Source organism: Heterodontus francisci, chromosome 20, assembly GCF_036365525.1.
Source record: "Heterodontus francisci isolate sHetFra1 chromosome 20, sHetFra1.hap1, whole genome shotgun sequence".
Lineage (NCBI taxonomy): Eukaryota > Metazoa > Chordata > Chondrichthyes > Heterodontiformes > Heterodontidae > Heterodontus > Heterodontus francisci.
In genome coordinates, this window is record NC_090390.1 from 14,039,271 (window position 1) to 14,183,449 (window position 144,179).

The following is a 144,179-nucleotide window of genomic DNA, read 5'->3' on the forward strand; positions in this document are numbered from 1 at the left end:
CCCCCAATATCCCCCTCAAACAGCACACCGACCCCCAATATCCCCCTCAAACAGCACACCGAACCCCAATATCCCCTTCACACTGCACACCGACCCCCCAATATCCCCCTCAAACAGCACACCGAACCCCAATATCCCCTTCACACTGCACACCGACCCCCCAATATCCCCTCAAACAGCACACCGAACCCCAATATCCCCTTCACACTGCACACCGAACCCCCCAATATCCCCTCAACAGCACACCGACCCCCCAATATCCCCTCACACTGCACACCGAACCCCCCAATATCCCCCTCAAACAGCACACCGACCCCCCAATATCCCCCTCAAACAGCACACCGACCCCCAATATCCCCCTCAAACAGCACACCGACCCCCAATATCCCCCTCAAACAGCACACCGACCCCCCAATATCCCCCGCACACTGCACACCGACCACCCCCCAATATCCCCCTCAAACAGCACACCGACCCCCCAATATCCCCCTCAAACAGCACACCGACCCCCCAATATCCCCCTCAAACAGCACACCCGAACCCCCAATATCCCCCTCAAACAGCACACCGACCCCCCCAATATCCCCCGCACACAGCACACCGACCCCCCAATATCCCCCTCAAACAGCACACCGACCCCCCCAATATCCCCCGCACACTGCACACCGACCACCCCCCAATATCCCCCTCAAACAGCACACCGACCCCCAATATCACCCTCACACTGCACACCGAACCCCACCAATATCCCCCTCAAACAGCAGACCGACCCCCAATAATCCCCTCACACTGCACACCTAACCCCCCAATATCCCCCTCAAACAGCACACCGACCCCCCAATATCCCCCTCACACTGCACACCGAACCCCCCAATATCCCCCTCAAACAGCACACCGACCCCCAATATCCCCCGCACACTGCACACCTAACCCCCAATATTCCCCTCACACCTGCACTCCGACCCCCCAACAGCCCCCTCACACAGCACACCGACCCCCCAACAGCCCCCTCACACAGCACACCGACCCCCAAAATCCCCCTCACACTGCACACTGACACCCCAATATTCCCCTCACACAGCACACCGACCGCCCAAATTTCCCTCACACAGCACACCGACCACCCAATATCCCCCTCACACAGCACACCGAACCCCCCATATTCCCCTCACACAGCACACCGACCCCCCAAAATCCCCTCACACTGTACACTGACACCCCAATATTCCCCTCACACAGCACACCGACCGCCCAAATTTCCCTCACACAGCACACCGACCCCGCTATATCCCCCTCACACAGCACACCGACCCCCCCAATATCCCCCTCACACTGCATACCGACCCCCCAATACCCCCTCACACAGCACACCGACCCCCCAATATCCCCCTCACACTGCAGACCGACCCCCCAATATTCCCCTCACAGCAGCACACCGACCCCCCCAATATCCCCCTCACACTGCATACCGACCCCCCAATATCCCCCTCAAACAGCACACCGAACCCAATATCCCCTTCACACTGCACACCGAACCCCACCAATATCCCCCTCAAACAGCAGACTGACCGCCCAAATGTCCCTCACACAGCACACCGACCCCCAATATCCCCCTCACACAGCACACCGACCCCCAATATCCCCCTCACACAGCACACCGAACCCCCCCATATTCCCCTCACACAGCACACCGACCCCCCCCAATATCCCCCTCACACTGCATACCGACCCCCCAATATCCCCCTCACACAGCACACCGACCCCCCCCAATATCCCCCTCACACTGCATACCGACCCCCCAATACCCCCTCACACAGCACACCGACCCCCCATATCCCCCTCACACTGCAGACCGACCCCCAATATTCCCCTCACGCAGCACACCGACCCCCCCAATATCCCCCTCACACAGCACACCGACCCCCCAATATCCCCCTCACACTGCACACCGACCCCCCACCATTATCCCCCTCACACTGCACACAGACCCCCCAATATACCCCTCACACTGCACATCGACCCCCCAATATCCCCCTCACACTGCACACCCGACCACCCCCCCAATATCCCCTCAAACAGCACACCGACCCCCCAATATCCCCCTCAAACAGCACACCGAACCCCAAAATCCCCTTCACACTGCACACCGACCCCCCAATATCCCCTCAAACAGCACACCAACCCCCCAATATCCCCCTCAAACAGCACACCGAACCCAATATCCCTTCACACTGCACACCGACCCCCCAATATCCCCCTCAAACAGCACACCGACCCCCAATATCCCCTCACACTGCACACCGAACCCCCCAATATCCCCCTCAAACAGCACACCGAACCCCCAATATCCCTCCTCAAACAGCACACCGACCCCACAATATCCCCCTCAAACAGCACACCGACCCCCAATATCCCCCTCAAACAGCACACCGACCCCCCAATATCCCCCGCACACTGCACACCGACCACCCCCCCAATATCCCCCTCAAACAGCACACCGACCCCCAATATCCCCCTCAAACAGCACACCGACCCCCCAATATCCCCCTCAAACAGCACACCGAACCCCAATATCCCCCTCAAACAGCACACCGACCCCCCAATATCCCCCGCACACAGCACAACCGACCCCCCAATATCCCCCTCAAACAGCACACCGGACCCCCCAATATCCTCCGCACACTGCACACCGACCACCCCCCAATATCCCCCTCAACAGCACACCGACCCCCCCAATATCCCCCTCACACTGCACACCGAACCCCACCAATATCCCCCTCAAACAGCAGACCGACCCCCAATAATCCCCTCACACTGCACACCGAACCCCCCAATATCCCCCTCAAACAGCACACCGACCCCCCAATATCCCCTCACACTGCACACCGAACCCCCCAATATCCCCCTCAAACAGCACACCGACCCCCCAATATCCCCGCACACTGCACACCTAACCCCCAATATTCCCCTCACACTGCACTCCGACCCCCCAACAGCCCCTCACACAGCACACCGACCCCCCAACAGCCCCCTCACACAGCACACCGACCCCCCAAAATCCCCCTCACACTGCACACTGACACCCCAATATTCCCCTCACACAGCACACCGACCGCCCAAATTTCCCTCACACAGCACACCGACCACCCAATATCCCCCTCACACAGCACACCGAACCCCCCCATATTCCCCTCACACAGCACACCGACCCCCCAAAATCCCCCTCACACTGTACACTGACACCCCAATATTCCCCTCACACAGCACACCGACCGCCCAAATTTCCCTCACACAGCACACCGACCCCCCAATATCCCCTCAAACAGCACACCAACCCCCATATTCCCCTCACACAGCACCACCGACCCCGCAATATCCCCCTCACACAGCACACCGAACCCCCCCAATATCCCCCCCACACAGCACACCGACCCCCGAATATTCCCCTCACACAGCATACCGACCCCCCCCAATATCCCCCTCAAACAGCACACCAAACCCCAATATCCCCCTCACACAGCACACCGAACCCCCCCAATATCCCCTTCACACTGCACACCAACCGCCCAATATCCCCTCACACTGCACACCGATCACCCCCCAATATCCCCCTCAAACAGCACACCAAACCCCAATATCCCCCCTCACACAGCACACCGAACCCCCCCAATATCCTCCTCACACTGCACACCGACCCCCCCCAATATCCCCCTCACACTGCAGAGCGACCCCCCAATATGCCCCTCACACTGCACACCGAACCCCCCGCAATAACCCCCTCACACTGCACACCGACCCCCCCCCCCCAATATCCTTTTCACACTGCACACCGACCCAATATCCCCCTCACACTGCACACCGAACCCCCCAATATCTCCCTCAAATGGCACACTGACCCCCCAAATCCCCCGCACACAGCACATCGACCCCCGCAATATTACCCTCAAACAGCACACCGAACACCCCCAATATCCCCCCCACACAGCACACCGACCCCCCGCAATATCCCCTCAAACAGCACAGCGACCCCCCGAATATTCCCCTCACACAGCAATACCGACCCCCCCAATATCCCCTCAAACAGCACACCAAACCCAATATCCCCCTCACACTGCACACCGACCCCCCCCCAATATCCCCCTCACACTGCAGACCAACCCCCCAATATCCCCCTCACACTGCAGACCGACCCCCCAATATCCCCCTCACACAGCACACTGAACCCCCGCAATAACCCCCTCACACTGCACACCGACCCCCCCCCCCAATATCCCCCTCACTGCACACCGACCTCCCCCAATATCCCCCTCACACTGCACACCGAATCCCCCAATAATCCCCTCACACAGCACACCGACCCCCCAATATCCCCTCACACTGCACACCGACCCCCAATATTCCCCTCACGCAGCACACCGACCCCCCCCAATATCCCCCTCAAATGCACACTGACCCCCCAAATCCCCCGCACACAGCACATCGACCCCCGCAATATTACCCTCAAACAGCAACACCGAACAACCCCCAATATCCCCCTCACACAGCACACCGACCCCCCAATATCCCCCTCACACAGCACACCGACCCCCCAATATCCCCCTCACACTGCACACCGACCCCCAATATTCCCCTCACGCAGCACACCGAACCCCCCAATATCCCCCTCAAATGGCACACTGACCCCCAAATCCCCCGCACACAGCACATCGACCCCCGCAATATTACCCTCAAACAGCACACCGAACAACCCCCAATATCCCCCCACACAGCACACCGAACCCCCCCAATATCCCCCTCACACTGCACACCGACCCCCAATATCCCTTCACGCAGCACACCGAACCCCCCCAATATCCCCTCAAATGGCACACTGACCCCCAAATCCCCGCACACAGCACATCGACCCCCGCAATATTACCCTCAAACAGCACACCGAACAACCCCCAATATCCCCCCCACACAGCACACCGACCCCACCGCAATATCCCCCTCAAACAGCACAGCGACCCCCCGAATATTCCCCTCACACAGCATACGACCCCCCCCAATTATCCCCCTCAAACAGCACACCAAACCCCAATATCCCCCTCACACAGCACACCGAACCCCCCAATATCCCCCTCACACTGCACACTGACCCCCCCCCCCCCCCAATATCCCCCTCACACTGCAGGCCGACCCCCCAATATCCCCCTCACACAGCACACCGAACCCCCGCAATAACCCCCTCACACTGCACACCGACCCCCCCCCCAAATATCCCCCTCACACTGCACACCGACCCCCCCCCCCCAATATCCCCCTCACACTGCACACCGACCCCCCCCCCCCAATATCCCCCTCACACTGCACACCGACCCCCCCCCCCCAATATCCCCCTCACACTGCAGACCGACCCCCCAATATCCCCCTCACACTGCACACCGAATCCCCAATATCCCCACCGAATCCCCTAATATCCCCCTCACACTGCACACCGACCCCCAATATTCCCCTCACGCAGCACACCACCCCCCATTATCCCCCTCACACTGCAGACCAACCCCCCCAATATCCCCCTCACACAGCACTACCGACCCCCCAATATCCCCCTCACACTGCACACTGACCCCCTCCAATAGCCCCTTCACACTGCACAGCGAACCCCCCAATGTCGCCCTCACATTGCACACTGATCCCCCCCCAATATCCCCCTCACACTGCACACCGAAACTCCCCAATATTCCCCTCACATTGCACACCGACCCCACCCCCCAATATCCCCTCACACTACACACCGACCACCCCAATATCCCGCTCACACAGCACATCGACCCCCCAATATCCCCCTCACGCAGCACACCGACCCCCCCCCAATATCCCCCTCACACTGCACACCGACCCCCCCCAATATCCCCCTCACACTGCACCACCGACCCCAATTCCCCTCACACTGCACACCGACCCCCCAATATCCCCCTCACACTGCACACCGACCCCCCCAATATCCCCCTCACACTGCACACTGACCCCCCCCCAATATCTCCCTCACACTGCACACCGAACTCCCAATATTCCCCTCCCATTGCCCACGACCCCCCCCAATATCCCCCTCACACTACACGACCACCCAGCAATATCCCCCTCACACTGCACACCGACCACCCCCCAATATCCCCCTCACACTACACACCAACCCCCCCAATATCCCCCTCAAACAGCACACCAACCCCCATATTCCCCCTCACACTGCACACCAACCCCCCAATATCCCCCTCACACTGCACACCAACCCCCCAATATCCCCCTCACACTACACACCAACCCCCCCAATATCCCCCTCAAACAGCACACCAACCCCCAATATCCCCCTCACACTACACACCAACCCCCCCAATATCCCCCTCAAACAGCACACCAACCCCCAATATCCCCCTCAAACAGCACACCAACCCCCAATATCCCCCTCACACTACACACCAACCCCCCCAATATCCCCCTCAAACAGCACACCAACCCCCAATATCCCCCTCACACTGCACACCGACCCCCCAATATCCCCCTCACACTACACACCAACCCCCCCAATATCCCCCTCAAACAGCACACCAACCCCCAATATCCCCCTCACACAGCACACCGACCCCGCAATATCCCCCTCACACAGCACACCGAACCCCCCCAATATCCCCCCCACACAGCACACCGAACCCCCAATATCCCCCCCACACAGCACACCGACCCCCCGAATATTCCCCTCACACAGCATACCGACCCCCCCAATATCCCCTCAAACAGCACACCAAACCCCAATATCCCCCTCACACAGCACACCGAACCCCCCAATATCCCCCTCACACAGCACACCGAACCCCCCCAATATCCCCTTCACACTGCACACCAACCGCCCAATATCCCCCTCACACTGCACACCGATCACCCCCAATAACCCCTCAAACAGCACACCAAACCCCAATATCCCCCTCACACAGCACACCGAACCCCCCCAATATCCTCCTCACACTGCACACCGACCCCCCCCCAATATCCCCCTCACACTGCAGAGCGACCCCCCAATATGCCCCTCACACTGCACACCGAACCCCCGCAATAACCCCCTCACACTGCACACGACCCCCCCCCCCCAATATCCTTTTCACACTGCACACCGAATCCCCCAAAATTCCCCTCACGCAGCACACCGACCCCCCAATATTCCCCTCACGCAGCACACCGACCCCCCCCAATATCCCCCTCACGCAGTACACAGACCTCCCCAATATCCCCCTCACACTGCACAGCGAACCCCCCAATATCCCCCTCACATTGCACACTGACCCCCTCCAATAATCCCCTCAACACTGCACAGCGAACCCCCCAATGTCCCACTCACATTGCACACTGACCCCCCCCCCATATCCCCCTCACAAAGCACACTGACCCCCCCCCTAAATCCCCCTCACATTGCACACCGACTCCCCCAATATCCCCCTCACACTGCACACTGACCCCCCCAATAGCCCCCTCACACTGACCCCACCCAATATCCCCTCACACTGACCCCACCCAATATCCCTCACACTGCACACCGAACCCCCCATATCCCCCTCACACTGCACACCAAACCCCCAATATCCCCCTCACACTGCACACCGAGCCCCTTCCTGTCCTGGATGAGGGAGAGGAGCATCTTCTGAACTGAAAATTTTTCTGGGATTTAAGGAACATAATGCACGAGTGAACGCTGGCTGGAGGTTCTTTGAATCTGTTTGGCCTCCCTCCTCCAATTTCTTCCCTCTGTCCAAGGTGTTACCTCACATTGGACTAATGCTCTTTGGGTACTGTACCTGTGTAAGTGAAGGGATATCTGCAAAGCCCAATCCCATAACTTGGCTGATTTTCCCTCCTCCAATGGAACTTGCAAAGTTAATTATAGAACTAACCCTCCATTTCAGCAATGAACAGAAATCAACATCCTTTCCAGTGTCCCCGAGCTGAGGGAGGGGGTCAGTCTGACAGAACTGCCAGGACCTTCCTTTCGTTACACCACCTCCAACATCTCACGTAGCAGTCAGTGTTGGAAATGGGATTTTTTTGGGGACTGTGGCAGATTGGTTCAAATGTTCTGTCACTCCAACACTGGACAAAGGCGTCAATTCACTGTAACCAAGGAGAAAATCAGCCAAGGCTTCCTGCTCCTGATTGTTATCCTGTGACTTCTGAAACTGACATGAATGTTAGGAAAATAATTCATCAGCAATTCCCTCCAAGGTCAAGTATTCTGTTGAGACTCACCATCTGGGCTGACGTAGAGTAAGCACTGGTGTCTGCTGGTACCCGTGTGTTCCAACACAGAGTCAGTGACTCCAATTATAGGATACATTTGTAGAGATGTAAACAGTCTGAATTCAAGTGTAATTGAATACACTGGCAGAGATTTTATTGAATATAGAGGGGATACATTTTTCAGGATGATATAATACATCTGATAACTGTACTTAAAATATTTCCATTTATTCTTGATATAGACAAAGACATGCAGGAAAATATTTGGCATTAACTGGCTTTAAACTGTTTTTCAGGCACTTACAGGAAAACATTGGGAGACAGGAAACTTTATTCACAGGGTACCTGTACTGACAGGAACTGCATCTCAGGCACAGGTCAGAATACAAGCTCCAGGACAGGGCTTACCTCTTGGTGAACGAGGTTGGGGTGCTGGGGGTCGGTGGGGGGGGGGGGGTGGGGGGGGGGGGGGGGAGGGGAGGGACGCAGGGAGATAAAGACTGGTGCCTGGGGCACTGTTTGACCCTCAGTGCTGTATCTGCAATGCAGAGAGGTTATAGAACCTGCGTAGCACTGTGCTGGGAGTTGAAACGTGCCATGAGTTTACACCAAGCAAAAACAAATATCATATATTAGTGGAAACAGGACCAATCACCAAAACTGCAATAGGTAACAGGCTGGGAAATATACAAACAATAACAGCATTCTTAACATCCTTTCTTACTAAAACAGTAACCTGTATGTTGAAACGGTAGGAGCGGAATCTGATCGGAGCTGGTTAAGCATCTGTACAACACTAATTCCCAGGCCCATGAAGCATAAATAATCCACCTACATGCACAAGTACAGAACCATCAAACCAACATCCTGCTCAGTGTAGATTTTTAGTGCTCAAGTTCAAACAAAAATTGCAAAAATGTGCAGTATAAAATGCTAGCTTTAGAGTTCCAGTGTTTTGAGAAACCGTTAGTGATCTGCAGAAAGTTTAATATCACAAAGAAACCATGGGGTCGCAGTCAACAGTGTCTGTGGGTCTCGGCAATTCTTAGGGACCGTCACCTTGCTAACTCTTTCCTCATATTTCAGGTTGCTGAGCAGAGGCCTGAGGCTCTGGTGATTCAGACGCTGATGGAAATTGGTCCGTTTCCTCAACTTCTCGGGAGCTTTTCTCCACAGTACAATCTCCTGTCAAGGAAATAAAACAGGCAGTTGAACAGGCCCCATCCTGGTTTCTTGCTGCTAATTTTCTCTTGCTGGATTATAGCCAGCTTGTGGCATGCACAATCATCTATCCATCCACTGTGAACCCAGGCACGACGACAGACTATTTGATCATGGGAGCATCACAGCCAGTCCTCTAGAGGATTTCACATGCATACTTTCAGCAGCTTTATGTTCCCTCTCTGACCCAGGACGTTGCTGCCAGTTGGAGCACTTCAACTAGCTGAGATCAGCTAACAGTACAATGTAGGAATTAAACCAGGAACCTTCCCATCTTTTAATCAACAGTTTCTTACAGTTCCAAGGCCATCCTGGAGGCTATAACTAGGGTTGGTTTTTGCTGTGGTACAAACCACAGTTGAATAACCAGGTTACAGGCACTGCAAGAAGCTCATGGGCATTTCACCGAAAGAGAATATTTATCTCCTTTCATCAATCCTACAAAGGCGTAGCTTTTACCCAACACAAGATTCCCCATTTCTCTCCAGGGTGCAGCATAGTCTCCTTTGATCCACTCCCTCACCAGTCAGATTCCCTTCACTCATTGCTGACAATTCTAAATGGGGTTCAGCAGCAGAGGAATCTGGGCGTATAGATATGTGCATAAATCACTGAAAGTGGTAGGACAGGTTGAGAGCAGTTAATACAGCATACAGCATCCTCGGCTTCATTCATAGGGGCATAGAGTACAAAAGCAAGGAAATTATGCTAAACTTGTATAAAACACTAGTTCAGCCTCAACCGGAGTATTGTGTCCAGTTCTAGGTACCACACTTTAGGAAAGGAACATGAGACACAGGAACATAGGAGCAGCGGTAGGCCATTCAGCCCATCAAGCCTGCTCTGCCATTCAATTACACCATGGCTGATCATCTACCTCAATGCCATTTCCCCGTGCTATCCCCACATCCCTTAATATTATTAGTATCCAGATATCCATCAATTTCTGTCTTGAACTTGCTCAATGATTGAGCTTTCACTGCACTCTGAGGTAGAGAATTCCAAAGATCCACCACCCTTAGTGAAGAAATTCCTCATCTCAGTCTTAAATGGCCTGCCCCTTATTCTGAGACTATGTCCCCTGGTTCTAGACTCACCAGCCAGGGGAACATCCTACCTACATCTACCCTGTCACGCCCTGTAAGAATTTTATAAGTTTCATGAGATCACCTCTCATTCTTTGAAAGATGTAGAGGCATTAGAGTGAGTGCAGAAAAGATTCATGAGAACGGTTCCAGGGATGAGGAACTTCAGTACATGGATAGATTGGAGAAGTTGGGACTATTTTCCTTGAAGAGAAAGTTGAGAGGAGATTTGCTCGAAGTATACAAAATCATGAGGGGTATGGACAGGGTAGATAGGCAAAAATTGCTCCCATTGATGGGAAGATCGAGCAGAGGACACAGATTTAAGGTAATTGGTAAAAGAAGCAATGGTGACATGAGGAAAGCTTTTTCATGCAGCGAGTGGTTAGGGTCTGGAATGCACTGAGAGTGTGGTAGAGGCAGATTCAATAGAGACCTTCAAGAGGGAATTGGATTGTTATCTGAAAAGGAAGAATGTGCAGGGCCACGGGGAGAAGGCAGGGGTGTGACACTCGGTAAATTGCTCTTTCGGAAAGCCAGCACAGACACGACAGGCTGAATGGCCTCATTCTGTGCTGTAACAATTCTGTGATTCTGTGACTAACAGTAAATACCATCCCTTTCCTCAGACACCCCTTACTTCCTATCACACACATCCCTTCTTCAAAAGCCAACTCTCATACCACTATCCCCAGCCTCATATAAGCTCCCCACCTTGAACCCCCTTCCTCCAAATTCAAATCCTTGCACCCAAGCTTCTCACTGTCTGAAGATGTGACAAATACTGAATTGCAGTTACAGCTGTGTCCTCTGATCAGAAGGTTGTGGGTTCATGTCCACTCCAGTGCAGTACTGAGGGAGTGCTGCACTGTTGGAGGTGCTGGCTTTCAAATGAGACACTAAACTGAGCTCTCAGGTGGACTTACAGGATTCCACGGCACTATTACGAAGAGGTGCAGGGGAATTATCCCCAGTGTCCTGACCAATATTTATCCCTTAATCAACATTACAAAAGCAGATTACCATATTGCTGTTTGTGGGAGCTTGCTGTGTGCAAGTTGGCTGTTACGTTTCCTACATTAGAACAGTGACTACACTTCAAAAGTACTTCATTGGCTGTGAAGCACTTTGAGACATCCTGAGGTTATAAAAGACGCTATATAAATGCAAGTCTTTTTTCCTAATTATGTTGCCTCAAATTTCAGAGGACTCTTGTGTGGAGGGTTTGGTAAGGTAAGGTTTTCCTTTTTATTTTAAATCTCTGTTGTCAATTTAGTGCAGAGGGGATGGAAGCTAGGGCAGTTGCATGCTCCTCTTCCAGGATGTGGGAGGTAAGGGTCACCACTTGTGTCCCTGCTGACTTCACCTGTGAGAAGTGCACCAAACTCCAGCTCCTCGCAGACCGCGTTCGGGAACTGGAGCTGGATGAATTTCGGATCATTGAGGATGCTGAGGGGGTGCTAGAGAGCAGTTATAGGGAAGTAGTGACACCTAAGTTACAGAATAAAGGTAGCTGGGTGACCGTCAGGAGAGGGAAAGGGAATAGGCGCACAGTGCAGGGATCCCCTGTGGCCGTTCCCCTCAATAATACGTATACCGTTTTGGATATGGTTGGGGGTGGCGGGGAGGGGGACCTACCAGAGGAAAGCCACAGTGGCCAGGGCTCTGGCACTGAGCCTGGCCCAGTGGCTCAGAAGGGAAGGGGGAAGAATAGGAGAGCGATAGTGATAGGAGATTCAATGGTTAAAGGAACAGACAGGAGATTCTGTGGTCGCGAACGAGACTCCCGGATGGTATGTTGCCTCCCGGGTGCCAGGGTCAGGGATGTCTCGGATTGAGTCTATAGGATTCTTAAGGGGGAGGGGGAGCAGCCAGAGGTCGTGGTACATATCGGTACCAATGACATAGCTAGGAAAAGGGATGAGGACCTGAAAAGCGAATATAGGGAATTAGGTTGGAAGCTGAAAGGCAGGACGAGCAGAGTAGTAATCTCAGGATTGATACCGGTGCCACGTGCTAGTGAGGATAGAAACAGGGAGCGAGTGCAGCAGAACATGTGGCGACAGAACTGGTGTAGGAGGGAGGGATTCAGATATGTGGATCATTGGGATACCTTCTGGGGAAGGTGGGACCTGTACAAGAAGGACAGGTTGCATCTAAACTGGAGGGGCACCAATATCCTGGACGGGAAGTTTGCTAGAGCTCTTCGGGAGGGTTTAAACTAGTTTGGCAGGGGGATGGGAACCGGAGCCACGGATCAGTGGATGGGGTAGCTGTTGAACAGGCAGATACAGAGTGCAGAGAGTCTGTGAGGAAGGTTAGACAGTTGACAGGGCAAAGTTGCAGCCAGTATGATGGGTTGAAGTGTGTCTATTTTAATGCAAGAAGTTTCAGGAATAAGGGTGATGAACTTAGAGCATGGATCAGTACTTGGAGCTACGATGTTGTGGCCATGACGGAGACTTGGATATCACAGGGGCAGGAATGGATGTTGGATGTTCCAGGGTTTAGATGTTTCAAAAGGAATAGGGAGGGAGGTAAAAGAGGTGGGGGAGTGGCATTGTTAATCAGGGATAGTATCACAGCTGCAGAAAGGGAAGTCGTCGAGGAGGGTTTGTCTACTGAGTCATTATGGGTGGAAGTCAGAAACAGGAAAGGAGCAGTCACTTTATTGGGAGTTTTCTATGGACCCCCAATAGCAACAGAGACATGGAGGAACAGATTGGGAGGCAGATTTTGGAAAGGTGCAGAAGTAACAGGGTTGTTGTCATGGGTGACTTCAACTTCCCTACTATTGATTGGAACCTCTTTAGTGCAAATAGTTTGGATGGAGCAGTTTTTGTCAGGTGTGTCCAGGAAGGTTTCCTGACTCAATATGTGGATAGGCCGACTAGAGGGGAGGCTATGTTGGACTTGGTGCTTGGCAACGAACCAGGCCAGGTGGCAGATCTCTCGATGGGAGAGCATTTCGGTGATAGTGATCACAACTCCCTGACCTTTACTATAGTCATGGAGAGGGACAGGAGCAGACGGGATGGGAAAATATTAAATTGGGGGAGGGGGAATTACAACACTATTAGGCAGGAACTGGGGAGCATAAATTGGGAACAGATGTTCTCAGGGAAATGCACGACAGAAATGTGGAGGTTGTTTAGGGAGCACTTGCTGCGACTGCTGGATAGGTTTGTCCCGATGAGGCAGGGAAGGGATGGTAGGGTGAAGGAACCTTGGATGACAAGAGATGTGGAACAGCTAGTCAAGAGGAAGGAGGAAGCTTACTTAAGGTTGAGGAAGCAAGGATCAGACAGGGCTCTAGAGGGTTACAAGGTAACCAGGAAGGAACTGTAGAATGGACTTAGGAGAGCTAGAAGGGGACATGAAAAAGTCTTGGCGAGTAGGATTAAGGAAAATCCCAAGGCGTTCTACACTTCTGTGAGGAACAAGAGGATGTCTAGAGCCAATCAGGGATAGTGGAGGGAACTTGTGCCTGGAGTCGGAGGAGGTAGGGGAGGTCCTAAATGAATACTTTGCTTCAGTATTCACTCGTGAGAGGAACCTTGTCGTTTGTGAGGACAGCGTGGAACAGGCTGATATGCTTGAACAGGTTGAGGTTAAGAGGGAGGATGTGCAGGAAATTTTGAATGATATGAGGACAGATAAGTCCCCGGGGCCAGACGGGATATACCCAAGGATATTACGGGAAGCAAGGGAAGAGATTGCCGCGCCTTTGGCGATGATCTTTGCGTCTTCACTGTCCACTGGAGTAGTACCAGATGATTGGAGGGTGGCAAATGTTGTTCCCTTGTTCAAGAAAGGGAATAGGGATAACCCTGGGAATTATAGACCAGTCAGTCTTACGTCGGTAGTGGGCAAATTATTGGAGAGGATTCTGAGAGACAGGATTTATGATTACTTGGAAAAGCATGGTTTGATTAGAGACAGTCAGCATGGCTTTGTGAGGGGCAGGTCATGCCTCACAAGCCTTATTGAATTCTTTGAAGATGTGACAAAACACATTGATGAAGGAAGAGCAGTGGATGTGGTGTATATAGATTTTAGCAAGGCGTTTGATAAGGTTCCCCATGGTAGGCTCATTCAGAAAGTAAGGAGGCATGGGATTCAGGGAAAGTTGGCTGTTTGGATACAAAATTGGCTGGCCCATAGAAGTCAGAGGGTGGTAGTAGATGGAAAGTATTCAGCATGGAGCTCGGTGACCAGTGGTGTTCCACAAGGATCTGTTCTGGGACCTCTGCTCTTTGTGATTTTTATAAATGACTTGGATGAGGAAGCGGAAGGTTGGGTTAGCAAGTTTGCCGATGACAGGAAGGTTGCTGGAGTTGTGGATAGTGTGGAAGGCTGTTGTAGGTTGCAACGGGACATTGACAGGATGCAGAGCTGGGCTGAGAAGTGGCAGATGGAGTTCAACCTGGAAAAGTGTGAAGTGATTCATTTTGGAAGGTCGAATTTGAATGCAGAATACAGGCTTAAAGACAGGATTCTTGGCAGTGTGGAGGAACAGAGGGATCTTGGGGTCCATGTCCATCGATCGCTCAAAGTTGCCACCCAAGTTGATAGGGTTGTTAAGGCGGCGTATGGTGTGTTGGCTTTCATTAACAGGGGGATTGAGTTTAAGAGCCGCGAGGTTATGTTGCAGCTCTATAAGGCCCTGGTTCGACCACACTTGGAATATTGTGTTCAGTTCTGATCGCCTGATTATAGGAAGGATGTGGAAGCTTTAGAGAGGGTGCAGAGGAGATTTACCAGGATGCTGCCTGGACTGGAGGGCATGTCCTACAAAGAAAGATTGAGGGAGCTAGGACTTTTCTCATTGGAGCGAAGAAGGATGAGAGGTGACTTGATAGAGGGGTACAAGATGATGAGAGGCATAGAGTGGATAGCCAGAGACTTTTTCCCAGGGTGGAAAGGACTATCACAAGGGGGCATAATTTTAAGGTGATTGGAGGAAGGTTTCGGGGAAATGTCAGAGGTAGGTTCTTTACACAGAGAGTGGTGGGTGCGTGGAATGCGCTGCCAGCGGTGGTAGTAGAAGCAGATACATTAGGGACATTTAAGCGACTCTTGGATAGGTACATGGATGATAGTAGAATGAAGGGTAGGTAGTTACTTAGATCTTAGAGTAGGTTAAAGGTTCGGCACAACATCGTGGGCCGAAGGGCCTGTACTGTTCTATGTTCTATGTGGATATTGACAGTATGGGTGCGAATGACTATTGGAGGGTGTTCACATACAAACAACACTCGTTCCTCAAATAAATGAACGGGGTCCTGACTCTTTATTTCAGAGGATCCTGAGGGAGGCTGGACAAGCAGCAGAGGAGGCTCGAAATATAATTTCCCAAAATTCAGCAGAAAGCCAAATTGTGCCAGAGGATTGGAGAAACAGATAGTCAAGGTCAGTCAGCACAGATTTCTATTCGGCAAGTCATCTCTCCAAAGAATTCTGTTTACATGAATTTTCAAAAAGCAAATCACTAAGTGCAAACAATTCATGGCTGCAGTGTGTACCATCTAAAACATACGCTGCAGCAAGTTAACAAGGCTACTTCAGCAGCAACTCTCAAAACCTGTAACCTCCACCATATAGGACAAGGGAACACTATCGGAAGACTCCCAAGTCTCACCATCCTGACTTGGAACTATACTGCCGTTCCTTCACTGCCACTGGATCAAAATCTTGGAACTCCTTCCCGAACAGCACTGTGGGTGGACCTACACCACACAGGACCGCAGTTGTTCTAGAAGGTCACCGCCTTCTCAAAGGCAATTAAAGATTGTCAATAAATACTAGCCTTGCCAGCGACACATCCCAAAAATAAATTTAAAAAAAGGAAATGTGGCCACTTAGAGCAGAAATTGAAGGATGGGAAAAAGAGGTGCAGTGAGTGGTGTGAGAGTGTTGGGGTGGATTTTGTACATAAGAGATTGGAACTTGAGGATTGAGAAGCTAAGGAAACAATGGCAAAGATTTTACTGATAAAGGTGTGGTAAGCCATATGATAAGACTATAGATGTGGGGATGGAGGATGAGAGATATACTAGTGGGTGGGCAGACGGGAGTTTAATGCAGAAAAATGTGAAGAACTTCATTTTGGAGTAGGGAAAGGAAAAGACAAGATTTTAAATGGAGTGGCAGGACCTTGTTGTGCAGGATACAGTAATGAAGTGGGACCTGAGATAAGAATTCAAAACCAGACATGACCAATTATGAAATTTAGTTTATTACAATGTGGAGAGAACCAGATTAAGTGTCCAAGAAAATCTCACCTCGTTAACTAATGTTTTCAAGGAAGACAGCCTGCCACCTCCCCTCACCCCAACCACCAAACAGGGCCGAGTCCACATGTGCGACTCTGCCTGTTCAATTCACTAGGTATTTGACCATCCCATACTCACCCAACATGTACAACAGATACACATAACTGGACTGGGGATTGAACTGGATCAGTGCATATGGGCTCCCCAAACATCGGACAGTGCATTACCAGTGCACTGATGAGGGGGCTGGCCTATTCCCTGCCCCAGCCTCCCCAGCTCCCCTTCTCTTCCCCCACCACCCCTGTAGCATGACATACCTGCTGTTTGAAGTACCGTCTGTCTTCTTCATCAACTAGAACCAGGTTTAAGAAGTAGCGCACAGAGAATTTCTTGTTAACATCCCTCATTGTTGGTGTTAGATCATATCCTGCCAGGAAGAGTCTGATTGGAATGGATTCACCTTTATATACAAACAAAAAGAAGTTTACCTTGGAATGAACAAGCCAGCTTTATACAGTACTGGTGATGATCTTTGTACCTCTCCCAAAGGCATTGCTTTTTGAAGTACAATTCCACATAAAACAGCCCTGTGGTTCCTCTTCATACACAAGCCCACACAGACGTGTGCTACTTCACGGGTAATCAGAGTGGCTGGGTTCTGATCAGAAGAGTCTAAATGCTTTGCATCACGAAAACTACTTGTGGATTCAGTAGCCATTGATTGAACAGTGCTATCAATCATTCCAGAGCTAATAAAAAGGCTGCCACTTCCACTTTTCACTAGTTAGTAAATAGCAGATCATGGATCCAGAAACAAGGCAGTTCAGTTGTGAGAATTTGCAAATCAAGTCTACAGGTTTATTAAATCTGCAACATGAGTTTGCTTTAAATAAATTCTGGTGAGCAAAAAGAATCCACAACAAAGCACAGCCTGACTGGGGCGCCACACACTTTCAGCACAGCTCGCATGGGATCGGAGCTCTGATTCAGAATACAACCCAGTATCCCATTCACAACTTATTCCACCCCACATTGTTTGTGCATGGAGACAGATGAATCAACTAACAGCTTTGGGTCCTTCACCAGTCTTACTTTATCTACGTAGTTTTGACTTCCAACATGGAACACTGTTCTAATTGAACTTAATTTGGCATGGATTGGCTGGGTGCAATAGCCCCAGTGAGAATTCTTTGCAAGACATTGCCGCCTCTGGCTTGGCATCATCTACAAGTGTAATCACTTTGTACTGAACCCATAATCCAGGTCACTTACAGACACTAGGCATAGAGGGGATCTGGTTCAGATCCTTGGTCAGCCCGATTCAATACTTCCCACTTCAGTCTCGCGACTCTTATGACTAATATCTGTTGCCAGTTAACACCCAGGTCCTACTCTCAATACTGAATGTGGTGCAACTTTATCAAAGGATTCTGAAAGATGTAATAGACTACATTATATCATTTCAACTTCTCTCCAACCAATCTGAGCCATCACTTTCGAAAAAGCCAGGTGAGTCTTCCCCCTTATCAAGCCTGGTTGACTTGCACTCTTCCCATTATGGAAGTCAGGTTAATGGATCTCAATGGCTGAGTCTCCATTTAACATGGGAAATTCATCTGTCCCTTTCAGGCAGTCAGAAACTCCCTCAATGATCAAAATCTCACTAAACCTCCCCCCGCACCAAACCCCCCCCCCCCCCCCAAACCAATACTGTGTGGGTCTGAACAGGTCAATCTGTCTTGAGTTCAGTAATTTTTCTGAAGTCTTCTTTGGGATATAAATGAGGTAGAGATCTTACTCCCCACTGAGTATTCATTTCACCAATGCAAAGATCGGCCACTTGCAATTAAATTCCGTTTTTTCTAAGCAGTAACTGAAAGGCTGCATGTTGAAGTTCTCAGGATGAACCAGTTATTCCCTTGAAAGGTCCAATGGCAGTATTCAAAGCCTGGTATCCCAGTCTGCTAGCAACAGACCTCCAACTACCACCCCACACCAAAATAAAAACTGGCCATTTAATTTACTTTCTGGGGACTCACCATATGCAAAATGGTTGCCACATTTACCCATTCAATTCATAAAATTTCTAAATAATTCATATGTGAACTGTTTCAGATGTTTGCCAGTCTTACTGCATGTGGGCTATTGCTACCCAAGTTATTGCATGAGGCAATGTGAGAGGCTAAGGTACTATATAAAAGCAGTTACTAAGTTAGTCCCCCTTTGGTGTCTCATTTTAAACAAGCCCAGTGACATCTAGAAAGAAAAGTTATCTATGTACTGAGATATACAGCTGCTCCCAGGGGTGGGACATTCCTTTAAAACTTTTAAATTGTGTGGGGTTAAGTTTAAAAAAAAAATTGATGGTGTGAGCTAGAAGTCTGCCATTTAAATCAGTCTAGTCAGTCACTTCCTCCCTCACTGCTGCCATAAGTGTCGAAGCTCAGCTATGGATGGCAGTAACTAAACCTTATGACCAGACTATCAAGACACTTTTAGCAGAAAGATCACACCCATCACCTCACGCCACCATCTTAACCAGTGACAGGCATGTACCCACCAATAACTTCACCCTGCTGAAATACAGCTCTAAAAAAGCTTTCCAGACACAGTCTGAGACTACCCTGCTGTGTGGTTCCACAGTTTACAAGGACAGAGTTCCATAGCTACTGTTACACTTCTCTGAATTCCTGAGACATCATGTGGGGAGCAGCAGGAAGTTTACAGGATGGGGATGAGACCAAGAATTATAAACACATCATCTGATCAGGAGAGAAAGCTTCAGTACCAGATAACATCCCTCTCCACAAGTCTACTCCTGCTAGTTATGTTACGTCAACATTCCCCTGAACATCAGCTCACTGCCAGCAACCAGCACATTGACCTTTATCTGTCAGTATTCAGAACTCAAATTATCTACTTGCAGATTATTAAAACTAACTAGTTTGCGAAATAAGTTACATTTATGTATGTCTTTAGGGTGAGACGTTAAATCGAGGCCCCATCCTCCCTACTCTGGTGGATGTAGAAGATCTCAGAGCACTATTCTGAAGAGGAGCAGGGGAGTTATCCCCAGTGTCTTGGCCAATATTAATACATCAATCAACATCACAAAAACAGAATATCTGTTGATCACATTACTGTTTGTGGCAGTTTGCAGTGCGCATACTGGCTGCTAAATTTCCCGGATTACAACAGCAACTACACTTCAAAAAGTACTTCATTGGCTGTAAAGTGCTTTGAGCCATTCAGTGGTTGGGAGAAGCACTATATAAATGCAAGTCTCTCTTTTCTTTATGTATTGACTTTAACATACAAAAACATCCCAAGGCACTTGACAGAGGCAGAAAGGGTATCAAAATGGATGCCAAGCTCAGGAGCAGCAGTTTAATGAGTTCCACCCTTGTGTGCTTTGTCAGTCCTAAAAAATGCCCTGCCTTTCTGAACCACTTCCAAGTATTATTGACCTGCTCTATTTTATTCCCAGATGCTGACCAACCTGGGTGCAGTCCAGCAATTTGTATTTAGGTTTCGAGCATTCTCAGATTTTTTTGGCTGAGATAATTACAGTGTAGTTATACCTTTAACAGGCGCTCCATCCATTATTTCATACTTGGCAATAGTTTCCGTCTCAGTGGTTGTACTGGGACCTAATCAAAAAAAAGGACATATCAGGCAATTGATGTATCCAGGTCTCAAACAGCAGCAGAATTCAGCAGCAGTTCCCCCCAGGTTAGCTTTGCTGTCCTTACCGATACCGGTGATCTCTTTTTTGATCAGCTGAAGTTCCATATGCTGGATTTTGATTCTCACCAACAGGAAGTAGATCTTACCGACAATCACGTCCTTCAAATGGTATCTATTAAAGAATCGAAAGCACAACCAGTGTAGAATGCAAAGCTTATGGCTGGAATGGGCACTTGGATATATACAAATACACACACACACACTTGAACCAGTTATAGCTAAAAGCAATGTAGTATATTGTATTCACTGCTCACAATGTGGTCTTCTCTACATTGGGGAGACCAAATGCATCTGGGTGACCGCTTTGCGGAACACCTCCGCTCAGTCCGCAAGCAGGACCCTGAGCTTCCGGTTGCTGGCCATTTCAACACTCCCCACTGCTCTCATGCTCACATCTGTGTCCTGGGATTGCTGCAGTGTTCCACTGAACATCAATGCAGGCTCGAGGGACAGCATCTCATTTACCAATTAGGCACACTACAGCCTGCTGGACTGAACATTGTGTTCAATAATTGCAGAGCATGACGGGCTCCATTTTACTTTTATTTTTAGTTACTTTTTTCTTTTTCCTTTTTTAAATTTTTTTGTGTTTATTTTATTTCATCTTAGTTTGTTCAGTTTGCTTACCCACTGTTTTTTTTCAATGTTTGTACTTGCAGCTGTTCAATTTTCAGTCTGTTAACACCCTATCTGCACTAATGCTTTGTCTTGCAACACACCATTAACATATTGTTTGCCTTTGCTCCACGACCTTCTGGTCAGCTATTCTGTGACCTTGTCCTATTTACACCTTCTCCTTTGTTATCTCTTGCCCCACCCCCGCTTTACTTGCTTATAACCTTTTACATTTCTAACATTTGCTAGTTCTGAAGAAGGGTCACTGATCTGAAACGTTAACTCTGCTTCTCTCTCCACAGATGCTGCCAGACCTGCTGAGTATTTCCAGCATCCGCAGTATTTTGCTTTTATTATAGCTAAAAGCAATGCTGTTTAGGAAGCATCAATTTCTACTGATCTGCTGTAATCTATTTCTTCTGTGTAATCTCATTCATTGCAAATCAATGCAACTAGCAGTTTTAGCCTGAATGATAGGCTATCATATTTTCTGCCCTTTGAGCTGAACAGGTGACAGGTAGCCTAGACAGTATCTGGTGCACACAGGCAACTGTTAATCAGGCAACATACTACTCCCATTCACAGCAAAGAGGTCACAAATGTTAGATTATAGACAGCTGCCTTTTGCTTTGAACACAAATGAATAGTAGGCAGACCTAGTTACCCGGCAATAACTCACCCAAAAGTTAGGAAATAAAACATAGGCTTCCATCCATAGGAGAATGCCTGCTTACAGAAACGGTGCAGCTGCTCATATGAGTACAGGTGCTGGGAAAGTGCAAACTGTCACTGGTGATATCCACTCTGGAATAAGCTCTGAGAATGGGGAAGTGCTCCCAGAGGAGTGTCCAGGAAGATTTTAGACATTAGTGGACCACAGGATGGACGTGTATAACAGACTTGAAGAAAGGCAGATTGGCAGTGCATTCAGGATGAATTGGCATTTTGTTTTTACTAAAAACGGAGCTGTATTACCATCTGTTGAGAAATGGATGGAGATCACATATACTAACAGAGCTATTGATTCATTATTCCACAAGAACAAGAGGATGAGCTTAGTGCCCCTCAGTGAAAACTGGGAAGGTTTTCTGGGAAGATAAATACAAGGACTTTGGGCTCAAACAGAGCAGGGTCAATGGGCTGAATAAACTAAATCACTTCTGCTTTGTACACAACGCCTTTTATCAGACGCCGGTTTTGCTTCCAAATCTGGTTTGAACACTTCTCGGCCTCCACTGGATAAGGTTTGTCTGTAGGCAGACCTCAAGGTCAAGTTGGCAGGAGTGAAGGCAATCCTGTGTTCTCTTACACCCAAGGGGAGAGAGAGAAAGGAGAGGCTGGAAAAGCTGCACTTTGTGTAAGGAGATTTCCCAGTTAACCAAGGACTGTAAGTCAAGCCATCCTGCCCAAGAAGAAAAAAAAGACTCGCATTTATATAGCACCTTTCACGACTACCAGACATCCCAAAGCGCTTTACAGCCAATGAAGTACTTTTGAAATGCAGTCACTGTTGTAAGAAATGCAGCAGCCAATTTGTACACAGCAAGCTCCCTCAAACAATGCAATGTGATAATGACCAGATAATCTGTTTTTGTGATGTTAATTGGGGGATAATTATTGGCCAGGACACCAAGAATAAATCCCTGATCCTCTTTGAAATAGTGCCATAGGATCTTGTTTCCACCCGTGAGGACAGATGGGGCCTCGGTTTAACATCTCAGTCAAAAGACAGGACCTCCAACAGTGCAGCATTCCTTCAGTACTATACTGCAGCGTCAGCCTTGATTTTTGAGCTCATGTTCTGGAATGAGACTTGATCCCACAACCTTGAGAGACTCAGACGAGAGTGCAACCAACTGAGCCACCGTTCTCACTCCGGACAAGGATAGAGAGAAGTAAAGAATCAAATCAAACAGCTGTCAAGTATAAGTGTCCCAGAGCTGCGATGACTCACTTTGACTTGTTGTATTCAAACTCTATGTGTAAGCAGTCTTCAATGCCCACTTCCATTTTGATGGAGTTGTTGACATCTGGGTATGTGGCGAGCTGGTGCACAATCAGATCATATTCCTTCACCAGGTCACTCAAGCTCCGCACTATTGTCACTTTCAGGAAATATCTGGGAGGGAAAACAATGCAACAAATGAGATCACTGGTTTACAAGAAAAGTAGATTCCCAGAAATCCTGCTTAAAATAAAGCCAAAAGCCCCAGAATCTCTAAAACAGGATGGGACTTTCCATAAACCATAAAATCAACAGCACCAGTTAATATTCAATGAAAAAAAGCAATGTTAACATAATTAACAGCTGGAAACAATCCTGGAATGTCCCAACTACACTTCCCCAAATCCTGCTGGTAAATATATGAAGTCAGTCTCGTATTAGGGGCACTGCCAATGGTCCTGTACATAATCCAGGTACCCATCCTTCACAAGTGAGCCTCAGCATCAAGTGTTGTGAGGTGTTCGATAGAGGAGAGCATTAGGATGAAGCCTTTCTTTAATGCACACATTTTCCAGTAGATGCCCAGTGGACAGTGAGAAGCAGGATCATTGATGGTCATTCGCCAACCATAACCCAGGCAGAGCCAACTGTGGTGTTCAAACTGCTCCACTGGCTAAGGTGAACCAACTAAGCAAGAATCAAGCAAAGACCTCTGCTCTGTATGGCTCATTGTAGACTGCGCAGTCTAACTACTTACTAGGCCACCTAGGAACCAATTTTGAAACCTTTACAATCCTTTAGTAGGGTTTTAAGTGTATTTGCAAAAAAAACCTAGAAAATCAGATTTGGAAGAGGCAGCAGAAGTTACATTGGGGTAAAAAGGACAGACTTGTATTTCTATAGTGGCCTTTTGTGACCCCAGAACAGCCAATGAAGTATTTTTGAAGTACAGCCCCGGTTGTAAATGTAGGAAAGGCAGGAACCAATTTGCACACAGAAATCTCCAACAAACAACAATGAGATAAGTGACCAAATAATATGTTTTAGTGGAATTTGTTGAAGGACATTCACCAGGGAGAACTCGTCTGGATCATCTTAGAATAGTGCCATAGGATCTTTTACACCCGAGAGGACAGGGGGATCCTCAGTTTAATGTCTCACCCAAAAATCAGCACCCCCGACAAGGTAGCACACCCTCAGTACTGAGTTGAAATGTCAGCATAGAGTTTTGTGCTCAAGTCTGCGGAGTGGGACCTGAACCCACAATCTTCTGACTCAGGGAAGAGTGCTACCACTGAGCCACAGCTGACTAGGGAGAGCACAAAATCAAGATATCTTTCATGGTTAATGAGACACTGTCCTGGAATTGCCTGTCCAATAGCATTTTGGGAGCACCATCACCACATGGACTAAAGTGATCAAGGAGAAGCCTCATCACCATCTCTGGGTATCTAAGTCTGGGCAGTAAATTCAGCCTCGCCTGCACTCAGAAATTAAACAAGGGGAGGACTGGCTGCCATGGGCTTGAGCCACAGACCCACACTACTAACTACCTGTTGCATCTGATACTGAATTAATCTCATTCAGAAAAACAAGAATGGCTTGCAAGTCTTTGAACGTGCCACCTTTCCCAGAACTCCATGTTTGAATCCCTCCAATCAAGTTTCCATTTGTCAAATTCATAGCACAGTGGCGTAGTGGTTAGCACTGCAGCCTCACAGCTCCAGCGACCCGGGTTCAATTCTGGGTACTGCCTGTGTGGAGTTTGCAAGTTCTCCCTGTGTCTGCGTGGGCTTCCTCCCACATACCAAAGACTTGCAGGTTGATAGGTAAATTGGCCATTAGCAATTGCCTCTAGTATAGGTAGGCGGTAGGGAAATATAGGGACAGGTGGGGATGTGGTAGGAATATGGAATTAGTGTAGGATTAGTATAAATGGGTGGTTGATGGTCGGCACAGACTCAGTGGGCCGAAGGGCCTGTTTCAGTGCTGTATCTCTAAACTAAACTAAAACTAAAACTAAATACCACAGTCTCATCTCAGTCACAAATGACATCCTATGTGACTGAGACAAAGGCCAATTATCCCTCCTCATCCTTCTCGACCTGCCTGCAGCCTCTGGCACAGCTGAGGACACCATCCTCCTTCAACGTCTGCCAAATGCTGTCCAGATGTGTGGAACTGCTCTCGCCTGGTTCCATTTTTATCCATTTAATTGTAGCCATATTATCACTTGCAATGACTTATCTTCCCATTCCAGCACTGTTACTGCTAATTTCCCTCAAGGATCGATCCTTGGTCTCCTCCTAATACCCGCCTATTCACTGCCCCTCAGCAACACCATCCAAAAACATAGTCAAGTACACTGAATACACCCAGCGTGACCTCATCACCACCTCTCTCAACCCCTCTGTATCTCTAAATTGTGACACAGCTTGTCTGACATACAGTACTGGATGAAGTAGAAATTTCCTCCAACTAAATATTGGGAAGACTGAAGCCATTGTCTTTGGTCCAAGCCACAAACTCAGTCCCTCACCACCAACTTCATCCCTCTCCCTGGCAACTGTCTGAGGCTGAACCAGATTGCTCGCAACCTTGATATCATACATGACCCAGAGATGAGCTTTCAACCACATCAATGGCATCACTAGGACCATCTATTTCCACCTCCGTTATATCGCCTGATTCCTTCCCTGCCTCAACTCATCTGTTACCGAAACAAATGCCTTTGGTTCCCTCTAGCCGTGAATATTCCAACATACTTCTGGATGGCCTCCCAAGTTCTACCCTCCTTAAACTGGAAGGCATCCAAAACTCTGCTACCCACACCCTTGCTTGCACCAAGTCCTGATCATCCATCACCTCTGTGCTCAGTGACCTACAGAGGCTCCCGGTTCAGCAATGCCTCAATCATAGGAATGGTTACAGCACAGGAGGTGGCCTTTCGGTCCATCGTACCTGTGCTAGCTCTCTGCAAGAGCAACTCGAATATAAAATTCTCATTCTTGTTTTCAAATCCCTCCTTGGCCTCACCCCTCCCTATCCCTAATCTCCACTAGCCCTACAACCCTCCAAGATACCTACAATTCTCCCATTCTGTTCTCTTGAGCGTCCCTGATTTTAATCACTCCACCACTGGGAGCCACGCCCTCAGTTGCCAAGGCCCAGGCTCTAGAATTCCGTCCCAAAACCTCTTAGTATCTCTCTCCACCTCCCCCTTTACCCCCCCCACCCTTTAAGACATATCTCTTTGACCAAGCTTTTGGTCATCTCCCCCAGTACCTCCTAATGTGGCTGTGTCAAAATTTATTTTACGACACTCCTGCAAAGTGCCTTTGAACACTGTACTACATTAAAGGGGTTGTGTAAATACAAGTTGTTGTTGCTGACAGAGGCAGGATTAAATTCACCTAGAGAGAGCATTTGTCTGCAGTTGGACCGATGGAGACCGAACAGTGTAGATGCTAAAGATGGCACTGCCCATCACCTCCATGAGGACAAAACATTTACCCAGACGGTTACTGAACAGCCCAACTGTACATTGCAATTCAGACCTTTACACTAACATGAACACTAGGCAGCTTTTACTAATGGATCTCTAAAGCTGCCACATATCTAATTTGTTGAAAAGGGTACAATAGGGCAATGTACAATTGGGCTGTTCAGTAACTGGGTAAATGTTATTTTGTCCTCATTGAGGTGATGGGCAGTGCCATCCAGTATAACCTCAACCAGCTCCAAGCAACACCAGCTCCTGGGAGGGTGAAAAGCAGTCTGGTCTAACAATGAGTCTCATGGGTTCCATTCCTGGTCTGTGGCGTTAGCTGATCTCAACCCTGGCAGCAGCACTGGCACAATGGACATCAGTGAGCAAGGGAGTTGAGGGAAATACAGGGCAGAAGTAGGAAAAACATTTGCCAGTGTTCCTACTGATCACCCAGTGACGCCAATTGGAATTAAGCAAGGGGAGGATGGAGCTTACCTCTGATGTCTCTTCAAAAGATCAGTTAGTCACATCCTGTAAACTCACTGTGCAGACTATTCCTCACAGAATGGTCAATGGAAACCAGGGAATTTGGAATTAGGGGCAGGGCAGGGGGTGTTGCTGGAAAGAGTGTACAAAGGACTCAAATCAAAATTGGTTAAGCTGTACTGAAAATAGTTACCTCAATCTGACATTGGCCCCTATATACGATTCATATGGCTTTTCCACCTGCATGAATTCAAAGTCATAGGTTCTGCTCTGTGTCAGCTCTCCAGGCAAGGCCAGCTCCTTCACCAGGTTCACAAACTCATGTGTGTTACTCTTATCACTAAAAAGCTCTGCAACAGAGAAGGAATAGAGGAAAGTGAAAGGCAGGTGTAGATCTTTGAGTCAACCCCCTCCCCTTCTCCAAGACTGTGGTGGGAGGCATTGCATGCTCAGCAATAAGCGTGTCAATAGGGGGAGAGCCGATCCCATCATCAGTTGGTTCTTAGTCAATTGAAACTTACATTTTTTGTCTAGAGAAAAAAAATTGAGCCCTACCCCAAAAATGGATGGCATGAGCTTGGAAGCAGAAGGGAGTTAAACAGAACACACTGGAACTGAAGAGCGAAGAGGTATATCATTACAATCCAAGGAAAGGATCAATGTTTTAGATTTTGAAATTATACCAAAGCAAATCCCGACTCCCGGCTCCAATATTACACCACATCTACCTAGACATACTCTGTATATAGCCACACTTTATAAGCAGATAAATGTTTCCCACGGGGTTTTCCAATGTTGAGATGTCCAGTCGGTCATCATCATTGCCTGCCATATTTCCAGATGACTGCTTCACTATGTGACTGTCCATTGTTCAGTGAACAGCTCCCTGCCATGCTGGCAGCAGGCAGAAATGGTGAACTTCCACACTGACCAGTGACTTCAGCCTCACCAGTTAATAGGAGAAAAAAAATACATTTTTCTAGCTCTTCAACCCAATGCAAGGCACGTCAGACAAGTTACTCTGAAGTTTATTTGTACCTGTTCACATTAACCCGCTGGCTCTGTTGTTCTTCGCCAAGGGCCTCCTACCTCTCAGCCTGTACTAGTTTTCCCCACTTCCCTTCTTATCCTCTCCAGATGCACCCCCTCCTCTGCCTCATTCCCAACCCTTTTGCCCAGCTCCTCTATACTTTCAATTAATTTGAACACTACTACTCCCAGTCTTCACTGACTCATTGTACATCTGAGTGAGTATAATCAGTCAGTCAGTCTTAGCACCTCTGGGATGGGAGGGGAGAGGACTGTTTAAGAAGCCTGGGATCCTGGCTCTAATTGCTATCCAATGACTCCCACTGTAGGGCAGGCGATAACAGGACCAGGCTCAGCACTTACAGCCTGAGACTCTCACTTCCAGGGCTTGGAGAAGGATTGATACTTAGTTGAGGTTCTAGATGACTGGGTCCAGGAACTGTATCCCAGCACAAGCCAGCGTCTGGTGAGGACGAGTTAAAGAGAGAGATTAAATTGGAAATAATTCTGATCATTGGGTGGTGTGGTTGAAGCCAGGATAGGGAACAGTATATCCATAAAGCTGTTGAGGCTGGTATCTAAATCTCAAATCGCATTCCACAAACATACATGATGCCTAGCAAGTGCCCGAGGTAGTTTGCAGGCCCTTATACATACCTAATGTCTTAGTGAATAGCTACCTTTAATAAAATACAGAAACTTAAGACTGCAGCACCCCCCATCAACTGTGACACAGCCCAACATCTGTATTCAGGACTGAGATGAGGAGAAATTTCTTCACCCAGAGAGTGGTGAGCCTGTGGAATTCGCTACCACAGAAAGCAATTGAGGCCAAAACATTGTATGTTTTCAAAAAGGAGTTAGATATAGCTCTCGAGTCTAAAGGGATCAAAGGGTATGGGGCGAAAGTGGGAACAGGTTACTGAGTTGGATGATCAGCCATGATCATAATGAATGGCGGAGCAGGCTCGAAGGGCCGAATGGCCTACTCCTGCTCTTATTTTCTATGTTTCTATTCTTCAAACAGATTCAGAATACTGAAAATAAACTGGGACCCTGTTAACAGAATACATCAAATACACAAGCAGACAGCCCTCAGCACTTAAAATATACATGCAGACCATTTAGACAGTAGACAAGCACTCCTAAATGCAGTCTCCTTCCTCCACTCTCTCTCTGTACCACCACCCCACCTTCCCCCCCCCCAACCCCAATGAGTATCCCAACTCTTCCTGATGTCCTGTTCTGCCCTGTTGGCAATGGAAGCCGAGCCTTAAGTGGACTTCACCAGATGTCCACTTCCAGCCAGGATCACTGATTAGAGAAAACAGAATGATTTCCCACTCGAGTATTGCTGAAAATAGAGACATGTTGTCGAAGCTTTTCATCTTGCACTCATCAGGACAACCCTCAAGAATACCAATGTTTGAGAAAACAACAACTTTATACTGTATGAGGAGAGTGCTGATTGGTTGGCAAGTGAACTCCGAATGGTAGAGGCGTTGCCATGGAGAATGCACCAGTTTACGGTGATTGGCAATTAACTGCCAAGCTTTACTTGAATTTTAATCCAGGCAGTGGTGTCGAGTGCACAGCTGGGACAAAAAGCAGCGCACAGCAGGAGGAGCAGAGGTCCAAGAACAGTGCAAGGATAAATTGCAAAGTGACATGACAGCCTGAAGTCACACAAGGTGAGCTTACCAGTAAGCCTTTAATTTAAATTAATCAACTATAAAGCAAGACTAGATCAATTAGTATAAAATTAAAGCTCATTTGATAATTTATCATAAAATTATAATCCATGTTCCATTTAATAACCAGGTCTAGGAGGATAAAGCTTAAATTAAATAACAAGGGATAGTAACACTAAAGGGTTCTGGATTTTTCAGCAAGTTAAAATCTGAGGTTTATAGATAATAAAATCTTAAGTAAAAACATTTAAGTTAACTCTCGGTAAAGTAAAATGAGCTCAGCATAAAGGAAGCAGCTGACTGGTGAGTAACTGGCGAGTCTTCATTTAATGACTTAAGTTTATTTCTATTAAGTCAGTTAATAGTGTAATAAATAGAGGCCTGGCAGGGGATCTCAGTCCTGTGGAGCATGCACCCTGTTCCATGTGGGAACTGCAGGGCACTTCTTGTGTCCTGAAGAACCACATGTGCAGGAAGTGTCGTCAGCTGGAGCAGCTCGAGCTCGGGTTTCGGAACTTAAGCAGAAACTGGCGTCACTATAGTGCATCCGCGAGGCTAAGAGGTAGGTGAATAGCATGTTTCCTGGATGCGGGCACCCCGCAACTGGAGAGAGTGCAGGCAGAGAGGGAATGGGTGACCGCCAGGCAGTCAAGGAGGACCAAGCAGATAGTGCAGGAGTCCTCTGAGTGCATCTCACTCTCCAACAAGTATCGAATTCTGAATAATAGTCAGAGTGATGGTTCCTCCGGGGAGTGCAGCCACAGCCAAGTCCAGGGCACTATGGCTGGCTCAGCTGTACAGGGGGGCAGTAATGGAAGAATGGGAAGCAATAGTGATAGGGGATTCCATAGTTTGGGGAACAGACAGGCGCTTCTGCAGCTGCAGACGTGAATCCGGGGTGGTATGTTGCCTGTCTGGTGCCAGGGTCAAGTTTAGGTGGCGGGTGGAGGATGAACTAATAGCAGTCTATAACGGTACCAACAACAAAGGTAGAGAGAGAGATGTGATCCTACAGTCTGATGTTAGGTAGCTAGGAAGGAGACTAGCAAGCAGGACCTTTACGGTTGTAATCTCCAGATTACTCCCAGTGCCACACGCCAAGTATAGAAATAGGAGAATAAAACAGATGAATGAGTGAATGGATAGATGGTGCAGGAGGGAGGGCTATATAGATTCTTGGGATAAAAACAAAAATTGCTGGAATTACTCAGCAGGTCTGAGCATCTGTGGAGAGAGAAGCAAAGTTAACCTTTCATCAGAACTGGCAAAGGTTAGAAAAGAACTAGATTTTAAGCAAGTAAAGGGGAGCGGGTGGGGGAAGAGAACAAAGGGGAAGGTGTTTGATAGGGCAGTGGGAGATTAAATAACAAAGCTGTCCTGGGAGAAAGGCAAAGAGTGTGTTAATGTTTGTGGTGAAAGACTTCCCCCTGCTCTCATGCCAACATTTCTGTCTTTGGTCTGCTCCAGTGTTCAGTGAACATCAATGCAATCTTGAGGAGCAGCACCTGATCTTTCAATTAGGCACTCTACAGCCTTGGGGACTGAACACTGAGTTCAATAACTTCAGAGCATGACTGGCCTTTTCTAAATATTTTATTTTTTAACCATGTGCCTGCTTTTCACGTAGTCAGAGCTGCTCATTATTCTGCAATTAACTCTCTCTTTGGACGAATGCTTTGTCTTTCACCACAAACATCAACACACTCTTTGCCTTTCTCCCAGGACAGCTTTGTTATTTAATCTCCCTCTGCCCCATCAAACACCTTCCCCTTTGTTCTCTTCCCCCACCCGCTCCCCTTTACTTGCTTAAAACTAACTCTTTTCTAACCTTTGCCAGTTCTGATGAAAGGTCACATACCTGAAATGTTAACTTTGCTTCTCTCTCCACAGATGCTGCCAGACCTGCTGAGTAATTCCAGCAATTTGTTTTTATTTCAGATTTCCAGCATCTGAAGTATGTTTGTTTTTATTATAGATTCTTGGGACATTGGGACTGGTTCTAGGGAAGTGGGACCTGTACAGGCCAGACGGGTTGGACCTCAATAGGGCCAAGACCAATGTCCTCGCGGGACCGTTTGCTAGTGCTGTTGATGAGGGTTTAAACTAACTTGGCAGGGGGATGGAAACCAGGATGTAATATTAGAAAGGAAAAACAAGGTGCACAAAGGCCTGGGAGAGAGAGATAGCACTAGAGTAAGAAATAGTAAGGCATTAGTTTGAGTCAGAGTAAGAGGGAATGCAATAATATTTAAATTAGGTTTACAGCGCATGTACGTGATTACGCAAAGCATGGTAAATAAGGTTGTGTGCTACAGGTGAAAATAGCCACATGGGAATATAATGTCATGGCGATAACTAAAACATGGCTCAAAAAAAGGCAAGTACTAAAATATTCCTGGATACAGGGTGTTCAGGAAAGATAGGGAAGGCAAATAAAGGAGGGGTGGTAACAGTATAGATTAAGAAAAATATTAACAGTGCTGGAAAGGATGTCCTAGAGGGGTCAAGGTCAGAATCTCTGATTACAGCTAAGAAAATATAGAGGGGTCATTAGACTACTAAGTACATTCTATAGGCCAACTAGTGGAAAGGAGGAGGCACAAATTTCCAAGGAAATTACGAGAGGTGCAAGAATTAGAGAATAATTATAAAAGGGGACCTGAATCATCCTAATATAGGCTGGGATAATAGTGTAAAGGGCAGAGAGAGGGAAGGGTTTCTGACGTGTTCAGGAAAATTTTCTAGGTCAGTATGGTTCCAGACCAACGAGGTAGGCGGCATTGCTGGGGAATGAGGTGGGTCGTGCATCCAAGTGGCAGTTGGGAAACATTAGTATCATAAGGTTTAGGGGAGATGGTGGCGTAGTGATAATGTCACTGAACTAGTAATCCAGAGGGCCAGGCTTATACCCCAGAGACATGGGTTCAAATGTCACCAGGGCAGCTCGTAGAATTTAAATTCAATTAACTAATAAAAATCTGGAATTGAAAGCTGCCATGAAACTATCACCAATTGTCATAAAATTCCACCTGGTTCACTAATGTCCTTAAGGTCCTTACATGGTCTGGCCTACATGTGACTCCAGACCCACAGCAATGTGGTTGGCTCTTACTGTCCTTTAAAATGGCCTAGCAAGCCACTCAGTTGCCAAGGACAATTAGGGATTGGCAACACATGCTGGCCTTGCCAGCGACACCTACTTTCCATGAAAGAATAAAAAAATTAGCTATGGAAAAGGACAAGGAGCAATCCAGAGTAAAAATAACTAATTGGGGGAGGGCCGATTTCAGTGGGGAGAACAGATCAGGCCCAAGTAAATTGGAAAGCAAAAGAGTCACTCAGGCAAAGGCGGACCAATTACGGAAAACCAGCACAGTTTTGTTAAAGGCAAATCAGGTTCAACTAACTTGATTGACTTTTTTTGCTGAGATAGAGAGGGTTGATGAGGGTAATGCGCTTGATGTTGTGTACGTGGACTTCCAAAAGGCCACATAACAGGCTGAGTGACTAGGACAAGCAGAGTGTAAAAACAACTGCAATCTACCCCAACAGTTGCCAACTTTACACCCAGCTGTTCCAAATAATATTCAAAATTTGATCCCCAGCTATTAGCTCATCTGCACCAGAATGGCGATTAAGGTGCTATAACTGGTCACATTAGCCACTGAGCTAGAGTAGTGGTGAACAGTTGTTTTTCAAACTGGAAGAAGGCATCCAATGGGGTTTCCCAGGTGTTGGTATTAGGACCACGGCTTTTCTTGATGACACAGAATTGAGTGTGCAGGATACAATTTTAAAATTTGGTAATGACACAAAACTTGGAAGTATTGTGAACTGTGAAGAGGTTATTGATGGACTTCAAAAGGACAGACAAGCTGGTGCTACAGGTAGACACATGGCAGATGAAATTTAATGCATAGAAGTGTGGAGTGATGCATTTTGGTGGGAAGAATGAGGAGAGACAATATAAAATAAAGGATACAATTGGAAAGGGGATGCAGCAACTGAGGGACCTGGAGCTATTAGTGCACAAACCGTTAAAGGTGGCAGGGGAGGTTGAGAAAGCAGTTAATAAGGAATACAGGATCCTGGGCTTTCTCAGTCGTGGCATAGAGTACAAAAGCAAGAAAGTTATGGCGAGCATTTATAAAACACTGGTTCGGCCTCAAATGGAGTATTGTGTCCAATTCTAGGCAGCATACTTTCGGAAGGATGTGAAGGCATTAAAGTGGGTGCAAAAAAGATTTACAAGGACGGTTCCAGGGATGAAGGATCTCAGTTGAGGAGAGATTGGAGAAGCTGGGGCTGTTCTCCTTACAGAAGAGAGTTGAGGGGAGATTTGACAGATGTGTTCAAAATCATGAGAGGTCTGAACAGAGTAGCTTTTTATTCATTCATGGGATGAGAGTTTTGCTGGCAAAGCCAGCATTTGTTGCCAATCCCAAATGTCTGTTCAGAAGGTGGTGGCTTTGTTAAATGGTTGCAGTTCATGTGGTTATAGATACACCCGCAGTGCTGTTTGGGAGGGAGTTCCAGGATTTTGACCCAGCAACAATGAAGGAACAGCAATATATTTCCAAGTCAAGATGGTGAGAGATTTGGAGGGGAACTTGCAACTACTGCTCTTGTAGATGGCAGAGGTCATGGGTTTGGAAGATGCTGCCGAAGGAGCCTTAGCGAGTTGCTGCAGTGCATCTTGTGGATGGCACACACTGCTGCCACTGTGCGCCAGTGGTGGAGGGAATGTTTAATGTGGTGGATGGGGTGATCAAGCAGGCTGCTTTGCCCTGGATGGTGTCAAGTTTCTTGAGTGTAGTTGGAGTTGCACTCACCCAGGCAAGTGGACAGTATTCCATCACACTCCTTACTTGTGCCTTTTTGATGGTGGACAGGCATTCGGGAGTCAGGGAAGTGAGTTACTCACCACAGAATTCTCAGCCTCTGACCTGCTCTTGTAGCCACAGTATTTATACGGCTGGTCCAGTTAAGTTTCTGGTCAATGGTAACCCCAGGATGTTGCTGATGGGGGAATTCAGCGATGGTAATGCCATTGATCATCAAGGGAAGATGGTCATTGCCTGGCACTTGTATGCCAGAAACGTTAATTACCACTTAATAGCCCAAGCCTAAATATCGTCCAGGTCTTGCATGGACTGCTCCAGTATGAGGAGTCATGAATGGTACTGAACACAGTGTAATCAGTGAACTTCCCCACTTCTGATCTTATGATGGAGGGAAAGTCGATGAAGCAGCTGAAGATGGTGGGGCCTAGGAACCCCTGCAGCAATGTCTTGGGGCTAAGATGAATGGCCTCCAACAACCACAACCATTTCCCTTTGTGCTAGGTATGACTCCAACCAGTGGAGAGTTCCCCCACTTCTCTTCCCCCAGTTCCCATTGACTTCAATCTTGCTAGGGATCCTTGATGCCAAAAACAGTCAAATGCTACCTTAATATCAAGGGCAGTCACTCACACATCACCTCTGTAATTCAGTTCTTTCGTCCATGTTTTAGCTAAGGCTGCAGTGAGGTCTGGAGCCAACTGGCCCAGCAGAACCCAAACTGAGCATCGCTGACCAGTTTGTTGCTGAGTAAGTGCCACTTAATAGCACTGTCAATGATACCTTCCATCTCTTTGCTGATGATTGAGAGTAGACTGATGGGGCAGCAATTGGCCTGGTTGGATTTGTCCTGCTTTTTGCAGACAGGACAAACCTGGGCTACTTTCCATATTGCTGGGTAGATGCCAGTGTTCTAGTTGTACTGAAACAGTTTGGCTGGGATAGAGAGGAACAATTCTCATTGGTGGAAGGGTCAAGAACTAGAGGACACTGATTTAAGGCAAAAGAACCAACATGAGGAAAAGCTTTTTTTGTTTTATGCAGCGAGAGGTTAGAATCTGAAATGCACTGCCCGAGATTGAGGCAACTTCAGTCACGGCCTTCAAAAGGAAACTGGATAATTAACTGAAGAGAAAAATTTGCAGGGCTCCAGGAAAACGGTGGGGGAGTGGAATTAGTTGAGTTCTCTCACAGAGAGCGGACACTGACACAAAGCGCCAAAAGGCCTCCTTCTGTGCTATAACAATTGTATGAATCTATGACAGGTCCTCATCAGCTCAATCCAAATCCGAACACTTTTCAGGGGAGCAGTGACATGTTACTGTTAATCTGTGATGGTTTGGGGAGGTGTAACATGTTACTCACGGGTCTGTCCTGGTCTGAGGGGAGGAGTGATGAGTCACTCACAGGTCTATCCTGGACCGGGTGTCGGGCGTGCGGCGGGGGAAAACAGGGTGACACATTACTCATGGATCTATCCCGGTTTGGGGGAAATGAGTGACGCATTGTTGATGGGTCTATACTTGTGAAATGCAGCTGAAGGGAGACTAGGTTCCTCTCCCTCCATCTGGGTAAAAACTATCTGGCATGTGGTGTTGAGTGAAGAAATCCTGGACACAGCTACAGAAACTGCGAATAGCGGTCATTCATGTCACATCATATTGTCAGCACACTAACCTCCATGTAATTATGATTCGCCAGCTGAAACCCAAACTCATGCGTAGTTGGAGTAGCTATTAACCACAGGAAAAATAAGCTTGGAATGAGGATAGAGAAAGGTTGGCAACTTACCAATCTGCCCAACAAACTCGATTCGAATTCCCTTGTGCTCCAAACGCTTTCCCAGCTGTTTAAAGGTAAGATTTACCTGGCAAAACATTTTTTAAAAATAGCAAAAAGGTAAAGAAAATAATTCAATTTAAAAAAAAATCTGCTTTACTCCCCTGTACTCTTGCCCCTTTAGTGCACCCCATGCTTTTTCCTCTACTTCTCCACCTCGGTCACTGAGCAGCTACAGAGCATTCTGAGGGAGGATTGTGAACAGTCACAGTTTGTGGCCCATTTTGGTACCAATGGCTGATAGAGAGAGATGAGGCCCTGCAAGCAAATTTTAGGGAGCTGGAAAGTAAATTAAAAAGTAGGACCTCAAAGGTAATGTCTGCCACACTCCCAATGCTACGCACTAGCGAGTACAGAAAGAGGAGGATAGAGCAGATGAATGCAAGGCTGGATGGATAGTGCAAGAGGGAGCGTTTTAGATTCTGGGGACGTTGGATCGGATCTGGGCGAGATGGAGCCTGTACAAGCCGGACAGGTTGTGCCTCAACAGGGCCAGGACCAATATCCCGGCAGGGTTGTTGCTAGTGCTGTCAGGGAGGGTTTAAACTAGTTTGGCAGGGGGATCGGAACCTGAGCACAGTTTCGAGAGAGAGAAGCAAAGCTGGAAATGGAAGGCTGAAAATTATTAAGCAAGTATCAGAGACAGAGAAAACAAAGGCTAGAAAATAGGTAACAAAGCAGTTGTCGAGTGATTAGTGGAATGTACTTAAATGCAAGAAGTCTAGTGAATAAGGCAGATGAGCTGAGGGCACAGATATACATTTGGAGGTATATCATAACTATTACTGAAACATGGCTTAAAGGGAAGAAATGACAGCTCTACATTCCTGGTTACAGGGCTTTGACTGTTGAAGGTATAGTATAGACCCCCCACCAAGGAGTCAGAAGATAGAAGAGCAAATATGTAGACAAATTTCTGAGAATACAGAAATAATAGGACAGTAATAGAGGATTTCAACTATCCAAATATTAACTTGGATAAAATCAGTGTAAAAGGTATAGAGGGCACAGAAGTCTTAAAATGCCTTTAGAACTTACATAGCAAGCCCAATAAGAGAAGGGGCAGTTCTGGACTTTGTTTTAGGAAATGAAGCTGGGCAGGTGGAAGTGGGTATCAGTGCGAGAGCATGTTGGTGGGAGTGATCATAATTCAGTTAGAGTAATTAAGAAAAAGGACAAAAATAGACCAAGAGCAAATGTTTTGAGTTGGGGAAAGCCCAATTTTCCTAAGCTGAGGTGTGATTTGGCAAAAGTGGACTGGAAACAGCTACTTGAAGGTAAACCATTGTCAGAGTAGAGGGAGGCATTCAAGGCAGAGATAGGGTTCCGAACAAATATTCCCACAAAGAAAAAGGATGGGACTCCCAACTCTAGACCTCCCCCACTGCCCCCCAACCCACCCGCATTTCAGAGAATACAGAGTAGGAGGAGACAAAACAGGGAAGCTAATGGTTGATGCTGAGAACTCAATACTGCAGAAAGCTTGGAGTAGAGGAAGTGCATGGTGAAATTAAAAAAGAAATTCGGAAAGCAAAGAGAAGGCATGAAAAAATATTGGCAAGTAAAATCAAGGAAAACCAAAATATATTTTATAAATGCAGAAAGAGCAAGAGGATAACTAAGGAAAGAGTAGGATCAACTAGGGACGAAAAAGTTAAATCTGGCGTGGAGGCAGAAGCCATGGGCACGGTTCCAAATGAATACTTTGCATGTGCTTTCATGGAAGAGGGGGACAAAACAGTCACTGCAGTTAAGGATTTTTTTTTATTCTTTCATAGGATTTGAGCATCGTTGACACACCAGAATTTGTTGCTCATCACTAATTGCCCTTGAACTGAGTGGCTTGCTAGGTAATTTCAGAGGGCAGTTAAGAGTCAACCACATTGCTGTGGGTCTGGAGTCACATGTAGGCCAGACCAGGTAAGGGCGGCAGATTTCCTTCCCAAAAAGGACATTAGTGAACCAGATGGGTTTTTACAACAATGATGGTGCCATGGCACCATTACGGAGACTGGCTTTCAATTCTAGATTAAGTAACTGCATTTATTAATTGAATTTAAATTCCACTAGCTGCCATGGTGGGATTTGAACCCATGTCCCCAGGGCATCTGCCTGGGCCTTGGATTACTAGTCCAGTGACATTATGGCTATGCCACCATCTCCCCACATTGAAATACTGGATAAGATAAACATAGTGAGGGAAGAAATACTAAGGTGTTTAGTATCTTTGAAAGTGGATAAATCAGCAGGCCCGGATGAAATATTTCCCAGGCTGTTAAGGGAAGCAAGGGAAGAAATAGTGGAGCAAAAACAAGAAATGCTGGATTCACTCAGCAGGTCTGGCAGCATCTGTGGAAAGAGAAGCAGAGTTAACGTTTCAGGTCAGTGACCCTTCTTCGGAACTCTCTTTCCACAGATGCTGCCAGACCTGCTGAGTGAATCCAGCATTTCTTGTTTTTGTTTCAGATTTCCAGCATCCGCAGTATTTTGCTTTTATTTTAGTAAGAAATAGTGGAGGTTCTAATCATCATTTTCCAATCCTCTCTGGCTACAGGCGTGGTGCTGGACAACTGATGAAGATACACCGTTGTTTAAAAAGGGAGCAAGTGCTAAACCGAGTAATTACAGGCCAGTCAGACCATCTTCGGTAGTGGGCAAATTATTGGAAAAAATTCTGAGACGCAACATAAATCGTCATTTAGAAAGGCACAAATTAATCAAGGACAAATAGCATGCATCTGTTCAGGAAAGGTATTGTCTGACTAACAATTAAATTTGAGGAGTAAACATTGAGGGTTGATAAGGGTAGTGCATTTGATGCAGTCTACTTGAATTTTAGCAAGGCTTTTTCTTTTGACATGGAAGATTGGTAAGAAAACTAAAAGCCCATGAGATCCAAGGGCAATGGCAAGTTGGGCCCAAAATTGGCTCAGATGCAGGAAGCAAAGGGTAATGGTTGGCAGATGTGTGTGTGACTGGAAGGCTCTTTCCAGTGGGCTTCCACAGAGCTCAGTCCTAGGTCCCTTGCTTTTCATGGTATAGATCAATGATTTAGACTCAAATACAGAGGGCATGATTAAGAAGTCTGCAGATGATAGGAAAATTGGCCATATGTTTGATAGTGAGGAAGAAAGCTGTCGACTTCAGGAAGATAGGTCAGGTAGGCAGAAAAGTGGCAAATGGAGTTCAACCCAGAGAAGGGCAAGGTCATATATTTGGGAAAGACAAACAAGGCAAGGGAATACACAATAAATGGTAGGATACTGAGAAATGTAGAGGAACAGAGGGACCTTGGAGTGCATGTCCACAGATCTCAAGCTATTAGGACAATTAGATAAGATGGTTAAGAAGGCATACAGATATATTCTATGACTTGCCCAGTAAAAGAAAGTAACAGGAGGGAAGTTATGCTAGAACTGTATACACCACTAGTCAGACTGCAGCTAAAACACTCTGCACAGTTTTGGTCACTTTACAGGAAGGATGTGATCGCATGAGAGAGGGTACAGGGGAGATCTACGAGGATGTTGCTGGGACTAGAGAATTTTAGCTATGAGAAAAGATTGGATACGCTGGGAATATTTTCTTTGGAACACAGCAGGCTGAAGTGAGATTTAATTGAGGTATATAAAATTACGAGGGGACTAGATAGAGTGGATAGGAAAGACCTAATTTTCCTTAGCCGAGAGGAGTCAATAACTGGGGTGGGGTGGGGGACATAGATTTAAAGTAATTGGCAAAAGAATTATTTATTTATTTTTATTTATTGATACAGCACTGAAACAGGCCCTTCGGCCTACCGAGTCTGTGCCGACCAACAACCACCCATTTATTCTAACCCTGTAGTAATCCCATAATCCCTACCACCTACCTACACTAGGGGCAATTTACAATGGCCAATTTACCTATCAACCTGCAAGTCTTTGGCTGTGGGAGGAAACTGGAGCACCCGGCGAGGGAGAACTTGCAAACTCCGCACAGGCAGAACCCAGAATCGAACCCGGGTCCCTGGAGCTGTGAGGTTGCAGTGCTAACCACTGCGCCACTGTGATTAGAGGAGAAATTTTTCAGCTGGGGGTGGTGGGAGTCTGGGGCTCACCGAAGGGGTGATAGAGGCAGTAACCGTCACTGCATTTAAGCAGCACTTGGATATGCACGTGAAGTGCCGTAACCTACAGGGCTATAGCCGACAAGTTGCATAGTGGGATTAGGCTGGATAACTCATTTTCGGCTGGTACAGACAGGCGGAGCAAATAGAAAATTTACTGCACAGAAGGAAGCTATGTTTTTCTGCATTCCAGTGCTCCTGGAGTTAGTTCAGACTTTATCCAAGTTGCAATGGAGTAAGAGAGGGACAATACGTGAGCTACAAGCATACAAGAGCTATGTTTCTGCAATAGGGGTACTACTTTAAATTATATTAAAAGGTCAGAATGATCCTGGCAAGGTGGTATAGCTTTAAGAAATTGTGGTCATGAATTGCATCTAAGCAGGAATGACTCCAAGCTGTTAAGAATAGAAGCTAAAGAGATAATTCAGTCAGTCAGGAAGAGGAGTGTAGGGAGGAAGGAACCAGGAAATTAATCCGTTACTGACAGGTTAGTTTCAGCACTTAAAAGATACAACTGCAGTTGGTGAATAAACCTGATTTGTTTGAACCGTTAAGCTGTGGTCTGTGTGTCTACTTAACCATTGGGTCCTAGGCCTGCTTCAATTTGTTACAGGGTCATACTGGGTGGGCAGTTTGTGCTGAGTGAGCATGGAAGAATAGGCCCCAGACTGTCGTGTGTTTCTCCACAACCAGACAGAGGTGAGGCATCACTCTCTGATTTTGCTGTGATCTCATTGTCTCCGCATAGCAAATGGCTTGGGTTGTTCAGTCCAACTTCTGCACTTCCAGGAAAGGGAAGTGGAGCTTCGTCAATGCTCCAGCTGGGACTAGACCAAGGCTGCTAAGAGATGTATTCACACGATGAGTTGTTTGTTTGAAAGTTCTGCTTCCTGAAGTTTAGCTCATGGACATGCTTACAAACTCAAGATGATCAACCAAAACAAGACAATCTCGGGGTGGGGGCGCAGGCAGCCGTGGGAAGTGCTGCACCAACAGATGCTACCTTTCAGATCAGGCATTAAAGTAAACCTGTCGACTCAGTGAACGTAAAGGATCCAATGACATTGTTTTGAGGAAGAGCAGGGAGTACTCCTGGTGTCCTGCCAATATCTATCCCTCAACCAACACCCCTAAAAATAGATTATCTGGTCATTCTAACATTACTGTTTGTAGGAGCTTACTGTGCAAAAATTGACCATCGCTTTTCCTACATTACAACAATGACTACACTTCAAAAGTACTTCACTGGCTGCAAAGTGTTTTGGACATGTTGTGGTTGTGGAGAGTGCTATATAAATGCAAGCCTTTTACTTTTAAGAATTGCAGGAACACAGAGGCTTGGAGGGCTGGAGGAAGTTAGAGATAGGCATCCTGCATAATACTGTAAATCAGAAGCCCTGATCATACATTGTACTTTACACAGCATTACACTCCTATAATAAAACACTGCATTCTCCAATCCACAAAGCCAAGAAAAAGTACAGAATGAGAAAAAGCACTTTTTCAATTGGTTCTCAGAATCTGGACACCACTACCAAGACTGAATTGCCTCCCTCCTCGTTTCCTCGAGAGCGAGCAAGAGCATGAACGACATTACCACATGGACTGCAGTGGCTCAGAACAAGGCTTAGCACCACCATCTCAGGCCATCTAGGGATGGGTAGGAAATGGAGCATCACCCATACACAGAGAACAAATTAAAAACAATGAGGAAAAGATGGCTTTGAAGATCAGTTTCTTCCAGTATTTTTCAATAGCGATTCTGTGCTTTCAATTGCTTGTCACCATCTAATCCCCATGTAGAGTTCGGTGTTTGAATCCCTCAAGTCCTGCATTTCCAAAAGAGCGCTGCTGCAAGAAATGACCAGAGAAAATATACTGAACAGTAAATCCTTACCTTCCCTGTTACAGATTCACCATCATAAAACAGATAATGTTTCTCTATTTTGCCATCTTCACTTTTGATCTCTGCTGTTTTCCTTGTGTCTGCGTCATTGAGGACGATATTGATGTCGCACACTGGAGTAAACAAACCGAGGAAACTCTAGACAGGAGAGGAGAGACAAAACTGTGACCGCAATCCACTAAAGAATCAATAGTCTTAATTGTCAATAGTTGCACAAGGAATCCTTCCACATTCCTCCCCACCCCCCCACAAGGCATCGACATTTTTTATTCATTCACTGAATGCGGACATCACTGGCAAAGCCAGCATTTATTGTCCATCCCTAATTGCACTCAAGGTAGTAGTGATCTGCCTTCTTGAACTGCTGCAGTCCATGTGGTTTACAGTTTTTGTAGTGGTTTGACAACTGAATAGCTTGCTATGCCTTTTCAGAGGGCAGTGAAAAGTCAACCACATTGCTGTGGGTCTGTAGTCACATGTAGACCAAACCAGGTAAGGACAACAGACTTCCTTCCTTAATGAACCAATTGGGTTTTTAGGACAATCCAGTAGTTTCTCGTTCCCACGAAGCAGCTTAGCAGCTTGAAGGGGTACCACGCAGGCATTGATCTTTGATAAATAACGTGTGCCCAGATTTAAAAAGAGACCACGCACAACAACCAAATTTTAAAAGGAACACTGGTCGCCATTACTGATGCTCGCTTTTTATTCCAAATTTAAACAATTTAAATTCCCCAACTGCTGAGGTAGGATTTGAACTTGAGTTTCCATATTAGTCCAGGCCTCTGGATTACTAATTCAGTAACATTACCACTATGCTATTGTACCCACACTGTATCCCACTCTCTGGTGAGATACCATTCCATGGACACTTGAAACCTCCTGTACTTACTTTCAGCTGTTAAATATTACATGTGAGCACAGGCTATTCCATCACAGTGAAGCCCAACCTTCCCTTACACAACATCTACAAAGACCTCCTTTCAGCAGCAGTGAAAGAGCAATCAGGAAACGACACTGGCCAACTTTCTCTCAAAGTTACTCTGAACTGATAGTGAGACAATGTACAATAGCCTGCATTTAAAAAGCAAGACTTCAACAAAAAAAATCTGGCATTTGTGTCATTTTTCAGGACCTCAGAACATCCCAAACTACTTCACAGCCAATAAAGTACTTTTTGAAGTGTAGTTACTGTGGTAATGTAGGAAACACAGTACCTATTTTGCAGATAGCAATGTGATAATGGTCAGATGATGTTTTTGTAATGTTGATTAAGGAATAAATATTGGCCAGGACACTGGGGAGAACTCCCCGCTCTTATTCAAAATAGTACCATGGGATCTCTTATGTCCACCTGAAGGGGCAGGAGGGGCCTTGGTTTAATGTCTCACCCAAAAAATGGCACCCCCAACAGTGCAGCACTCCCTCAATACTGCACTGCAGTGTCAGCTGAGATAGTTGTGTTCCAGTCACAAAGAGCTTTACAGAGTGAAGACTACCAAATGGGCAAGCTACGCTGGAATGGTTAGGAAAAGTGACTGCAAGTTTAAAACGTGAAGTCCAGAGAGAGGTGACTGGAGGATGCAAGGGAAGAGACAAGGCTAGAGGAAATGCAAAGATAGGAGGGTTAACTTGGACAGGGTGAAGGACTAGCTGTCACTCATATCCAGACCTGCATTGAGTTCTGAATGAGGTAGAGATGAGAGACCAGCAAGAATACTCTAGGGGAAAGGGGGGGGGGGGGGGAGAAAGATATCAAACTCAGTTGTGTGCAAGTACAGACACTGGAAGATGACAGGAATGATGTGACCAATTCTAGAGGAAGACGACTTGTTGGTAGATAGAATGTGGAGTTTGAAGCTATTCTGGGTCAAACAGAAAGCCATGCTTTTGCACAATCTGAGCAAGTGAGCAGAGAATAGATGGAATCAGTGACAAGGGAGTGAAGGTTATGGCAGCAGCTGAAAACAAAGGCACTGTCTCCTCAATATCCAGTTGACAGACACTGAATAATCCAAAACTTGCCAGCTAAACAAAACTATTTTATTTTATCTTGGTAGCAGTGCGCACACAAAGTATATCAGAAATTGTTGGAGGCATGTTCTGGGAAAAGTCTCATCAAAATACAGGTTTGCTTTGATTCACATCTTCGATGTATTTAATTAGTTAAAACAAAAACAACTTCTCGAGCCTGGCTGAAGTTGGCCCTTGCAACTTTGTATAAAAACCTGACAGACCTCACAGCCTTTCCTGGGCCTCAACTGCTTGTGTCTTTAAAAAGGAAACAAACCTGTGTTCACAATGAGAGAAGGGCCTATAACAGTCAACTCCTGTTGTGTATCTGGGATCTCAACATAATTAGTTCAAGAGATTTATTGTTGACACAGGCTAACAAATTGATTTACAATCCTTGGGGAAACAACTTGAAACCGAACTCATTAGCATTTTAATGACTGCTCACCTCAGTTTCGAATTTATGTAGATGGATACACTTTCCTTTACAGCATGTCCCTTAAATGCAACTTTGTCCCTCCCCAAATTGTTTGTAGAAAATTGTTGAAAAAATCCCAAAATGTGACAAAGCACCATCTGTATCCACAGGATACCTTTTACAGCCAATTGCTTGGCGCATTGACGCAGTTGTCATGTAGACAACATACAAATAACCAAAACAACTAGATATAAATCAAATTAATGTTTATGATGCATTGGTGAGGGATGAATGTTGGCCAGGACACCAGAACTCCCTGCTCTTCAAATAGTATCATGGGATTTTTTTTTCACATATTCACAGAGCCTTGGTTAATAACCCATCCAAAAGACAGCAACTAACAATACAGCATTCCCTCAGTTCTGTATTAACGGGTCAGTCTAGATAAGATTCATGTGAAATGTGACCTGAACCTAAAACCAACTGACTCAGCTTGGTTCAGTGGTACAGTGGTAACAATCTTGCGTTTGACACAAATCCTTGTATCTTATTTAGCTGTAAACTCACAGTTGCTACTTAAAGAAAACTGGCTGTGAATTAAGCTGGGGTAGGGTTTATCCAAATTCCTTCTGAGCATAGACTCAAATGAGCAAACAACATACAGCTCATTTAATGTAGTAAACATCCCAAGGCACTCTCAGAAGCCTAATCAGACAAAAATTGACACCGAGCCAAGGGTGGAGACATTCGGATAGGTGACCACTTAGTCAAAGAGGTAGGTTTTAAAGGAGCATCTTAAAGGAGCAGCGTAGAAAGGGGGAGAGGTTTAGGGAGGGAAGTTCAGAGCTTGAGCCCCAGACAGCTGAAGGCACCACTGCCAAAGGTGGGGTTAAGAAAATCAGGGATGCTCAAGAGGCCAGAGTTGGTGGAACGTAGAGATCTGAGGATTGTAGGGCTGGAAGAGGGGACATAGATACAGAGGGGCGAGGCCAGCTGTCACGTGGGGAGTTCCAGCAATATTCCCTGTAAACTGTGCAGCTACCTGAAAACCCCCTGCAGGCCATGCACATATTTGCCCCTTTAAGTTACTGCACTTGCATGGTAAAAAAAAATTAAAGGGGCCACGCATAAATAAAATCACCCACACACTCCAAAGGAAATTAGAGGGTACGTTGGTGTCTGGATGGTCATTGTGGAATAGGGAAAACTAATTTTACAGCATGGCATGCTCCTGCTGCTGAGACTAAGCAGAAAAACTTCTGAGTTGCATGTTTAAGCTCCCAGGCCGTTTCAGACCTTGGAGTATTTGCTGGAACAATGTACAAGTATTTATATCACACCTTAAATGTGATAAATCGTCCCAAGGCACTTCATAGAAGCATTATGAAGCAAGGTTTAACACCAAGCCACATAAGGAGATATTAGGTCAGGTGGCCAAAACTTTGGCCAAAGAAGTAGGTTTTAAGGAGTGTCATAAAGGAGGAAAGCGAGGTAGAGAGGCAAAGATATTTAGGGAGGGAATTCCAGAGCTCAGGCCTAGGCCTAGGCGACTGAAGGCACAACCAGTAATGGTGTAACAATTAAAATCAGGGATATTCAAGGGGCCAGAATTAGAGTGTGCGCGCAGCTGGAGGACATTACAGAGACAGGGAGGGGTAGGGCCATGGGGGGATTTGAAAACAAGCATGAGAATTTTAAAATCAAGGCGTTGCTTGATGGAGAGCCAATGTAGGTCAGCAAGCACAGGGGTGATAGGGGAATGGGATTTGGTGCGAGTTCAGAGATAGGCAGTTTGGGATGACATCAAGTATATAGAGGGTAGAATTTGGAAGGCCAGCCAGGAGTACATTTTAACAGTCAAGTCTAGAGGTAGTAAAGGCACAAATGAGGGTTTCAGCAGCAGATGAGCTGAGGCAGTGGGGAAATCTGCTAATGTTGCAAAGGTGAAATAGGCTACCTTAGTCATGGCACGGACAGATGGTCAGAAGCTCATCCAGGGATTAAATACGACACCAAAGCTGCAAACAGTCTGGTTCAGTCTCAGGGATGAAGGGAACAGAATTTGTGGTGAGGCCTGAAAACAAAGTCTTCAGTCTTGCCAATATTTATTGGAGGAAATTTCTGCTCATCCAGTACGAGATGTCATAAGTATCGACAAATTAGACAGTGGAATGGTCAAGAGAGGTAGTGGTGAGGTTGAGCTGGGGGTCATCAGCCGCCACATGAAAACTAATGCTATGATTTCGGTTGATGTCGCCAAGGGGCAGCATGTAGATGAGAAATAGGAGGGGGCCAAGGAAAGATCCTTGGGGGACACCAGAGGTGCAGAAGAAAAGCCATTGTAGGAGAGAGGTGTAGAGGGGGCTTTACTTTGACTCTAACCCATGTTGTTTATGCCTTGGAAGTGTTGGATGGGGCAGTGTAGAGGGAGCTTTACTCGGCATCTAACTCATGCTGTACACGGACAGATGGTGACACTGGGCGCCTGAGACGATACAAACATTTGTCTAGAACTCATTTTGTTCTGAGAAGGCAGTAGAATGCAAGGCTAGTGAGGATTAATGTAGAAACATCATTAACACTCCTGAGCAAGCAGATTCCCAAAATATTAGTGCATTTCTACTGCAGTCATTTTACTAATATTGCTATACACAACTAAATTTCCTCTTCTCTCAATACTAAAACTGTTATCAATTCACACGGTTTCTAAAATGAAGTTATTACATCAATCCAGAAAAAGCAGCAAGACTCAAATTGCTCCAGTTATACAAAAAAAAACCTAGAAGGACACAGTGACAGTTGGGTAGAGGTTGGTCCATGGATTTCAATATAGTGCAGCAGTATTCTTGGAAGGTAGGGGAAAGGTCATCAGACATAAGCTACTAACCTCAAGAAAATTTAGTGCGAAGGTGGCATAGCATATTAGTAGTGAGACAATAAATAGTGCCAGTCAGTACTGTGAATACGCAGTGACAAATCTCAGAGGATGGAGGTGGAAGTAAAAACTTCCGTCTCTATACCTTTTGCCCTTGGGCCTACTGCTGCTGATTAACAGAAATACACAGATCAACAAACAAACTGAGTGGTCCCATGCCTGATTAAATTTACACAGACATAGAAAATAGGAGCAGGAGTAGGCCATTTGGCCCTTCGAGCCTGCTCTGCCATTCATTATGATCATGGCTGATCATCCAACTCAGTAGCGTGTTCTGGCTTCCACCCCATACCCTTTGATCCCTCCAGACCCAAGAGACACATCCAACTCCTTCCTGAAAATACACAACATTCCGGCCCCAACTGCCCTCCATGGCAGCGAATTCCACAGGCTCACCACTCTCCGGGTGAAGAAATGTTTCCTCATCCCAGTCCCGAAAGGTCTACCCCGCATCCCCAGACCATGACCCCTGGCTCTGGACTCCCCCACCATTGGGAACATCCTTCCTGCATCTACCCTGTCAAGTCCTGTTAGAATTTTATAGGTTTCTATGAGATTCCCCCTCACTCTTCTGAACTCCAGCGAATATAATTCTAACTGACTCAATCTCTCCTCACGTCAGTCCTGCCATCCCAGGAATCAGTCTGGTAAACCTTTGCTGCACTCCCTCTATAGAAAGAACATCCTTCCTCAGATAAGGAGACCAAAACTGCACACAATATTCCAGGTGTAGCCTCATCAAGGCCCTGCATAATTGCAGCAAGACATACCTGCTTCGTGTACTCGAATCCTCTCACTATGAAGGCCAACATACCATTTGCCTTTTTTTTTACCGCTTGTTGTACCTGCATGCTTACCTTCACCGACTGGTGTACGAGAACACCCAGGTCTCGCTGCATATTCCCCTCTCTCAGTTTATAGCCGTTCAGATAATAATCTGCCTTCCTGTTTTTGCTACCAAAGTGGATCACCTCACATTTATCCACTTTATACTGCATCTGCCATGCATTAGCCCACTCACTCAACTTGTCCAAATCACCCTGAAGCCTCTCTGCATCCTCCTCACAACTCACCCTCCCACCCAGTTTTGTGTCATCTACAAATTTGGAGATATTACATTTAGTTCCCTCATCTAAATCATTAATGTACATTGCGAATAGCTGAGGTCCTAGCACCAATCCCTGTGGTACCCCACTAGTCACTGCCTGCCATTCGGAAAAAGACCTATTTATCCCTACTCTGTTTCTTGTCTGCCAACCAATTTTCTATCCATCACAATACACTACCCCCAATCCCATGCACTTTAATTTTACATGCTAATCTCTTATGTGGGACTTTGTCGAAAGCCTTCTGAAGGTCCAAATAAACCACATCAACTATACTAGTTAAATCCTCGAAGAATTCTAGTAGGTTTGTCAAGCATGATTTCCCTTTCGTAAATCCATGCTGACTCTGTCCGATTCTACCACTGTTCTCCAAGTGCTCTGCTACAAAATCTTTGATAATGAACTCTAGAATTTTCCTCACTACCGATGTCAGGCGGACTGGTCTATAATTCCCTGCTTTCTCTCTACCTCCCTTTTTAAATAGTGGGGTTACATTAGCTACCCTCCAATCTGTAGGAACTGTTCCAGAGTCTATAGAATCTTGGAACATGACCACCAATGTATCCACTATTTCTAGTGCCACTTCCTTAAACACTCTGGGATGTAGATTATCAGACCCTGGGGATTTATCGGTCTTCAATCCCATCAATTTCCCCAACACCATTTCTCTACTAATACTGATTTCCTTCAGTTCCTCTCTCTCACTAAGCCCTGTGTTCCCCAACATTCCTGGTATGATATTTGTGTCCTCCTTTGTGAAGACAGAACCAAAGTATGCATTTAGTTGGTCAGCCATTTCTTTGTTCCCCATAATAAATTCCCCTGTTTCTGACTGTAAGGGACCTACATTTGTCTTCACCAATCTTTTTCTCTTCACATACCTATAGAAACTTTTACAATCAGTTTTTATGTTCCCCGCAAGCTTACTCTCGTGCTCTATTTTCGCCTTCTCAAATCAATCCCTTGGTCCTCCTTTGCTGAATTCTTAACTGCTCCCAATCCTCAGGTCTGTTTATTTATATGTCTATTCCTTGGATCTAATGCTATCTTAAATTTCCCTTATAAGCCATGTTTTGGCTACCTTTCCCGTTTTACTTTTGTGCCAGACAGGGATAAACAATTGTTGCAGTTCATCCATGCGCTCTTTATTGCCTATCCACCGTCATCCCTTTAAGTAACGTTTCCCAATCCATCATGGCCAACCCGCACCTCATATCTTCGCAGTTTACCAAGATTCAGGACCCTTGTCTCAAGAATCAACGACGTCACTCTCCACCTTGATGAAGAATTCTATCATATTATGGTCACTCGTCCCCAAGGGGTCTCGCACCACTAGATTGTCAATTATTCCTCTCATTACACAATACCCAGTCTAGGATGGCCTATTCTCCAGTTGGTTCCTCAATGTATTGGTCCAGAAAACGATCCCGTATATACTCCAAGAATTCCTCCTCTACGGTATTGTGACTATATTTGATTTGCCCAATTTATATGCAGATTAAAGACACCCATAATTACAGATGTTCCTTGATCGCATGCATCTCTAATTTCCTGTTTAATGCCATTCCAAGCATCACCACCACAGTTTGGGGGTCTATATACAACTCCCACTAACGTTTTTTGCCCCTTAGTGTTTCTCAGCTCTACCCATACAGATTCCACATCGTCAGAGCTAATATCTTTCCTCACTATTGCATTAGTTTCCTCTTTAACCAGCAATGTAACTCCACCGCCTTTTGCTTTTTGTCTGTCCTCCCTAAATACTGAATATCCCTGGATGTTCATTTCCCATCCCTGGTCACCCTGCAGCCATGTCTCCGTAATCCTGACTATATCATACCCGTTTACATCTATTTACGCGATTAATTCATCCACTTTATTGCAAATGCTCCACCGTTAAGGCACAAAGCCTTAAGGCTCGTCTTTTTAACATTACTTGCCCTCTTCCCAATATTTTTCATTGTGTCCCTGTTTGATTCTGGCTCTTGATTTCTCTGCCCATCACTTTTCTTATTCCCCTTACTGTCTTACTACATCTTAAATCTTGCTGTGCAGCTGCCTTTATAGTTAGGCCCTTCAAATGCCTGTTCTATTAACATAATTACTTGATTCACCAAGTGCTCACTTGCATTTACAGTCAAAGTTCCAGTAACCCCATTGAAGTGATCCCTCAGAAACATGTCACATTTACTGTTTGGCCCAGTCTCTCAAACAGGAAGTCGCTTTCAACTTTACTGCCTTAAATAGATCACTTGTTATCACACATTACTCCTTCCAAGAGCGCTCAGTCTCAACTACACGCTCACGGTGACCGTTAACTAGAATCCAGTCTGCAGCAAGAGCCAAGGACGTTTGCAGCACAGGCGGCCATTTATCGTAGCACACTTGCTGCCCCTTTGCTAATACAGCCCAACACTAATCCCACTGTGCATCTCCCTCCTCAAAGTCCTGTATTATTACAAATTCACATCCAATGTTAGCTATCATCTTGGATACACTGGTACTACTTGTCTTATGTTCACCAGCACGCCCACATTGTCCAATATCCAAGTTATCCAACATACAATGGAATAACTCGGGGATCAACAATACAACCCCCTTGGGTGATCTCAAGTGGATGTGCGTGTAGCACAGGCCTCTCCATGTGCCTCTCAATCCTTCTGCTAGCTGATTAAGAAAACGACAGGTAAAATGAAGCCAGATGGGAATTGATACATGCTTTCTTTCATAACTTCTATTAATATAGTACCTTTACCATAGTAAAACAAGCCAACACACTTCACAGGAGCATTATAAAACAAAATATGACACCGAGTTGCATAAGGAGATACTTGATCATAGAGGTAGGTTTTAAGGAGTAAAAGAGGGAAGAGAGGCTTAAGGAGGGAATTTCAGAGCTTAGAGCCTCAGCTGCTGCCAATGATTCAAATCAGGGATGGCTCAAGTGGCCAGAAATGGAGGAGCGTAGATTTCTGAGAGTTGTAGGGCTGGAGAAGATTAGAGCGATGGGAAGGGCGAGGTCATGGACAAGGACGAGAATTTTAATATCGAGGTATTGCTTAACTAGGAACCAACATAGGTAACCATTTCCCCAGTGAGCTGTCTTACTGGAATTGAACAGAACTGCCCTCCTTCATTCTAAGATTCTGAATCTAGTGAACACTTGTCCTCACAGTTTTGTGTTTAAAAATCCTGATTTGTCTGAGAGTGTTCCTGTCCTTATTTTATCTTCAGTACACACAAGGGCAAGACCTACGCCAGACAACCCTTAGGATCAGGAACTTCCCAACACAATGGGTGTGAAGTATCGATTACCAAGGCAGGCTAATGAGTCGCTTACATTTTCAGTCTTGGGAGGGGGGGGGGGGGGGGTGGAAGTATTGCAATATCTGGACAATTAGCATTTAACAACCTCGTCTGTGTCTTTCTTCAAGGTGTGAATAAATTGCTTTTAAAACCCACCCTTCAGCTGCAACTGCTTAAATCCAGTGGAGAAATGGCTAAAATTCCAAAAACATGACATGTTCTCAAATTCAAATGTTTAGCTAATTTTTCCCTTAAAAGGTCTCTGCCTCAACCGCTTTGTGTGGCAAAGCATTCCATGCTCCAACGACCCTCAGTGAAGAGACATTTCTAACATTAGCCATCACTCAAACACCAAAGGAAATCTTTCCCTATACACGATCAGAATTATTCTGAACTTTACAAACCTCAAATTTCCTTTTGGTCTTCTCTATTCCAGTGGAAATAATCCCAATATCGCAATCCCCTCCTTGTAATTATAGTACCCTATTCGTCATCATCCTCGTGAATCTATGCCTTTAATTGCCTATTGCCTATGAGCGAGACCGAGGCAGACCTGCGAGGAGACAGGCACTGGCGAGCAGGAGTTCCATTGACATAAAAGAGGCATACACTCAGACTCAGCGAGTGTGTTTCAGGACTGATGTCACAGTTCAGAAAGCGACGCGTTGCAAGGGGAGGCAGCTAATTGGTAAGTAGGAACAGGTGGATATTTCTACCCTCTTTTTACTACTTTTGATAGCCAAAGTAAAAGTAAAGGTAGGAAATTTAGATTGTAGGAGGTAGTGTTTGGAGTAGAATAAGGTCCCTATCGTAATTGGTACTCTAAATTAAAGGGAGTAACTAAGGAGCTTAATCTAAGGCTAAGTCATGGCAGGAAAGCTCAGCCCTGTGGCATGCTCCTCCTGCGCTATGTGGGAAATCAGTGTCCCTGGTGACCATGTGTGCAGGAAGTGTGTCCAGCTGGATCTACGAGCTGACCGCACTGCGCAGCTGCAGCTGCGGATGAACTCACTGTGGAGCATCCGCAATGCTGAGGACGTTGTGGATAGCACGTTTAGCAAGGATGTCTTGGAGCGACTGCAGGATATTCTGAAGGGAGAGGGTGAACAGTCAGAGGTCGTGGTACACATTGGTACCAATGACATAGGCAGAAAGATGGATGAGGTCCTGCAACAAGAATTTAGGGAGCGAGGTAGCAGATTAAAAAGCAGGACCTCAAAGGTTGCAATCTCTGAATTACTCCCACTGCCACGTGCTAGTGCGTATAGGAATAGGAAGATAGAGCAGATGAATGTGTGGCTGAGGAGATGATGCAGGAGGGAAGGCTTTAGTTTCCTGGATCACTGGGTCTGTTTCTGGCAAAGGTGAGACCTGTACAAGTTGGACGGGTTGCACCTGAATCGGAATGGGACCAACATCCTGGCTGGGAGGTTTGCTAGTGCTGTTGAGGGGGGTTTAAACTAATGTGGCAGGGGGATGGGATACAGAGTGGAGTTACAGTAGGGAGTGAAGAAGAGAAACAGAGTCATTCTTCTAGGCAGAGCAAATATAGACCTGTAAGGCAAAAGTGAAAAATGCAAGGCTGGATTGCATCTATTTTAATGCACAGAGCCTTACTAGTAAGCAGATGAATTGAGGGCATTGATTAGCACATGGCATGATATTATTGCTATCACAGAGACATGGTTGAGGGAAGGGCAGGACTGGCAGCTCAATATTCCAGGGTATAGAATCTTCAGGCATGATAGGGGAGGGGGTAAAAGAGGAGGTGGCATTGCACTATTGATCAAGGAGTCAATTACTGCAGTAAGGAGGGATGATATCTTAGAAGGTTCCTCAAATGAGGCCATATGGGTAGAACTTAAAAACAAAAAGGGGCAATCACCTGGCTGGGAGTGTATTACAGGCCTCCCAACAGTCAGGGAGAGATAGAGGAGCAGATATGTAGGCAAATCTCAGAGAGGTGTAAAAATAATAGGGTAATATTCCACATTTAGGAAGGACAGGCAAAAAGGTAAGGAGGTGGGGTAGCACTGTTAATAAAGGATGAGACCAGTATTAGAGACAGGATCTTAAATCGAAAGATCAAGATGTAGAATCAGTTTGGGTGGAGCTAAGAAACAGAGAGAGGCAGAAAACATTGGTAGGAGTTGTTTATAGGCCAAACAGTAGTGATAATATAGAGCACGGTATAAATCAGGTCATTAGAGGTGCATGTAGCAACAGTAATACAGTAATCATGGGGGAATTCAATCTCCATATAGACTGGGTAAACCTAATTAGCATTAACGCTGTGGAGGACGAATTCTTGGAACACACATGAAATGGTTTTCTAGAACAGTTTGTTGAGGAACCAACTAGCGAATGGGCTATTTTAGATCTGGTATTGTGCAATGAGAAAGGGCGAATTAATAATCTCACTGTAAAGGAGCCTTTAGGGAAAAAGTGACCATAATTATGATAGAATGTTACTTTAAGTTCAAAGGTGATGTAGTTCAACCCGAAACTAGGGTCTTAAATCTAAACAAAGGAAACTACGAATGTATGAGAAGCAAGTTGGCTGTGGTATATTTGGAAATTACACTAGAAAGTATGACAGCAGACAGGCAATGGCTCGCATTTAAAAAATTAATACATGGTTTACAACAAATTTACATTCCTCGGGCACAAAAGTCCAGCAGGAAAAGTGATCCAAGCATGGCTAACAAGAGAAGTTAAAGACTGTATTAGATCAAAGGAAGAGGCTGAAAAAGTTGCCAAAAATGTAGCAAGTCTGAGGATTGGGAGCATTTCAGAATTCAGCAAATGAGGAGCAAGAAATTGATAACAGAAAACAGAATATGAAAGTAAACTAGCAAGAAACAAAAACGGACTGTAAAAGCTTCTATGGTATGTAAAAAGGCAAATGTGGGCCCATTATAGACAGAGACAGGGGAATTTATCATGGCGAGAAAGGAAATGGCAGAGAAACTAAATAAATCCTTTGTGTCTGTCTTCAGAGAAACCTCCAGAAATACTAGAGAACCAAGGAACTAGTGAGAATGAGAAACTGAAAGAAATTAGTATTAGTAAAGCAGTAGTACTGGGGAAATTTATGGAAATGAAAGCTGATAAAACTCTTGGACCTGATGATCTATATCCCAGAGTGTTGAAAGAGGTGGCAGTAGAGATAGTGGATGCATTGATCATCTTCCAAAATTCTATAGATTCTGGAGTGGTTCCTGAAGATTGGAAGGTAGCAAATGTAATCCCACTATTTAAGAAAGGAGGGAGAGAGAAAATGGGGAACTACAGAGCTGTTAGCATGACATCAGTAGTAGGGAAAATGCTAGAATCTATTCTAAAGGATAACTGGACACTTAGAAAATAATGGTAGGATTTGGCAGAGTTAACATGGATTTATGAAAGGGAAATTATGCTTGACAAAGCTGTTGGGAGTTTTTTGAGAATGTAACTAGTAGAATAGATACGGAGGAAACCAGTGGAGATGGTGTATTTAGATTTTCAGAATGTTTTCGATAAGGTCCCACACAGGAGGTTAGGAAGCAAAATTAGAGCACATGGGATTGGGGGTAATATACTGGCATGGATTGAGAACTGGTTAACAGTCAGAAAACAGAGAGTAGGAACAAATGGGTCATCAGGCTGTGACTAGTAGGGTACTGCAAAGATCAGTGCTTGGGCCCCAGCTATTCACAATCAATATCAATGATTTCATGTGGGGACCAAATGTAATATTTCCAACTTTGCTGTTGACACAAAACTAGGTGGGAATTTGAAATAACAAAAAATGCTGGAAATACTCAGCAGGTCTGTGGAGAAAGAAGCAGAGTTAACGGTTCAGGTCAGTGACCCTTCATCAGAACTGGGAAAGGTTAGAAATGTAATAGATTTTAAGCAAATAAGGCAGGGGTGGGGCAAAGGATAACAATAGGGAAGGTGTTGATAGGACAGAGTCACAGAGAATAACTGACAAGGTCATGAAGCAAAGGCAAAGGGTATGTTAATGGTGTGGTGAAAGACAAAGCCTTAGTACAGATAAATGACAGAATAATGAGCAGCCCTGGCCAAAAGCACAAACATGAAAAAAAAAGTGGGCAGGCACAAGGTAAAAAAATTAATGAAACAATACAAAATAAGAAAAAAGAAAACGGAAAATAAAAAAGGGGGCCAGTCATGCTCCGAAATTAGTGATCTCCCCAATGTCGAGGATATCGCATTGTGAGCAGCGAATACAGTATACTAAATTGAAAGTACAAGTTAATCGCTGCTTCACCTGAAAGGAGTGTTTGGGGCCTTGGATAGCCAATTCTGCCAGATGCCTCCAATTCCTACACCACCTACCAGGACCTCTGCTTTCACTCTTAACAGTTCTATATTCACAGTTACTGCCCCATTAGCCTACTCCCAATGATCAGTGTTGGAAGGAGCCATCAACAGTGCTATCAAGCACCTGACTCACCAATGCTCAAGTTTGGGTTCTGCCAAGACCGTGCTGCACCAGATCTCATCACAATCTTGGTCCAAACATGGATAAAATGTGTGAATTCTAGAGGCTGGAGCAATTGCCCTTGACATCAAGGCAGAGCTTGACCGAGTGTGGCACCAAAAAGAGTCCGAGTAAAAGTGAAGTCAATGGGGATTGGGGTAAACTCTCCACTAACCACCTCCCTCTAACATTCAATGGCATTACCATTGCTAAACCTCCCTCCCCCTGGGTTCACCATTCACCAGAAACTGAACTGGACCAGCCACATAAATGCTGTGTTTACGAGAGAAGGTCAGAGGCTGGGAATTCTGTGGTAACTCACCTGACTCCCAAAGCTCTCCACCGTCTACAAGACACAAGTCACTACTGTGATGGAACACATTCCACTTGCCGCGATGAGTGCAGCTGCAGCACAGAAGATGACCATTCAGCTCTTCAAATCTGTGCCAGCCCTTTCAAAGAGCAATTCAGTTAGTCCCACTAAACGCAAGAGGTGAGGTGAGAGTGACTACCCTTGACATCAAGGCAGCATTTGACCGGGTATGGCATCAAGGAGCCCGAGCAAAACTGAGGTCAATGGGAATCAGGGGGAAAACCCTCCGCTGGTTGGAGTCATACCTAGCGCAAAGGAAGATGGTTGTGGTTGTTGGAGGTCAATCATCTGAGCTCCAGGACATCACTGCAGGAGTTCCTCAGGGTAGTGTACTAGGCCCAACCATCTTCAGCTGCTTCATCAATGACCTTCCTTCAATCATCAGGTCAGAAGTGGGGATGTTCGCTGATGATTGCACAATGTTCAGCACCATTCGTAACTCCTCAGATACTGAAGCAGTCCGTGTAGCAATGCAGCAAGACCTGGACAATATCCAGGCTTGGGCTGATAAGTGGCAAGTAACATTCGCCTCACACAAGTGTCAGGCAATGACCATCTCCAACAAGAGAGAATCTAACCAGCCCCCCTTGACATTCAACGGCATTACCATCGCTGAATCCCCCACTATCAACATCCTAGGGGCGACCATTGACCTGAAACTGAACTGAAGTAGCCATATAAATATCGTGGCTACAAGAGCAGGTTAGAGGTTAGGAATCCTGCGGCGAGTAACTCAGCTCCTGACTCCCCACAGCCTGTCCACCATCTACAAGGCACAAGTCAGGAATGTGATGGAATACTCTCCACGTGCCTGGATAGGTGCAGCTCCAACAACACTCAAAAAGCTCGACACCATCCAAGACAAAGCAGCCCGCTTGATTGTTTGTAGATGGGGTGCCATTCACTCCCTCCACCACCGACGCACAGTGGCAGCAGTGTGTACCATCTACAAGATGCACTGCGGCAATGTACCAAGGCTCCTTAGACAGCACCTTCCAAACCCGCAACCTCTACCAACTAGAAGGACAAGGGCAGCAAATACATGGGAACACCATCACCTGCAAGTTCCCCTCCAAGCCACACACCATCCTGACTTGGAATTATATCGCTGTTCCTTCACTGTCGCTGGGTTAAAATCCTGGAACTCCCTTCCTAACAGCACTGTGGGTATACCTACCTCAAATGGACTGCAGTGGTTCAAGAAGGCAGCTCACTGCCACCTTCTCAAGGGCAATTAGGGATGGGCAATAAATGCTGGCCTGACCAGCGTCGCCCACATCCCATGAATGAATTTTTAAAAACACTCTATATCCCTGCATAATCTAATTACTCTCTGGGTAAATTCATTTTGCCTGAATTAACTACTGATTTATTAGTGACCACCTTATATTTATGGCCCCTAGTTCTGTTACCACCCCAAAAATGGAAACATCTCTGCAACTAACCTATCACACCCTTTCATAACCTTAATGATGGCTATCAGGCCACTCCTCAGTCTTTTCTTTTCCACAGAAAAAGAGCCCTATCCTGTTCAGTCTGTCCTGATAGTCATACCCAATAGCAGTATCATCCTAGTAAATCTTTTTTGCAACTTCTCCAGTGCCTTTACATCCTTATATGGAATCCAGAGCTGCACTCAGTTCTCCAAGCGTGGTCTAAGCAATGTTCTATAAAAGTTTAACACTGTACCGGGGCGGTGCAGTGGTTAGCACCGCAGCCTCACAGCTCCAGCGACCCGGGTTCAATTCTGGGTACTGCCTGTGTGGAGTTTGCAAGTTCTCCCTGTGACTACGTGGGTTTCCTCCGGATGCTCCGGTTTCCTCCCACATGCCAAAGACTTGCAGGTTGATAGGTAAATTGGCCATTAGCAATTGCCCCTAGTATAGGTAGGTGGTAGGGAAATATAGGGACAGGTGGGGATGTGGTAGGAATATGGGATTAGTGTAGGATTAGTATAAATGGGTTGTTGATGGTTGGCACAGACTCGGTGGGCAGAAGGGCCTGTTTCAGTGCTGTATCTCTAAACTAAACGTCAGCTTTTCAATTTATCCCTCTAGAAATGAATGCCAGTGTTCGGTTTGCTTTCTTTCACGGCCTTATTAACCTTGTCACTTTGTTTAGCGATTTATGTACCTGAATCCCCCCCAGATCCCTCTTTTCCATTTAGACACTTATTTTTCAAGAAGGATATTGTCTTCTTATTCCTCCTACCGAACACCACCAGTTCCCCTCCAAGTCACATACCATCCTAACTTGGAAATACATCATCTTTCATTCACTGTCGCTGGGTCAAAATCCTGGAACTCCCTCCCTAACAGCACTGTGGGTGCACCTACACCATGTGGACTGCAGCAGTTCAAGAAAGTGGTCACCACCACCTTCCCAAGGACAATTAAGGATCGGCAATAAATGCTGGCTTTGCCAGCGACGCCCACATCCCATGAACGAATAAAGAAAAAGTGCACCACCTCACACTTATCGATACTGGAGTTCATTTGCTAATTACATGCCCATTCTACAAGTTTATTCAAGTTTTCCTGCATTTTGTCACTATCCTCCTATTAACTACACTCCCCAATTTGGTGTCATCCACAAATTTTGCAATTGTACTTCTGATTCCGGTCAAAATTGTTTATGTAGATAGTGAGCAACAGTGTCCCCTGCACTGATCCTTGTGAAACACCAGTTCCTACTTTTTGCCAGTCTGAGGAACTACCTTTAACCCCTACTTCTGTTTTCTGTTTTGTAGGCAGGTTACTCGTCTCCTGGCTCCACATATTCTAACTTTCGTCACAAGTCTATTATGCAATACCTTAAAAGGCCTTTTGAATATCCAAATAAATTACACCTATATTACCTTTGTCTGTCCTGTTATATCTTCAAAGAATTCAGTAAAGTTGGTCAAGCATGACCTTCCCTTTAATAATCCAGGCTGACTATTCATTATATTTGATTTCCAGATGTTGTTCAGATGTTTTGAGTATGGAATCCATTATCTTTCCTACCACTGACATTAAACTAACTGATTCATATAAGCTGTCCAGTCTTCTGGAACTTTTCCCTTTTCTAAATAACTTATTTGTAGTGCCTCCGCGATCTCTTCCCTAACTTCTTAATCTGCATGGATGCAATCCATCAGACCCAGGGTTTTATCATTTCTAAATTTGGCTAGTTTATCAAATATAAGAGAAGAACTAGGAGGAGTAGGCAATTCAGCCCCTCAAGCCTGTTCAATACGATCATGGCTGATCTCATCTCGACCTCAACTCCACTTTCCTGCCCGTTCTCCATAACCCTTCAACCCATTACTAATTAAAAATCTGTCTATCTCCTCCTTAAATTTACTCAATGTCCCAGCATCCACTGCACTCTGGGGTAGTGAATTTCACAGACTCACGACCCTTTGAGAGAAGTAATTTCTCATCTGTTTTAAATCTGCTACCCCTTATCCTAAAATTACAACCTCTTTTTCTAGATTGCCCCACAAGAGGAAACATCTTCTCTATGCCTACTTTGTCAATCCCCTTAATCATCTTGTATACCTCAATTAGATCTCCTCTCATTCTTCTAAACTTTAGAGCGTAAAGACATAAACTGCTCAATCTCTCTTAAGAGAAACCCCTCATCTCTGGAATCAATCTTAAATATACTTACTTTTTTTGATCTTTACTTCTAATCTCATACCCACTTTGTTAGTCTTTCTGGTAAATAGGCAAAGTAATTACTCAATATTTCTGCCATTTTGTGAGCTTATAGTACCACCCTTAGTGGAGTAGTGAAGTCTTGCTTCAATTGTATAGAACCTTGGTTAGACTGCAGTTGGAGTACTGTGTGCAGTTTTGGTCCCTTTACCTTAGGGAGGATATTATTGCCATAGAGGGAATGCAAAAAAGGTTCACCAGACTTGTTCCCCAGATGGCGGGACTGTCCTATGGAGAGAGATTGGGGAAACTAGGCTTGTATTCTCTGGAATTTCGAAAAATGAGAGGTGATCTCATGAAACCTACTAAATACTTAAAGGGATAGACAGGGTAGATGCAGCTAAGATGTTTCCCCTGGTTGGGGAGTCTAGAACCAGGGGACACAATTTCAAAATAAGGGGGAAGCCACTTAGGACAGAGATAGGGAGAAACTTTTTTACTCAGAGGGTTGTGAATCTTTGGAATTCTCTACCCCAGAGGGCCGTGGAAGCTCAGTCATTATGCTTAAAGCAGAGATTGACAAATTCCTAAATACAAATGACAGAAGGCAATATGGGGATAGTGTGGGAAAAAGGCATTGAAGTGGATTATCAGCCATGATGATATTGAATGGCACGGCAGGTTCAATGGGCTGAATGGCCTACTCCTGCTCCTATATTACTATGTTCCTAGTTGGAACAGAGAAGGCGGAGGGGAGATATGATTCAAATGTACAAAATTTTGAGCAGCCTGGATAGAGTGGAGGTGAAGGGTCTATTCACCTTAGCAGAGAGATCAGTGATGAGGGGGCATAGATTTAAAGTGATCAGTAGAAGATTTACAGGGGAGATGAGGAAAAGTTTTTTCACCCAGAGGGTGGAGGGGGTCTGGAACTCACTGCCTGAAAGGGTAGTTGAGGCCGAAACCCTCAACTCATTTAAAAGGAGTCTGAATATGCACCTTAAATGCCGTAATCTGCAGGGCTACGGACCAAATGCTGGAAGGTGGGATTAGAATGGGTGGATCGTTTTTTGGCTGGCACGGACACGATGGGCCAAGTGGCCTCTTTCTGTGCCTTAAACTTTCTATGATTCTATGGCCCTATCCCAATTGTGACATTTCTTTTGTTATTTATGTGTCAGTTGAATACATTTCTGGATAAGTTAACTTTGTTGTTTCTCAGCCTAATTTTTTTTGGCCCAAACTTCTATCCTACCTTTTTCATATTCCCATCTGTCATCTTCTCCTTTGTTGTCTGTGTACGCCTTTATCTTTAGTTTCAATTTTGCCCTTATTTCTTCATTCATCCATGGTGTATCACTACTGGCTAGTTTGCACTTGCTCTTCAGTGGGATATATTTCTCCTTGACACTCTTGTCCAAGTCTGGGAGCTGTCACACACTGCAACATCTGCCCACCACCCCAAGCGACGAAGAGAGGGAATTCAGCTGACACAGTGCAGAAGGAGCATGCCTACACTTTCAGTCTTATGACATGTACAATCAGCCTTAGGTTGACTTATGATTTTGTAAAGGCAGCCCCAGGCCTCAGTTTCCTGCATGCACTAAGTGCTTCTCCAGACCGAAGGACCCCTGCAATTTGTCAAGGAATGGTAGCATTGTTGTAATCTTACTGGATTAGTAATCCAAAGGCTCAGATTACTGCTCCAGAAACATGAGTTCAAATCTCACCATGGCAGCTAGGGAAATTTAAATTCAATTAATAAATCTGTAATAAAAAGCAAGTTTCATTAATAATGGTCATGAAACTACCAAATTGTCATAAAAAACCATCTGGTTCACTAATATTCATCAGAGAAGGAAATCTGCTGTCCTTAGCCAGTCTGGTCTTCATGTGACTCTAGACCCACAACAATGTGGTTGACTCTTAACTGCATCTGAAATGGCCTAGCAAACCACTCAGTTGTATCAAACCATTACAGAAAAGTATAAAAATAAAAGCAGACAGACCACCCGGCATTGATCTAGGCACGGAAACGGCAAATGCACGCCCAGTCGACTCTGCAAAGTCCTGCTCATGAACATCTGGGGACTTGTGCCAAAATTGGGAGAGCTGTCCCACAGGCTAGTCAAGCAACTGCCTGACAGTCATTATTCACCAAATCAGACCTTGCATCCAATGTCCCAGACGCTTCCATCATCATCCCTGGGTATGTCCTGTCCCACCGGCATGGCAGACCCACCAGAGGTAGCGGCACAGTGGTATACAGTTAGGAGGGAATTGCCCTGGGAGTCCTCCACGTTGCCATGCAGTCTGGAGTCATCGTCAAACATGGGCAAGGAAATCTCCTGCTGATTAGCACCTACCACCACCACCCCCCATCCCCACCACCTTGGCGGATGAATCAGTACCTCTCCATTTTGAATACCATTGGAAGAGCATTGAGGATGGCAGAAGTACAGAATATACTCTGGGTGGGGGAGTTCAATGTCCATCACCAAAAGCTGCTCAGCAGCACCACTTCTGACCAGCAGGCCAAGTCCTGAAGGACACAGCTGCAAGACTCAGACAGTAGCAGGTAGTCTGAAAACCAAGAGGGTAGAACCTACTTGACCTCATCTTCACCAATTTACCTGTCGCAGCTGCATCTGTCCATGACCGTATTGGTGAGAGTGACCATGGCACAGTCCTTGTGGAAATAAAGTCCCATCTTCGCACTGAGGACATTCTTCATAGTGCCACACGACACAATCTTTGTGTTAAATGGGTTAGATTCAGAACAGATCTAGCAGCTCAAAATTGCACATCCATGATGCACTGCGGGCCATCAGCAGCAGAACTGTATTCAACCGTAGTTTGATAGATAGATTTTTGGTCTCGCAGGGAATCAAGGGATATAGGGAACGAGCAAGAAAGTGGAATTGAAGCACACGATCAGCCATGATCGTATTGAATGGTGGAGCAGGCTCAATGGGTCATATGGCATACTTCTGCTCCTATTTCTTGCGTTCTTGTGTGCACCAAGTGCCTCTCCAGACCAGAGGTCCCCCTGCCATCTGTCAAGGCCTCATGGCCCGGCATATTCACTCTACCATTACCATCATGCCAGGGGATGAACCCTGCTCAACGAGGAGTGCAGCAGAACATGCCAGGAGCAACACCAGGCATACCTAAAAATAAGGTGCCAATCTGATGAAGCTACAACACAGGACAGTGTAAAACAGTCTAAACAGTGTAAGCAGCATGCAATAGACAGGGCTAAGTGATCCCAAAACCAATGGATCATATCAAAACTCTGCATTCCTGCCACATCCAGTCATGAATGGTGGATAATTAAACAACTAAACAGAAAAGGAGGTTCCAGAAAAACTCCCTCAACGATGGGGGAGCCCAGTACGTCAGTGCAAAAGACAAGGATGAAGCATTTACAGCCACCTTCAGCGCCAAGTGGATGATCCATCTCAGCCTCCTCCATCTCAGCCTCCTCCTAAAGTTCCCATCATCACAGATGCCAGATTCCCTCCACCTGACAAAGAAACTACTGAAGGCACTGGATGCAGCAAAGGCTATGGGCCCCCGACAACATCCCAGCTGTAGTACTGAAGATTCATGCTCCAGAACTAGCTGCCCCCTTAGTCAAACTGTTCCAGTACAACACTGGCATCACAGTCCACAAAAAGCAAGACAAATTCAAACTGGCCAATAACCGCCTCATCAGTCTACTCTCAATCATAAGAATTGTGATAGAAGATATCGTTGACGGTGATATCAAGCAGCGCTTACTCACCAACATCCTGCTCATTAGTGCTCAGTTTGGCTTCAGCCAGGGTCACTCAGCTCCAGACCCAATTACAGCCTTGGTCCAAACATGGGCCGGAATTTTATGCCACCCCAGCGAGCTGGATGGTGGGAGGGAGTGGCTGTGAGCCTTTACATGGGCCAGTGGGGAGCGAGAAACGGGCCGCCCACCTCAGGCCAATCAAGGCCCTTGAGTGGCCACTTAGCTGCCTTCACCCACCTCCACTGGTATTTTACTCATGGCACGCGGGCGTCTGGGAGACGTGAAAGGCTGTCCATTAGCCAATGGCCACCGCACCCGGTGGCGCTGCTGGGACTAAGAGCTCCTGGCCCAATGATTGGCCAGCAGCTCAATGTGGGGGGGACGTCATCCCTCCAGTAGGTGAAAGTCCCGCCTCTCAACAGTTAAAGCCCGGGGACCCGTAAAATGCGGGTCGGACCCCCGGGCTGGGCGGAAGCGTGTTCGCCAACGACCTTTATGTTAGTGGTCAGCTCCTGCCCGCCCAGTGTAAAATCCAGCCCATGGACAAAAGAGCTGAATTCCAGAGTGAGGCGAGCGTGACTGCCCTTAACATCATCGCACCATTTGGCCGAGTGTGACACCAAGGAGCCTGAGCAAAATTGAAATCAATGGGAATAAAGGGGAAAAACTCTCCACTGGCTGGAGTCACACTTAGCACAAAAGAAAATGGCAGTGATTGTAGGAGTTAACGATCTCAGCCCCAGGACATCACTGCAGGAGTTCCTCAGGGTAGTGTCCCAGGCCCAACCATCTTCTGCTACTTCATCAATAACCTTCCCTCCAGCACGTCAGAAGTGAGGATGTTCACTAATGATTTCACAATGTTTAGCACCATTCACAACTCCTCAGATACTGAAGCAGGCCATGTCCGCATGTTGCGGGACCTGGACATTCAGGCTTGGGATAAGTGACAAGCAGCATTGGTGGCACACAAGTTTTTTTTAAAAATTCATTTCATGGCATGAGGGAGTCTCTGGTAAGGCCCATCCCTAATTGCCCTTGAGAAGGTGGTGGTGAGCTGCCTTGAATCGCTGCAGTCCATGGTGTAGGTGCACCAACAGTGCGGTTAGGAAGGGAATTTCAGGATTTTGATCCAGCGACTGAAGGAACGGTGATATAGTTCAAAGTCAGGCTTCTGCATGACTTGGAGGGGAACTTGCAGATTGTGGTGTTCCCATGTATCTGCTGCCCTTTTCCTTCTAGGTGGTAGAGATGGTTAGATTCTCTTAGTGGAGATCATCATTGTCTGGTACTTGTGTGGCGCCAATGTTAGTTACCACTTATCAGCCCCATCCTGAATATTGTCCAGGTCTTGCTGCATATGGACAGACTGCTTCAGTATCTGAGGAGTTGCAAATGGTACTGAACATCGTACTATGAACATACCCACTTCTGATCTTATGATGGAGGGAAGGTCGTTGAAGCAGCAGCAGATGATGGTTGGGCGGAGGACACTACACTGAGGAACCCCTGCAGCAATGGACTGAGGCTGACATGATTGGCCTCCAATAACCACAACCATCTTCCTTTGTGCTAGGTATGACTCCAACCAGTGGAGAGATTTCCTCCCCAATTCCCATTGACTTCAATTTAGCTAAGGGTCCTTGATGCCCCACTTGGTCAAATACCACAGTGATATCAAGGGCAATCATTCTCACCTCACCTATTAAGTTCAGTTCTTTGGTTTACATTTGGACCAAGGCTGTAATGAGGTCAGGAGCCGAGTGACCCTGCTGGAACCTAAACTGAGTAGTGAACAGGTTGTTGCTGTTTAACTGTTCCTGATAGCACTATCCATGACACCTTCCATCACTTTGCTGATGATCGAGAGTAGACTGATGGGGCGGTAATTGGCTGGATTGGATTTGTCCTGCTTTTTGTGGACAGGACATACCTGGGCAATTTTCCACATTGCCGGATTGATGCCAGTGTTGTAGATGAACTGGAACAGCTTGGTTGGGGCGCAGCTAGTACTGCAGCACACGTCTTCAGTACTATTGCTGGAATGTTGTTAGGAGCCATAGCCTTTGCAGTCTCCAGTGCCTTCAACCATTTCTTCATATTGTGTGGAGTGAATCGAATTAGCTGAAAACTGGCATCTGTGATGCTAGGGATCTCAGGAGGAGGCCAAGATGGATCATCCACTCGGCACTCCTGGCTGAAGATGGTCACAAATGCTTCAGCCTCATCATTTGCACAGATGTGTTGGGTTCCTCCATCATTGAAAATGAGGCTATTTGAGGTGCATCCTCCTCCGGTTAGCTGTTTAATTGTCCACCACCATTCACGACTGGATGTGGCAGGACTGCAGAGCTTAGATCTGATGTGTTGGTTGTGGGATCACTTAGCTCAGTCTACTGCATGCTGCTTCCGCTGTTCGGTATGCATGTAGTCCTTCGTTGTAGTTTCACCAGGTTGACAATTCATTTTTAGGTATGGCTGGTGCTGTTCCTGGCATGCTCAACTGCACTCTTTATAGAACCAGGGTTGGTGCCCCAGCATGATGGTAATGGTCGAGTGAGGAATATGCCAGGCCTCGAGGTTACAGATTGCGGCTGTATACGATTCTGCTGAAGAACAGACAGTTTTGAGCTGCCAGATCTGTTCTGAATCTGTCCCATTTCGCACAGTGGTGGTAGCACACAACATGATTGGAAAGTATCCTCAGTGTGAAGGCGGGACTTCGTTTTCACAAGGATTATGTGGTGGTCACTCGTCAATACTGCCATGGACAGATGCATCTGCAACAGGTAGATTGGCGAGTCATAGACATTTACAGCACAGAAGGAGACCATTCGGCCTATCGAGTCCTTGCCAGCTCTCCACTGAGCTGTGCTGTCAGTCCCACTCCCCAGCTTGATCCCCATAGGTCTACAAGTCTATTTCTCTCAGGTGGTCATCCAACTTCCTCTTAGTCACTGATTGGCTCCACCTCCACCACCCTTGTTGGCAGCGCGTTCCAGATCATTACCATCTGCTGCGTTAAAAAAGTGCTTCCTCATATTCTCCCTGCATCTTTTGCCCAAAAGTTTGAATCTGTGTCCCCTAGTCCTTGTACCATTTGTTAATGGGAACTGTTTTTCCTTGTGCAACTTATCTGACCTTGTCATAATCTTGTACACTTCTACTAAATCTCCCCTCAATCTCCTTTGTTCTAAGGAGAACACACCCAGCTTTTCCAACCTAACCTTGCAACTAAAATCCTCCATCCCTGTCACCATTCTGGTAAATCTCCTCTGCACCTTCTCAAGGACCCTCACATCCTTCCTAAAGTCTGATGACCAGAACTGGACACAGTATTCGGTCAAGGTCTAGTATGTTTTTCCCCTCTTGTTGGCTCCCTCACCACCTGTCACAGGCCCAGTCTAGCAGATGTCATTCAGGACTCGGCCAGTAGTGGTGCTATCGAGCCACTCTTGGTGTTGGACACTGAATTCCCCCACCTAGGAGTACATTCTGTGACCTTGGCACCCTCAGTGCTTCTTCCAAATGGTGTTCAAAATGGTGCCAGACAATGACCATCAGTCATGCAGGCCCCCACCTGCCAAGCATGAGGCATATTAATTTCACCACGTGGACATTAAATTTCAAACTGCTGTTGAAGTGAAGAAAGGACCTGCTTTAAAACATCGCCAGATCTTGGCTGGAAAGACATTTGCATATTAACAGACAGTGCTTGGAAAGGACAATGGACCATTCCCTGACACATTCAACCCACAATGGACTTTTGATCACCAGATGCTGAAAGTGGGGAAGCACGCATTCCAGGTTGACTGCTAAGATGGCTGAATACACAAACGGACATGGTCAAATCAGCTAGTCACATGACTAACCTGCTGGGCAACCTGAGATTTTCTAAATTTGAACAAAGAGTTTGGAAAAAGCAGAATGCTCCTGGACGGAGATGATCTCTCCTGTCTGCCTGCTCCCATCTCTTTCTCACAAGCCTCTGAATCCACTGAAGACATATGAACCCCAAGACAGAAAAGTCTCCTACAATGAACAGGGTTTAAGAAGAAAACTGGGCCCCAACAAAAAGCAAGATCTACCTACAATCAAGGAATCTGCAGTGAGCTCGAAGAACCATAACAATAACTCTTTAGATATTGCCTCAAACTTTTCCACTTTATTTTTCTTCTGCTCTTTTCTGTCTCTACTTGCATGCGTATATTGGGTATGCATGCTAGCGTGCGGCGCGTCGTGTATCCGTAGGCGTCAACCGAATTAAAGTTTAAGTTTAATAAATTTCAGCCTTTCTTCTTTAAACCTAAGAAAGCCTGTTGGTGCTGGTTTCTTTGCCTTATAATTGGAAAGTGGTGAACAAGGATTCACCAAAGGGCAGCTAAAAACATAATGTGTTTAAAATTAAACCCTGTTACACTAAGGCCAGGTAAAGACTGAGAGGGAACCTAGACACCTTTCTCACCGGGTTGTAACACCACCTCGGACAAGGAGAGAATCTAACCATCTTCCTTTGACATTCAAAAACTTTACCATTGCTGAACACCCTACCATCAACATCCTGGGACTATCATTGACCGAAAACTTAACTGGACCAGCCACATAAATATGTGGCGACAAGAGCAGATCAGGGCCTGGGAATTCTGCAGCGAGTAACTCACTTCCTGTCTCCCCAATGCCTGTCCACCATCTACCAAGCACAAATCAGGAGTGTGAGGGAATAATCTCCCCTTGTCTGGATAAGTACAGCTCCAACCCTCAGGAAGTTTCACACCACCCAGGACAAAGCAGCCCATTTGATTGGCACCCACCACCTTAAACATTCACTTCCTCCACCACTGACACACAGTGGCAGCAGTGCATAGCATGTACAAGATGCACTGCAGCAATGCACCAAGCCTCCTTCGATAGCACCTTCCAAACCCAAAGCCTCTATCAACTAGAAGAACAAGGGCAAATGCATGGGAAAACCACCATTTCCAAGTTGCCCTCCAAGACACACACCATCCTGAATTGGAACTAGATTGCCATTCCTTCACTGTCGCTGGGTCAAAATCCTGGAATTTCTTCCCCAGCATCACTGTGGTGTACCTACACAGTATGGTCAACAGCAGTTCAAGAAGGCTGCTACCACCACCTGCGCAAGGCCAATTAGGGACAGACAATAAATGCTTGCCTTGTCAGCAACGCTCACATCCCAAGAATGAATTTTAAAAAACGTGCCTTAGTCCTTCCCAGCTCTTCCGCCACTGCTGTTCTGGGTCTTGTCATCAATACTAGCTCACCCTCTTCCCTTTCTACTGTACCAATATACTCTCAAACCCCATCGTTTACTATATTGCCATCAACCCAGTGTTAAACACCCCAAGCTCATAGCTTCTTTCTGATCAAACCTAAGCATCACTTACTGCCACACACATTGGGTAGACTAGGTACTGTAGTGTAGTGGTTATGTATTGGGCTACAAATGCAGACACCTTACCCAATCATTTGAAGCCAAAATCAAATCCTACCATTCCTGATAAAGAATGTGAATTCTGTTTAAAAATCTGGAACTAAAAAGCTGGGATCAGTGAAATGACTGATTTGTTGTAAAAAAAAATCAAACTGGTACACTGATACCCCTTTAGGAAGGAAACCTTCCATCTGTACCAGGTCTGGCCTATAAGATGACTCCAGACCCATAACTATGGGGTTGACCATTATCTGCCCTATAGTGTGCAAGTTGCTCAATCGCATTAAAACCATTTATAACAGTTCAAGGTGACAGGTCACCACCATCTTCTCAGGTTACATGGCGATGGGCAATAAACACTATCCTTGCCAGCAGCAAACACAAAGGATGATTTTTTTTTTCAATTGTCCACACTGCTCACAACCTACTCACCTATCTCTCCAAGGCTGCAGTGTTCCTTCACAGTCTGTACCGGCCTGTCCCAACCCTATCTGTGCATCATCTCAAAGGATTTTTCGGCCTACATCTATAGTCGGACTCTGCATGCCACATGGTACAATCCTCACCTCCAGTTACATACAGCCCATCAGCAATATGAACTTTGCACAGGATTACTCCCCATGTCCATAGCTGGGCACTTAAACCCAGAACTGCTTCCACCAGCAAACAAACAAGGTTTCAGACGCTTTGATAGTCTTTACCAATCCATCCAACTTCATTGGCTATGGGAAGCATGGCAGTGAGATTAGCATGGTACTGATACAGGGTGATGAGAAGAGAGTGGGCCAGTGGGATAAGTTTGGGATTGATACAGGGCGAGGGAGAGCAGGAGTTAGTTTGGAATTGATGTAGGGCTATGGGGAGAGAGCAGGGCAGTGGGATTAGAAACATAGAGAATAGGAGCAGAAGTAGGCCACTCGGCCCTTCGAGTCTGCTCCGCCATTCATTATGATCACAGCTGATCATCCAACTCAATAACCTGTTCTCACTTTCGCCCCATACCCTTTCATCCCTTTAGACCCAAGAGCTATATTTAACTCCTTCTTTAAAACATACAATGTGTTGGACTCAACTGCTTTCCGTGGTAGCAAATTCCACAGGCTCACCTGTCTCTGGGTGAAGTAATTTCTCCTCATCTCAGTCCTGAAAGGTTTACCCCGTATCCTTAGACTATGACCCCTGGTTCTGGACTCCCCCACCATCGGGAACAAGCTTCCTGCATCTACCCTGTCAAATCCTGTTAGAATTTTATAGGATTCTATGAGATCCCCCCTCACTCTTCTGAAATCCTAACCGACTCAATCTCTCCTCAAACGTCTGTCCCACCATCCCAGGAATCAGTCTGGTAAACCTTCGCTGCACTCCCTCTATAGCAAGAACATCCTTCCTCAGTTAAGGAGACCAAAACTGCACACAATATTCCAGGTGTGGCCTCACCAAGGCCCTGTATAATTGCAGCAAGACATCCCTGCTCCTGTACTCAAATCCTCTCGCTATGAAGGCCAACATACCATTTGCCTTTTTTGCTGCCTGTTGCACCTGCATGCTTACCTTCACCGACTGGTGTACAAGAACACCCAGGTCTCGTTGCATATTCCCCTCTCTCAGTTTGTAGCCGTTCAGATAATAATCTGCCTTCCTGTTTTTGCTACCAAAGTGGATCACCTCACATTTATCCACATTATACTGCATCTGCCATGCATTAGCCCACTCACAACTTGTCCAAATCACCCTGAAGCGCCTCTGCGTCCTCCTCACAACTCACCCTCCCACCCAGTTTTGTGTCATCTGCAAATTTGGAGATATTACATTTAGTTCCCTCATCTAAATCATTAATGTACATTGCGAATAGCTGGGGTCCTAGCACCGATCCCTGTGGTACCCCACCAGTCACTGCCTGCCATTCAGAAAAAGACCTATTTATCCCTACTCTGTTTCCTGTCTGCCAACCAATTTTCTATCCATCACAATACACTACACCCAATCCCATGCAATTTAATTTTACATGCTAATCTCTTATGTGGGACTTTGTCAAAAGCCTTCTGAAAGTCCAAATAAACCACATCCACTGGCAACCCCTCATCAACTATACTAGTTACATCCTCAAAGAATTCTAGTAGATTTGTCAAGCATGATTTCCCTTTCGTAAATCCATGAGACTCTGCCCGATTTTACCACTGTTCTCCAAGTGCTCTGCTATAAAATCTTTGATAATGGACTCTAGAATTTTCCTCACTACCAACGTCAGGCTGACTGGTCTATAATTCCCGGTTTTCTCTCTATCTCCTTTTTTAAATAGTCGGGTTACATTAGCTACCCTCCAATCTGTAGGAACTGTTCCAGAGTCTATAGAACTTGGAAGATGACAACCAATACATCCATTATTTCTAGGGCCACTTCCTTAAACACTCTGGGATGCATACCATCAGGCCCTGGGGATTTATCGGTCTTCAATCCCATCAATTTGCCCAACACCATTTCTCTACTAATACTGATTCCTTCAGTTCCTCTCTCTCACTAAGCCCTGTGTTCCCCAACATTCCTGGTATGATATTTGTGTCCTCCTTTGTGAAGACAGAATCAAAGTATGCATTTAGTTGGTCAGCCATTTCTTTGTCCCCCACAATAAATTCCCCTGTTTCTGACTGTAAGGGACCTACATTTGTCTTCACCAATCATTTTCTCTTCACATACCTACAGAAACTTTTACAGTCCGTTTTTATGTACCCCGCAAGCTTGCTCTCGTACTCTATTTTCGCCTTCTTAAATCAATCCCTTGGTCCTCCTTTGCTGAATTCTAAACTGCTCCCAATCCTCAGGTCTGTTGTTTTTTCTGGTAGATTTATATGCCTCTTCCTTGGATTTAATGCTATCTCTAATTTCTCTTGTAAGCCATGGTTTGGCTACCTTTCCCATTTTACTTTAGTGCCGGACAGGGATAAACAATTGTTGCAGTTCATCCATGTGCTCTTTGAATGTTTGCCATTGCCTTTCCATTGTCGTCCCTTTAAGTAACGTTTCCCAATCCGTCATAGCCAACTCGCGCCTCATACCTTCATAGTTTCCTCCACTAAGATTCAGGACCCTAGTCTCAGAATCAACTACATCACTCGCCATCTTGAAGAACTCTATCATATTATGGTCGCTCATCCCCAAGGGGTCTCGCACCACTAGACTGTCAATTAGTCCCCTCTCATTACACAATACCCAGTCTAGGATGGCCGGTTATCTAGTTGGTTCCTCAACATGTTGGTCCAGAAAACCATCCATTATACACTCCAAGAATTCCTCCTTTACGATATTGTGACCAATTTAATTTGTCCATTCTATATACAGATTAAAGACACCCATAATTAGATGTTTCTTTATCGCATGCGTCGCTAATTTCCTGTTTAATGCCATTCCCAACATCACCACTACAGTTTGGTGGTCTATGCGGAGAAGGGGGGGCAGTGGGATTAGTTTGGGATTGATGCAGGGCTATGGGGAGAGCGCGGGGCAGGGGGATTAGTTTGGGTTTGGTACAGGGCTATGGGGAGAAAGCAAGGCAGTGGGGCTGGTTTGGGATTGATACAGGGCTAAGGAGAGAGAGCAGGGCAGTGGGGTTGGTTTGGGAATGATGCAGGGCTATGGGGAGAGAGCAGGGCAGTCGGGTTGGTTTGGGATTGATATACAGGGCTATGGGGAGAGAGGAAGGCAGTGGGGTTGGTTTGGCATTGACACAGGGCTATGGGGAGAGAGCAGGGCGATGGGGAGAGAGAGAGCAGGGCAGTGGGGTTGGTTTGGGATTGATACAGGGCTGTGGGGAGAGAGCAGGACAGTGGGGTTGGTTTGGGATTGATACAGGGCTGTGGGGAGAGAGCAGGACAGTAGGGTTGGTTTGGGATTAATACAGGGCTATGGGGAGAGAGCAGGACAGTGGGGTTGGTTTGGGATTGATACAGGGCTGTGGGGAGAGAGCAGGACAGTGGGGTTGGTTTGGGATTGATACAGGACAGTGGGGTTGGTTTGGGATTAATACAGGGCTATGGGGAGAGAGCAGGACAGTAGGGTTGGTTTGGGATTGATACAGGGCTATGGGGAGAGAGCAGGACAGTGGGGTTGGTTTGGGATTGATACAGGGCTGTGGGGAGAGAGCAGGACAGTGGGGTTGGTTTGGGATTAATACAGGGCTATGGGGAGAGAGCAGGACAGTGGGGTTGGTTTGGGATTGATACAGGGCTGTGGGGAGAGAGCAGGACAGTGGGGTTGGTTTGGGATTAATACAGGGCTGTGGGGAGAGAGCAGGACAGTGGGGTTGGTTTGGGATTGATACAGGGCTGTGGGGAGAGAGCAGGACAGTGGGGTTGGTTTGGGATTGATACAGGGCTGTGGGGAGAGAGCAGGACAGTGGGGTTGGTTTGGGATTGATACAGGGCTGTGGGGAGAGAGCAGGACAGTGGGGTTGGTTTGGGATTAATACAGGGCTGTGGGGAGAGAGCAGGACAGTGGGGTTGGTTTGGGATTGATACAGGGCTATGGGGAGAGAGCAGGACAGTGGGGTTGGTTTGGGATTAATACAGGGCTATGGGGAGAGAGCAGGACAGTGGGGTTGGTTTGGGATTAATACAGGGCTGTGGGTCGGGTCCTGCATTCTGTCCCCGGCCTGTCAGGATGACATGGAGCTGCTGCACTTGAGGGAAAGAGCGGCCCCGAGAACAGGCCGCAGGTAGGACCGCGGCTTCCCTGTGCAGCCCCTAGCCGGTGTGTCTTCCTCTTCCCACCCCGGGCTGAGCCTCAATCCCCCTCTCCCTCCCTCATCTCACTCACCATCTCTCTGCCGCACTCTACCTCCACTCAGCTTCACGCACTCACGTGACCCAATTAAAGGGACTGGCTCTGTCACATGACACGCTCTTAAAGAGACAGAGCACGGCTAATCTGATGCCAGAGGAAATTCCAGCTCGCCTTTTGATTTTTTTTTTAAACCCAACACTAGGTTTTCAGTCATATGTGTACTTATTCACGTAAAGTTCTTTGCAGCTCCACAGTTCCTGTTCTCTCTATTTACATGAGATTGCAATTGGTTTTTACTGGAATCTAACTGATCTGCCTCACACTTCCCCACATTAAGCTCCATTTCCCTCAATTTAGCCCACTCACTTCGTGCGCATATATCTCTTTGTAATTCCTGCTGCCATCGACTCAATTTACTGTGCTTCCTGATTTATTATTTTTGCAAATTTATATATACACCTCTCCATTCTGTGGGCGGCACAGTGGCACAGTGCTTAGCACCGCAGCCTCACAGCTCCATCGACCCAGGTTCAATTCCGGGTACTGCCTGTGTGGAGTTTGCAAGTTCTCCCTGTGTCTGCGTGGGTTTCCTCCGGGTGCTCCGGTTTCCTCCCACAGCCAAAAGACTTGCAGGTTGATAGGTGAATTAGCCATTATAAATTGCCCCTAGTATAGGTAGGTGGTAGGGGAATATAGGGACAGGTGAGGATGTGATAGGAATATGGGATTAGTGTAGGATTAGTATAAATGGGAGGTTAATGGTTGGCACAGACTCGGTGGGCCGAAGGGCCTGTTTCAGTGCTGTATCTCTAAATCTAAAATTCCTTCACCGAAATCATTGCGTCACTGTTAATCTGAGAACCCAGTGCGAAATACCGCGTTCCATCATGCCAGTCAGAATGTTTCCTTTATTCAGTCCTTTGTCTCCAAACCCTCGACCAATTTCCAATCCATGTCACATGGTTACTTCTGTGTGCTTTTATTTTTGCTGATAATATCTTTTGCCGAACTTATCTCATGCTTTCTTGGAAGTCCATATAGCCAACATCAAGAAACACTTCCCTGACCACCATGCTAATGATCTCTGAAAACAAATCAACCAGATTATCCAAGATGACCTGCACTTCACAAATCCTTGTGACCTCATGTCCAAGTGCTCAGTCACTCTATCCCTTATGACAGCTTCTATTAACTTCCACACAGTCTATGAATTTATCTTTCCACAATAAGTAAAAATTCCCCCAGGTGGGCCTGTGTATTTGCGTTCTTTATTGTTCGAACATCTCATGGACAGTATTTGAACTGATTGCACCTTAACGTTCCGCACACTCAGTGTTTTACCTTAGCTTTATGAAGCAAACAACACCACCCCCACCATGTTAACTCAGTTCTTCGGCAGGGATTAGATAAGGGAATGAACTCATCACATGGAGACCTAGCCCACATCACAAGGGCATTTCACTGCTCCAGTCCGAAGGACCACGACTACACTGGCAGATACAGAGCATGGGAGCCAACTTCTGTGAGAAGCAGGCAAGTAGATTACTGAAAGGAGCAACCGGCACCACTGAACCTGGGTAGATACCGACACACCCCCCACTACTGAAACTGAGTAGATACCCACACACACTCCAACTGAACGTGAGTAGATACCCACACAGCCCCCCTACTGAAACTGAGTAGATACACACACACCCCCGGACTGAAACTGAGTAGATACCCACACACCCCCCCTACTGAACCTGAGTAGATACCCACACACCCCCCGACTGAAACTGAGTCGATACCCACACACCACCCCCCTACTGAATCTGAGTAGATACCCACACCACCCCCCTACTGAAACTGAGTAGATACCCACACACCCCCTTACTGAACCTGAGTAGATACCCACACACCCCCCCTACTGAACCTGAGTAGATATCCACACACCGCCCCCCCCTACTGAAACTGAGTAGATACACACACAACCCCCCTACTGAACCTGAGTAGATACCCACACATCCGCCCCCTACTGAAACTGAGTAGATACCCACACACCCACCCTACTGAACCTGAGTAGATACCCACACACCCCTGCTACTGAACCTGAGTAGATACCCACACACCCCTGCTACAGAACCTGAGTAGATACCCACACACCCCCCCCCTACTGAAACTGAGTAGATAACCACACACACCCCTACTGAACCTGATAGATACCCACACGCCCCACTACTGAACCTGAGTAGATACCCACACACCCCTGCGACTGAACCTGAGTAGATACCCACACACCCCCCCCGACTGAAACTGAGTAGATAACCACACACACCCCTACTGAACCTGATAGATACCCACACGCCCCACTACTGAACCTGAGTAGATACCCACACACACCCCTACTGAACCTGAGTAGATACCCACACACACCCCTACTGAACCTGAGTAGATACCCACATGCCCCCCTACTGAACCTGAGTAGATACCCACACACACCTATACTGAATCTGAGCAGATACCCACACAGACCCCTACTGAACCTGAGTAGATACCCACACACACCCCTACTGAACCTGGGTAGATACCCACACCCCCCACTACTGAACCTGAGTAGATAACCACACACCCATTCTGAACCTGGGTAGATACCCGCACACCCCCTTACTGAACCTGAGTAGATACCCACACACACCCCTACTGAACCTGATTAGATACCCACACACTCCCTTACTGAACCTGAGTAGATACCCACACACCCCCCGACTGAACCTGAGTAGATACCCACACACCCCCCGACTGAACCTGAGTAGATACTCACACACCCCCCCTACTGAACCTGAGTAGATACCCACACACCCACCGACTGAACCTGAGTAGATACCCACACACCCCCCCCTACTGAAACTGAGTAGATACCCACACACAACGCCCCCCCCGACTGAAACTGAGTAGATACCCACACACCCCCCTACTGAACCTGAGTAGATACCCACACACCCCCCCTACTGAACCTGAGTAGATACCCACACACCCCCCCCTACTGAACCTGAGTAGATACCCACACACACCCCTACTGAAAGTGAGTAGATACCCACACAACCCCCTACTGAACCTGAGTAGATACCCACACACCCCCCCCTACTGAAACTGAGTAGATACCCACACACAACACCCCCCACGACTGAAACTGAGTAGATACCCACACACACCCCTACTGAAAGTGAGTAGATACCCACACAACCCCCTTCTGAACCTGAGTAGATACCCACACACCCCCCCCCTACTGAAACTGAGTAGATACCCACACACAACGCCCCCCCCGACTGAAACTGAGTAGATACCCACACACACCCCTACTGAAAGTGAGTAGATACCCACACAACCCCCTACTGAACCTGAGTAGATACCCACACACCCCCCCTACTGAAACTGAGTAGATACTCACACACAACGCCCCCCACGACTGAAACTGAGTAGATACCCACACACCCCCCTACTGAACCTGAGTAGATACCCACACACCCCCCTACTGAACCTGAATAGATACCCACACACCCCCCGACTAAACCTGAGCAGATACTCGCACACCCCCCCTGACTGAACCTGAGTAGATACCCACACACCCCCCCTACTGAACCTGAATAGATACCCACACACCCCCCCGACTGAACCTGAGTAGATACTCACACAGCCCCCCTACTGAACCTGAGTAGATACTCATACACACCCCTACTGAACCTGAATAGATACCCACACACCCCCCTACTGAACCTCAATAGATACCCACACACCCCCCCCCTACTGAACCTGAGTAGATACCCACACACCCCCCCCTACTGAACCTGATAGATACCCACACACCCCCCTACTGAACCTGGGTAGATACCCACACACACCCTTACTGAACATAATAGATACCCACACACACCCCTACTGAACCTGAGTAGATACCCACACACCCCCCCTACTGAACCTGAGTAGATACCCACACACACGCCTACTGAACCTGAGTAGATACTCACACCCCCCCCTACTGAACCTGAGTAGATACCCACACACCCCACCTACTGAACCTGAGTAGATACCCACACACACGCCTACTGAACCTGAGTAGATACCCACAGACCCCCCCTACTGAACCTGAGTAGATACCCACACACCCCCCCTACTGAACCTGAGTAGATACCCACACACACGCCTACTGAACCTGAGTAGATACCCACAGACCCCCCCTACTGAACCTGAGTAGATACTCACACACCATCCTACTGAACCTGGGTAGATACCCAGGCAGCCCCCCTACTGAACCTGATAGATACCCACACACCCCCCCCGACTGAACCTGATAGATACCCACACACCCCCCCCGACTGAACCTGATAGATACCCACACACACCCCCACTGAACATGAGTAGATAACCACACCCCCCCCCCCCCTACTGAACCTGATAGATACCCACACACCCCGCTACTGAACCTGGGTAGATACCCACACACACCCTTACTGAACATAATAGATACCCACACACCCCCCTACTGAACCTGGATAGATACCCACACACACCCCTACTGAACCTGGATAGATACCCTCACACATCCCTACTGAACCTGATAGATACCCACACACCCCCCTCCTGCACCTGATAGATACCCACACCCCCCCCGCCAACTGAACCTGAACGATACCCACACACCCATCTACTGAACTTGATAGATACCCACACACACCCCTACTGAACCTGAGTAGATACCCACACACCCCCCTACTGAACCTGAGTAGATACCCACACACACCCCTACTGAACCTGAGTAGATACCCACACACACGCCTACTGAACCTGAGTAGATACCCACACACCCCACTACTGAACCTGAGTAGATACCCACACACACGCCTACTGAACCTGAGTAGATACCCACAGACCCCCCTACTGAACCTGAGTAGATACCCAGACACCCCCCCTACTGAACCTGAGTAGATACTCACACACACCCCACTACTGAACCTGGGTAGATACCCAGACACCCCCCTACTGAACCTGAATAGATACTCATACACACCCCTACTGAACCTGAGTAGATACCCACACACCCCCCCTACTGAACCTGAGTAGATACCCACACCCCCCCCCCTACTGAACCTGAGTACGTACCCACACACACCCCTACTGAACCTGAATAGATACCCACAGACCCCCCCCACCCCCTACTGAACCTGGGTAGATACCCAGACACCCCCCTACTGAACCTGAGTAGATACCCACACACCCCTCTACTGAACCTGAGTAGATACCCACACCCCCCCCCTACTGAACCTGAGTACGTACCCACACACACCCCTACTGAACCTGAATAGATACCCACAGACCCCCCCCCACCCCCTACTGAACCTGGGTAGATACCCAGACAACCCCCTACTGAACCTGGATAGATACCCACACACACCCCTACTGAACCTGATAGATACCCACACACCCCCCTACTGAACCTGAGTAGATAACCACACACACGCCTACTGAACCTGATAGATACCCACACACCCCCCTACTGAACCTGGGTAGATACCCACACACACCCCTACTGAACCTGGGTAGATACCCACACACCCCCCTACTGAACCTGAGTAGATAACCACACACACGCCTACTGAACCTGATAGATACCCACACACACCCCTACTGAACCTGAGTAGATAACCACACACACGCCTACTGAACCTGATAGATACCCACACACCCCCCTACTGAACCTGGGTAGATACCCACACACACCCCTACTGAACCTGAGTAGATACCAACACACACCCCTACTGAACCTGATAGATACCCACACGCCCCCCTACTGAACCTGGGTAGATACCCACACACACCCCTACTGAACCTGATAGATACCCACACACACCCCTACTGAACCTGTGTAGATAACCACACACACCCCTACTGAACCTGATAGATACCCACACGCCCCCCTACTGAACCTGATAGATACCCACACACCCCCCTACTGAACCCGGGTAGATACCCACACACCCCCCTACTGAACCTGGGTAGATACCCACACACCCCCCTACTGAACCTGGGTAGATACCCACACACACCCCTACTGAACCTGATAGATACCCACACACCCCCCTACTGAACCTGAGTAGATACCCACACACACGCCTACTGAACCTGAGTAGATACCCACACACCCCCCTACTGAACCTGGGTAGATACCCACACACACCCCTACTGAACCTGATAGATACCCACACACCCCCCTACTGAACCTGAGTAGATACCCACACACACGCCTACTGAACCTGTGTAGATACCCACGCACCTCCCTACTGAACCTGAATAGATACCCACACACCCCTCCGACTGAACCTGAGTCGATACTCACACACCCTCCATACTGAACCTTTTGTAGATACCCACACACACCCCTACTGAACCTGAGTAGATACCCACAGACCCCACCTACTGAACCTGAGTAGATACTCACACACCCCCCTACTGAACCTGGGTATATACCCAGTCACCCCCCCTACTGAACCTGAGTAGATACCCACACACCCCCCTACTGCACCTGAGTAGATACCCACACACACCCCTACTGAACCTGATAGATACCCACACACCCCCCTACTGAACCTGAGTAGATACCCAGACACACCCATACTGAACATAATAGATACCCACACACACCCCTACTGAACCTGATAGATACCCACACACCCCCCTACTGAACCTGATTAGATACCCACACACACCCCTACTGAACCTGATAGATACCCACACACCCCCCTACTGAACCTGGGTAGATACCCACACACACCCTTACTGAACATAATAGATACCCACACACACCCCTACTGAACCTGAGTAGATACCCACACCCCCCCTTACTGAACCTGATTAGATACCCACACCCCCCCCTACTGAACCTGATTAGATACCCACCCACACCCCTACTGAAGCTGAGTAGATACCCACACACACCCCCACTGAACATGAGTAAATAACCACACCCCCCCCTACTGAACCTGATTAGATACCCACCCACACCCCTACTGAACCTGATAGATACCCACACACCCCGCTACTGAACCTGGGTAGATACCCACACACACCCTTACTGAACCTGATAGATACCCACACACCCCCCTCCTGCACCTGATAGATACCCACACACCCCCCTCCTGCACCTGATAGATACCCACACCCCCCCCCCCCAACTGAACCTGAACGATACCCACACACCCATCTACTGAACTTGATAGATACCCATACACACCCCTACTGAACCTGAGCATATACCCACACACACCCCTACTGAACCTGAGCAGATACCCACACACCCCCCTACTGAACCTGAGTAGATACCCACACACACCCCTACTGAACCTGAGTAGATAACCACACACACGCCTACTGAACCTGATAGATACCCACACACCCCCCTACTGAACCTGGGTAGATACCCACACACCCCCCTACTGAACCTGGGTAGATACCCACACACACCCCTACTGAACCTGAGTAGATACCAACACACACCCCTACTGAACCTGATAGATACCCACACGCCCCCCTACTGAACCTGGGTAGATACCCACACACACCCCTACTGAACCTGATAGATACCCACACACACCCCTACTGAACCTGAGTAGATAACCACACACACCCCTACTGAACCTGATAGATACCCACACGCCCCCCTACTGAACCTGATAGATACCCACACACCCCCCTACTGAACCTGGGTAGATACCCACACACCCCCCTACTGAACCTGGGTAGATACCCACACACCCCCCTACTGAACCTGGGTAGATACCCACACACACCCCTACTGAACCTGAGTAGATACCCACACACCCCCCTACTGAACCTGGGTAGATACCCACACACACCCCTACTGAACCTGATAGATACCCACACACCCCCCTACTGAACCTGAGTAGATACCCACACACACGCCTACTGAACCTGAGTAGATACCCACACACACGCCTACTGAACCTGAGTAGATACCCACACACCCCCCTACTGAACCTGGGTAGATACCCACACACACCCCTACTGAACCTGATAGATACCCACACACCCCCCTACTGAACCTGAGTAGATACCCACACACACGCCTACTGAACCTGTGTAGATACCCACGCACCTCCCTACTGAACCTGAATAGATACCCACACACCCCTCCGACTGAACCTGAGTCGATACTCACACACCCTCCATACTGAACCTTTTGTAGATACCCACACACACCCCTACTGAACCTGAGTAGATACCCACAGACCCCACCTACTGAACCTGAGTAGATACTCACACACCCCCCTACTGAACCTGGGTATATACCCAGTCACCCCCCCTACTGAACCTGAGTAGATACCCACACACCCCCCTACTGAACCTGAGTAGATACCCACACACACCCCTACTGAACCTGATAGATACCCACACACCCCCCTACTGAACCTGAGTAGATACCCAGACACACCCTGACTGAACATAATAGATACCCACACACACCCCTACTGAACCTGATAGATACCCACACACCCCCCTACTGAACCTGATTAGATACCCACACACACCCCTACTGAACCTGATAGATACCCACACACCCCCCTACTGAACCTGGGTAGATACCCACACACACCCTTACTGAACATAATAGATACCCACACACACCCCTACTGAACCTGAGTAGATACCCACACACACCCCCACTGAACATGAGTAGATAACCACACCCCCCCCTACTGAACCTGATTAGATACCCACCCACACCCCTACTGAACCTGATAGATACCCACACACCCCGCTACTGAACCTGGGTAGATACCCACACACACCCTTACTGAACCTGATAGATACCCACACCCCCCCCCCCCCAACTGAACCTGAACGATACCCACACACACCCCTACTGAACCTGAGCAGATACCCACACACACCCCTACTGAACCTGAGCAGATACCCACACACCCCCCTACTGAACCTGAGTAGATACCCACACACACCCCTACTGAACCTGAGTAGATACCCACACACACGCCTACTGAACCTGAGTAGATACCAACACATACCCCGACTGAACCTGATAGATACCCACACACACCCCTACTGAACCTGAGTAGATACCCACACACACCCCTACTGAACCTGAGTAGATACTCACACACCCCCCTACTGAACCTGAGTAGATACTCACACACCCCCCTACTGAACCTGAGTAGATACCCACACACACCCCTACTGAACCTGAGTAGATACTCACACACCCCCCTACTGAACCTGAGTAGATACTCACACACCCCCCTACTGAACCTGAGTAGATACTCACACACCCCACTACTGAACCTGAGTAGATACCCACACACACCCCGACTGAACCTGAGTAGATACCCACACACACCCCTACTGAACCTGATAGATACCCACACACCCCCTGACTGAACCTGATAGATACCCACACACACCCCTACTGAACCTGAGTAGATACCCACACACACGCCTACTGAACCTGAGTCGATGCCCACACACCCCCCTACTGAACCTGAGTAGATACCCACGCACCTCCCTACTGAAACTGAGTAGATACCCACACACCCCCCTACTGAACCTGAGTAGATACCCACACACCCCCCCGACTGAACCTGAGTAGATACTCACACACCCCCCTACTGAACCTGAGTAGATAATCATACACACCCCTACTGAACCTGAATAGATACCCACACACCCCCCCTACTGAACCTCAATAGATACCCACACACCCCCCCACTACTCAACCTGAGCAGATACCCACACACACGCCTACTGAACCTGAGTAGATACCCACACACACCCCTACTGAACCTGAGTAGATACCCACACACACCCCTACTGAACCTGAGTAGATACCCACACACACCCCTACTGAACCTGAGTAGATACTCACACACCCCTACTGAACCTGAATAGATACCCAGAGACCCCCCCTACTTAACCTGAGTAGATACTCACACACCCCCCTACTGAACCTGGGTAGATACCCAGACACCACCCCCTACTGAACCTGAGTAGATACCGACACATACCCCTACTGAACCTGAATAGATACCCACACACCCCCACTACTGAACCTGAGTAGATACCCACACATACCCCGACTGAACCTGAGTAGATACCCACACATACCCCTACTGAACCTGAATAGATACCCACAGACCCCCCCCCCCCACTGAACCTGAGTAGATACCCACACATACCCCTACTGAACCTGAATAGATACCCACAGACCCCCCCCCCTACTGAACCTGAGTAGATACCCACACATACCCCTACTGAACCTGAATAGATACCCACAGAACCCCCCCCCCTACTGAACCTGAGTAGATACCCACACACGCCTACTGAACCTGAGTAGATACCAACACATACCCCGACTGAACCTGATAGATACCCACACACACCCCTACTGAACCTGAGTAGATACCCACACACACCCCTACTGAACCTGAGTAGATACTCACACACCCCCCTACTGAACCTGAGTAGATACTCACACACCCCCCTACTGAACCTGAGTAGATACCCACACACACCCCGACTGAACCTGAGTAGATACCCACACACCCCCCCACTACTGAACGGGATAGATACCCACACACACCCCTACTGAACCTGAGTAGATACCCACACACACCCCTACTGAACCTGATAGATACCCACACACCCCCCGACTGAACCTGATAGATACCCACACACACCCCTACTGAACCTGAGTAGATACCCACACACACGTCTACTGAACCTGAGTCGATGCCCACACACCCCCCTACTGAACCTGAGTAGATACCCACGCACCTCCCTACTGAAACTGAGTAGATACCCACACACCCCCCTACTGAACCTGAGTAGATACCCACACACCCCCCCGACTGAACCTGAGTAGATACTCACACACCCCCCTACTGAACCTGAGTAGATAATCATACACACCCCTACTGAACCTGAATAGATACCCACACACCCCCCTACTGAACCTCAATAGATACCCACACACCCCCCCACTACTCAACCTGAGCAGATACCCACACACACGCCTACTGAACCTGAGCAGATACCCACACACACCCCTACTGAACCTGAATAGATACCCACACACCACCCCCCCTACTGAACCTGAGCTGATACCCACAGACCCCCCCTACTGAACCTGAGTAGATACCCACACACACCCCTACTGAACCTGAATAGATACCCACACACCACCCCCCCTACTGAACCTGAGCTGATACCCACAGACCCCCCCTACTGAACCTGAGTAGATACTCACACACCCCCCTACTGAACCTGGGTATATACCCAGTCACCCCCCTACTGAACCTGAGTAGATACCCACACACCCCCCCCCCCCCTACTGAACATGAGTAGATAACCACACACACCCCTACTGAACCTGAAAGATACCCACACACCCCCCTACTGAACCTGGGTAGATACCCACACACACCCTTACTGAACATAATAGATACCCTCACACACCCCTACTGAACCTGATAGATACCCACACACCCCCCTCCTGCACCTGATAGATACCCACACCCCCCCTACTGAACCTGAGCAGATACCCACACACACCCCTACTGAACCTGAATAGATACCCACACACCACCCCCCCGACTGAACCTGAGCAGATACCCACAGACCCCCCCTACTTAACCTGAGTAGATACTCACACACCCCCCTACTGAACCTGGGTAGATACCCAGGCACCCCCCTTACTGAACCTGATAGATACCCACACACACCCCTACTGAACATGAGTAGATAACCACACCCCCCACTACTGAACCTGATTAGATACCCACCCACACCCCTACTGAACCTGATAGATACCCACACACCCCGCTACTGAACCTGGGTAGATACCCACACACACCCTTACTGAACATAATAGATACCCACACACCCATCTACTGAACTTGATAGATACCCACACACCCCCCTACTGAACCTGAGTACATACCCACACACACGCCTACTGAACCTGAGTAGATACCCACACACCCATCTACTGAACTTGATAGATACCCACACACCCCCCTACTGAACCTGAGTAGATACCCACACACACGCCTACTGAACCTGAGTAGATACCCACACACACCCCTACTGAACCTGAGTAGATACTCACACACCCCTACTGAACCTGAGTAGATACCCACACACACCCCTACTGAACCTGAGTAGATACCCACACACACCCCTACTGAACCTGAGTAGATACTCACACACCCCTACTGAACCTGAGTAGATACCCACACACACCCCTACTGAACCTGAGTAGATACTCACACACCCCTACTGAACCTGAATAGATACCCAGAGACCCCCCCTACTTAACCTGAGTAGATACTCACACACCCCCCCTACTGAACCTGGGTAGATACCCAGACACCCCCCCCTACTGAACCTGAGTAGATACCCAGACACCCCCCCCTACTGAACCTGAGTAGATACCGACACATACCCCTACTGAACCTGAATAGATACCCACACACCCCCACTACTGAACCTGAGTAGATACCCACACATACCCCGACTGAACCTGAGTAGATACCCACACATACCCCTACTGAACCTGAATAGATACGCACAGACCCCCCTCCCCCCCACTGAACCTGAGTAGATACCCACACATACCCCTACTGAACCTGAATAGATACCCACAGACCCCCCCCCCCTACTGAACCTGAGTAGATACCCACACATACCCCTACTGAACCTGAATAGATACCCACAGAACCCCCCCTCTACTGAACCTGAGTAGATACCCACACACCCCCCCACTACTGAACCTGAGTAGATACCCACACACCCCTACTGAACCTGAGTAGATACCCACACACACCCCCACTGAACATGAGTAGATAACCACACACCCCCCTACTGAACCTGAGTAGATACCCACCCACACCCCTACTGAACCTGATAGATACCCACACACCCCCCTACTGAACCTGGGTAGATACCCACACACCCCCCTACTGAACCTGAGTAGATACCCACACACCCCCCTGCTGAACCTGAGTAGATACCCACACACACCCCCACTGAACATGAGTAGATAACCACACACCCCCCTGCTGAACCTGAGTAGATACCCACCCACACACCCTTACTGAACCTGGGTAGATACCCACAGACCCCCCCCCCCCTACTGAACCTGAGTAGATACCCACACATACCCCTACTGAACCTGAATAGATACCCACAGAACCCCCCCTCTACTGAACCTGAGTAGATACCCACACACCCCCCCACTACTGAACCTGAGTAGATACCCACACATACCCCTACTGAACCTGAATAGATACCCACAGAACCCCCCCTCTACTGAACCTGAGTAGATACCCACACACCCCCCCACTACTGAACCTGAATAGATACCCACACACCCCCCCACTACTGAACCTGAGTAGATACCCACACACCCCCCCACTACTGAACCTGAGTAGATACCCACACACCCCCACTGAACATGAGTAGATAACCACACACCCCCTTACTGAACCTGAGTAGATACCCACACACCCCCACTGAACATGAGTAGATAACCACACACCCCCCTACTGAACCTGAGTAGATACCCACACACCCCTACTGAACATGAGTAGATAACCACACACCCCCCTACTGAACCTGAGTAGATACCCACACACCCCCCCACTACTGAACCTGAGTAGATACTCACACACACCCCCACTGAACATGAGTAGATAACCACACACCCCCCTACTGAACCTGAGTAGATACCCACACACCCCCCCACTACTGAACCTGAGTAGATACCCACACACCCCTACTGAACCTGAGTAGATACCCACACACCCCCCCACTACTGAACCTGAGTAGATACCCACACACCCCTACTGAACCTGAGTAGATACCCACACACCCCCACTGAACATGAGTAGATAACCACACACCCCCCTACTGAACCTGAGTAGATACCCACCCACACCCCTACTGAACCTGATAGATACCCACACACCCCCCTACTGAACCTGGGTAGATACACACACACCCCCCTACTGAACCTGAGTAGATACCCACACACCCCCCTGCTGAACCTGAGTAGATACCCACACACCCCCACTGAACATGAGTAGATACCCACACACCCCCCCACTACTGAACCTGAGTAGATACCCACACACCCCCACTGAACATGAGTAGATACCCACACACCCCCCCACTACTGAACCTGAGTAGATACCCACACACCCCCACTGAACATGAGTAGATAACCACACACCCCCCTACTGAACCTGAGTAGATACCCACACACACCCCCACTGAACATGAGTAGATACCCACACACCCCCCTGCTGAACCTGAGTAGATACCCACACACCCCCCTACTGAACCTGAGTAGATACCCACACACCCCCCTGCTGAACCTGAGTAGATACCCACACACCCCCCTACTGAACCTGAGTAGATACCCACACACCCCCCTGCTGAACCTGATAGATACCCACACACCCCCCGACTGAACCTGAGCAGATACTCACACACCCCCCCTACTGAACCTGAGTAGATACTCACACACCCCCCTACTGAACCTGAGTAGATACTCATACACACCCCTACTGAACCTGAGTAGATACTCACACACCCCCCTACTGAACCTCAATAGATACCCACACACCCCCCCACTACTCAACCTGAGCAGATACCCACACACACCCCTACTGAACCTGAGTAGATACCCACACACACGCCTACCGAACCTGAATAGATACCCACACACCCCCCTACTGAACCTGATAGATACCCACACACCACCCCCCCTACTGAACCTGAGCTGATACCCACAGACCCCCCCTACTGAACCTGAGTAGATACCCACACACCCCCCCCCCCACTACTGAACCTGAGTAGATACCCACACACACCCCCACTGAACCTGTGTAGATACCCACACACCCCCCTACTGAACATAATAGATACCCACACACCCCCCTACTGAACATAATAGATACCCACACACCCCCCTACTGAACCTGGATAGATACCCTCACACACCCCTACTGATCCTGATAGATACCCACACACCCCCCTCCTGCACCTGATAGATACCCACACCCCCCCCGACTGAACCTGAACGATACCCGCACACCCCTCTACTGAACCTGATAGATACCCACACACCCCCCCTACTGAACCTGAGTAGATACCCACACACACCCCTACTGAATCTGAATAGATACCCACAGACCCCCCCCCCCCTACTGTACCTGAGTAGATACCCACACACCCCCCTACTGAACCTGAGTAGATACCCACACACCCCCCGACTGAACCTGAGTAGATACCCACACACACCCCTACTGAACCTGTGTAGATACCCACACACACCCCTACTGAACCTGATAGATACCCACACACCCCCCTACTGAACCTGAGTAGATACCCACACACACCCCTACTGAACCTGATAGATACCCACACACCCCCCTACTGAACCTGAGTAGATACCCACACACACGCCTACTGAACCTGAGTAGATACCCACACACACCCCTACTGAACCTGAGTAGATACCCACACACCCCCCTACTGAACCTGAGTAGATACCCACACACACCCCTACTGAACCTGAGTAGATACCCACACACCCCCCTACTGAACCTGAGTAGATACCCACACACACCCCTACTGAACCTGAGTAGATACCCACACACCCCCCTACTGAACCTGAGTAGATACCCACACACACCCCTACTGAACCTGAGTAGATACCCACACACCCCCCTACTGAACCTGGGTCCATACCCACACACAACCCTACTGGACCTGTGTAGATACCCACACACCCCCCTCCTGAACCTGAGTAGATACCCTCACACCCCCCTTCTGAACCTTGATTGATACCCACACACACCCCTACTGAACCTGGGTAGATACCCACACCTCCCCCTACTGAACCTGAGTTGATACCCACACATACCCCTACTGAACTGCGACAGACACTATTTCATCAAATGAACCCTGATTGTTAACTGGTTGAAGTAAAATGGAGTTGAATCCAGAGAAGTGTGAGGTAATATATTTGGGGAAGGCTACAATTCCAGGGAATGCACAATAAATTACAGAATATTGAGAATTGTAGACGAACAGAAGGGCATTGGAGTGTATGTCCACCGATCCCTGAAGGTCGCTGAACATGTGGTCAAGAAGGCATATGGGATAAAAACAGAAAGTGCTGGAAATGCTCAGCAGGTCTGGCAGCATCTGTGGAGAGAGAAGCAGAATTAGTCTTTGAGTTCTGTGACCCTTCATCGGAATAGCATATGAGATACTTGCCTTTATTAGCCGAGACATAGACCATAAGAGCAGGGAGGTTATGCTGGAACTGTGTAAAACGCTAGTTAGGCCACAGCTGGAGTACTGCATGCAGTTCTGGTCGCCACACTATAGGAAAAATGTGATAGCACTAGAGAGGCTACAGAGAAGATTTACAAGGATGTTGCCTGGATCGGAGAATTTTAGTTATGAGGATAGATTGGATCGGCTAGGGTTGTTTTCTTCGGAACAGAGGAGGCTGAGGGGAGACCTAATTGATGTGTATAAAATTATGAGGTGTCTAGATAGAGTGGATAGGAAGGCCCTATTCCCCTTGGATGAAGGGTCCATAACCAGGGGGCATGGATTTAGAGTAAGCGGTAGGAGGTTTAGAGGGGATTCAAGGAGAAAGTTTTTCCCCAGAAGTTGCTGAGGATCTGGAACTCAGTGCCTGAAGGAATGTCTCATAACATTTAAAAAGTACTTGGGTATGCACTTGAATTTTAATGACCTACAAAACTACAGACCAAGAGCTGGAAAGTGGGATTAGGCGGAATGGCTATTTGTCAACCAGTGCCGACATGATGGGCCGAATGGCTTCCTTCCGTGCTGCAAATTTCTATAATTCTATGATTCTAATGCCAACATAACAATCTCAAACTGAACAAAGATAAAGTGAAACACAAGGAATGAGAAGTGAAATATTTGTGCCAGGGATTCACCGAAGGTGGATTAAAACCAGCTACTATCTTAGTGCCTAAGGTATGCAATTTCCCAGGAGAGGTGAAAACAAGCAGAAAAAACTGGCCAATTCGGAAAACTCTCTGAAGACTTCCTAAAACTCCAGAAGCAGCCCAGTAACTTAGTGTCTAGAACTGATAATGTCGATATGCACTGCAGTGTTAAGGAGCCATGCGGCTCAGTGCTGCAAACTTCTACCCATCCACAGTGCACTGTCTAATGTGGCCCCAGTGTCGGCACAAACATCTGATGTTCTGAAATGATCTTTAACAGCAGAAGCCATGAGATCCCCATTCCCCTGCCCTTCAGCCAAGGGCAATGTCTCCTGACCTTTGATCAGCAGCTTCTTCCTCTTTAAGTGTCAGCCCCAGCTGCTCCTACTCACAGGTGCTCCACATGTCATTCCCCTCTACCACACTCCTAATTCTCCATAGTTATGTCTCCAGGATAGTGTTTGAGAAGGAGGAAGAAAGAAAGTCTTGGATTTATATCGTGCCTTTCACAGCCACTGCTGTAATGTAGGCAATGCGGCAGCCAATCTGTGCACAGCAAGATCCCACAAACAGATAATCAGTTGAGGGATAAATACTAGCCAGGACACCCTGCCCTTCTCCACTGCCTGACCCCGCCGGTTCGGTGCTGCTACCTGCGGTTGTGTGTCATCTTGTCCTGCAAAAGAGAGGGAATTGTATCGATGAATGTACTGCTATCTGTTTGAATGATGGGGCTGTCATGGTGGAATAGTAGATAAGTAGCACAAAGTCCAGTTCAACGGATTGCTACTTCGACAGAGTGCTTAAGCTGGGAATTTGTTGAGTGTGGGAATTTTAAGGGTTTTAAGGGTCGATTGCATTCTAAAATCAAGTCAAGTTTTGCATTTAGCATTTAGTTTATCTTTAACCTTAACTTGTAGTTACTTCTAGTGTTAGTGATAGATAAGCTTGCGTTGGTCAGTGATTGTGTCCCCTGATTTAGATTTGAGCGGGTCGATCTTCATTATGGTTGGCCCAAAAGCTCTCTGAATGCCATCATACATTCCTCTGATGTTTCCGGTGTCGGAGGCCAGCTGAATACGACTGCATAGGTGTTGACAGTAGTCATTTGCGCAGCGCCTGGCTGTTCTTTGTGCAGTGCTTCTGGCTGCTTTAAGTGCTACGGATGTTAACTCGCTGGGGGCTTTCTTGTAGTTCAACAGTGCAATGCGCTTAGCGGCTATGACAGGTTCCAGCTCTTCAATGTGAGATTGAAACCAGTCTGCATTCCGCTTCACACGTTTGCCATAGATGGTCATTGCTGAGTCATAGATGGCGTCTCTGAAGTGGGCCCACTTGGTCTCTGCATCCCCTGTGGGAGTGTTTTGAAGGGCTTTTTCGAGTGAATTTAGAAACTTATGTAACAGCTGTGGATGAGAAATTCTGCTCGTTTTGATGCGCGGGCGGCCCTTCTGCTTGGAGTGATGCAGCTTCTTTGCTTTGAGTCTAACTTTGCTGCACACCAGGCAGTGGTCGGTGTCGCAGTCCGCACTGTGGAAGCTGCGTGTGATTTGAACGCTGTTTAAAGAGGCTCGCCTTGTGACGATGAGGTCCAGCTGGTGCCAACGATGTGATCTTGGGTGCCTCCAAGAAACCTGGTGACAGGGTTTAGTGTGAAAGAATGAGTTGGTGATTCAGAGGTTATGATAGGTACACAACTCCAGCAGTCTCTGTCCATTCTCATTCATCCTTCCAACGCCATAGCGCCCAAGGCAGGAGGGCCATGAGTCATGGTTGGCCTCAACCCTGGCATTAAAGTCCCCCAGCAAAAATAGGTGTTCGGTGTTGTGGATGCTACTAATGATCTCATGGAGTTCCTCGTAGAACTGGTCTTTAGCTTCAGGTGGGGAGCAGAGTGTTGAAGCATAGATGCTGAGTAGTTGTACTGGACCAGAGGTGGTGAGCAGTCGGATGGACAGTATGCATTCCGAGCCATTTGAGGGTGGCTCTATCATGCTGAGCAAAGGGTTTCTGATGGTGAAGCCCACTCCATGCTGTCTTGGTTCTTCAGGATCCCTACCCTGCCAGAAGAAGGTGTAGTCTTGCTCGCTTAGAGATCCGCTCGCAGGGAGGCATGTCTCCTGAAGTGCTGCAATGTCTCCATTGAGTCTACTGAGCGTGTTGTTAATGATGGCGGTCTTCCGAGAATCGTTGATTTGTGTAAGGTCTTCCGACAGGCCAGGACACATAGTTCTGACATTCCAGCTTGCAAAACCTTCTTTCTTTTTTTGTCGTGCTGTTTGGTGCGGTGTTACAGTCCACTTGTCGGGCAATGACCCTGAGCTCCAAGCACCCATTGAAGCAGGTGGACTGTGGCGGGACAGAACCTTACTGACCGGGAGCTGCCCGGTTTGAGGCGGGCGGTAGCTGTCCAGTGAGGTGCGATGACCTCTCCCACCGTCAAAGGCAACCCGTGGCACCTAATCTCTACGCCAATTGAGCTGGACTTATAACCCGTAACTGCTGCCTTCCGTGTTGTTTTGGTCACTGTGAGGCGACTATGGAGTGACCTCTCCATGGCGCATGCCTGGGCGGATGTATGGAGGTTGTGAGTTGCCCAAGCGTCAAAACCCCCTCTCTCGGTCTTCCTGGTGGGGTCCAAAGGAGTGCAGAGCATGACATCTGGCACCAGTATGGCTGCAGGAACTGCCGGAAACATGCCAAAGGTGACACATGACCGCCTTCGGGGTTCCGTTCCGGATTTTCTGTTAGGGTTTACTCCCTTAGCCTTGGTCTCTCCCGAGACGCCCACAAGGCAGTGGGGTTGTTAGGGCCCCTACACAGGAGTAGGTGGATGCCGGTGGGAGGAGGTGGGGGGGGAAGGGGGTGTGAGGGGGAGCTGGGAAGGGGGCTGCAGGGGTTAGGGGAGAGGGGTGCAGGGGAAGTGGGTGTGAGGGGAAGATGATGCGAGGGGGGAGCTGGGAAGGGGGTGCGAGGAGGAGGGGTGCGGTGGGAAGGGGTGGAGGGAAGGGGGTGTGAGGGGGAGCTGGGAAGGGGGCTGCAGGGGTTAGGGGAGAGGGGTGCAGGGGAAGTGGGTGTGAGGGGAAGATGATGCGAGGGGGGAGCTGGGAAGGGGGTGCGAGGAGGAGGGGTGCGGTGGGAAGGGGTGGAGGGAAGGGGGTGTGAGGGGGAGCTGGGAAGGGGGCTGCAGGGGTTAGGGGAGAGGGGTGCAGGGGAAGTGGGTGTGAGGGGAAGATGATGCGAGGGGGGAGCTGGGAAGGGGGTGCGACGGGGGTGGGGGGAGGGGGTGCAGGCAACAAAACACCTCACCAGCTCCCACCATCGTCCCCCCCACAATAATGCACTGCCACTGGGATCGGGAACCAGGAGCCGAGCCGGAGCCGCGGGGAAAGCCCACGAGGAAACAGCGCCGAGCCGCCAAGTGAGCGGGAGCCACCGCCGGGACCACGCAGCCGCTCCTCCCCCCGATCACCGCCGCGGACGGGCCCCCCGAACACAGCCACGCGGCACCCCCGTCCAGCTGGCCAAGCCCGACAACCACCGGCACGGTCCCCACCAGCACCTCCCCCCCGGACCGCCAAGATAGTCTGGGGGTATTTGCATGTCCCGCAGATCGTGCCCCAGCTCCTGCCACTTCCGCTGCTCCTTGGCAAGCAAATGGACCGCTGGGTGGTGCACTACCTAGAACTGTACTCCAGGGAAAATGTTGTCACTGAGACCGCCCTCAATGCAGCCCAGTCTCTGCCAGTCATGGATGAGCTGGACGTACAGCCACCAAAATCGGAACTCAGTGAGGCTATTGATTCTCTAGCCAGCGGAAAAGCCCCTGGGAAGGATGGCATTACCCCTGAAATCATCAAGAGTGTTAAGCCTGCTATACTTTCAGCACTGCACGAATTGCTTTGCCTGTACTGGGACGAGGGAGCAGTACCACAGGACATGCGCGATGCCAATATCATCACCCTGTATTAGAACAAGGGTGACCGCGGTGACTGCAAGAACTACCGTGGAATCTCCCTGCTCAGCATAGTGGGGAAAGTCTTCGCTCGAGTCGCTTTAAACAGGCTCCAGAAGCTGGCTGAGCATGTCTACCCTGAGGCACAGTGTGGCTTTCGAGCAGAGAGATCCACCATTGACATGCTGTTCTCCCTTCGACAGCTACAGGAGAAATGCCGTGAACAACAGATGCCCCTCTACGTTGCTTTCATTGATCTCACCAAAGCCTTTGACCTCATCAGCAGACGTGGTCTCTTCAGATTACTAGAAAAGATCGGATGTCCACCAAAGCTACTAAGTATCATCACCTCATTCCATGACAATATGAAAGGCACAATTCAGCATAGAAACGCCTCATCAGACCCCTTTCCTTCCTGAGTGGCTTGAAACAGGGCTGTGTTCTCGCACTTACACTGTTTGGGATCTTCTCCTTGCTCCTCTCTCATGCGTTCAAGTCTTCAGAAGAAGGAATTTTCCTCCACACAAGATCAGGTGGCAGGTTGTTCAACCTTGCCCATCTCAGAACGAAGACCAAAGTATGGAAAGTCCTCATCAGGGAACTCCTCTTTGCTGACGATGCTGCATTAACATCTCACACTGAAGAGTGCCTGCAGAGTCTCATCGACAGGTTTGCGGCTGCCTGCACTGAATTTAGCCTAACCATCAGCCTCAAGAAAACGAACATCATGGGACAGGACGTCAGAAATGTTCCATCCATCAATATCGGCGACCACGCTCTGGAAGTGGTTCAAGAGTTCACCTACCCAGGCTCAACAATCACCATTAACCTGTCTCTCGATGCAGAAATAAACAAGCGCATGGGAAAGGCTTCCACTGCTATGTCCAGACTGGCCAAGAGAGTATGGGAAAATGGCGCACTGACACAGAACACAAAAGTCCAAGTGTATCAAGCCTGTGTCCTCAGTACCTTGCTCTATGTCAGTGAGGCCTGGACAACGTACGTCAGCCAAGAGTGACGTCTCAATTCATTCCATCTTCGCTGCCTCCGGAGAATCCTTGGCATCAGGTGGCAGGACCGTATCTCCAACATTGAAGTCCTCGAGGTGGCCAACATCCCCAGCATATACACCCTACTGAGCCAGCGGCACCTGAGATGGCTTGGCCATGTGAGACACATAGAAGATGGCAGGATCCCCAAGGACACATTGTACAGCGAGCTCGTCACTGGTATCAGACCCACCAGCCGTTCATGTCTCCGCTTTAAAGACATCTGCAAATGCGACATGAAGTCCTGTGACATTGATCACAAGTCGTGGGAGTCAGTTGCCAGCAATTGCCAGAGCTTGCGGGCAGCCATATAGGCGGGGCTAAAGTGTGGCAAGTCGAAGAGACTTAGCAGTTGGCAGGAAAAAAGACAGAAGCGCAAAGAGAGAGCCAACTGCGTAACAGCCCCGACAACCAATTTTATCTGCAGCACCTGTGGAAGAGTCTGTCACTCTAGAATTGGCCTTTATAGCCACTCCAGGTGCTGCTTCACAAACCACTGACCACCTCCAGGCGCTTACCCATTGTCTCTCGAGACAAGGAGGCCAAAGATGAAGATGATAGATAAGCTGCCAGCTATTAGTAGCTGCAGAGTTAATTAGGTGACTAGTTAGAACCGGTTACCTGGTCAACAGGGGCTGACTCAGGAATTTTTGCTCGTATAAATATCGGATGTTTCCGCGAATGCGCGAAGTAAGTAACATGAAGTCCAACGTGACAGAGTCTCTGGGCTGAATTTTACACCCCCCCCAAAGAGCGGGAAGCTTGTGGGGGTTGTGGGGGGGGCACGTAAAATGGAGTGGGAGGCTCGGGGGGGGCCTTGGGGGGCCTTTCGCGAGCTGCTCCTGCCTGTGCCGCCACTTTACGCAGGGCGGTGGCAGGGAAAACCAGCCCGCCCATCCCAGGCCAATCAAGGCCTTTCAGTGGCCAATGTCATAGGACTTCATGTCGTGTTTGCAGAGGTCTTTAAAGCAGAGACATGGATGACCGGTGGGTCTGATACTTCTCCTGGGACCAATCCAAAGTATGTTACAGCTCTTAAGAACTCACTTTGGTTTCCTTAATTTCTCAGCTGTCTTCCGAGGTATGCGATCACCTCCCAAATCTGGACTTCCCAGCTTGAGCACGGGCCTGCCTCAAAACATACACCCCTGGTTCCTGATGGCCTTTTTGCTCCTGACCCTGCTTTTCCAAAAGCCAACTGACTGTGTCTCTCTTGCTGTATCAGCAAGCACCCAAAAAAGGACACCTGTCCGAAAAGGCATCTCCATAGTCATATAGTACGCATGAGATGTCCTAGATAGCAATTCAAGCTAATTATCTGCCCAGCTCCCAAAACATCTTTGAGTTCAAACATCCACATGAATAATTGACATTGCTGACAATTACATCAATTTCTTCCAAATATTCTGGTTCCACCTGCCCAACTAAATGAGCCCACCTGCAGTTTTGTGACTCACCCTTTTCTAACTCTTTGTCTATGTAAGCAGTTATGGAGAGATCTTTGACCTTTAAATAGGTTGGATTTTATTAGGCCTCTGAGATGGGGTTGGAGGAGGGGGGGCCCCCATAAAATCCAACCCATTTAAAGGTCAAAGATCTCTGCCCAGAGGCCAATTGAGGCCCCGCAGTGGCCTATTCACATCCACTTACAGGCCTCTTCCCGCTGCGGCTGGGATCTTACCAGCAGTAGGGGTACCTCCGCCATGCAGGGAGGGCCCGTTGTAAAATGAGGCACCCTCCCTGTGGGCTTGAAGCGCTCCCTCCTCCATGGGCAATCTGTGGCCCACAGAGGATTGCCGCCAGCAATATCTCCACCACCACCCTGGATCCCCCTCCCCCGGACTTCGTGCCCTCCCATTGCCAGGGCCGTCTGAACTGGTCCCAGAAACCCTGCCTCACTTACCTGAGGTGGCGCTGCAGATACTGCTGAGCTGCCATCCCTGTTAATTGCCAGCTGCTCTTGGAGGCGGGATCCCTGTCTTTAAAAGGGCGGAGACTCCGGCGCTGGAAACTTCACCTCTGGAACAATGAAGGATGGTGCTGGAGGGGGTGGGGGGTGGTGGGGGGAGCGGGAGTAAAAAAGACAAGGCAGGGTTCCCCCCACCATTTCACCCCAGCACCAGGAGCCCCACTGCCTTCAGAAAATCCAGCCTTAAATCTTCTTTGTTCTGGGAAATCAGACCACACTCCATCCCTTTGACCATAATATGATAGAATTTTACATTATGTTTGAAAGCGAGGTAATTCAATCTGAAGCCAGGGTGTTAAATTTGAACAAAGGAAATCATGAAGGTATGGGGGCAAATTGTCTGAGCTGGATTGGAAAAATGCATTAAAAGGTATGACAGTGCATAGACAAAGGATAGTTTTTAAAGAATTATTAAATAATTTACAGCTACTATACATTCCTTCAAGACACAAAAACCTCAAAAGAAAAGGCAGGCAACCGTGGCTAACAAAGAAAGTTAAGGAACTTATGCCCCCACCTCAATGAATTTCGTACTCGGCATGACATTGAGCTCTTTTTCACTCGTCATCACCTCCGTGCTCACGTCTTTGACCAGGAATCCTTCCCCCGACCAGACCCATTCACCCACCTCCAGCATTCTCCCTCGACCTGGACACCTCCCTCTGGCCTCTAACCCACTCTTGATCTTTTCATTGAAAACTGTTGGCGAGACATCGGCCGTCTCAGTTTCTCCGCCCCCCTCACTCACGTTAACCTGCCCCCCTCTGCAATTGCCTCACTCTGTTCTCTCAGGTCTAACCCCGACATTGTCATCAAACGTGCAGATAAGGGTGGTGCCATTGTTGTCTGGCGTACCGACCTCTACCTTGCAGAGACTCTGCGCCAACCCACAGACACTTCTTCCTACTACCCTTGAACCATGACCCCACCACCGAGCATCAAGCTACTGTCAACAGAACTGCCACTGATCTCATCTCCTCTGGAGATCTTCCCTCTACAGCTTCCAACCTCATAGTCCTGAAACCCCGGACAGCCCGCTTCTACCTCCTTCCCAAAATCCACAAATGGGACTGTCCCGGCAGACCCATTGTGTCAGCCTGTTCCTGCCCCATTGAACTTATTTCTTCCTATCTTGACTCTATATTTTCTCCCCTGGTCCAGTCTCTTCCCACCTGCATCCGTGACTCTTCTGACGCCCAACATCGTTTTAACAATTTCCAGTTTCCTGGCCCCAACCGCTTCCTCTTCACTATGGACGTCCAATCTCTCTACATCTCCATCCCCCACTAGGATGGTTTGAGGGCTCTCCGCTTCTTCCTTGAACAGAGGCCCAACCAGTCCCCCCCATCCACCACCACCCTCCTCCGCCTGGCTGAACTTGTTCTCACATTGAACAACTTCTCCTTCAACTCCACTCACTTCCTTCAAGTAAAAGGTGTTGCTATGGGTACCTGCATGGGTCCTAGTTATGCCTGTCTTTTTGTGGGATATGTCAAACATTCCTTGTTCCAGTCCTACCCAGGCCCCCTACCCCAGCTTTCTTTCTGATACATTGATGACTGTATCAGTGCAATTTCCTGCTCCTGCCCGGAACTGGAAAACTTTATCAACTTTGCTTCTAATTTCCACCCTGCTCTCACCTTCACATGGTCCATCTCCGACACTTCCCTTCCCTTCCTCAACTTCTCTGTCTCCATCTCTGGGGATAGGCTGCCTACTAATATTCATTATAAGCCCACCGACTCCCACAGTTACCTCGACTACACTTCTTCACACCCTGCCTCCTGTAAGGACTCCATTCCATTCTCCCAGTTTCTCCGTCTCTGACGCATCTGCTCTGATGATGCTACCTTCCATGACTGCGCTTCTGATATGTCTTCCTTTTTCCTCAACCGAGGATTCTCCCCCCGTGGTTGACAGGGCCCCCAACCGTGTCCGGCCCATTTCCCGCACCTCTACCCTCACCCCTTCCCCTCCAACCGGGAAGCACAAAAGGGTTCCCTTTGTCCTCACTTACCACCCCATCAGCCTCCATATCCAAAGGGTCATCCTCCGCCACCTCAGCCACATCTAGCGTGATGCCACTATCAAACACATCTTCCTCTCCCTTCCCTTGTCAGCATTCCGAAGGGATCGTTCCCTCCGCGACACCCTCGTCCACTCCTCCATTACCCCACCACCTCGTCCCCTTCCCACGGCACCTTCCTCTGCAATTGCAGGAGATGTAATACCTGCCCATTTACCTCCTCTCTCCTCACTATCCAAGGCCCCAAACATTCCTTTCAGGTAAAGCAGCGATTTACTTGTACTTCTTTCAGTGTAGTTTACTGTATTCGCTGCTCACAATGTGGTCTCCTCTACATTGGCGAGACCAAACGCAGACTGGGTGACCACTTTGGGGAACATCTCCGCTCAGTCTGAAAGTATGACCCCGAGCTTCCAGTTGCTGGCCATTTCAACACTCCCCCCTGCTCTCATGCTCACATCTCTGTCCCGGGATTGCTGCAGTGTTCTAGTGAACATCAACGAAGCTTGAGGAACAGCATCTCATTTACCGATTAGGCACACTACAGCCTGCCGGACTGAACATTGAGTTCAATAATTTCAGAGCATGACGGGCCCCCCATTTTTATGTTTAGTTATTTTGTCTTTTTTTCTTTTTTCTTTTTTATTTGGTTATTTTATTTTAGTTTTTTTAGTTTGGTTAGTTTGTTTCTACTGTGCCTACCCACTGTTTCTGTTTTTTCTAAATTTTTTTAATGTTTGTGCTTGGAGTGCTTTGTGCTTCACAATTATTCACACCCTCTCTGTACTAATGCTTTGTCTTTCACACCATTAACATACCATTTGCCTTTGTTCCATGACCTTCTGGTCGGTTATTTTCTGTGACCTTGTCCTGTCAACACATTCTCTTTTGATATCTCTTGCCCCACCCCCTGATTTAGTTGCTTAAAACCTTTTACATTTCTAATATTTATCAGTTCTGAAGAAGGGTCACTGACCTGAAACGTTAACTCTGCTTCTCTCTCCACAGATGCTGCCAGACCTGCTGAGTATTTCCAGCATTTCTTGTTTTTATTTCAGATTTCCAGCATCTGCAGTATTTTGCTTTTATTTATATAAAGGAAGTTAAGGATTGTATAAGATTAAAAGAAAAGGCCTATAAAGTTGCAAGAAATAGTAGTAAACCTGAGGATTGGGAGGAGTTTAGAAGACAGCAGAGGAGGACCAAGAAACTAATAAAGGGAGAATAGAATATGAATGTAAACTCGCAAAAAATATAAAAACGGACTGTAAAAGCTTCTATTATATTTCTATATAGAAATGGCAGAGAGCCACAGCCAAAGACTTGCAGGTTGATAGGTAAATTGGCCATTGTAAATTGTCTCCAGTGTAGATAGGTGGTAGAGAATATGGGATTACTGCAGGGTTATATAAATGGGTGGTTGTTGGTCAGCACAGACTCCGTGGGCCAAAGGGTCTGTTTCAGTGCTGTATCTCTAAAAAAAAACTAAGTGATTACTTTGTGTCTGTCTTCAGTGAGGAAGATACAAGAAATCTGCCAGAATTAGAGTTCCAAGGGATGAGGGGGAATGAGGAATTAAAGAAAATTAGTATAAGGAGAAATGAATGGGGCTGAAGGTTGATAAGTGCCCAGGACCTGATATTTTATATCCCAGAGTGTTGACAGAGGTAGTTGTGGAGATAGTGGATGCTTTGGTGATCATCTTCCAAAATTCTATAGATTCTGGAGCGGTTCCTGGATGGTAGGAAATGTCACCCCACTATTTAAGAAAGGAGGGAGAGAGAAAACAAGGAATTACAGACCTGTTAGCCTTACATCATTAGTAGGGAAAATGCTAGAATCTATTCCAAAGGATGTTATAAATGGACACTTGGATAATAATAATCTGATTGGGCATTGTCAACATGGATTTATGAATGGGAAATCACGTTTGACGAATCTGTTGGAGTTTTTTGAGGATGTTACTAAGAATTGATAAAGGAGAGTCGGTGGACATGGTATACTTGGATTTTCAGAAGGCTTTTGATAAAGTCCTCCACAGGAGGTTGGTTAGCAAAATTAAAGCACATGGCATGGATTAAGGATTGGTAAACAGGTAGAAAACAGAGAGTAGGAATAAATGAGTCATTCTCGTGTTGGCAGGCTGTGACTAGTGGAGTACTGCAATGATCAGTACTTGGGCCCCAGCTGTTCACAATATATAGCAATGATTTGGATGTGGGGACCGAATGTAATATTTCCAAGTTTGAAGATGACACAAAGCTAAGTGGGAATGTGTGTTGTGAGGAAGAAGCAAAGCAACTTCAAGGGGATTTGGACAGACTTAGTGAGTGGGCAAGAACATGGCAGATGGAATATAATGTGGAAAAATGTGAGATTATCCACTTTGGTAGGAGGAATAGATGTGCAGAGTATTTCTTAAATGGTAAGAGATTAGAAAATGTCGATGTCAAAGAGGTCTGAGTGTCCTTGTCAATAAGTCACTGAAAGCTAACATGGAGGTACAGCAAGCAATTAGGAAGGCTAATAGTATGTTAGCCTTTATTGCAAGAGGACCTGAGTACAGGAGTAGTAAAGTCTTGCTTCAATTGTATAGAACCATGGTTAGGCCACACTTGGAGTACTGTGTGCAGTTTTGGTCCCCTTACCTTCGGAAGGATATTATTGGCATAGAGGGGAGTGCAACGAAGGTTCACCAGACTTGATCTTCGGATGGTATGACTGTCCTATGAAGAGAGATTGGGGAAACTGGGCCTGTGTTCTCTAAGGTTTCGAAGAATGAGAGGTGATCTCATTGAAACCTATAAAATACTTAAAGGGATAGGCAGGGTAGATGCAGGTAAGATGTTTCCCCTGGTTGGGGAACCTAGAACCAGGGGACACAATTTCAAAATAAGGGGGAAGCCACTTAGAACTGAGATGAGGAGAAATTTCTTTACTCAGAGGGTTGTGAATCTTTGGAATTCTCTACCCCAGAGGGCCGTGGAGGCTCAGTCATTGAGTATGTTTGAAGCAGAGATTGACAGATTTCTAAATACCAATTACATAAAGGGATATGAGGATAGTGTGGGGAAAAGGCATTGAAGTGGATGATCAGCCATGATCGTATTGAATGGCAGAGCAGGCTCGATGGGCTGAAGACCTCCTCCTGTTCCTATGTTCCTAAAATGAAAGCTCTTCGATCGTCTCACAGTTGCACAGCCTATTGATGTGCTATGATCCTTGCACACCCGCAGTTGTAGTTTCGACTGATACTGAGGAGATATAAGTACTGTATTAAGTTTGTAGCTTAACTAGATAAACAATTGTTACAGCATGGAAGGAGGCCATTCATCCCATCGTGTCTGCACCAGCTCTCCAAATGAGCATTTCACTTAGTGCCACTTCCCCACCTTCTCCCGGTAACCCTGCACATTCCTCCTTTCAGATAACAGTCTAATTCCCTTTTGAATGCTTCAGTTGAACCTGTCTCCATCTCAATCTCAGGCACTGCATTTCAGACTTTAACCACTCGTTGTGGGAAAGAGCTTTTCCTCATGTCACTTTTGCTTCTTTTACCAATTATTTTAAATCTGTGCCCTTTTGTTTTCGATCCTTTCATGAGTGGGAACAGTTTCTCTCTATCTACTCTGTCCAGACCCCTCATGATTTTGAATACCTCTATCAAATCACCTCTCAGCCTTTTACTTAATAGAAATATGAATAATCATTGAGTGATAGCTCTAAACTTGAAACCTAATTAGTTACAACTACATCTGCAGCAAGTGTGTGCAGCTCGAGGAACTTTGGTTTAGAGTTGATGAACTGGACTCCGAGATTCAGACACTGCGATACCTCAGGGAGGGGGAAAGTTACCTGGACACTTTGTTCCAGCAGGAAGTCACACCCCTTAGGCTAGGTACTTTGGTCTGTGGTCAGGGACAGGGAGGGTGTGACTACAAGTGAAGCAGGTAAGGGGCTCCAGAAGGTAGAAATGGAGGAGCCTCAACCCTTGCATTTGTCCAACAGGCTCAAGTTCTTGCAGCTTGTGTGGACGAAAACAGGGTCTGCAGGGAGGATGAGCAAACTGACCACAGCACTGAGGTGCAGGAGAATATTCAAGAGGGGGGAGTAAAAAGGAATGTAGTTGTAGTAGGGGGAAGGGTAGTTTGGGGGATAGATACTGTTCTCTGCAGCCGAGAGCATGAGACCCAAAGGCTGAGTTGCCTGCCTGGTGTCAAGATTAAGGACATCTCCTTGGGGCTGGAGAGAAACTTGCAATGGGAGGGGAAAGATCCAGTTGTCGTGGTCCGAGTGTGTACCACTGACATAGATAGGAGTAAGAAAGAGGTTCTGCTGTGGGAGTATGAGCAACTAGGGGCTAAATTAAAAAACAGAACCACAAAGGTAATAATCTTCCGATTAATACCTGAGCCATGAGCAAATTGGCATAGAGTAAATAAGATTAGAGTTAGGTGCAGAGGAGAGGTACATGGGACAACACAAGCTACCATTGAGCAGGTCATTGCTTTGCTCAAGATAAGATTAAGGGTGCTTGGATAGGTCTAGTGCAATCCTTCAGTATGTCCCGGAAAATGTCTCATGTATCGTGGTGATCTACTTTGCACTGCACAACTTGGTGCTACAGAGGGGGGAGCCAATGAGCAAAGAGGATAGCAAGGAGCAGACCGCCTCCTCGGACAATAAGGATGCAGATGGAGAAGATGGGCAAGCCAGGCCACATGAAAGATCCCAGGGACAACAGGAGAGTGGCCATGAGATACGTGCATGGGAGGCTCACAATGCCCTTATACATTTGCGTTTCCTTTGATCCTTACTGCCAGTTGTAGCTTGACCAATAAAGACCTTTCTTTAATAATTTGTTCAGTTTGCTTATCCACTGTTTTTTTTCATGTTTGTACTTGCTGCTGTTCAATCTTCAGTCCGTTAACACCCTATCTGTACTAATGCTTTGTCTTGCAACACACCATTAACATATTGTTTGCCTTTGCTCCATGACCTTCTGGTCAGCTATTCTGTGACCTTGTCCTATCTACACCTTCTCCTTTGTTATCTCTTGCCCCACCCCCCACTTTACTTGCTTATAACCTTTTACATTTCTAATATTTGCTAGTTCTGAAGAAGGGTCACTGACCTGAAACGTTAACTCTGCTTCTCTCTCCACAGATGCTGCCAGACCTGCTGAGTATTTCCAGCATTTCTTGTTTTTATTTCAGATTTCCAGCATCCACAGTATTTTGCTTTTATTTAAGGCATGCCTTTATGCAGCTGTGGTGTTGCCTTCTTTCCTTAAGGATGCAATGGTTTATTGAATATTCCCACAATGCAGAGCTGGTAAGGCTTCAGAGTTGATCCCTCGCAGCACGTTGTATCTGCTCCAGCTTCTTCAGAGGCTGGGTTGCAGTGCAAGGCCAAAGTTTTAAGGGAGGTAGTCTATGCCTAACAGGCACAATTTATTGCCACGCACAATGAAGCCTGCTGTCTACATGTGAGAGACACAATCACCTGTGAGAACCCCGTGATTCTATGTGCACTTCTTTATTCCCATACAGGAACTCCTACAAGGTGCTCCAGCTGCACAGTCAGCTGAGATGGAGGCAGGCCGTTGACCTTACTGGGCCTTGGCTAGGGAGGACCTTGGCAATTGCCCTCCAGATGCCTTAGGTCTGGAGGGCCCTGGCATGCTGAAAGCCTCCCGCAGGAATGCAGGACGATCTGATGACACTGACAGAGGGGCAGCTGGCCAAAGCACGAGCACACTAAGAGGAGCCCCCAGCTGCAGGAGGCAGACACTCATCCTCCCTAACAGGGCAGACTTCTGCCTCCCTGCTGACCTGAGAGGACAGAGGACATGGTGGTGACTTGAGGTCCCCTGTCCCCCTCTTGCCTTGCCACTGCTGCCTTGCAGTCCATGGTCAAGTGAGGGTATGGAGGTCTGCACGCGTATGCAGCAAAACTGAATGTTCATCTGGATGTGGGTCTCCATGAGACCCACAAATCTGAACAAAGGAGGCCACTCTTGCACTAGTCAGAGAAAATGTCGAGCTCAAGGCCTGGATGGACTCCCCCATCATTCTCTGCCTGGGCGCACATTGCATCTGGTATCTCTGCCAGAGGTTGCCAGATCTCCTGCTGCAGCTACAGCATTTCCCATGATGCTGCCCACACTAGAGGCATGTCGTGAGTCTGGAGCTCAGCATGGGCCTGGCCTCCCACTGTCAGAGGCATGGGCTTTCACAGCCTCCATCAGCTGCTCGGGCACGTCAGTGCAGTGCTCACCAGGTTGGGTGCCCAATGAACCCTCATTCATGCCTTTGTTACTTCTAACCTTTACTATTCCAATGCACTCCTGACTGGTCTCCCTCATTCTTTTTTATTTTTTTTCATTTTTAGAGATACAGCACTGAAACAGGCCCTTCGGCCCACCGAGTCTGTGCCGACCAACAACCACCCATTTATACCAACCCTACAGTAATCCCATATACCCTACCACCTACCTACACTAGGGGCAATTTACAACAGCCAATTTACCTATCACCTGCAAGTCTTTGGCTGTGGGAGGAAACCGGAGCACCCGGCGAAAGCCCACGCGGTCACAGGGAGAACTTGCAAACTCTACACAGGCAGTACCCAGAATCGAACCTGGGTCCCTGGAGCTGTGAGGCTGCGGTGCTAACTACTGCGCCACTATGCCGCCCCGCGGCATTCTATCCTCTGTAAACTTGAGGTCATCTAAAAGACTGCTGCCTTGTCTTCATTCACATCAAGTCCCATTCACCTATCACTCCTGTACTTGCTGACCTTGTCAATCATTGTCTTGATTTTAAAATTCTCATCCTTGTTTTTGAATCCCTCGATGGCCTCGACCTGTCCCATCTCTGTAATCTCCTCCAGCCCCACAACCCTCCGAGATATCTGTATTCCTCTAATTCTGGCCTCTGGAGCATCCCCAATTTTAATCACTGCACCATTCGTGGCTGAGCCCTGAACTCTCGAATCCCCTTCCTCCACCTCTCCATCTCACTTTCCTCCTTTAAGACTCCCCTTAAAACCCACCTCTTTGACCATGCTTCTGGTCACCTGAACGAATATTCTTTATGTGGCTCCATGTCATGTTTTGTTTTGTAATGCTCTGTGAAACACCTCGGGCTGTTTTATCACATTAATATGTGTAAACATTTGTTGTTCTTATAGAAAGAGGCTCCAGATCTGGTGCCAACAGCTGGTATAACTCACTGACTGTGCCTGGAGGAGGATCCAGTGCTATACGTGCTATCCACGATACTCTCTGCCTCAGCTGCAGCTCTTGGAAGCCCGGGTTTCAGAGCTGGAGTGGTGGCTGGGGACACTGTGGCGCATCCACGAGACAGAGAGTTTCGTGGATAGCACGTATAGAAAGGTGGTCACACTGCAGGCTCAGACTCCACAGGCAGGAAGGGAATGGGTGACCACCAGGCAGAGCAAGAGGACGAGGAGGCAGTGCAGGAATCTCCTGTGGCTATTCCCCTGCAAAACAGATATACTGCTTTGGATACTGTTGGGTGGAATTGCCTGTCGGGGAAAGCAGCAACAGCCCAATTTGTTGCACCACGGTTGGCTCTGCTGCACAGGGGAGGAGTAAAAATTGTGGGAATGCAATATTTATAGGGGATTCAATTGTAAGGGGAATAGATAGGCGTTTCTGTGGCCGCAAAAGAGACTCCAGGATGGTATGTTGCCTCCCTGGTGCTAGGGTCAAGGATGTCTCAGAGCGATTACAGGACATTCTGAAGGGGGAGGGTGAACAGCCAGTGGTCGTGGTACACATTGGTACAAACGACATAGTTAAAAAAAAGGATGAGGTTCTAAAAGCAGAATATAGGGAGCTAGGAAGTAAGTTGAAAAGTAGGACCTCAAAGGTAGTGATCTCAGGATTACTACCAGTGCCATGTGCTAGTCAGAGTAGAAATAGCAGGATATATCGGATGAATATGTGGCTGAAGAGATGGTGTGAGGGGGAGGGTTTTAGATTCCTGGGACATTGGGACTAGTTCTGGGGGAGGTGGGACCAGTACAAACTGGACAGGTTACACCTGGGCAGGACCGGGACTAATGTCCCGAGGGAGTATTTGCGAGAGTGGTTGGGGAGGGTTTAAACTAAAATGGCAGGGGAATGGGAACCTTTGCAAGGAGTCAGAGGCGGTGGGGGGGCGGATCAAAGATGAGAACATAAGAAAATAAGGGGAATAAGAAAAGTAATCGGCAGAGACATCAAGAGCCAGAATCAAACAGGGGCACAGTGAAAAATAGTGGGAAGGGGACAAGTAATGTTGAAAATACAAGCCTTAAGGCTTTGTGCCTTAATGCACGGAGCATTCGCAATAAAGTGGATGAATTAATCGCGCAAATAGATGTAAACGAGTATGATATAGTCGGGATTATGGAGACATGGCTGCAGGGTGACCAGGGATGGGAAATGAACATGCAGGGATATTCAGTATTTAGGAAGGACAGACAAAAAGTAAAAGGCGGTGGAGTTGCATTGCTGGTTAAAGAGGAAATTAATGCAATAGTGAAGAAAGATATTAGCTCTGACGATGTGGAATCTGTATGGGTAGAGCTGAGAAACACTAAGGGGAAAAAAGGTTAGTGGGGGTTGTATATAGATCCCCAAACTGTGGTGGTGATGTTAGGAATGGCAGTAAACAGGAAATTAGAGACGCATGCGATAAAGGAACATCTGTAATTATGGGTGAATTTAATCTGCATATAGATTGGACAAATTAAATTAGTCACAATATCATAGAGGAGGAATTCATGGAGTGTATACGGGATGGTTTTCTGGACCAATACATTGAGGAACCAACAAGAGAACAAGCCATCCTAGACTGGGTATTGTGTAATGAGAGAGGAATAATTGACAATCTAATGGTGCGAGACCCCTTGGGGATGAGCAACCATAATATGATAGAATTCTTCATCAAGATGGAGACTGACTTAGTTGATTCTGAGACTTGGATCCTGAATCTTAATAAAGGAAACTATGAAGGTATGAGGCGCGAGCTGGCTATGATGGATCAGGAAACGTTACTTAAAGGGATGACGTTGGATAGGCAATGGCAAATATTCAAAGAGCGCATGGATGAACTGTAACAATTATTTATTCCTGTCTGGCGCAAAAGTAAAATGGGAAAGGTAGCCAAACCATGGCTTACAAGAGAAATTAGAGATGGCATTAAATCCAAGGAAGAGGCACATAAATTCACCAGAAAAACAACAGAACTGAGGATTGGGAGCAGTTTAGAATTCAGCAAAGGAGGACCAAGGTATTGATTAAGAGAGTATGAGAGCAAGCTGGCGGAGAACATAAAAACTGACTGTTAAAGTTTCTACAGGTGTGTGAAGAGAAAAAGATTGGTGAAGACAAATGTAAATCCCTTACAGTCAGAAACAGAAGAATTTATTATGGGGAACAAAGAAATGGCTGACCAACTAAATGCATACTTTGGTTCTGTCTTCACAAAGGAGGACACAAATATCATACTAAAAATGTTGGGGAACACAGGATTTAGTGAGAGAGAGGAACTGAAAGAAATCAGTATTAGTAGGGAAATGGTGTTGGAGAAATTGATGGGATTGAAGGCCGATAAATCCCCAGGACCTGATAATCTACAGCCCAGAGTACTTAAGGAAGTGGCCCTAGAAATAGTGGATGCATTGGTGGTCATCTTCCAAGATTCTATAGACTCTGGAACAGTTCCTTCAGATTGGAGGGTAGCTAATGTAACCCCACTATTTAAAAAGGGAGGTAGAGAGAAAGCAGGGAATTATAGACCAATCAGCCTGACGTCGGTAGTGGGGAAAATTCTAGAGTCCATTATCAAAGATTTTATAGCAGAGCACTTAGAGAACAGTGGTGGAATCGGGCAGAGTCAGCATGGATTTACGAAAGGGAAATCATGCTTGACAAATCTACTGGAATTCTTTGAGGATGTAACTAGTATAGTTGATAAGGGGAAGCCAGTGGATGTGGTTTATTTGGACTTTCAGAAGGCTTTTGACAAAGTCCCACATAAGAGATTAGTGTGTAAAATTAAAGTGCATGGGATTGGGGGTAGTGTATTGCGATGGATAGAAAATTGGTTGGCAGACGGGAAACAAAGAGTAGGAATAAACGGGTCTTTTTTCGAATGGCAGGCAGTGACTAGTAGGGTACCGCAGGGATTGGTGCTAGGACCCCAGCTATTCACAATATATATTAATGATTTGGATGAGGGAACTAAATGTAATATCTCCAAATTTGCAGATGACACAAAACTAGGTGGGAGGGTGAGTTATGAGGAGGATGCAGAGAGGCTTCAGGGTGATTTGGACAAGTTGAGTAATGGGCTAATGCATGGCAGATGCAGTGTAATGTGGATAAATGCGAGGTTATCCACTTTGGTAGCAAAAACAGGAAGGCAGATTATTAACTGAACGGCTATAAACAGAGAGAGGAACAAGCAATGAGACCTGGGTGTTCTTGTACACCAGTCACTGAAGGTAAGCATGCAGGTGCAACAGGCAGTAAAAAAGGCAAATGGTATGTTGGCCTTCATAGGGAGAGGATTTGAGTACAGGAGCAGGGATGTCTTGCTATAATTATACAGGGCCTTGGTGAGGCCACACCTGGAATATTGTGTGCAGTTTTGGTCTCCTTATCTGAGCAAGGATGTTCTTGCTATAGAGGGAGTGCAGCGAAGGTTCACCAGATTGATTCCTGGGATGGCGGGACTGACGTATGAGGAGAGATGAGTCGGTTCGGATTATATTCGCTGAAGTTCAGAAGAGTGAGGGAGGATCTCATAGAAACCTATAAAATTCTAACAGGACTTGACAGGATAGATGCAGGGAGGATGTTCCTGATGGTGGGAGAGTCCAGACCAGGGGTCATATTCTAAGGATATGGGGTTAACCTTTCAGGACTGAGATGAGGAGAAATTTCTTCACCCAGAGAGTGGTGAGCCTGTGGAATTCGCTACTGCAGAAAGCAGATGAGGCCAAAACATTGTATGTTTTCAAGAAGGAGTTAGATATAGCACTTGGGGCGAAAGGGATCAAAGGATATGGGGGGAAAGCAGGAACAGGTTACTGAGTTGGATGATCAGCTATGATCATAATGCTGTTGTTGTCTGGCGTACTGACCTCTACCTTGCAGAGACTCAGCGCCAACTCACAGACACTTCTTCCTACCTCCCCCTGGACCATGACCCCACCACCGAATAGCAAGTGACTGTCCACAGGACTACCACTGACCTCATCTCCTCTGGAGATCTTCCCTCTACAGCTTCCAACCTCATAGTCCGGCAAGCCCGGACAACCCGTTTCTACCTCCTTCCCAAAATCCACAAACAGGACTGTCACGGCAGACCCATTGTATCAGCCTGCTCCTGCCCCACTGAACTTATTTCTTCCTATCTTGACTCTATCATTTCTCCTCTTGTCCAGTCTCTTCCCACCTACATCCGTGACTCTTCTGACGCCCTATGTCATTTTGACAATTTCCAGTTTCCTGGCCCCAACCGCTTCCTCTTCACTATGGACGTCCAATCTCTCTACACCTCCATCCCCCACCAGTATGGTTTGAGGGCTCTCCACTTCTTCCTTGAACAGAGGCCCAACCAGTCCCCATCCACCACCACCCTCCTCTGCCTGGCTGAACTTGTTCTCACATTGAGCAACTTCTCCTTCAACTCCACTCACTTCCTTCAAGTAAAAGGGGTTGCTATGGGTACCTGCATGGGTCCTAGTTATGCCTGTCTTTTTGTGGGATATGTCGAACATTCCTTGTTCCAGTCCTACTTAGGCCCACTCCCGAAACTCTTTTTCCGGTATATTGATGACTGTATCGGTGCTGTTTCCTGCTCCCGCCCCGAACTGGGAAACTTTATCAACTTTGCTTCTAATTTCCACCCTTCTCTCACTTTTACCTGCTCCATCTCCGAGACTTCCCTTCCCTTCCTTGATTTCTCTGTCTCCACCTCTGGGGATAGGCTGTCTACTAATATCCACTATAAACCCACTGACTCCCCCTGCTACCTCGACTACACTTCTTCACACCCTGCCTCCTGTAAGGACTCCATTTCATTCTCCCAGTTTCTCCGTCTCTGACGCATCTGCTCTGATGATGCTACCTTCCATGACAGCGCTTCTGATAGGTCTTCCTTTTTCCTCAACCGAGGACTCCCCCGCACTGTGGTTGACAGGGCCCTCAACCATGTCCGGTCCATTTCCTGCACCTCTATCCTCACCCCTTGTCCTCCCTCCCAGAACTGCGACAGGGTTCCCCTTGTCTTCACTTACCACCCCATCAGCCTTCATATGCAAAGGATCATCCTCCGCCATTTCTGCCACCTCCAGCGTGATGCCACTACCAAACACATCTTCCCCTCCCTTCCCCTGTCAGCATTCCAAAGGGATCGTTCCCTCCGTGACACCCTGGTCCATTCCTCCATTACCCCTACCACCTCGTCCCCTTCCCATGGCAGGCTCGATGGGCCGAATGGCCTACTCCTGCTCCTATTTTCTATGTTTCTATGTTTGTATGATCCCTTCCTCACACACGGTACGTGATGTGAGAGCCTCCACCTGTCAGATGGCATCTATTTACCTGATCCCAAACTGTCTGGATTTTCTGTTTTCTCCTCCTCCTGTCCTCATCGTCCTCTTGCTCAATTAAGTGGGAAATCCATTGTTCACTTATGAGTCTATTATGATTTAAAATTATTTGCAAGAAGTAGCAACCTTTAAAGGGAGCTAACTCAGTATTCCGCAGCCACGGGAGTCATTCCCAGTTTTCAGATCCCTGCAGGAATGCTTCACTCAGTGGCCTCTGCCCTTTGCTCTCTTTCCCCACCTCTGGCACTATGCTGGTCCCAACAATGACCCTTTTATACAGGAAATGCTTTATGTAGGCAGGAACTCAGTACAAACACAGGGAGATGGTGGGCTGTCCTTAGCCATGCCCCCACACACTGTCAACTACCTGGAGTGAGACAGGGTCAGGGCAAACGGCTCCAGGTTTTGCTGAGGTCAGCAATGGAATACCAGAAGAAGCCATTGACAGGGCCAGGGATTGGCAAAAGGTCTCCTGTCCTACTGATCTGATCAGATCTCCGCTAAACTGCCTGAAATTGTGAAGGTTTAAGGAGGGAAACCCTCGTCTGGGGCACCCCTCCAGATACACAGACTGCAAAGCAGGGTTGCAGATGGTAATCAGTGGGGTGAGGGGAAACCAGGCTGATCTGAAATAAAAACAAGAAATGCTGGAAACAATCAGCAGGTCTGGCAGCATCTGTGGAGAGAGAAGCAGAGTTAACTTTTCAGGTCAGTGACCCTTGTTCAGAACTGGCAAATATTAGAAATGTAAAAGGTTATAAGCAAGGAAAGCGGGGGTGGGGCAAGAGATATCAAAGGAGAAGGTGTAAATAGGACAAGGACACAGAATAGCTGACCAGAAGGTCATGGAGCAAAGATATGTAAATAGTGTGTTGAAAGACAAAGCATTAAGAGAGAAAGGGTGTTAATGGACTGAAAATTGAACAGCCGCAAGTACAAACATGAAAAAAACAGTGGGTAAGCAAACTGAACAAACTGAGATGAAATGAAATAAAATAAATACAAAAAATATATGAAAAAAGGAAAAAGAAAAAATAACTAAAAATAAAAGTAAAATGGGGGGCCCTTCATGCTCTGAAATTATTGAACTCAATGTTCAGTCCGGCAGGCTGTAGTGTGCCTAATCGGTAAATGAGATGCTGTTCCTCGAGCTTGCGTTGATGTTCACTGGAACACTGCAGCAATCCCAGGACAGAGATGTGAGCATGAGAGCAGGGGGGAGTGTTGAAATGGCAAGCAACCGGAAGCTCGGGGTCCTGCTTGAGGACTGAGCGGAGGTGTTCCGCAAAGCGGTCACCCAGTCTGCATTTGGACTCCCCAATGTAGAGGAGACCACATTGTGAGCAGTGAATACAGTATACTACATTGAAAGACGTATAAGTAAATCGTTGCTTCACCTGAAAGGAGTGTTTGGGGCCTGGGATAGTGAGGAGAGAGGAGGTAAATGGGCAGGTATTACACCTCCTGCGATTGCAGGGGAAGGTGCCATGGGAAGGGGACGAGGTGGTAGGGGTAATGGAGGAGTGGACCAGGGTGTCACGGAGGGAACGATCCCTTTGGAATGGTGACAGGGGAAGGGAGGGGAAGCTGCGACTGGTAGTGGCATCACGCTGGAGGTGGCAGAAATGGCGGAGGATGATCCTTTGCATATGGAGGCTGATGGGGTGAAAAGTGAGGACAAGGGGAACCCTGTCACGGTTCTGGGAGGGAGGACAAGGGGTATGGGTAGAGGTGCGGGAAATGGGCCGGACACGGTTGAGGGCCCTGTCAACCACAGTGCGGGGGAGTCCTCGGTTGAGGAAAAAGGAAGACATATCAGAAGCGCTGGCATGGAAGGTAGCACCATCAGAGCAGATGCGTCGGAGACGGAGAAACTGGGAGAATGGAATGGAGTCCTTACAGGAGGCAGGGTGTGAAGAAGTGTAGTCGAGGTAGCTGGGGGAGTCGGTGGGTTTATAGTGGCTATTAGTAGACAGCCTATCCCCAGAGATGGAGACAGAGAAATCAAGGAAGGGAAGGGAAGTCTCGGAGATGGAGCTGGTAAAAGTGAGAGAGGGGTGGAAATTAGAAGCAAGGTTGATAAAGTTTCCCAGTTCGGGGCGGGAGCAGGAAACAGCACCGATACAGTCATCAATATACCGGAAAAAGAGTTTCGGGAGTGGGCCTAAGTAGGACTGGAACAAGGAATGTTTGACATATCCCACAAAAAGACAGGCATAACTAGGACCCATGCAGGTACCCATAGCAACCCCTTTTACTTGAAGGAAGTGAGTGGAGTTGAAGGAGAAGTTGCTCAATGTGAGAACAAGTTCAGCCAGGCGGAGGAGGGTGGTGGTGGATGGGGACTGGTTGGGCCTCTGTTCAAGCAAGAAGCGGTGAGTCCTCAAACCATCCTGGTGGGGGATGGAGGTGTAGAGAGATTGGACGTCCATAGTGAAGAGGAAGCGGTTGGGGCCAGGAAACTGGAAATTGTCAAAATGACATAGGGCGTCAGAAGAGTCACGGATGTAGGTGGGAAGAGACTGGACAAGAGGAGAAATGATAGAGTCAAGATAGGAAGAAATAAGTTCAGTGGGGCAGGAAACAATGGGTCTGCCATGACAGTCCCGTTTGTGGATTTTGGGAAGGAGGTAGAAACGGGTTGTCCGGGGTTGCGGGACTATGAGGTTGGAAGCTGTAGAGGGAAGATCTCCAGAGGAGATGAGGTCAGTGACAGTCCTGTGGACAGTAGCTTGATGTTCGGTGGTGGGGTCAGGGTCCAGAGGGAGGTAGGAAGAAGTGTCCGTGTGTTGGCGCTGAGTCTCTGCAAGGTAGAGGTCGGTACGCCATACAACAACAGCACCACCCTTGTGTGCAGGTTTGATGACCATGTCGGGATTAGACCTGAGAGAATGGAGCTCCTCAAGTTCAGAGAGGGACAGGTTAGAGTGAGTGAGGGGGGGCAGAGAAATTGAGATGACCAATGTCTCGCCGACAGTTTTCAATGAAGAGATCAAGAGCAGGTGAGAGGCCAGGGGGAGGGGTCCAGGTAGAGGGAGAATGCTGGAGGCGGGTGAATGGGTCTGCTGATTGGGGGGAGGACTCCTGGTCAAAGAAATGAGTGGGAGGCAGAGGCGGCGGAAGAAGAGCTCAACGTCATGCCGAGTGCGAAATTCATTGAGGCGGGGGCGTAAGGGGATAAAACTGAGACCTTTGCTGAGTACAGAACATTCAACGTCAAAGAGGGGAAGGTCAGAGGGTATAGTGAATACATGGCAAGGGGTCAGATCAGAAGGGGTGGGGTCAGAGGGAAGTGAAGAGGAAGGAGGATCTGGAGGAGCATTCGTCCCCATCAGCTGCTGGAGCTTGCATTCCTTGACATCTGAAAGAAAGAAAAAAGGTTTCTTGTTAATGTGTCGGATAAGACGAAGGATGAAATGAAACTGTGGAGTAGAAGAGCTTTGAGATAAGGTGAGATGGTGCTTCTGGAGAGAGAGGTTCAGTGTGTATATGTGGCGACGCATGGCACTGAGTGTGGATCTCAGGATGCGGCGAGAACAGCAGTCCGAGGAACGTTGTATTTCTCGGAGATACCTGTAATCCTGGGTGGACTCAAAACATGATGGGTGAAACTGCAGTTGGAATCCACCTGGAATAAGTCGAACCGGAGACAGTCACTGAGGAAGGAGATGTGGCTGTGAAAGCGAGTTTTGGTAGACACTTTATCAAACACCAGGAGTGAAATAGAAAGCAATGAAGGTGAACAAGGCAAAAGAGAGAAATGAAAATCCCGTCGGAGAGAAGAGCAGAACTTTTTCAAGGTAGGCATTCCTGGAAGAGAAGTGGCCGTGAATTAAACACTAAAATAAAATCAAAATACTGCGGATGCTGGAAATCTGAAATAAAAACAAGAAATGCTGGAAATACTCAGCAGGTCTGGCAGCATCTGTGGAGAGAGAAGCAGAATTAACATTTCAGGTCAGTGACCCTTCTTCAGAACTGATCTGAAACTCACTTAGCTGAGGGGTGCTAAGGCCTGTGGCGGTTCTCCAGCTCCTGTCTTGGGTAAGGTTAGTTAACCACACAGACTGAAAACTGAACCAGTCGAGAACATCATGATTTTATCTCCTAAACTCATGGTTTCTGATTAAGTTAAAAAGATGACCTAATTCCCATCCCCTCTGCGTCAGACAGTGGGAGCAATCTAGGCCATAGTGTTTGTGTGTTCTTGATAATTTCCCCACATCTTGTTTCATGATTTCAACCGTGTTAACACAGCCCTGAGAATCTGATCATTTAAAGCTTGTGGGAAAGCTATAGACTGCAATAAGGGTACCTTTAGCCAATTAAGAGGTTAAAAATTGGATAAAGCCTGTGAGTGAGCATGGGGGATTGTGACACATGATCACGCTGCGCCAGTCGAGGTGATTCAGGCTGCACACAAACTTCATGCTGCAAGTTCATCTTCATGATTGTGACGTGCAGCCTGGAGCTAAACACAATGCTGAGTGAAAATACACGCTCAGCAGGAGACCCAGGTTCAAGAGAGGCTAGCACCAGTTAAAACTAGCCCAGACTTCTTAAAGCCAGTCTGCACCTCATAAAGGGAAGATGCAGAAGGTGCTGGAAGTGGGTGGGAGAGACTTTGTTCACAGGAGGAAGCTGGACTAATGAAGTAGCAGGTCAGAGAGAGAGCTCCCAGGTTCTCAAATGCAGTGCTGGAGGCCTTAATGCAGGAAATGGGAAGAAGGCAAGAGGTCATCTTTCTGGAAGGGCACCAGGAGGCCCTCCAGACAGACACTGTGAAGGCAATAGGAGCAGATAGCCACAGAGGTTAATGCCAGAAATCTGGCCCTGAGGACCTGGATGCAGTGCCAGAAAAAGTTCAATGACCTTACAGGAATGGTCACGGTCAGTGAATGCTTTTTCAAATGCCAGATATCCTACTAACTTCACCACCAACCTCATACACTGCTCAATGCACCATACCCTCATCATCACCCATAATCAATCTCTAGCAATCAGGACTCATGCCTAAACATTCAGATGCTCAGCTTCAGCCTTAGAATGAACAGATGAGGGACAGGCACGACCGAATGTCCTCACTCCAATGGAGGAGATGGGGCTCAGCATTATTGGCGTGGCCATCACTGAGGCCAATGCAAACAGCGTCATTGAAACCATCCAGGCTGACAGAATGTCCCTGTTTTATGCACCTTCTCAAATCCCACTTCACCCTCAGTCCACGATCTGGTGTGATGTATAAGCTGCAGATGGTGTGGCCATTGACCTCTTGCTTTCCCCCACCCTTCCTTCCCCCACCCCAACCCTCCCCCTGTTCATTTCTACTTTCAGATGTCCAGGAACTGCCACCTGGCCAGCCAGTGGTGCCTGAGGATGAAGACCAAGAGGAAAAGCACACCTCTGAGGAAGAAGCACTGTCACTTGATCTCACACTCGCAGCCATCAGCTCAGATACTAGCACTGCACATACCTTTAAAGGGGAGCTTAGAGGCATGAGTGGGCTGCAGCCAGGTCAGGGGGAAAGGATAGCACACGTGCCGGCTCCCTGGAGGGCAATCACGCAGATGGGTTCTGCTGAAGAGGATTCATATGAGGACTTTGGGGCGGTATACAGGAAAAGACTGATGGTCATACATACAGAAATGTTTGGTGCATTGGCAGGCCTGCTATGGAGCCTGCTTCACTCCTGCAAGGAGCATGGAGGAATCCGGCTCCAAATAGGCACATGGATTCACACAGAGCTTGGAGCCCATCCTTTCCAGCGTGGAAATGGTAATCAACTCCATGAGAATGCTTGTGGACCCGACCATGATGCAGCATCGATGTTCGATATCTCAGCTTCCATTGGAGCGCAGGCTGAAGCCACCCAGTGTTTGAGTGCTGCAGTAGATGACCAGACTGAGCTCATGAGATCTCTGCTTGTTGCCATGCAGGATCAGACTGCTGCCACCATGGCTGCAGATACCAATGCTCCAAGGGGTTTGCAGGGTGTCGCAGCAATCCTGCAATCTGTGCTCCAGCAGAATAATAGGATTGCTGAGGTGTCACCCCGGGGGAGTGGCAGTGGCTCTGTGGTGCACAAACCTGCTGTCCTCTCTCAGGATGACAGCATTCGTCCTCTCGCCCGTGTCACCCTCCCAGTGCCCTGACTGTTGTCTGTCAGCCAGCCAGCCCAGACTGCTGCCACCCATGCTAAGCTGGTGCAGACCAAAGCTGGGCACTCAAGGCCCAGAGCTGCTCGTGGTCATTCTCCAAAGTCATCTGCAGTCTCCCCCAGTAAAAGTCAGCAGCCTTCCACCAGCCATGCTGCAGCCACTGGGGTGGCACTGCATAGGAGCACTAGGACAGGCAAAGGTGCATGGAAGACAGGCACTGAGGGAAAGCACAAAGGTGAATAGTTGAGTATTGTATGTATTATTGGATGTGTTGTTTGGATAAACTTGATATAGATTGTCAGTTTATGGTTTTTTAATTTTTATTTTTTATTTCAGCATTGGGACCAAAAGATCACTGTGATGGTCCATAACAGATGGTAAAGTATGGAGCAATGGGGATCGGGGGATTTTTTTCAGGAGAACCGGAAGTTGATGAGATATTCACAGACAGCCCGTCTGGAGGATAATATCCTGGATGCCTCTTCTTCTTCCTTCTCTTTCTCTCTTCCTACTTCTCCTCCTCTTCCTCCCCCTCATCCTTTTGAGGTACTCACTGAAGCCCTGGTAGTAAGGTCTGTGCCCTGACAATTGCCACGTTGTGAAGGATGGAGTAGACCACCATGAATCCAGTGAGTATAGAGGGTCTCCCCCCGAGCAGTCCAGACAGCAAAACCATTTCTGATGGTCTGCTCTATTACATTCCCAGTTGCTGCATGGCTCTCAATGTCAGAGAGCTGCCCATATGTGGTCAGGTGGTGGAGGGGATTCTTGAGCCATGCTACAGAACAGCCACCATCTGGGTTGACGTGGTGCTCAAAGATGGCAGAAACAGTTGACTGGTGCAGGTTGAAAGCATCATAGCTGCTGCCAAGAGAGCGGGAATTCGCCAACTTGATGATCTGGGTGTGGCCACACAGCAACTGTGCATTAAAGGAGTGGAACCCTTTATGGGTCCAGTACATCTGCACATTAAGGTATGGTGCCCACAGAGCCATGTGTGTGCAGCCAATGGCTCCCTATACCATGAGAAAACCCATTACCTTGACAAAGCCACATTCCCATTCCTCCTGTTTCACCTTGCTTAGAGAGAAGAAAATGATGTCCCCTCTCCTTGGGTACAGGGCTTCGGTGACCTCCTGGATGCAGCAATGAATGACAAACAAGACAAGTTGGCAATGTCGCCAGCTCCTAGTCTGGAAAGATCTGCTGGTGTAGAAATTGAGGGCCGTGGTGAACGTGACTGCCAGTGGCAGCACCATACTTGACTTGCTCTGCAGCTGCAGATCTGGTTGGAGGAGATGGCACAGTTCTGTGACCACCTCCTTGGTGAAGACACCGCAGACATTCTCCTGGCTGAGGTGGAAGTAGAAAATGTGCTCTCTGAATACCCTAGTTGGGACAGGCCACTGTTGACAGCCCTCGAGATCCTCTTTCCTCTGGGAACAGCTTCCTCTCTCTGCTGCCTCGGCTCAATCTCCATGTCATGCTGCAGCCCAAGAGGAACTCCAACTGTCGTCCTCATAACTGACAGCAAGTTTATTGCTATGAGGCCTTTCAAAACCACACCACTCCTTCCAAAGGTTCAACACCACTCCCTCTGACTAAAAGAACTTCTGTCAACTCCTCCAACAAAGATAATACACAGTATTTCCACTAACTCTGCAGCAGCAAAAGAAAACCAAAAGCACCTCACCTAAAACTTGATTGGTGATGCTTTTAGTGTTTTGGAGGGGGAGGTTGGGCATGGGGGGTTCTCATGCAGCTGAAAGCATGTGCTTGGTTAAGAGAGTGTGTTAACAGGACCTGCAAAATGCTAAGTCGGGTGCCAAATCAGCGTTAGACGATGACCGATGTCACGATCTGCCCAGTCTGCAAGCTTCGAGCACACACACATGGCACCCACTCTAACACCCTTCGAAGCATCCCGATTGGTGCATGCCACACCAGAAGTCTTCGGGAGCGTACCTGCGCCATTTATTTCCATCTTCCAACTTCCGTAGCGCCAAAACCAGCGGCGCTATGGAGCCAAACTTTGAGGCCCTTACGTTGTAGAGAGGTGTCAGGTGGCAATGTCACTGACTACAGTTTACTTTGTCCCAGTTTATTGGTTATGATTCATTAGCTCGGAGTACAACATCACTAAAATAGGTTATCTGGTCATTATTGCAATGCTGTTTGTGGGAGTTTGCAGTGCGCAAATTGGCTGCCGTGTTTCCAACATTATAGTTGTGAATTTACTTCATTGGCTGTAAAGCACTGGGATATTCTGAGGTCATGAAAGGAGTGATATAAATGCAAATCTTTCCTTGTTTTAACAGAGGCATTAATCAGTTTATTTAATGCATACTATCGGCCTCAGTGCTCACAGCTAAGTCTTGCCCTTATTTGGGTACAGTACCATCCTGTCTTCCTAACAAAGTGTATCACTTCACATTTCTCTGCATTAAATTTTATCTGCCACTTTTCCACCCATTCCACCAGCCTGTCTATGTCCTCTTGAAGTTTATCACTATCCTCCTCACAGTTCGCAATACATCCAAGTTTTGTGTCATCTGCAAATTTTGAAATTGCACCCAGTACAACCAAGTCTAGGTAATTAATATATATGAAGAAAAGTAGTGGTTCTAATACTGACTCCTGGGGAACCCCACTATATACTGTCCTCCAGTCTGGAAAAACAATCATTCACCACTACTCTCTGTTTCCTGTCATTCAGCTAACTTTGTATCCATGCTGCCACTTTTCCTTTTATTCCATGGGCTTCAGCTTTGCTGGCAAGTCTATTATGCGGCACATGATCAAATGCCTTTTGGAAGTCCACGTACACCACATCAACTGCATTACCTTTATTAGTTTCATCAAAAAACTCAATCAAATTAATTAAACACAATTTTCCCCAAATTCAGGCTGGCTTTCCTTAATTAATTTACACGTGTCCAAGAGACCAGATGATGCTGGTGCCAGTTAGTGCCCATCAGACCAAACAGGAACCTTGTATCCTTCTGGTGAGATTGCTGGATTTCTTGAGCCCTATTTTGTAATCGTGCTTAAGCAGGTTTACTCAATCTACCACTTCCTGCCAAACTCTTCAGCTGATGAATTTGGAAACCCTAGGGCCACAGTTGGGTGGTAAGAACCTTCTTCCTGTGCATCACTTCCTCAAGTGAGATGCCAGCCTGTCAAAGAATGCTCTGTTTCTTCCCCCAGTGCTGCCAGCTTCAAATCGTGAAAACTTTCAGGCACCCAGATTAAGTTCAGTCAATTTCACCAAAACAGCTGATCAAGTGAACAGGGTGAATCCCAGTGGCAGCTCTCAGCACTTGACCTGGGATATGAGAAATTTGAATATTAATTTGAGCTTACAAAGAGTTAAAATTCTGTGTTACAAAGAGCAGGAAATATTTACAGATTGCACTCCTGATCGTAAATTTCAGGGGGAGGTGCCCTAGAGGGCCAGGACTGCATTCAAGCTTCCAAATAAATTACTTTTGTTGGGTTGTCACTTTAATTGACAGTCAGAAGGGCAGGTGCTGTCAGTGAAAATTTCCTGCCCACTGCAGATTATTGTTTTCATTACGATCCAAAAATGCAAGATCCAGGAGCTTAAGGGACAGCTATGTTTTTGGCTATTTCTTGGTGTCATATTTGACCCTGAGATGAGCTTCCGACCACATATCCTCTCCATCACTAAGACCGCCTATTTCCACCTCAGTAATATTGCCCGTCACTGCTCCGAGCTCTGCTCATCTGCTGCTGAAACATTCATTCATGCCTTTGTTACCTTAAGACCCACAGTCTACCCTCCGTAAACTTGAAGTTATCCAAAGCTCTACTGCCGATGTCCTTACTTGCAACAAGTCCCATTCAACTATCACCCCTGTGCTCACAGACCTACATTGGCTCCCGGTCCAGCAACACCTCAATTTTACCATTTTCATCCTTGGGCTGGATAAAAGACAGCAACCTGCACATGTGGCATTCACTCCGCGAAGCCGCCACGATTTTAAACGGGGTGGCTCATTAACATGCCCGGGGCGGACCGCCCCACCGATGATGTGGAGTGGGCGGGCGTGCTGTCCCAGGCAATGGCGTCTGCCATCACTGCGCAGGCACCAGTACCATTTTTAAAGGGCTTGGAGCCCTAAATGACCTTAAAGGTTTGAAACCTTAAAGGCAAATTGCATTTAAAAGTATTAAAAACAATTTTAAAAATCTTTCCATCCCCTCTCCCCCCCCCCCCAATAGCCTTACATTTAATTCCTAGCCCACTCACCCCCCAAAATACTTAAATAAAAGCAAAATACTGCGGATGCTGGAAATCTGAAACAAAAACAAGAAATGCTGGATTCACTCAGCAGGTCTGGCAGCATCTGTGGAAAGAGAAGCAGAGTTAACGTTTCGGGTCAGTGACCCTTCTTCGGAACTGACAAATATTAGAAAAGTCACAGATTATAAACAAGTGAGGTGGGGGTTGGGCAAGAGATAACAAAGGAGAAGGTGCAGATTGGACCAGGCCACATAGCTGACCAAAAGGTCACGGAGCAAAGGCAAACAATATGTTAATGGTGTTTTGAAAGACAAAGCATTAGTACAGATTAGGTGTGAATATACTGAATATAGAACATCAGCAAGTGCAAACCTGAAGAAAAACAACCTGAAAAAAACAGTGGGTAAGCAAACTGAACAAACTAAGATGAAATGAAATAAATGCAAAAAATGTAAAAAGGAATGCAAAAAAAAGGAAGAAAAAATAACTAAAAATGACTAAAAATGAAAGTAAAGTGGGGGGCTGTCATGCTCTGAAATTATTGAACTCAATGTTCAGTCCGGCAGGCTGTAGTGTGCCTAATCGGTAGATGAGATGCTGTTCCTCGAGCTTGCGTTGATGTTCACTGGAACACTGCAGCAATCCCAGGACAGAGATGTGAGCATGAGAGCAGGGGGGAGTGTTGAAATGACAAGCAACCGGAAGCTCAGGGTCCTGCTTGCGGACTGAGCGGAGATGTTCCGCAAAGCGGTCACCCAGTCTGCGCTTGGTCTCCCCAATGTAGAGGAGACCACACTGTGAGCAGCGAATACAGTATACTACATTGAAAGAAGTACAAGTAAATCGCTGCTTCACCTGAAAGGAGTGTTTGGGGCCTGGGATACTGAGGAGAGAGGAGGTAAATGGGCAGGTATTACACCTCCTGCGATTGCAAGGGAAGGTGCCCTGGGACGGGGACGAGGTGGTGGGGGTAATGGAGGAGTGGACCAGGGTGTCGCGGAGGGAACGATCCCTTCGGAATGCTGACAGGGGAAGGGAGGGGAAGATGCGACTGGTAGTGGCATCACGCTGGAGGTGGCGAAAATGGCGGAGGATGATTCTTTGGATATGGAGGCTGGTGGGATGAAAAGTGAGGACAAGGGGAACCCTGTCACGGTTCTGGGAGGGAGGGGAAGGGGTGAGGGTAGAGGTGCGGGGAATGGGTCGGACACGGTTGAGGGCCCTGTCAACCACAGTGGGGGGAAATCCTCGGTTGAGGAAAAAGGAGGTCATATCAGAAGCACCGTCATGGAAGGTGTGGTCTCCTCTACATTGGGGAGACCAAGCGCAGACTGGGTGACCGCTTTGCGGAACATCTCCGCTCAGTCCGCAAGCAGGACCCTGAGCTTCCGGTTGCTTGTCATTTCAACACTCCCCCCTGCTCTCATGCTCACATCTCTGTCCTGGGATTGCTGCAGTGTTCCAGTGAACATCAACGCAAGCTCGAGGAACAGCATCTCATCTACCGATTAGGCACACTACAGCCTGCCGGACTGAACATTGAGTTCAATAATTTCAGAGCATGACAGCCCCCCACTTTACTTTCATTTTTAGTCATTTTTAGTTATTTTTTCTTCCTTTTTTTTGCATTCCTTTTTACATTTTTTGCATTTATTTCATTTCATCTTAGTTTGTTCAGTTTGCTTACCCACTGTTTTTTTCAGGTTGTTTTTCTTCAGGTTTGCACTTGCTGATGTTCTATATTCAGTATATTCACACCTAATCTGTACTAATGCTTTGTCTTTCAAAACACCATTAACATATTGTTTGCCTTTGCTCCGTGACCTTTTGGTCAGCTATGTGGCCTGGTCCAATCTGCACCTTCTCCTTTGTTATCTCTTGCCCAACCCCCACCTCACTTGTTTATAATCTGTGACTTTTCTAATATTTGTCAGTTCCGAAGAAGGGTCACTGACCCGAAACGTTAACTCTGCTTCTCTTTCCACAGATGCTGCCAGACCTGCTGAGTGAATCCAGCATTTCTTGTTTTTGCCCCAAAATACTTACCTTGACTCCGTGACCTTCACCCCCCCGAAAGCTCAAAAACTCTAACCCTTAACCCCTTCCCACCATCCCCTGAACCAATCCAAAGATTTTGACTCTGCTCCCCCCCTCCGGCACTGAAAAAAATACCTCCCCACCCCTCCCCACAGGAGTCGTGCTTCATTTCCCCGGATGGGGATCTGAGGGATTTTCGATGCCTGCTGCCAGGATGAAGATCTCAACCTGCTGTCTGAATCGCTGCTTATTATTTGATGTTAATTTATATTATTTATATAACCTAACCCGGTAAGGGTTTTATTATATTATATTAATGAATGGTAAGTGCCCATTTATATATTGTAATCTGGGTCCCATCGCCAAGCGGTGGTGGGGGGGGGCAGGGTGGGGGAGGGGTGGTGCTGCTGACACGAGGCCTCGCCGCCATCGCCAATATGGGGATGGGCCATCCCGTTGTTGAGGTCGGGGGCAAGCCTCATCCTGAGCAATCTTCATGCCCGCCCACCATCTTTCCCGATGTCGAGGGCTCTATGAAATTAAGCCCCTTGATTTCAAATCTCTCCATAGCTTCTCCCCTCCCTATCTCTGTAATCTCCTCCAGTCACACAATCTTCCAAGATATCTGCACTCCTCTAATCCTGGTCTCTTGTGCATCCCCATTTCAATTGCTCCACCATTGGTGGCCGTGCTTTCACTTGCCTAGGCCCTAAGCTCTGGAATTTCCTCCCTACACCTCTCTGCTTCTCCACCTCACTTTCCTCCTTTAAGACACTCTTTAAAACCTACTTCTTTGACCAAGATTTTGGTCACATACCCTTATATCGCCTTATGATATTTGGTGTCAAATTTTTATTTTAATTCATTCATGGGATGTGGGCGAAGCTGGTCAGGCCAGCATTTATTGCCCATCCCTAATTGCCCTTGAGAAGGTGGTGGCGAGCTGCCTTCTTGAACCACTGCAGTCCATGTGGGGTAGGTAGACCCACAGTGCTGTTAGGAAGGGAGTTCCAGAATTTTGACCCAGAGACAGTGAAGGAACGGCGATATAGTTCCAAGTCAGGATGGTGTGTGACTTGGAGGGGAACCTGCAGGTGGTGGTGTTCCCATGTATTTGCTGCCCTTGTCCTTCTAGCTGGTAGAGGTCGCGGGTTTGGAAGGTGCTGTCTAAGGAGCCTTGGTGCATTGCTGCAGTGCATCTTGCAGATGGTACACACTGCTGCCACTGTGCGTCGGTGGTGGAAGGAGTGAATGTTTGTCGATGGGGTGCCAATCAAGTGGGCTGCTTTGTCCTTGATGGTGTCGAGCTTCTTGAGTGTTGTTGGAGCTGTACCCATCCAGGCAAGTGGAGAGTATTCCATCACACTCCTGACTTGTGCCTTGTAGATGGTGGACAGGCTTTGGGGAGTCAGGAGGTGAGTTACTCGCCACAGGATTCCGAGCCTCTGAGCTGCTCTTGTAGCCACGGTATTTATATGGCTACTCCAGTTCAGTTTCTGGTCAATGGTAGCCCCTAGGATGTTGATAATGGGGGATTCAGTGATGGTAATGCTGTTGAATATCAAGGGGAGATGGTTAGATTCTCTCTTGTTGGAGATGGTCATTGCCTGGCACTTGTGTGGCACGAATGTTCCTTGCCACTTATCAGCCCAAGCCTGGAGATTGTCCAGGTCTTGCTGCATTTCTACACGGACTGCTTCAGTATTCGAGGAGTCACGAATGGTGCTGAACATTGTGCAATCATCAGCGAACATCCCAACTTCTGAGCTGATGATTGAAGGAAGGTCATTGATGAAGCAGCTGAAGATGGTTGGGCCTGGGACACTACCCTGAGGAACTCCTGCAGTGATGTCCTGGAGCTCAGATGATTGACCTCCAACAACCACAACCATCTTCCTTTGCGCTAGGTATGACTCCAGCCAGCGGAGGGTTTTACCCCTGATTCCCATTGACCTCAGTTTTGCCAGGGCTCCTTGATGCCATACCCGGTCAAATGCTGCCTTGATGTCAAGGGCAGTCACTCTCACCTCACCTCCTGAGTTCAGCTCTTTTGTCCATGTTTGAACCAAGGCTGTAATCAGGTCAGGTGCTGAGTGGCCCTGGTGGAACCCAAACTGAGCATCACCTGAGCAGGTTATTGCTAAGCAAGTGCCATTTGATGGCACTGTTGATGACACCTTCCATCACTTTACTGATGATTGAGAGTAGGCTGATGGGGCGGTAATTGGCCGGGTTGGACTTGTCCTGCTTTTTGCCCAGGACATACCTGGGCAATTTTCCACATTGCAGGGTAGATGCCAGTGTTGTGGCTGCACTGGAACAGCTTGGCTAGGGGCGCGGCAAGTTCTGGAGCACAGGTCTTCAGTACTATTGCCAGAATATCATCAGGGCCAATAGCCTTTGCAGTATCCAGTGCCTTCAGTCGTTTCTTGATATCACGCAGAGTGAATCGAATTGGCTGAAGTCTGGCATCTGTGATGCTGGGGACTTCAGGAGGAGGCCGAGATGGATCATCAACTCGGCACTTCTGGCTGAAGATTATTGCAAATGCTTCAGCCTTATCTTTCGCACTGATGTGCTGGGCTCCCCCAGTATTGAGGATGGGGATATTTGTGGAGCCACCTCCTCCAGTTATTTGTTTAATTGTCCACCACCATTCATGGCTGGATGTGGCAGGACTGCAGAGCTTGGATCTGATTCGTTGGTTATGGGATCGCTTAGCTCTGTCTATCGTATGCTGCTTATGCAGGTTGGCACGCGGATAGTCCTGTGTTGCAGCTTCACCAGGTTGACACCTCATTTTGAGGTATGCCTGGTGCTGCTCCTGGCATGCCCTCCTGCACTCTTCATTGAAGCAGGGTTGGTCTCCTGGCTTGATGGTAATGGTAGAGTGGGGGATATGCCAGGCCATGAGGTTACAGACTGTGGTTGAGTACGATTCTTCTGCTGCTGATGGCCCACAGCGCCTCATGGATGCCCAGTTTTGCATTGCTAGATCTGTTCGAAATCTATCCCATTTAGCACGGTGATAGTGCCACACAACACGATGGACGGTATCCTCAATGTGAAGGCGGGACTTCATCTCCACAAGGACTGTGCGGTGGTCACTCCTACCAATACTGTCATGGACAGAAGCATCTGCGGCAGGCAGATTGGTGAGGACGAGGTCAAGTATGTTTTTCCCTTGTGTTAGTTCCCTCACCACTTGCCGCAGACCCAGTCTAGCAGCTATGTCCTTTAGGACTCGGCCAGCTCGGTCATTAGTGGTGCTACTGAGCCACTCTTGGTAATGGGCATTGAAGTCCCCCACCCAGAGTACATTTTGTGCCCTTGCCACCCTCAGTGCTTCCTCCAAGTGGTGTTCAACATGGTGGAATACTGAGTCATCAGCTGAGGGAGGGTGGTAGGTGGTAATCAGTAGGAGGTTACCTTGCCCATGTTTGACCTGATGCCATGAGACTTCATGGGGTCCGGAATCGATGTTGAGGACTCCCAGAGCAACTCCCTCCCTACTGTAGACCACTGTCCCGCCACCTCTGGTGGGTCTGTCCTGCTGGTGGGACAGGACATACCCGGGGATGGTGATGGCAGTGTCTAGGACATTATCTGTAAGGTATGATTCCGTGAGTATGACTATTGTATGGCTGTTGTTTGACTAGTCTGTGGGACAGCTCTCCCAACTTTGGCACAAGCCCCCAGATGTTAGTAAGGAACACTTTGCAGGGTCGACAGGGCTGGGTTTGCCGTTGTCGTTTCCGGTGCCTAGGTCGATGCCAGGTGGTCCGTCCGTTTTCATTCCTTTTTATTGTGTTTGATAATGCTCCTATGAAGTGCCTTGGGGCATTTTACTATGTTTCAGTAACCAATATATATTTGTATGGCTGGGGAAGCAGTTATCGTTCAATGTTGAGGTTAACAATCCATTCAGCGACTTCAGCTGATGCAGCATGAATGGTTGTGATGCTACCAAGAATGGATCTCTTTGGGTAAGTGTTCAATATGTGGATGATGGTCACAGTCACAATTTGAGCTGGTCCTCATGTTCCACTTGTGGAGTAAGTGGCCACATCTTCCCTGGCCTGTCCTCAAGCGATTGAGAGTTGTCCAGATTTTCTGTGGGAGGTTAAAACCTGGGACTCCACCGCTCGGGTCAGTTACCAGGTTGCAGTTGGTAATGTTATCAGTCAACCAGGAGGTGCAGCATCGAGAGGTGGGGCTGTCATCAGTTTGTAGGGTGTGGAGTTTGTTCCAGTAGAGGCTACGGGTTTTTTTGAGATCCTGTATCAATGGGAGTACTTCATTAGCTGTCAGCAGATGGTGTTTTTTGAGGAGAATGTTTTCCCTGAGGACATCAGGAGGTTCAATGTGTGCTAGCACAGGAAGCTACTCCAGCTGTGTTGGTCTCAACGTTCCAGAAATAATCCTCCTTATTTCTCAATGGTGGATATCTAGCATGCTTGTGTGGCAGCTCCTGAGCCAGGTTGAGCAGCAGTACCCTGCTGTTGGGTAGACCAGGGCGAGTGAAGCAGTGTGTAGAGTGTTTGCCCTGCTGCCCCAGGTGGTACCCTCCAGTTTCCTTATGAGATTCACTCTCATCTTCCCTGAAGACAGGAAGTGCCTTTGTTGACTATCCTGTGTCTATGACACAGTGTGGCAGACAGGCATGCTGCTGAAACTCCCCAAAATTATCTGCTGTGTGAAAACCCCACAACTAATCAACTGCATGATCAGCAACTGACAGTTCCGTGTGCACCTAGCGGATCATATCAGTTGCCCATGCATAACCAACAACAGGCTCCCACAAGGATCACTTCTCACACCAGCCTTCTTCAATATATATATAGCAGCGACCTCCCCCCCGCTCCCCCCACATAGTCACAGCTCTTTATATTTGCTGACGACTTGGCCCTGGTCCTCCAGGTTAAAGAACTTCAGGACATTGAGAAAACACTCACTGACTATCTATGTTCTACTTCAGAAAATGGAGACTTCGACCAACTGCCACCAAGACTGTCGTTTCAGCCTTCCACCTGAGCAACTCGAAGGCCAGGGATGAACTTCACGTCCAGTTCTGCAGCTGACCACTCACCCGCAACCCAACACCAAATTGCCTTGGCATCACTCTTGACTGTACATCGACCTACAGAACACCTCCAGAACACTGGAGCCAAGGGCAAGACAAGAGTAACTAATCAATTCCTGATGGTGTCTTTAAATGCTAAGATTAAAAGCAAAGTGTGCACTTTGCAATCAGAATGTGAGGTATAGTACATTCCTTTCAATTGTTTTGAAATTTCAAATTTGTTATCTGGTTTGTTTTCTTTCTCCTATACCCAAGGTTGGCCCTGTCCTCATCTCAGAACTTGCTCATTTCTCCTATTTCCTGGGGGCAGCTTTTTGACATGTTCGGCCTGAGTTATTGTCATCCAATCCTCTGCTGCAATTATTTCCAGCTGGTGTGCTGTAGTGTAGTGGGGATGTTACACAATTGTACTGGACAACAAAGAACAAAGAACAGTACAGCACAGGAACAGGCCATTCGGTCCTCCAAGCTGATCTTGATGCCTGTCTAAACTAAAACCTTCTGCACTTCTGGTGATTGTATCCCTCTATTCCCATCCTATTCATGTATTTGTCAAGATGCCTCTTAAACGTCTCTATGGTACCTGCTTCCACCACCTCCCCCGGCAGCAGGTTCCAGGTACTCACCACCCTCTGTGGAAAGAACTTGCCTCGCACATCCCCTCTAAACTTTGCCCCTCTCACCTTAAACCTATGTCCCCTAGTAACTGACTCTTCCACCCTGGGAAAAAGTTTCTGACGATCTATGCCACTCATAACTTTGTAAACCTCTATCATGTCGCCCCCTCCACCTCCGTCGTTCCAGTGAAAACAATCCGAGTTTTTCCAACCTCTCCTCATAGCTAATGTCCTCCAGACCAGGCAACATCCTGGGAAACCTCTTCTGTACTCTCTCCAAAGCCTCCACGTCCTTCTGGTAGTGTGGCGACCAGAATTGCACGCAATATTCTAAGTGTGGCCTAACTAAGGTTCTGTACAGCTGCAGCATGACTTGCCAATTTTTATACTCTATGCCCCGACCGATGAAGGCAAGCATGCCGTATGCCATCTTGACTACCTTATCCACCTGCGTTCCCACTTTCAGTGACCTGTGGACCTGTACACCCAGATCTCTCTGCCTGTCAATACTCCTAAGGGTTCGGCCGTTTACTATATACTTCCCACCTGTATTAGATCTTCCAAAAAGCAAACTCCATCTTCCATTTCTCTGCCCAAGTCTCCAACCGATCGATATCCTGCTGTATCCTCTGACAATCCTCATCACTATCCGCAACTCCACCAACCTTTGTGTCGTCCGCAAACTTACTAATCAGACCAGCTACATTTTCCTCCAAATCATTTATATATACTGCAAACAGCAAAGGAACCAGCACTGATCCCTGCGGAACACCACTAGTCACAGCCCTCCATTCAAACTCATATCTCCATACTCTGTTTACAATCTGCACTCTGTTTGCAGACTGCACCCAGACCTCTGTTTTTATATTTTTTGAAGCCGAAACTGCAGCAACCAGATAGGTAGGCCTGACATTGGCCTCAGGCCAATTCAAAACTAGGCCTTAAGCCTCATCTGAATAATTAGGGCAAGTTGTTGGTGCTTTGTGCTGCCTTCAGTGACTCCAGAGTTTGGGCTGCTTGCATCACCAACAATGGTGCTCAGGTAAGTGCCGAGGAGCTGGGAGCATCAGTTCTGGTCCTCTCGGAGTGATGAGAAAGGTTTTATTAAAAAACACACCTGTTGGTGTTGCCTCAGACTTAGGGCCACATCACTCCAAGGGACAGAAACACAGACATAAGGGCTGCAGGGCTTCCACTAGGGAAACCAGTTCAACACCCTCCCCACAAAACGAACTTAGGACTTCATAATCCCATTTCCTATCGGGTGGATAGGGTGTAAATATATAGGAATATAGAAACATAGGATCAGGTGGAGGTCAATTGTCCCCTCAAACCTGTTCCACCATTCAAATCCTCTCCAGCCACAGGAGAGGTACCAGAGGATTGGAGGACAGCGAATGTGGCATCATTATTCAAGAAGGGTAGCAGGGATAAGCCAGGTAATTACAGGCCGGTGTGTCTAACATCAATGGTAGGGAAAATATTGGAAAAAATTCTGAGGCACAGGGGAGACTTGGAGAGGCAGGGATTAATCAGGGATCGTCAGCATGGCTTTGTCAGGGGGAGATCATGTCCAACTAACCTGATTGAATTTTTCGAGGCGGTGACTAGATGTGTAGATGAGGGTAAAGCAGTTGATGTAGTCTACATGGACTTCAGTAAGGCTTTTGATAAGGTCCCGCATGGGAGATTGGTTAAGAAGTTAAGAGCCCATGGGATCTAAGGCAATTTGGCAAATTGGATCCAAAATTGGTGTAGTGGCAGGAGGCAGAGGGTGATGGTCGAGGATTGTTTTTGCGAGTGGAAACCTGTGACCAGTGGTGTACCACAGGGATCGGTGCTGGGGCCCTTGCTGTTTGTAGTGTACATTAATGATTTAGACATGAATATAGGAGGTATGATAAGTAAGTTTGCAGATGACACAAAAATTGGTGGTGTCGTAAATAGTGAGGAGGAAAGCCTTAGATTTCAAGACGATATAGATGGGCTGGTAAGATGGGCAAAGCAGTGACAAATGGAATTTAATCCTGAGAAGTGTGAGGTGATGCATTTTGGGAGGACTAACAAGGCAAGGGAATATACAATGGATGGTAGGACCCTAGGAAGTACAGAGGGTCAGAGGGATCCTGATGTACTTGTCCATAGATCACTGAAGGCAGCAGCACAGGTAGATAAGGTGGTTCGGAAGGCATATGGGATACTTGCATTTATCAGCAGAGGCATAGAATATAAGAGCAGGGGGGTTATGATGGAGCTGTATAAAATGCTAGTTAGGCCACAGCTGGAGTACTGTGTACAGTTCTGGGCACCACACTATAGGAAGGATGTGATTGCACTGGAGCGGGCGCAGAGGAGATTCACCAGGATGTTGCCTGGGCTGGAGCATTTCAGCTATGAAGAGAGACTGAAAAGGCTCGGGTTGTTTTCCTTAGAGCAGAGAAGGCTGAGGGGGGGGGGTCATGACTGTGGTATACAAAATTATGAGGGGATTTGAGGGAAAAAAAATTTCACCCAAAGGGTGGTTGGAATCTGGAACACACTGCCTGAAGAGGTGGTAGAGGCAGGAACACTCACAACATTTAAGAAGTATTTGGATGAGCACTTGAAACGCCATAGAATACAACGCTTCAGGCCAAGTGCTGGAAAATGGGATTAGAATAGTTAGGTGCTTGATGGCTGGCACGGACACGATGGGCCGATGGGCCGAAGGGCCTGTTTCTGCGCTGTATAACTCTATGACTCTATGGCTGATCTGCGACCTAACTCTATATACCTGCCTTTTCCCCATATCCCTTAATACCTTTGGATAACAAAAATCTATCAATCTCAGATTTAAAATTTACAATTGCTCTAGCATCAGTTGTCATTTATGGAAAAGCATTCCAAATTTCGACCACCCTTTGTTTGTAGAAGTGTTTCCTAATTTCAGTCCTAAAAGGTCTGGCTCTAATGTTTAGTCTATGCCCCCTAGTGGTAGACTCCCCAAGCAGCAGAAAAAGTTTCTCCTCCTGTGCCCCACCTGTTCCCACTAATATTTTTGAACCTACAGTCAAATCACCCCGAACCTTCTAAATTCCAGGGAAGATAACCCTAGTCTGTGTAATCTCTCCTTGTAATTTAACCCTTGGAGTCCGGGTATCATTCTGATAAATCTACACTGCATTCTCTCCAAGCCAATATCTCTTTGCTAAGGTGTGGTGCCCAGAACTGCTCACAGTACTCCAGGTGCGGTTTAACCAGGGCTTTGTATTACTCTGGCATAAATTCAACCCCCTTGTATTCTAGTTCTCTCGATATAAAGGCCAGATTATTTTTTGTACCTGTTCATGAAACTTCAATGATCTATGAACATAGATCCCCAAGTCTCTGGACCTCCACTGTTTCCAGCCTTTCACAATTCAGAAAATATTCTGTTCTCTCCTTTTTAGATCCAAAGTGGATGCTCTCACATTTGCACTCATTGAAATCAATTTGCCACAGATTTGTCCATTCACTTAATCTATCAACATCTCTTTGTAATTTTACACTTGTATCTACACTGCTTACAATGCTGCCTATCATTGTGGCATTGGCAAACTTGAATACGTGGCTTTCTATCCCATCATCTAAACCGCTAATAAATAGTGAACAGTTGAAGCCCCAACACAGATCCTTGTGGGACACCACAAGTCACATCCTGCCGACCATTGTACGTGATTATTATCACTATTCTGTGTCTTCTCCCACTCAGCCAATTTCCTAACCAGGTCAATAATTTGCCTTCAGTTGCATCAGCTTCAACTTTAGTTAACAGTCTGTTATGAGGGACTTTGTCAAATGTCTTCTGGAAGCCTATAAAAAGAACATCCATAGACATTCACCTGTCCAATACTTCAGTCACCTCTTCAAAAAGCTCAATTCAGTTCATCATGCATGACCTACACTTCACAAATCCAACCTGGCTCTCTTGGTTTAATTGAAAATTTTAAAGGTGTTCCGTCACTCTATCCTTCTTTAGAGTCTCTAGTAATTTCCTGCCAACAGATGTTAGTCTGGCCAGTTTATCATTTTCTTGGTTCCCTCCCTCACTTCCCACAAGCCATTCCAACTAACCTCTCACCCAAGTGTAATTAACCTCTCGTCACATATGTCAGAGTAACTAACCTCTCTTATCCCCAGTGTAACTAAAATTTCTCACCCCAGTGTAACGAACCTGTCACAACCCAATGTAACTAACTTCTCAAAGCCCAGTGTAACTAACCTCCCAAACTGTGTAACTAAAGCTCTCTCAGCCCAGTATAACTAACCTCTCACAGGTCACTGTGATCAGAAGGATGAATGTTGCCTGTTGTTCCCTCTCCCCAGTCCTAATGCAATCCTTTTCACTAAAGCTTTCACTGGAACCCTGCCTGACATCTGCCAACTGTTTATCAAGTAGGGATAAAACCTGACAAAGTCTCCTGTCTGAAATGAAATGCTGGAAATGCTCAGCAGGTCTGCCAGCACCTGTGGAGTGAGAAACAGAGTTAACATTTCAGGTCTGTATCTCAGCATTTCATTTCACTTGTCCAGCAAACACAGAATTTTGCATTTGTAAAAGTCTGGTGGTGCCTTCTGACACTGGGATAGTAAGACAAGAACAAACAGAGCTGTGTCTGTGGTGGAGGAGGAGTGAGATTTGGCAGGAGAAATAACAAGACCATACAGATGATGGGTAGCGAAATTAGAAGCTGATGGAAACACACAGTCTATCAGGCAGCATCTGTGGGGAGAGGAAGGTGGGTCAGAGCCATTGTTTTAACATTTGTTATATTCTTCCTATACCAACGTCACAGAATTATTGTGGAAATATTTGGTTAACTGGATCAACTCTTCACATGATCAAAATGCACAGGACACTGAAACACTGACAACTGGCAATAATTTCTTTAACATGTCCATTTAGTTTCCACATCACAAATGTACAAATAATCATAATTCAAACGCTGAAAACTTGACATACAGAAAAAAAAATTATAAGCTTTGAAAACGAGAGATTGCTACAAAACGGTACAAAGAGGATTTCACAATGTGCAGGTTAGCCTTCAAACTGGAGGTTTATTTCAATAGAATTGGTATAAGTGCATTCAGAATACTTCATATAGTTGCCAATAATTTGTACATTCCCAACATTTCATACAATTATAGTTTGGAATCGTGTGATTTTGGGTGACTGGAGATGTTATTATAATTTGTATTTTAGAATAGTCCAGATCAAAAACTGTTTTGGCAATTTTCCTCGCTCCTCATTATTGTGTCCAAATAAATTCACCTGCCAAACTGGTGAGAAATGAGGCAGCATTCCCAATCTCCTTCATATTGCCTGGGATCTAATTTCATTCATCATTTCCTTGTTTGTCATTTATTTGTGTCTATGGCTTCTTGAAGGGAATGGGGCCACGGAAATAGGTGACATCGGCCGAATCATCTCCTGATACCTCAGGACTTCCCATTCCAGATATACGATCATCTTCATAATCTGCAAGCTCTAGTGGGTACACACCCTCATCCGTACCCAGATCCTCATCCGGAGGCAGAAGCGGGATCTCGGCTCCTCTAGCCGATTTCTTCGACCTGAAAGATAACTTCAGATGTCACTGTCTCCCCTCAATAATACCAAACTCCAGAAACTGAGCTTGCAGAAACAATGATAGGGCCATGCAGGGTAAAGATAGTGAGAGGTCAACTTTTCAAGTGTGGGCATTGCTGTTGTTTGAGATGATTGTAAAATAGTGTAACAAGAGAATTTAGAGACAGGCAGAGGAGTCACAAGACATGACCACCTCGAATTACTGTGATAACACTTATATGGAATGTTGTGGGTTAAATATGTGAGTGGAACAAATCCCTCATGTTTTTCTGATTGGTTCAGCCAATCGAAAAAAACTGCCACAATAACTTTTTAAAAAATTATTTTCATGGGAGGTGGGCGTCACTGGCTAGGCCAGCATTTATTGCCCTTGAGAAGGTGGTGGTGAGCTACCTTCTTGAACCACTGCAATCCATCTGGTACGGGTATACCCACAGTGTTGTTAGGAAGGGAGTTAGTAAGGCGGACTTTGCAGGGTCGACAGGGCTGGGTTTGCCATTGTCGTTTCTGGTGCTTCAGTTGATGCCGGGTAGTCAGTCCAGTTTCATTCCTTTTAGACTTTTCTCTAGCAGTCTGGTACAACTGAATGGCTTGCTAGACCATATTGCTGTAGGTCTGGAGTCACATGTAGGCCAGACCAGGTAAGGATGGCAGATTTCCTTTCCTAAAGGGCATTAGTGAACCAGATTTTTTTAAACAACAATCGACAATGGTTTTATGGTCACCATTAGACTAGCTTTTTAATTCCAGATTTATCAATTGAATTTAAATTCCACCTACTGCTGTGGTGGGATTCGAACACATGTTCCCAGAGTAATAGCCTGGGCCTCTGGATTACTAGTGCACAATGCCACCACACACCTCTCGAACATACAAACATAAGAATTAGGAGCAGGAGTAGGCCATTTGGCCATTTAGTAAGATTATGGCTGATCTGATTGTGGCCTCAACTCCACTTTCCCACCTACCCCCAATACCCTTTGACTCCCTCGTTAGTCAAGAATTTATCTACCTCTGCCTTAAAAAAATTTCAGTGACCCTGGACTTCATCCCATATCCTAGGCTTTCCCTACAAACAAGACTTACCAAACTGACACTTTATCCTGCGACTCATAATGAGTAAGCCCATCCCATCTCACCCCATCCAACTCTATCATATCCCATCCCATTCCATCCCCATCCATCCCATCCCCAGCTGCAGCACTTGTAACTTACTGGCTTGGGTCTTCAGTCATTGGACTTCCTCCTGATTTCGGAATCTTTCCGCTTCTGGCGGTCGGGGCACCTAAACACGTTGAGAAGGAGACAGCAAAGAGATGCTCAGCTACTGTGCAAAGCTAACAGTGTCGGCCGAGGAGCTAAAGTCAACGCTCAGTTCATACAGGTCCCAAACTATTCAATCCCTAGCCTCTGTTTCAGGAATCACATCACAAACGGAAGCCAAAAAAAAAAACCTGTTTACAAATTACAGTCGAGTCAAACTCAATTCCAATCCATTGCACCCAGCAACGGGGGAATCGCTGCTGCAAGTAGTTTGCTGAGTGAAATATGTCGAACCGTGTTCAAGTCTCTCTCCCCCTTCTGCTAAAACCTTCCTTAACTCATCCCAGCAGACTTGTGGAGCTCGGCTGTATCTGAACTCAGAAACTTTGCATCCCGCTTGACCGAGTAAGTGTGGGTATTGCGGCAGTGGTTGGGGTTCCGTTCAGCCCATCGCCCTCTTCTCGGAAGCTTAGTCACTCAGTCCCACTGATGGTGCAATTTCCACCCGCGCAATGTCAATTTCACAAGCGCTTTCGCATCAATTTCAGGTTCCGGTCGGCTCACAGTCCATCATCACTCTTTCATTTGAAATACTTCTTATTTCTCCCAAATCGAAACATCGCCCCTTGTCACAACACTAAATCTCAAAGTCGAAATCTTTTTTTTTTAAAAGAAGACTCATTTAGCAACAACAGAGCTGAGGTCGAACTGAAAAAGGTCATCACTGCCCTATTCTAAATAACAAAATTCACACAAAAATAAACTCAACCCTTACCTTGGACAGCAAGGGCCACCGACAGCATCAAAAACAGGGACAACATCCATCGCCTTCTAAAGACTGGCCTGGGATTCATCGTCGTACTTTGTGTTGGAGCACAGGCAGTAGTGAGTTTGGACCTTCCCCTAACTACTGCCCAGAAATGTGAGAATTGGGAGGGTAGGTCTCGGCTGTACAAAGTAACTCAAACCCAACCTCCTGTCTGCGTCAGAACCGCAGGGGAAATAACAGCACGCAATGGAAACAGAGTCAACTCTTCAGCTCTTAAATTCTCCCCATTATAAAATTGAACAATATTTGTCAAACCCATTGTACGGAATATATTATCAAAAATGTGCCCCCGCTCACTTCAGCACTATAATAGACCTGAGTTGACCTGCACAGTGAATGATGGGGGAGCACTGAGCGGTGCCTGAATTTAAGAGCAAAGGCTGCTAATTCTTTTTGCATCAGTCTAAGTAAGGGAGCTTGTCTTTAAATTCTGATCAATAGTAAAAGGCTGTCAGGCGTACTTAGAAACAGCGGAAACATTAGTGTTTACTCTAAGAAGCACGCAGTTTAATTAGAGTTAGATGTGAGATGGTTAGATACAGACTCCGGATCTGTGAACAAACTTCATTCTAATACAATGGCAACAACGGAGACCTGACTCAAACGAGGGGAGGTATGAACACTTAATAGGAAGAGAAAATAGAGAGGGGGTAGTATTGATCAAAAAATACTGTTACAGCCCTGGAAGGGGATGATGCACTTGAGAGTTAAAAGGTAGAATTGATGTGGTTGCAATTAAGGAACTCTTAAGTTGCTAGTGTATACTAAAATATATCGAACTGTGGGGAGGAGATAGAGAAGAAAATTTGCAAACAAATTGCAGAAAGATGCAAGAACCTTAATGTAATGATAATGGGGGTGGGTGGGTGGCAAGTATCCTAACATAAACTGGGATAGTAACAGTTTAAAGGGCAAAGGTGTGGGGAGGGGGGAAATTCCTGAAATATGTATGAGAATTTTCTCGATCAGTCTGTTTCCAGCTCTATGAGGAAGGAAGCAGTGCTGGATCTAATTCTTGGAATAAAGTGGGGCACATTTTGGTGGCAGAGCATTTGGGAAACAGTGATCACTATATTAGGTTTACAGTAGCTATGGAAAAGGACAAGGTACAATTAAATGTGAAAATACTCAACAGGAGGAGGATTAATTTAATTGAGTTGCAAGGGGATCTGACCCAGTGGATTGGAATCAAAGATTGGTGAGTAGTCCAGTAACTGAACAATGGGAGGCCTTCAGAAAGGAGGTAGTTCTGGTACGCATTCCCATGAGGAATGGAGGCAGAAGGATTGGCTGAGGCACTAAGCGAATCCAAAGCTGGAGCTTCCTGGGTGACTTAAGATATAGAGCTTAAAGTGAAATGGAATAAGGAGGGTTATGATAATAGACTATGTTCATAATTCAGAAATGCAGAGGAGGACTTAAAAAGAGGGGCAGAGAGGGTATATGAGAATAGATTAGCGGGTAACATAAAACGGAACCCAAAAATCTTTTAGAAACATATAAATAGTCAAAGTTTGTCAAAGGAAGATGGGATTGATTATAGACTAAAAAGGAAATCTTGTGGAGGCAGAGGGATTGGTTGAGGTACTAAATGAGTAGGTTGTATTTGTCTTCATTAGAGAAGTCACAGTAAAGGAGGAGGTAGTAGAGAAATTGGATAGCAGATAAATAAGTGAAGAGGAGCCACTTAAAAGGGTGGAGATCCTCAAAATAGCAAAGTCAATGGTCCAAGTGGAACACATCCTAGTTGCTGAGGGAAGTAAGGGTGGAAATTGCAACGGCTTTGGTCACAATCTTCAAATTCTTCTTAGATATGGGAGAGGATTGGAAGATTGCAAGTGTTACACCCCTGTTTAAAAAGGGGAGAGAGATAAACCTGGCAACTATAGTCAGTCTAATGTTGGTGGCAGGGAAAAATTAATTGGGACTTGGAAAAATATGAACATGCAAGCATACGAAGATACGAGCATATGAATTAGGAGCAGGAGAAGGCCACTCGGCCCTTTGAGCCGGCTCCGCCAGTCAATAAGTTCATGGTTGAACTGATTACTCCACATTTCCACCTACCCCCAATAACCTTCCATCCCCTTGCTTCTCAAGAATCTATCTACCTCTGCCTTACAAATATTCAAAGTCTCTGCTTCTATTGCCTTTTGAGGAAGAGAATTCCAAAGACTCACAACCCTCTGAGAGAAAACATTTCTCCTCATCTCTGTCTTAAATGGGTGACCCCCTATTTTTAAACAGTTACCCCTAGTTCGAGATTCTCCCACAAGGGGAAACATCCTTTCTACATCCACCCTGTCAAGACCTCTCAGGATCTTATATGTTTCAATCAAGTCACCTCTTACTCTTCTAAACTCCAGCAGATACAAGCCAAGCCTGTCCAACCTTTCCTCAGAAGACAGCCCGCCCATTTCAGGTAGTAGTCCAGTAAACCATCTCTGTACTGCCTCCAATGCATTTACATCCTTCCTTAAATAAGGAGACCTCTATTGTGCACAGTACTCCAGATGTGGTCTCACCAATGCCCTGTATAACTGAAGCATAATGTCCCTACTTCTGGATTCAATTCCGCTCGCGATAAACGATAACATTCTATTAGCTTTCTTAATTACATGCTGTGCCTGCATACTAATCTTTTGTGATTCATGCACTAGGACACCCAGATCCTTCTGCATCTCAGAGCTCTGCAATCTCTCACCATTTAGGTAATATGTTTCTTTTTTATTCTTCCTGTCAAAGTGGACAATTTCCCACTTTCCCACATTATGCTCCATTTGCCAGATCTTTGCCCACTTACTTAACCTATCTATATTCCTTTGCAATAAAAACAAGAAATGCTGGAAATACTCAGCAGGTCTGGCAGCATCTGTGGAGAAAGAAGCAGAGTTAACGTTTCAGGTCAGTGACCCTTCTTCAGAACTAGCAGATATTAGAAATGTGAAAGATTTTAAGGAAGTAAAGCAGGGGTGGGACAAGAGATAACAAAGGAGAAGGTGTAGATAGGACAAAGTCACAGAGAATAACTGACCAGAAGGTCATGGAGCAAAGGCAAACAATATGTTAATGGTGTGTTGAAAGACAAAGCATTAGTACAGATAGGGTGTTAACGGACTGAAAACTGAACAGCAGCAAGTACAAACATGGAAATAAGCAGTGGGTAAGCAAACTGAACAAACTAAGATAAAATAAAATAAACACAAAAAAACAAGAAAAAGAAAAAAATAACTAAAAATAAAAGTAAAAAGGGGGGCCCCGTCATGCTCTAAAATTATTGAACTCAATGTTCAGTCCGGCAGGCTGTAGTGTGCCTAATCGGTAAATGAGATGCTGTTCCTCGAGCTTGCGTTGATGTTCACTAGAACACTGCAGCAATCCCAGGACACAGATGTGAGCATGAGAGCAGGGGGGAGTGTTGAAATGGCAAGCAACCGGAAGCTCGGGGTCATGCTTGTGGACTGAGCGGAGGTGTTCCGTGAAGCGGTCACCCAATCTGCGTTTGGTCTCCCCAATGTAGAGGAGACCACATTGTGAACAGCGAATACAGTATACTACATTGAAAGAAGTACAAGTAAATCGCTGCTTCACCTGAAAGGAGTGTTTGGACTGCACGGAGGTGTTCCTATCTACACCTTCTCCTTTGTTATCTCTTGACCCACACCCGCTTTACTTGCTTAAATCCTTTCACATTTCTAATATCTGCTAGTTCTGAAGAAGGGTCACTGACCTGAAACGTTAACTCTGCTTCTCTCTCCACAGATGCTGCCAGACCTGCTGAGTATTTCCAGCATTTCTTGTTTTTATTTCAGATTTGCAGCATCCGCAGTATTTTGCTTTGATTTATATCCCTTTGTAGCCTCCTTATGTTCTCTTCACATGTTTTGGGGCGGCACAGTGGCGCAGTGGTTAGCACTGCAGCCTCACAGCTCCAGCGACCCGGGTTCAATACTGGGTACTGCCTGTGTGGAGTTTGCAAGTTCTCCCTGTGTCTGCGTGGGTTTCCTCCGGGTGCTCCGGTTTCCTCCCACATGCCAAAGACTTGCAGGTTGATAGGTAAATTGGCCATTATAAAAATTGCCCCTAGAAGAGGTAGGTGGTAGGGAAATATAGGGACAGGTGGGGATGTGGTAGGAATATGGGATTAGTGTAGGATTAGTATAAATGGGTGGTTGATGGTCGGCACAGACTCGGTGGGCCGAAGGGCCTGTTTCAGTGCTGTATCTCTAAACTAAACTAAACTAAACATGTTACTTTCCTACCTATCTTTCTGTCATCAGCAAATTTAACAACCATACCTTGGGTCCCTTCATCTAAGTCATTTATATAAACTGTAATATTTTGAGGCCCCAGCACTGATCCCTGTGGCACACCACTCATTACATCTTGCCAACCAGAAAATGACCTATTTATGCCTACTCTCTGTTTCCTGTTAGCTAACCGATCTTCTATCCATGAGTTCATAAATGACAGCCAGCACGGATTTGTTAACATGATTGCGTTTTATGATGAAGTAATGGAAAGGATTGATGAGGGTAGTGCAGTTGATGTTTGTATATGGACTTTCAAAAACAAGCTACCACAATTAGCAAAACTGAAGCCCACGTACATGGATACAAAATTGGGTAAGAGACAGAAAGCAGGGAACTTTGATTAACAATTGTTTTTCAGACTGGAGGGAAAAATACAATGATGTACTTCAGGGGTCAGAGTTGGGACCACTACTCTTGTTGATATATAATGACCTAGACCTGGGTGTACAGACCTAATTTCAAAGTTTGCA

General features: G+C 47.2%; 1 protein-coding gene across 1 annotated transcript; it reads right to left on the reverse strand.

Moving 5' to 3' along the window:
- Window positions 1-8,559: 8,559 nt before the first annotated feature.
- Window positions 8,560-74,951, reverse strand: vps26a (VPS26, retromer complex component A). Its single transcript, XM_068052397.1, has 9 exons — window positions 74,873-74,951; window positions 42,538-42,684; window positions 36,482-36,557; window positions 27,323-27,479; window positions 23,163-23,327; window positions 20,599-20,705; window positions 20,428-20,496; window positions 17,164-17,306; window positions 8,560-9,450 (listed from the first exon to the last, which is right to left on the reverse strand). The coding sequence occupies exons 1-9, from the start codon at window positions 74,873-74,875 to the stop codon at window positions 9,232-9,234; spliced, it is 1,086 nt and encodes a 361-aa protein (XP_067908498.1). The 5' UTR covers window positions 74,876-74,951; the 3' UTR covers window positions 8,560-9,231.
- Between the last annotated feature and the right edge of the window lie 69,228 nt (window positions 74,952-144,179).

Excerpts from the sequence above, each read along its gene's own strand:
- vps26a (XM_068052397.1), bottom strand. Across the intron at positions 23,328-27,322 it reads GGGGCCAATGTCAGATTGAG|ATATTTCCTGAAAGTGACAA; the intron begins GTAACTATTTTC and ends TTTCCCTCCCAG. Across the intron at positions 20,706-23,162 it reads TTTGAATACAACAAGTCAAA|ATACCATTTGAAGGACGTGA; the intron begins GTGAGTCATCGC and ends ATTCTTTAATAG.